This window comes from Urocitellus parryii, chromosome 10 (assembly GCF_045843805.1).
Source record: "Urocitellus parryii isolate mUroPar1 chromosome 10, mUroPar1.hap1, whole genome shotgun sequence".
NCBI classification, from domain to species: domain Eukaryota; kingdom Metazoa; phylum Chordata; class Mammalia; order Rodentia; family Sciuridae; genus Urocitellus; species Urocitellus parryii.
The window spans coordinates 136204907-136349085 of record NC_135540.1 but is presented as its reverse complement, the minus strand read 5'-3'; the positions used below and the strand labels follow the sequence as shown (position 1 = coordinate 136349085).

General features: G+C 41.3%; 2 protein-coding genes and 1 pseudogene across 2 annotated transcripts; all 3 read right to left on the bottom strand.

Moving 5' to 3' along the window:
* LOC113192787 (putative ATP-dependent RNA helicase DDX47) overlaps positions 1 to 6320 on the bottom strand; it is an 8767-nt pseudogene extending 2447 nt beyond the window's left edge.
* Positions 6321 to 35189: 28869 nt separating this feature from the next.
* Positions 35190 to 37661, bottom strand: Nkx3-2 (NK3 homeobox 2). Its single transcript, XM_026403978.2, has 2 exons — positions 37196 to 37661; positions 35190 to 35725 (listed from the first exon to the last, which is right to left on the bottom strand). The coding sequence occupies exons 1-2, from the start codon at positions 37659 to 37661 to the stop codon at positions 35190 to 35192; spliced, it is 1002 nt and encodes a 333-aa protein (XP_026259763.1).
* A 22394-nt stretch (positions 37662 to 60055) lies between these two features.
* Bod1l1 (biorientation of chromosomes in cell division 1 like 1) lies at positions 60056 to 113065 on the bottom strand. The gene is made up of 26 exons (XM_026402895.2): positions 112829 to 113065; positions 107084 to 107208; positions 102937 to 103127; positions 101168 to 101782; positions 100480 to 100629; positions 97756 to 97922; positions 96168 to 96279; positions 95397 to 95535; positions 94009 to 94081; positions 86106 to 92205; positions 83647 to 83711; positions 81939 to 82005; positions 80753 to 80796; positions 79430 to 79490; positions 77678 to 77724; positions 76971 to 77043; positions 75821 to 75900; positions 72424 to 72508; positions 71994 to 72067; positions 70959 to 71034; positions 70830 to 70864; positions 69764 to 69809; positions 66196 to 66245; positions 66014 to 66098; positions 65464 to 65617; positions 60056 to 61400 (listed from the first exon to the last, which is right to left on the bottom strand). Exons 1-26 carry the CDS (start codon positions 113063 to 113065, stop codon positions 61283 to 61285), a joined length of 9069 nt encoding a protein of 3022 aa, XP_026258680.2. The 3' UTR covers positions 60056 to 61282.
* Positions 113066 to 144179: the final 31114 nt, after the last annotated feature.

Here is a 144179-nt window from a genome sequence, read left to right as displayed (position 1 = left end):
CCCTATATCTCACCCTGCACAAAACTCAAAGTGGATCAGAATGGGAGATTATCTTTGCCATCTGCATCTCAGATAGAGCATTAATTTCTAGGATATATAAAATCTAAACCACACAACAAAGAAGGTAAGGAGACAGTATTCATGATGGGTCAATACATTAAGATAAACTCCACTACATACAATATTTAAATAGGAAATATTCTCCTTTTTTGTGCAGAACCAAAGAGGTTGAGTGGCACCCTCCATCATCTCAGAGCATTAAACCCCACTGTTATGATTTGGATATGAGGTGTCCCCCAATACCTCCTGTGTTAATGCAGAAATATTCAGAAGTGAAATGGTTAGATTATGAGAACTCTAACTTAATCGTTCCATCCTAGTTTGAATGGGCTGGATAGTGACTGAAGGCAGGTAGGGTGTGGCTAGCAGAGGGAGGTCACTAGGGGCATGTCCTGGAAGGCCTCATCTACCCTGGCCCTTCCCTCTTCCCTCTCTCTGCTTCCTGGCCAGCCATGAATGGAGCAGCTTCCCTCACTCACACCCTTCCGCCATGATGTGCGACCTCATCTTTGGCTCAGAGTAATGGCATCAGCCAACCATGGACTAAGTCTCTGAAACCATGAGCCAAAATAAACTTTCCCTCCTCTAAACCGTTCTTGTCAGGTATTTTGGTCACGGCAATGTGAAACACCCCTCTCTGCCCGTGGTTTGTTTTCCCTTTATTAAACTTGAACTTCCAAACATACTTTGAAACTTTCAATTTTAAAACAAATTTCCACTGTCATCCTCCTCATATTCTCACAATTCTGTGCTACGTGTTCATCCTTGACCAATGGCCCCCTCTCCCATCTTTTACTTTTTAATTATTTTTATGTTTTAATGTTCTCAGAAAGTTCTCTATGCAAATATTTATTTTTAAAAAATAACTTATTTAATCTACATTAGCATTGTTTACAAAGGAACTACCAAACTTTCATTCTAGAATTTCATAACTAACTTCAACCTCTCGAAACACTTCATTTTTTTCCAGTCTTAAATCATGAGACTACACATGCATTGTTTTCCTGTAATCTAGAATACCCTCTATGCCCAAGGTCACCTCCATATTCCAAATTCCAAAGGACAAGATCACTTTGTTCTGAAGCTCCTATGAGTAAGAAAAAACATTAACTTTCTATTAATGCATAACAAGTGACTGCAAACTTTGTGACTTGAAATTGCATTGCATTCATTTATGCGTCTGGGCACAATATGGCTGGATTCTCTAATAAGAGTTCTTCAAGGGCTGGGGATGTGGCTCAAGTGGTAGAGTGCTCGCCTGGGTTCGATCCTCAGCACCACATACAAACAAAGATGTTGTGTCCGCCGATAACTAAAAAATAAATATTAAAAAATTCTCTCTCTCTCTCTCTCTCTCTCTCTCTCTCTCTCTCTCCCTCTCCCACTCTCTTTAAAAAAAAAAACTGTAAGACTTTGTTGCCAGCCAACCTATAAGAAATATTAAAATCTTTAAAAAAAAAAAAGAGTCCTTCAAGGCTAACATCAAGGTGATAACTAGGCTACATTCCCACCTGGTCTGGTGTCCTCTTCAAGCTCATGGTTTGGTTCCTTACTATGGTAAAATCAAGGTCTTTGTTTCTTTGCTGATGGCAACTGGGGTAACTCTCCCATCTGTTTCCCTTACTATATGGCTCCCCTCTATCTTCAAAGCAAACACAGAGAGTTCCTGTGTCAAATCCCTCTCATGCTTGAAATCTCTTTCATGAGGAAGGGCCCAAGTCTTTGAAGGATCCATTGATTCATGAAAATGGAAGGAGATCAGTTGAGTAGTGGAAGGACACTAGAGGCAAGAGGCGGGAGGGAAAGTGGAGCTACTGGGGAACAAAACTGACCAAGTTATATTGTTCTCTTATGTACGTGTACAAATATGTGACAATGATCCCACGAGTATGTTTATAATGTGCCAATGAGAAACAAAAACAGACCCATCTGATTAGGTCAGGCCTAGTCAGAATCAGCACCTTTTCTTAAAGTCTCTGTCCCTAATCCTAGAAGTGACAACTCCATCAGAGTCACACACAAAATGTACACACCATGGCGTGGATAAGGAGCTGGAGAGGTCTCAGAATTCTAATTCCACGCCAGCTTGCGTTCCCCCATGGTTTAGAAGTAAGCTAGAATATAAAATATTGAATTTCCTACTTTTTATTTAAAGTTTGAACTCATATTATGGACAAGACCCTGTACTCAAGGATGAACATTAATTCAGTTAATTTCTTTAACAATTCTATGAAACAGGTATTTTTATCCCCCATTTTATAGACAAGAATAATTCAGCTTAGATTGATGATGATATTTGTCTAAGTGAAGACCTCAAGGAAGCCCAGTCTTCAGAGGCCCTCTTCTCAACCACTCTGCAAAAACTCTCTTTTGAAAGTAACTCTTTATGCAATCTATCAAAAATAACTTGCATTTGTCTTCCAGTTGTCAGGTAAACTGGAATGCATTCCCACAACAAATACTCACCTTTCTCTTTTTTTCCATCATTAAAAGTGTTTTTTCACACATTTATCCTCAATCTCTCCAACTATTTCATTAGAACATTTATCTCCTTGGATCACAACCTTCCAAACTATAGCAACAGAGTGTGATCACTTATAATATCAAATTGATAAATGTTTGAATAACATCCCAAAATATATGCTCTAGTTTGAATGGTTTTGATCTCTCTGAAACTCAGGTTGAAACTTAATTCACTATGCAAGGGTAAAAAGAGACAGGTCTTCCCCTTCTTAAATGGATTAATGAGCCTCTAAAAATGGATCAAATGCTTGTTCTCTTCCGATCTTCTGGCATTTGAGAAATAGGATTCCTTCCACCAGAGGATACAAGACTCAAGGCACCATCTTAGAAGTAGAGCCCATTCCTCACAGGACACCAAACCTTGGTCTTGGACTTTCCAATCCAAATTCCTGTCCTTTGTAAGTTAGCTAGGTTGTGGTATTCTGATAAAGCAGCACAAAACAAAAACAATACAATGTAAACATTATAATTTTTTAGTTTAGTTTATAGTGTCCCACTAAATTAATTTTACAGGATGTTAAAGAACCATGACTCATTACTTTAATGAGTGTTGCCACGTTAAAAATCTTCACAAACTAGTAGCATAAGTCAACAACCATTTATCACCTTCAGGGATTCTGTAGGGCAGGAAGTTGGGCACAGCACAGTAGAAGTGGCTCTTCTCTATTGTGCAATGTTGGGTCTACAGGTAAAAAAACTCAAATGACAGAAACAACAGAAATGCCTGGGGTCTTAAAAAGAGCAGACTACAGGGACACAGCCACATCAATGTTTATAGCAGCACAATTCACAATAGCTAGAATGTGGAACCAACCTAGATGCCCTTCAATAGATGAATGGATAAAAAAAAAATGTGGCATTTATACACAATAGAATATTACTCAGCACTAAAAAAATAACAAGATCATGGCATTTGCAGGGAAATGGATGGCATTAGAGCAGATTATGCTAAGTGAAGCTAGCCAATCCCTAAAAAATAAATGCCAAATGTCTTCTCTGATATAAGGGGAGTGACTCAAAATGGGATAAGGAGGAAGAGCATGAGAAGAAGACTACCACTAAATAGGGAAGAAAGGTGGGAGGGAAAAGGAGGGAGAAGGGGAGTTGCATAGAAGATGGAAGGAAAACCTCATTGTTATACAGAATACATGTATGATGTTGTGATGAGAAAAAGAAAAAAAAGTGTGTCACATTAGTTTGGATAGAGAGAAATGATGGGAGGGGAGGGGAGGAGTAGGGGGGTTAGGAAGGGCAGCAGAATAGAATAGACATTATGATTGATGTATGTACATTCCATGAATGTATTACATGTCAAAATACATTCTGCTGTCATGTATGACTAAAAAATAAAAAACAAAAATAAATCGTATGGTAAAAAAAGAAAAAAAGAAATGCCTGGGTTCTTGAACAATTTGGAGTCCTCTTCATTCGATGTCCAGGTTCTGTGCTAGGAGATTTGAAGACTTGGCTTAGTTAGGACCCACAATGGGAGCGCTAACATGTCCTCTCTCAATGTGTCTTTCACTTTCTCATAGCATGATGACTGTGTTCCCAGAGAGAGTCTCCTGAGAAGATATAACCAGAAAGCACACATTCAAGTACCAGCATCCTTAGGTTAACCCCTTTTTATTAAAGTAGTTATATGGCCTGGCATGGTGGCACTCAGCTGTAATCCAAGCTACTCAGGAGGCTGAGGCAAGAGGATTGCAAATTCGAGACCATCCTGGGAAATTTAGCGAGATAAATTGCTTAGATATATCAGTGTCCTTCTGCTACAGGATGCAGGCAGAATCTGTATACCTGGGGGGCAAGAGAGTACTGCTGCTCCTTTTAATTTTTCCCTATGCATGTAATTTATCCCACTCTCTCTATTTAGCCTGACATTCTCTGCTTCCTTGCCCCACTCTGTAACATAGCCTTGCCCCAACTCCCAGACTTATATAAACTGTAATTTCACTTACATCAGAAATAAACTCTCCATCACCAAGTGGTTCCCAATTCAAAAAAAAAAAAAAACAAAAAACTGTTTGTTTCAGGGCTCATTCCAGTTCTACCCCAGAACTCAGATCAGGGTCACTGCCCAGGATTCCATGTGAGGAGGATGATAAAGAGTGAGGGAGGATGACTTAAATTGTATACTCCATTGAGAGCATTACCCTTTTATGCTTTCCTGTCCTTCACAAATCATGTTCCAACTTTCCCTTTAACCTGGGTCACTCTCTTTCAGCTTGTTTTCCCTTACCGCACCCAGCTACCCTGCCTTCATTTTCCTTCTTGATTTCTCTTAGGACTCTAGATTTGTCTGACTCTTATCATTTGCTTTCTCTCTATGCTCTTGGTGATAGCTTGCATCCATGTATTGGGGTTTGGTGAGTATGTCTTAAAGGGGTGGGGAGTAGAAGAGCATCAACTGTATTACTCTTATCCCTAACCCAAGCTCACTCTGGTGAATAAAATGTCTCCACCCTAATGCACGCATTCACCTGTTTATTCTTGATGTTTTTCCTCTGCCCTCTTAACAATTTGAACAGCTGCTCTCATTTCTGGATCTCTCCTTTCAGTTCTTCTTCTCTTTCTGCATTATTCTTCTAGTACTGGTTATATCAATGCCTAGGCTCTACAGTCTGCAGGAATTACTCACCCCAGTGACACTCCAGTAACAGAACATCATTTCTCATTCTGTCTCTGAAATTCCAAATTCACATGTGGGGAAGGTATATGGGAAGCTATATGATATCTTGGAATGGGTTTCCTAGTGTAGGAGACCAGAATGTGCCATCCCAAACCACAAGTAACCATAAGAGATTGGCATAGGCCACCGAAACATACCTCCTAGGCATAAGAATTACTTTGAGCTGATTACTGTTAAGAAACAGCACACAAAGGGAAATTGCATGGAAACGGAAGGAAACCCTCAACGTTATATGAAATCACATATAAGAGGTTGTGAGGGGAAAGGAGGGGAAAAACAAGGGAGATAACTGAACAACAACAGATTAGGTAGAGAGGGAAGATGGGAGGGGAGGGGAGGGGGGATAGTAGGGGTTAGGAAAGGCAGCAGAATACAACAGTCACTAATATGGCATTATGTAAAAATGTGATTGTGTAATGATATGATTCTGCAATTTGTATTTGGGGTAAAAAAGAGAGTTCATAACTCACTTGAATCAAATGTATGAAAGATGATATGACATGAGCTTTGTAATGTTTTGAACAACCAATAAAAAAAAAAAAGAAAGAAAGAAACAGCACACAAAGATGCAGCTCTAAAAAGAGTATCAATTACCCTTTTATAAAGGGTATAAATGACTTACAATAACTAAAAAAAATGCAAATGCTATCTGAGTAGTTGGTAAGCTGTGTTGTTTAGGGAGAACAAAAAGTCTGTTCAGTACCAGCGCAATTTCCCCTCCCTATTTCCCATCTACTGTTAGTTGAATCTAGGATGCAGTCCTGCAGACTGTATTGGTAATCCTAACAAGATAAAGAACTGGCCTTGGCAGAAATTTATACTCAAAGGAAAACATCATCTCTGTGTGTCTCTGGACTAGGAAGAGAAGGACGATTCTTAGTTGCCAGAGGCACTTATCAATAAAGGCACTAACAAATCTGCATAACAAGCCTTACTCTTGCTTACCTTACCTTTCCCGGTTCCCTTCCCATAATTTGCAACTTCTTTTCTTTAACTGAAGGTAGTATTTAGCCCGAATTCTAGCCACCTCTGTTGAATTATTCATCCCTGAGTTTCATCCATTATATGTTAAATATACATATTAGTAAAACTCTGCTTTTCTCTTGTTGGTCTGCCTTTTGTTATAGAGTCCCCAGCCCAAACTCTAAAGGTTTAGAAGAAAAAGGTTTTGTTTTGTTTTTGTTTTTTTCCTTCCCTACACTGGAAACATCTCTGAGCCCAAGAATTGTTTGCAGAAATTTTATTAGCAGGTGTTGCTGTGAGCTATTCCTGCCAGGAAGTCTCTGTTGAATCCAGTGAGAAGCTGACCCTGAATATAATTGAGACTGAGGCCTCCCTCATTCCATCCAGCAAGGTATTCTGGAGTGGGGTGGCTCTTCTGAGTTGCCCCAAATTGAAACAAGGAAGCCAGTTCTTTGAATTCTTGCTCAAGTCAGTCACTAACCATGGGACAACCTCTGAGAGGGGGTACACCTTGGCCCAAGCAGTGCTCTGTAGCTGAGAGCTGTTCTCAGTGAGAGATGCAGCCATGAGCAGTCAGATACAGATACTCCCACCTCTGAGGAAGATGCAGTAAAGAAAGGACAGAACATCATGGGGACCACCATGTGTGATTTCAGACTAAAAGTTCAGTAAAACTTGGAAGTAAAAGTTGGAAGACCCCAGCTATGATTTTGGCTTTGCCAAAAGTATGTGTCCTTAGATCATTGATCTCTATGAACCCTGGCTTACCTCACCTACAAAATGAGATAAACGTAGCACACTGCATAGGCATTTATTTTCGAGCAACAAGTCCACATATATATATAAAGAGGGTCAGGCAAAGGTCCCAGCTATTGTACTGAAACATTCAGCAAAGCAGGTAGGGAGCACCTAAAGTACGCAGTTATATGTCCAGTTAAAATGAATTAAGTGTCCCTACATGTACTAATATGGAAATCTCTTTAAGTAAGACTACAAGGCAAAAATAAAAGCAGAGGGGTTAGTGGTGCAATCAGTGATGGAGCACTTGCCAAGCATGTGCAAGGCCCTGGGTTTGAGCTCCAACACAGAAAACAAAATAAAAGCAAGTTACACAACAGGTATGGTATGATTCTACTTACATAGGAAATAAATTACACAAAAATAAAACAGTGTATTCAAATGCATTTGTGTCTGTTAGAAGACATGCTGAGGCAACATGGGTAGTCACCACTGCGAAGGGTGTTAGGAGTGGGGCCTGGAAGCAGGGCAGGGGAGAAGAAAGACTGAATTATTTTACATTACTTAGCTTATGATTTGTAATAATCACATATTACTTATGCAACTTGAGAGCAAAAGAAGAAACTATAGATTATACTGAGGTGACTATATGCAAACTCTGAAATTCCATCTCTAAAAATCCATGATTTTAAAGGCCATTCCTGTATTTTTACTCCACTTCCCTCCTTTCCACAGTGCTCCACAAAACACAGTTGTCCTTTGGAATACATGGGGGATTGGATTCAGGGTCCCCAAAGGATATATTCAAAATCAGAGTATGCTCAAGCCCCTTATGTAGAATGCTGCAGTGTCTGCCTATAACCTGCACACATCCTCCTGTATGCTTTAAGTCACCTCTAGATAACTTACAAAGACTAATGAAATGCAAATGCTATGTGAGTAGTTTGTAGACTGTGTTGTTCAGGGAGAATAAAACATCTGTTCAGTACAGGTGCAATCACCCCCGCCCCGCCCATTTTCTATCTATGGTTAGTCAAATCCAGGGATGCAATCCTGCACAGAGGAGGACTCTATTGGTAATCCTAACAAGAGGGTAGGAGAAAGTGAGAAACTGGAAGTACAAATTTTCTTAAATTTTCTTAAAATGACTGTCTCTCAAACATGTTAGCTAAGAAAACCTTAAGAACTATGCACTGGACATGTTCTCTATACTTAATTTGAGTTTCAATTCAATAGATGTAGCAATAGCAAGGAGTATACAACTGTAATAGCTACAAATAGATGTTGGCTGATCCAGACAGGTCTTTGAGAAAGAGCTTTGACTTTTAATATGAAAAGGAAAGTCCGGCCCCTAATATGTGATTACTGTCTTGGTAATCGTAATTCTTATATGTGTATAAATTATTATAAGGCATTCTTGAGTTCCACTATTTTAAAAATAAGATGTTGGGTCTGTGCATTTACAATAGTTGCTTTCCAACATCCTTTAAATTATTCTAAAAGTAAAAAATATTTGAAGGAAGAGTCTATGTACACATAAAAATATTCATAATTATAAATGCTAAACTTTCTAATACTCACAATACAGTGTTGAAATTCAATTTGATAATGCACAGAACATTGTAATACTCTCCAGAAATTTAGCAAAGAAAGGATGATTGTCTCCTTTCTACCAGACTGGGAATGTTTCAAGGGGAAGGCTCCTTAAAGTGAAAAAAAAAAAAAAGGGTCGAATCCAATTAAAACTGCAAAGGAAACTTCGAAAGGATGAATGCCATTAGTACAAACTGGAATGTGGCCAAAACACAGGGTAATACTTCAACTCTCAGAAAAAGTGCCAGGGGGATATTTAACAACTGCAGGTGGCCAAACGCTTTCTCATAGTCTCATCAGAAAAGTCATTTATAGCAACAATATTCACCAAGGTAAAGTAATATCACTTGACAAACTGCATATTCAATTACTGTTTAAACTGACATTGGTCAGGTATCAATTGGAACTACTTCTCTATAGGACAATAAATTCAGAAATTAAACGCTTCTGTTATTAAGCAAAATGAGAGCACTGAATACAACTGCTATTTAAATCTAGCACTGGATTTTCCTTAAATAAAAAAACAAATTATCATTTTGGCCAATCAAGTGAGCCTTGATAGATTCATGTTTTTAATTTTCCTTGTAAGTTTTAGAAATCTTTAGGAAATCGAACCCAGAGTTGATTCCCTATCAAGTTTTCTCTGGATGTGCTTATTTTATGACTCCAGTCTGCTATTTTCCATAACCTGCAGGAGAACGAGCTTGACTAACTTTTTATGTGCAACTTTACCTTGTACATAAAAATACTATTTCTTATTTCTTTGGGAATCTACTTTTCTTTTTATCTCTTTAATATTTCTAAACTTTGAGTGCTCTCACCCCACCTCCATCAGGGTGGTAGGAGAAACATTTTGTGAACTGTGATATGAAGGCGATGGAAAACGCAGGCCTGTAAGTGACATAACACATCCATCTTGAATCCTGAAAAGGATATTATGTGAGCAAAGGCCCAGAGTGAAACCTAAAAAGGTTCCTGTTTGTAAATGCTGTATGCATGAGAGCTCTGCTTTTACCTGCTGTGATTTAAAAGGCTAGAGGCCTCGTTTTGAGCCACTAAAATTCAAAGTGACAGAAACCTACAAATTTTTATTGCTGTGCATTTAATAAAATTTACATTTACAAGCTGTCAGTTTGAAATATTGAATAACTGGTACTTTCGCATTCAGACGAGCAGATTTGGTTGTGCCGGGGGTTCATTACTACCTACTTACACGTTCCTTAAATACTCAGAATAATCCTTCAATCTATGACTTTTGATATCTCTTAATTCAGCACTGCACAAAAACACCATTGAGTGAGCAGCAAGGTCAACAAAAGGAATTTATTGTGCTCCCATAAAGCACGATGTAATTAAGAGCCCCTTTCTGCTTGTTTTAATGTGCTAATACGAGAACATTAGAACCAAGGCACAGTCTCTTGCTAGGTGTCTGCAGCAGCTGCCTAGGTTTTTGGTAATTTACTTACTCAATTATGTCGACTCTCTTAAATCCACAACACTGGTGGGTGGTAAGGTAGAAGGATAATAAAAAGCATAGAGTAGGAAACCCCTTTAATGCATGTTTTATGTGCATCTTGGGTAACATTTTTTTGTTTGTTTGCTTTTGAGAACAAGAATTAAAGATTGTAACTAGGAAACTCTCTGGATAGGAATAAACGTGCATGGGTTTAAAACACCTCTAAAAGTTATGAGATGTCCAATAATCCTATGATTATGTGGTCTGTTCTTGAAAAAGAATATTGAACTGAATGTTTGATTCAGTAATATAAAAACAGATTATCTAATGGCTTCCAAGGGGGAAATATGAAAAAGACCATCCATAAGGTTACTATATAGTCATAAATCACAGACACTTCCTTAGTCCCCACGTATATGGAAAGACAAAAAGAAACTGATGAGAGGTTATGTTTCATACCTTCATAAGGATTACCTTTAAGAAAATGGCTCCAAGTTGTTTACTACCAAAGTAAACACGGAGTTCTTTTCAAATGGGTATCAGACAAAAATGCTCACTACACTCTCAAAACACCTCATTTTTCTTATGAGTCCAAGAAGCTTTAAATGCTAACCTCAAAGTTTTAATTTTTAGAAAGCAGTTAATTTTATATTAAAGTCAAAGTACAAAGTGGGGGGAAAGGCCCAAAGTGGTAAATTTAACCTGATTTACCCAGCCATTATTCAAATATGAAAAATTAAATGATTAAACCCAATACAAATTACTGACTTAACCTTGGAAATTCAAATTGCTTCATTTTAAATTTCATTTTAATCGTCTCTAAAATGTGGCGTTTACATAGAAGGGCAACTTGTAATGTGTCAATATCAATTGAAACTTGGAGAAAAAAATGGTTAAGTAATTTTTTTAAATGTTACATTTATATGACATTCATCATCCTTTTTATACATTCTCACAAAATATCTTTGATAAATCACTTATTTCCATGGTACAGCTCAAAAATTGCAAAAGAATTTATAAGTACCAAATTACTGGTTTTAATTGCAAATGAGATATCCCTAAACTTTCCTCTCTAGGACTCGTTTTTCTCTGCCAAACATTGTGACAATAGTTTTAAATAAGAAACAACATCAACAAACCTTGGTTTGTATAATTACTTTTTAATCATTGTCTTTTAAATCATTTTTAACATATATTTTGCTCCTAAGAGAAATCTATTTCATTTTTATCTCAAGGACATCAAAGATATAAAATATTAATACTTAGACCCAATTAAGTCCCATGTAAAAATATATTCCAAAATAGAGGTACCTAAGGTTCCAAAGGCAATATATATATATATATATATTTTTTTTTTTAATCTGTAGTTGTAAGAATGAGTCGAATTCTTTGAAAAAAGCCTGGGAGGTTTTGTTTTTAAAATGAAAAGTGAAACCTGAAAATGGCTGAGACTTCAGAAAGACAGTAAATGTGTAAAAGTCATCTTTTCTCTTTTTTCCTCCTTAATAATGACATCACTGAACTAGAGAGACCTTACTGAGTTAGCACTGTGCAGAAATCACTGAGGTAACCGTTTGGTGAATTGTGTGTTTTCATTCCATCCAACATAAGCTACTTGGTTCGCCTGTAAGTCAGTCCTTCTGCAGTCGTGTGCATGTCTCAGAACTCATGGTCCCAAACGACATCTGTCACAAGGTCAAATAATCTCACCTCTCCAAAGAACTAAAAACCCAATTTTATAGTAAACAGAGCAGTGACACAGCTAAGATAACAAATACCAATGACTCATCCATTAGTCTGGAGTTAAAAGAGAGAGAATCTTTTGCCCTTTTTCATCAGCTCATAGCAAGCTCAGGCTAAACACTAAATTTTTATGCTCACTGTTTCTTGCACACTTAGCTTAAATGTCTGTTTGAATGGTGAGCATATTGGTGCAGTGTATTCCTTGAATATATCATCTCTCTATTAACAGGACTGGTTGCCTAAAAGATAACCAAACTCTTAAGTAACTAAAATAATATCAATATTAATATAATTGTATTTACTAACCTCACACCACTCCCTCCTGCCTGGCATAAGTGTTGGAATTACAAGTCAGACAGGGCTGAGCAGCAATCTTCAAGAAAATTGCTTTAAATTGGCCTTCATTAGCGCTCATAGCTCTGAAAAACAACCCAAAGTGCACGTCTAAGGACAGTGAGCCAGTAGCAATAGCTCCCTATTAAAAAGACGGCACATTAACCTACTCAGGCAACATTGATCACATTTGATAACTACCATTAAATAAAGACTCTCCAACCACAAAACAATTCTGCTGTTTCTAAACTGGGATTGTTAGGATCAAATTTGAAATCCAACCTAAATAGTATGTATGTTAATTCCAGTATGCTTTTTTAAATAATTGTAGAGAATTAGAGATTATAGCTGTACTTTTAAGTTGTTTTACTAATGTTCCTTGGCTATATATAATTAATGCTACACAGTAACAAAGAACAAAGACACTAAAACCTTCACAGAAAACTCAAATGTAATTTTGATACCAAACACCAAGAGGGAAATATATTTCGAAGAGAAGAAAAACTTCTTCTGTTTCATAGCTTTGCTTTGAAGAGCCTGCTCTTTCTTGACATCTGCATAGTAAAAGAGAGTTTAATTTCCTTGGTCAACTATCCTTTCTAAAAATCCTGCATTGGCAGACTTGGAAATGGAAGGAATTTTTCTCAGGGATTAATTCTCAACTCTTCTTAACACTCAAAATGCTGAATATCTTCAGTACACAAGCCAGGGAATTCGGTCCTTGGAGTTACACATTTTAGCAAACAAATGTTTAAAAAATATTTTTTTCAACAGAAAGACTGCACAAAAATCTATCAGACTTATGAATTATCTGATATGAAATTGATATGCATATTAACTTCCCAAATCTGGATCCCCCAGTTTATGACTTGAAAATGTTTCAATATTTCGTCTTTTATATTGCATTTTCCTTTCTGAATCTTACCACTGGTTTTGTTCAAAAAAAATAATATTTCAAAGCAGAACAGTAAAGTAAAACATTTTGGGCCTAGTAAATAAGACCACCTTCTTGAAAGCCGAGTAATTTTCTCAAAGCCCTCATTAATGCCAATTCTCCCATTTTGACTGAACCATTTTAATTTAGTAAACATTTTTAAATACAAGTTTCTGTGAACTCAAGTGTCTATTCAGTAAAATATGGCCATTCATATCAATGAAAGAATGCAGCTTAGAGAAGAGGCTAAAACTTGGGTCTTCAGTGATCTGGGTTTTACCATTTACTATCCATATGACTGTAAGCAATCCACTTACATTCTCTAAGCCTTTATTTCCTCACCTGTCAAGTGGGTAAAATTTTAAAGACTTGCATAGGAGGACATGATGTAATGTTTACAAGATACTAAGCACGGTGCCAAGCATATAGCAAGCACTTAGTCATGGTAGCAGTTATCTCTATGTTTAATTTTATTTATTTTTTATTAAATGAAAGTTTTAGATCACAATGATGTTACATCTTCTAAAACTGTCAATTTTCAATTCAGATGTCAGTTAGTTTGTCATAGACTGCACATTATGATCATCAGATAAAATGTGAAAACTTGTATCATTCATAAATGCTTTTGCACCAAAAACCCAAACAAAACAGAATGAAAGCAAAACTTTTTCTTTAAAATATCTGGCTATCTATTTCAATAAACAGAACATTAAAATGACAAGGATATGTTTCACTTTTCTTGAAAGCCATTTGGCATCATTTTTTAAAAAATTGGGATTGAATTCAGGAATACTCTACCAATGAACTACATCCCTAGCACTATTTTTTGTTTGTTTGTTTGTTTGAGGTGGGCTAAATTGCCCAGGCTGCTTCAACCTTGAGATCCTCCTGCCTCAGCCTCCTGAATCACTGGAATTATAGGCATCTGCCATCTCACCCAGCTGCCCTTTAATTTAATTTAGTAAACATTTTTAAATACTAGTTAAATACAAACAAAACAGAATGAAATCTGTTAAAAACAGATATGGTAGGGCCGGGGATATAGCTCAGTTGGTAGAGGGCTTGCCTTACATGTACATGGCCCTGGGTTCAATCCCCAGCATTACACACACAAAAAAAAGATATATTTTTCTTTTGCCACTTAATGTAAATCAAATAGTATTTTAACATTCATTTCACAATTCATGTTGATGTTGACTTTATGTTTTTCTTAAATAGTCCACTGTCAAGCAAAATTCTAAAGCCTTGTTCTTTATTCTAACTCCAGATTCAAACAAGCTTCTTATTTTGCTAGATCATTATTTTAAAAAAACAAAAAATACTAAGTGGGGCATGATGGAGCACATCTGTAATACCAGAGACCTGGGATGCTGAGGCAGAAGGATTGCAAATTCAAAGCCAGCCACGGCAACTTAGGGAGTCTGTCTTAAAATTAAAAAGTAAAATAAAAGGTCTAGAGATGTAGCTCAGTGATAAAGACCCTGGGTTTAATCCCTAGTATCAAAAAAAAAAAAACCTAAGAAAATATCTAATATGGAAGATAAGGTTATGTACGATCCATTTTCTTCAGTTCTCTTGCATGCATGTTATTATAATGAAAGTAATATAAACTAATTAATTATCTTACATTGCAACATCCAATAAGACCTAAGATTTATCTCTAAGTCTGATTACCTATTCTTTGTTAGAATCCATTTGTAGGGATCTAATTATCCTATTAAAATTATTTTCAATTTTGTGATTGAGAATAAAGAAGTGTAGAAATCCAAGGTAAAAGCCCCAGTGGCTCATTGTATGGGGAGGGGTAAGCATTATTTCAAACCACTTCACTGAAGGAAAGAACTGGGTAGTCTGTTAATAAGCTTCAATTTAGTTTTCATATTTGTTATAAAAAAAAAATTGGGAAAACAGCCCAGGCAAACCCATGGTAAAATATACTTCCAATATAACTATGGCTTTGTGGTGGTCTCACCAAAGACCACCATTTGAAGAAGAGGACCCTTGCCCAACTTCACCAGGAATCAAGAGCTTCCTTCTGTCCTGGAGTCAAGACCAGTGTGGGATGCAGTTAGCATTAGGCACACATACACAGCTTAGAGCTGGCCAGCTTACTTAATTGTGCCATTTTCTTCTTGCTTCCCTTCATCCATGGAGGTAGGACTCCAGAAGTCAATGGGAGTTCAGGGCATGTGAGTGCATGTAAAGCATGCCCATACAGCTCAACCAGGCCCATAAAAGCCAGGAAATGAACAAGTTCAAGTTCTCATAGTGTGTTAATGTGCCCACAAATGTACCTCCTTTATACATTTAACAGCTCATGTAGTAATGAAAAGTGCCATGTAGAACATAGAGCTGCATGTGCAAGGTGGGCTAATTAATATGCCTATTTGTGCTCCTTAATTGTTTCATTCCTTGTATTTTTGGTTAAAGTAACACTGCAAACCATTATATAAACAGCTTATATTTTATATGGAATTTCATGTAAAAGAAGCCAAGGGGGAACAACAAATAAGAAAAAATTCTAATGGTATTCTTGTTGAATTTCATGAGCTCAATATTCTACCCCCCCCACACACATAAACTGCCAATATATTGGCCAAAAAAAAAAAAAAAAAAAAAAAAAAAAAAACAAAAAAAAACCCTTTCAATCCTGGCATGATCATTCAGAAAGCCAATAGATGGCTGAGTGAAAGAAAAAGGGGAGACTGGGTAGTCCAATTCTGTTGAAATTAACATTTTACATTTTCAATCGTTCCTCTTCTAGCTCATCTCTGTAAAACAGCAAGATATCAAGTCTGACATTTTGAAGTCCAAACATGTTTGTCGGTTTGAAAACTAGGGAAAGCCTGGGATAAAGAGTTGAATTTTAAAGCTTTCAGTATTACTAGTGAGGTGTGGGTTTGGGTTGTTTTTCTAGGAGAAGCCAAAGGCCACTGAAGATGTTTTTCCATCAATTTTTCATAAGCATTTAAGCTAAAAGGCTGGGGGTGGAAAGAGGGAAGGACATGGTTTTCTTCGCGGAAGGAAATTAGAAGTCACCGCAAATAATTCACCTGGATAGGTAAAGGCGAGCAAACACTGTTTGCTTGTGAACCCCTGACAACTTCATTACCTTCTACCCAAGGGAGAGAGGCAGCCTCGCGCCCCATTTCAGACCAGCAAGGAAAGGGCTTTGAGGAGGGAACTGGGAAGGGCACGTTCCAGGTGTGGGTTCAGCTCAGCACTCGCTGGAGGCCTCCGCAGGTGGCTCTTCTTGGCAGCAGGGCCCGGCGCAAACCCGCCGGCTTGGGAAGCCTGACTTGACCCCCGCCCAGGCCGGCAGGAAGCGACGCCCCGGTCCTCAGGGAGAAAAATGTGGCCTCTGCACGTTGGCCTCAGCCGGGATCCTGTGTTTCCATGCAAACTGCTGCAAAATCCGAGAGCGGCGACCATCGATCCCAAACACTCCCCAGCCGCGAGACCGCCTCCTGGTCATCTGGTCCCCTGTTGGCAGAGGCCTCAACGCCCCTTGAAGGCCCCGCCCGGATTGGTGGCTGCAGAGATGCTCACCAAAGCGCCGGGTACCGCGGGGCCTGGCAGCTTCATCGCTTGGAAGGACCTGAGGGCGACAGAGTTGCCCTGGGACCAGCACAGCGCGCGCGATGAGATTAGAGGGAACAAAACTACTCCAAGGGCCCAGAGAGGTCCTCTGAGCAGGGCCTGAGGGGGCACACTGAGGCTGTGGACAACCTCACAGGAGGGAGCGTCTGAAATGCAGTCCCGATCGCGAGTCTGACGCCCAGCTGCTGAACCTTAGAGCAGGTTGGAGGGCACAGTGGCTCCACTCGCCCCACCCTCTTGCTTCGCAGCACCCCGGCGCCTTGCTGTGAGGTCCCCCGCACTATCTGCACCAAGATTATCCCAGGGGGATCTGCAGATCCCACCCCCACCCCGCTCCGCGCCTCGGTCCACAAAAATCAAGCACATACCCCACCCCACCCCACCCGTGAATTTTCATTTTTGAGGCAATCTCTGACACAGCCCGGAGCTTTTCATTTGGGGAGTTCTTTTATCTCCCTTTACCTTCGCAATGAGGTAGACATCACCAGCGCTGCTTTTCGAAAGGAAAAGTCCCACGCCGGAGATGGTCCGGCGCTCCTGGGGCTCTCCTTACGCGAACGCAGGACAAAGCGCAGCTGGGGTTTGAGTAATTCACCGTCGCCATTCCTCCCGCCTACTCGAACCTACTCCCCCTTCTCTTGCCGGCGTAAATGCGTTGGATTAGTGGCGTTCCAGAAAATGCTGCGGGTTGTTACCTGGACTGGGAGTCCAGCAACCAAGGCAGAGGCCGGTTACAGCTCGCATCCTCTTGAGCTACTCAGCCAGGAGGGACGTAGAAGAGGGAGGGGGAAGAAGAGACACCAGCCTGGCTCTTAGCCCAGATGTCCTCGGAGGGAGACCACGCCACTCCTGCGGCCCCGACCCAATTTCATGTGCCCCTACCCACACGCCGAGCCTCCGTCCTCCACCCCGCAGGATTTCTGTTCATCCACGAGGGACCTACTCCCGCTGTTGCAGCCACAACCCAGCGTCGAGATTCCTGGCCGAATTCTTTCTGCCCACAGAGCTGGGGGACACCAATGGGATCGCTGCCACCGCTGGGCACCCCTACTTTCCAAACTAACACATATCTGCCTCCTGTATCTGACATGACCCCCGCCCAGGTCTGAAGTTCGTACAGTCTCCAGTTTGCAGAGAGGGAAAGGGTGGGTCAATTGGAAGGAATAGTGTGGCCTTCAGATAGGAGCACGCCAGAGACAAAGCTAAGTGCTCCTGCTCTGGGCGCCAGACCCGTCAACCATATAGGAGCCCAGTCTTCAGTGTTTCAGTACTCTCTCTACGCAGGCAGAACGGAGTGGATCATTCACCTTCTACTTGGGACCCAAGGACCTGGTTATGTGTATGCAGTCATTGGCCCTGGGCCATCCAATTACTGTCTCTGTGTTCACCTGAGATGCAAGGGGAAAAGTGTGTGCCAAAGCCACCTCAGACCCCTTACAGAGCGCTTCCCTTCAGAGACATCGGGGAAGTCCAGCAATTTCTCCTGCTTATTCGGTGCCCTCAAGCAACCAATAGAATCTGTACACATTCAAATTTCTCCCTTGATAATACTAGCATAACAATACCTTCCTCTTGCTACAAACTGAGAAACCTAGAGATGTCAGGTACATTGAGCCCTGGGAACCCAGGAGAAGGAAGCATGAAGGCACGGTGAAGGCCCTGTGAGCTCTCAAGCTAGACTCAAGGCTCAAATCCAGGTTTCATCACTTGGTTAACTGTAGAACCACACAGAAATTCAGCCCTTTGTAACTCAGCCTTCTCAAGGGTAAAATGGGGGTAGATGACATGTCACTCATAGAGTGGATGTGCCAAGTTATCTAAGGGACAAAGTTTGTCATGGTGGCTGGCTTCTACTGAAAGCTCAACAATTACTCTCTGTTTCTCTTATCACCTTGTGAGTGATGGCCACCAGGCTTGCCCACATTTCCTTATAATGGAAGGGAAAGAATGCAGAAATGAAAAACTGGCGGTGGAGCGGGCACATCTAGGTGCCGCTGAAGAAGCTAACCCTGTGTCCCCACCAAATGGCTGCAAAAGCCAAAAGCACAGAGAACCCTCTGCTCTGCCAGGCCTCAGGTTTCGACTCTGCTCCCTGGTAATTTGGTAGTGAGTCTCCCCCCACCACCACCACCACCGTGTGCAGTACAGCCCAAATGCCTGAGAACTAATCACTGGTGCAGACTCAGAGAGGTGGAGAGAGGCAGCTGGTGCCCCGTACCGCACCCCAATCCCAGCTCTCTGCAGCACCACCGCTGGGCTCCGCGGAGCCAGGGAGTAATGCCAAGAGGCCCCCTTGCTCACAACCACTTTCCGAATTAAATCCCTACAGTAGCCTCGAAGGGAAAGGCAAATTCCAGTAGAAAAGAACAGCCTTTTCTACACTGAGATGTCCTTCAGTCAAAGAGACAGAAGTTGCCCCAGGGGTGCTTTGAAAGCTTTTCTGGGAAGGCTTAAACCTTGAACTTTGTGAATATGTTCCAGAAGGTCCAGCTTAGGTTCTTTTGTTTTCAGACATTTATGATCTAATAATAGGGGCTCTAGTTTCTCCCATATGCCAGACACACTGTCCACCATGTTCCATACTCTAAGTCTGAATCTACAAAGTAGCCTGCCAGACCTCTCAGCACCTTGCAGGCGTACAAGTTGATTTATGATTGACTTTCAGAAGGGTCATTTGCAATTCAGAATTCTACCCTTCCGTGGGCATTTGACAAGAATCAAGTACCAAATACCTACTCAGGGAGACTTGAAGCCAGCTTTCCTGCCCCACCCACCAGGCCTGAAGAATCACATTAGAAACCCAGCACAGCATTTGGACTTTTAATTGAGGCTCAGGGCTGCAAAGGGCCCTTAAACACCTGTGGTCAGCAGTCCTTCCTCTAGTGGATCACGGGAACACATTCCATCTAAGTTAGGGACCTGCTTTCTCTCCTGAACAGAAGAAGACACACTTCCAACTGTCACCTACATTCCACAGCTCTTCCTGAGGGGAAAAGATGGTATGTCCTCTGCCGAGTGGAAATTGTTATCCTCCTTGGACAAGTGGCAGCCAGTTGAGAGAGGCTGTGACTGATGCAAGCCCACCCAGCTAGTGAAGGGTCTTGTCAGTCTTGAACTCAGATCATCCCTAAAGCCCTGTCTCTGAGTTATACACTCAATTATAAGAGAATGTATCAATTACCTCATCTTCCTCTATGCTGGAAGCATCTGTAAAGGCAGTTTGTATACTAAGAAGAAATAAAAGCCAACAATATTTAGCTCTTACTGAGTGTCAGGCACTGAGAAAAATGCTTTACATATGTCTTTTTAAAGCAAACATAAAGCTCTCACATTGTACTAAGTATAGTTTTAAAAGCTTTACCTATATTTATTTAAGGTACATAATAGCTTTATGACAGAGGCATGTTATCCTCATTTTACATAAGAAGAAACAGAGACACCCAGAGTTTATCGATTTATTCAAGTTTACCTGGTCAGTAAGCAACAGAACTGAAACTGACATCCAAGATCTTTGACTAGAAGGGCCTCCTTCCAAACTGCCCTCCTATGCAGCACTAGGGCCTCTTTCTGAAAAATTCTTTAGGGCTCCTTTGGGCCTATGATAGCCTCCATGTTTGTTTAAATCAAGGCAACAACTTGAGATTCCTTCCCCAGTGAGTTGTGGAGTCTTTCAAAATAGCTAACATGTATTGATGCTTAGTGTATGCCAGGCATCAGTAATTGAATACTTATATGTCAGGCATTATTCTAAGCAATTCTGAAAGTCTTAACTGATTTAATGCTCAACCCTCTACCCCTTGGAATATTCTATCCCCAATTTACAGATGATCAAATTAAGGCCCAATAACTGGTAAAAGGACAAGTGGGGGTTGACCCCCAGGCTGTCTGGCTGAAAATGGATTCCGAGTTCCCCTTTGCTCAGAGGCCTCTGTACCAACACCTACCATCTCTTAATTGAGATTCATTTGCAAGAAGCTTTCTGCTGAGCAGCAGCTCTCCTTCCAGCAGCCTAAAGGAGAAAGCCACTACTCCTAGACTTGGTCTCAGTCTCCAAACTGGTAAAATGAGAAGGTACTAGGAATGGACCAGGGTCCTGCGCTGATTAGCAAGCACTGAGCTACATCCCCAGTCCCTGAGCTTTTTTTTTTTTTTTTTTTTTTAATGAGTCAGTGGTGCAGCAATCCAAGTTTTTGTTTGTTTGTTTTCAAACTCTGTGCCAGTTACAAAGCACTTTCATAAACATCCTCCCATTAGCACCTTCACTCCTGAAAGGTGGCTGGAACCCAGTTTATTCTTTCTTAAGGAATCAAAATCCAGAACCATCTGGACTGAACTGACCCCCTTCTGCTTCAGAGGTGCCAGGGAAATAAGCCAAATAGGCTCCCACTCTTTCTCAATAGATGTCTTTGGCCTCCCTCCACCGGGATCTTCTAACTTATTTGAATCTAAAAATGTATTCTAAGATCTTTCTTTTTAATCAACAAAGCCCCGCTTTGGGGATAGGTTGAGATAGGCTCTGCAGGGAGATCAAAAGCCTTCGCATTTACCTTTACTGGCTGCCTCAGACTCCACCTCTTCCCAACTCCCCGCTAGACATTCTCTAGAGGTTCTGATCTTCAGGTCAGAAACAAGAGTTAAGGCTGCTGCAGCGACCCTTTGTCGGCCCCAGCAGGGAAGAAGAAGTGGGGCTGACGGAGCAGATATCAGGAGCCCGAAAAGGAGCATCTTGCTCTGTGGCAGGCATGAGCGGCGAATCGTGTGGCAAGGACAGGGAGATGCGCACAGCTGCTCCTGGCTGGCAGAATGCGGAGGAGAAAGACATAAATCTTCCGTGATTTCTCTTCTCCAACTCAGTTTCTCATTGACCTTCTTGGGTCAAAACGGCTTCCTCCCATGGAGAAGCACGATTAGACCCGAGTGTGTCTGCAAGCGCAAGGTAGAGCCGGAGGGGTGGCTGGGGACACCTGGGCACTGTTTAGGTGTGAGCTAGTGGACAGCCAGAATCAAGGCGCCCATGACCGGCTTTGTGCTCAGCACAGACACAACCTCCTAAAATTCACGGTTGCTCTCTAAGGAAATTCGCGGGGCTGGTCCTGCTTCCTTGCCTGACTGGGGCGCGCATCCCTTAGCATCTGCCGCATTCCTGCACCAACCGCCCTGCAGGTGCGGAGCCAGCGCCTCCCCAGGACAAGTGGGTGAGTCCTTGATAAGTTTGGCATCTTCTGGGTGCCTTGACAAGTGGTCTATTGATCTCTTAGCCATTTTCGGAGACTTGCATTTCATACCTATTTTCCTGAGGTGGAATCCGAGGTTCTGTGACATATTCATAAGGCAGGATTAGTAAATTTTGAGCTGACACTCCCCTGCTCGGGTGGATCTCTGTACTAGCTAAGAACTGAGTACCTCAGAGAACAGAATAAGCCCCGGCCATGAATTCCTAGTGGGCCAGGCTGTGTCTGTATTTCTCTATCCCTGGTCCCCATCCCCTTGTCTAGACCCCACCCTAAAGTAGGTGCAGGGTGGGGCACGAAGAGGAAGGGACTCCTAAGACAAATCTAATAAAGTTGGCAGACAATAAGGTTCACTGGGTCCCGCCCCCCCCCCAAAGTGGCCAAAACACTTCAGGGAATTTCTTGATTCTGGCTTTCCACCCAGTGGAACGTTTTTCTCACACCTAACATGGTAATAATCACACCTGACTGATATGAGCCCTGAAAGTGAGACACCCTTCAGAGAGAGCTTTAAGAGCCTGAGTTCTGGGCCTCTTATTTCCTAATCAGTGCTGTGATCTTGGGCAAATTACCTGACCTCTCTGCCCCACCGTTTCCTCCTTAAACCGTTCAGATTATTGTTGCTTAAAAAAAAAAAAAAATCTTTGCCTCACTGATGGTTTTGTGACTTGCAAATAAAAGAACAAACTAGGTCTCTTTTTCCCTGGGCTGAAGGACACAAGAGTCTTATCACTGGAAACTCCAGGGATAATTCTGAGTAAAATTTACTGCCTATTACTTACTAGTCATGAGATCTTGGGCAAGTTGCATTCCCCTCTGCCCCTGTGTCCTCACTGAAATGGATCCCTGAAGATGGACCAGTCTCTAGGACCCTTTTCAAACTCTGGTTTCTGCTTTTGGTGATAGGGGGCCTTTATGTTGACGGGAGGGGCCGAAGGCTGAGAAGCCCCAAAGGCAGTCCATCGAGGGCCCCTCTGGCTCCACCCTCTGGGAGCCACTGGCGGGTGGAAGCTCTGGGCTTCAGGACAGCTACACTGAGCTCAGAGGGGAGACCGCTGGCCCAGAGTTCCCGTAGCCACATATGGTCTGTGGATTTAGGTGTCAAAAACCGGAGAATTAGAAATGGTAATTTTCCGTCATTATGGCTGAAATGCGATCTGTCACAACAACTGGAACATGTCTCGGTGCTAGCAAAAATAATGTTCGTGATTAGGAATCATTATGCACGTCAAGCCGAGTCCATTAAGTTGTAGGGAGAAATTAGCCTTGACGGGCGGAATCAAACTACAAATATACAGGCCTCGCCTTCAGGAGGCCCAGCAGCCACCCTGGGGAGGAGGCAGGCTACAGTTCGGGTGTTTTCTTAGTAGGAAACTGCCCAGAGAATTAATACCCCTTCCCTGACCCCCGTGGGAGTCTCCCTTCCTCTCCCAACTCAAGTCCCCACCCTAGGAGTGGGACAGGGGGCAAGGCATTGCAGCCAGTAGCTAGAGGCTTTGAAGTGGCACAGGCCCCCTGGCCAGTTCCCTGCCACCACTTCCAACTTGTGTGACCCTGTCCAAGTCACTTGACCCCCCTGAACTTTGCTCACTGGTCTGTAAAAGAAGGATAATCCCAATCACATCATGGGGGTTCTCATGATGATTCAATGAAATCAGTTGTGCCCAGCACACAGAGGCATGAGAATCTGCCAGACTCCCTTCCCTTCCTAGAACTCCTGTCTCTAAGCTGGGGGCCCTGGTGAGAGCATGAAGGTGATCAAGGCAGAAGTGTGTGTGTATGTTAGGGGCCAGTGTCAATGACTGAAACATCCCATCAGGTCCTGAATAACAGGACCAGAATCTGTGCAGAATAAGAGGGGTGATCTCAGAGCCACCTATGTGACCCACTGGACTGTACACATTTCTCCCTACCAACCCTGGCAGGAAAAGGGGCACTGGGTCCTCCACCCTGCCTTTCTCAGCCTACTCCCAGCTGCCAGCCTAGCAGGATCCTTGATGTCACCCGGAGCTACACTGTCACCAAGAAGGTGGTCCATAGTAAACAGAGCAGGATTAAGAAGCCTGCCTTTTCAGGCTACTGCCCTTGTCCCCTCTGAAGACTCAAGGTAATTGATTTTCCCTTGATGCCTCCCCAGCATAGAGTTTGGGGGAAGATTCTTTCCCAAAAGACACCAGGATGGAATCTAGAAAGTCTTCTTCCTTTCAGCCTTGGGTGCTTAAGAACCTTTTCAGAGCTTGTTCTGCACCAAGCATCAATCCCAAAAGACTTTGCCTTCATCATCTCCTTTTATTTCCTTTGCTGCATGGGACAAATGAGAATCAGAAGTTAGGCAGCCAGACACCGACCTGATCAAGCTGGTCCTGCCTTCAAAGCCACTTCAACTTGCAAGTTTTGGCCACTCAGCCTTTCCTATCTTTCCTCCTTCCTAGTGGCCTTCCTGATTTTGCCTCTCGGGGTGTGAAAAAGAAATGAGCTAACTAGTGTGACCACCTCTGCCTAATAGCTTTGGGACTCATTTACACACTCGCTGTTATGACTCATTTTTCTCTTCCATAAATAGGATCTCACCTCCTCAGCATTCTCGGTGGCTAGCGCCCACTTGTTTGAAGCCAAATAATCTAGGTTTGAACCCCAACAAGGCCACAAATACCGCAGCAATAGGGTCCATCCTCAAAGCGGGAAAACAGAAATCTGAACAGCTGGGACAGACGAATCAACTAATTCACCAAAAGCACTTACTGCCCCGCGCGGAAAGAAAATGAAGCGTTAGATAAGGCGCTGGTTGCTCAGGTGCAATGATTGGAACACTGGTTTGGAGAAGTGCAGCTGGCTGAGAATGAGAAGTTGCCCCCAGTCCCTTCTGGAAACTTCTGAGGGTTTCTGACATCTCAGATCGCTAGTTATCTGGAATTCAGGTGCCCCCTCTAAAGGTGCAGGAGATTTCGGGGCTGCCACCCTTCCAACGCCTTCTAGTCCTCCTTCTGGCCGGGCGGGCGGAGACACGGAGCTATTAAGAAAAGGAGGCGGGGAGAAAAGCGGCCCACACTCAGCTGGGGCATGGTCTCCCCACCGTCCTGCTTTTCCAAAACGCAGAGTAGGCTCAGAGAGGGACCCAAGTGAAGGGACACGGTGGGACAAAAGTTGAGCCCAGAAGAAAGAATCCTTTGCCAGACAGGGAGGCAGTGACGCGGCCCCAGCGAGTGCGCACAGAAAGCGCTCTTACAAATAGTTGCCGTTCCAGTGACCTTCCTCCAAATAATACTCCGCACTAATCCGAGACACGCTTTATTTTTCTTTTCACATTAATATCCTAGTCTCCTGCTAGACGGTGAACTCCACCACAGCGGGACTTTTCTCCTGTGAAACCCTGGCAGAGAGTAGGTGTCCAAGAGATATTAATGAATATCCGAACAAATACACAAATGAGTGGGAAAGGATGAAGGAGAGAGGGGAGAGCGATTCCACAACAGAGATCCCTCCCCCCATTTAAAAGCATCTCTAGTTTTATGCTTCCCCTAGGAGCGAACAGTTTAGATTCTCCTAGGCCCGGCAGCTTCTGAAGACTCCAGCCAGCCTCCGCAGGCTCTGAGGCGCTCCACAGGACTGAACCAGGCAGGCGGGGCTCCGCTTTCCTCTAGCCAGAGGACCAGCATGGCCAGGAAGTGCCTAGCCACAGGCAGCCTTGTGTGGACGATTATTGTAAATCCAATAAATACAGACATCTTAAGAAATAACTAATTTTAAAGGAGTTCTGCAAATTCTTTTGAACAGACAGAATGCATTGGAAAGGGAAGTTCCCCTTGGATGCATTCTCTCTCTCTCTCTCTCTCTCTCTCTCTCTCTCTCTCTCTCTCTCTATATATATATATATATATATATATATATATATATATATATATATATATATATGCCTGTATATATAGATAGGTATCTCTACACACACACACACACACACACACAGAGAGAGAGAGAGAGAGAGAGAGAGAGAGAGAGAGAGAGAGAGAGTGTTCTGGCTATGGAAACTCAGGGCCTTGTGAAAACACTCTTCCATTAAACTACACCTTCAGTCCCCTATTTAATTTTGTTTGTTTGTTTTTGTTGTGTGGGGGATTGAGCAATTGCACTTAATGAAATATACATATCCCTCCTGAGTGCTAGGTTGTTTTTAAACCACAATTGCAAATGCAAAGGATGTGAGAAACTTGTTGCTTTGTAAAAGATTTCAAATGGACCTTAGATTTTTTTTTTTTTTGGTTGTTGCTGCAATTGCTCAGTGTTTCCTGTCCATTCTTTACCATCTCTATAAATTGTTTAAAGTGGCACATATTCCTCATTTAGCTTTGCAAACTTATCATCTAGGCTATACTTATCTAGTAACACCAGTTACTCAAGGAGCATGTGATTCATTCACAGCACATCTTTGGGGCAATTATTTTCCCAAGAGAGTAGTGCTCCCTGGGGTTCCCTGAAAGCCTGGCTTCAAAGCCAGTGGTTGTGCACTTGGGAATTTTCGGGATGAATAGCTCACTGCCTTCCCTCTGGAGGGCCAAGAAGACACCTGACCTGAATCTCTGAATTGTTTTTCCAAAGGATTGCTCCTAGCCAAGTCACCAGCTTCTTGTCTCCTGTGACCTCTAATGGAACCAGACCACCTGTCTGGAGCTTAAAAGGAAGTGTAGAGGAGTTGGTTCTTGAAATGTAAAAAGATCTACTATGTAGATCTTCCGTGTAAAAAAAAAAAAAAAAATGAGTCCTTAGTGTGTTCTAGGCCCTACACTCGGAATCCAGAAAGCATGGGCAGTTGCTGAAAAGCAGCTATCCCAATAAGGTGGTTATTTTTTGTTTGTTTGTTTGTTTTTGTTTGTTTGGTGGAAGAGACCTCCAGGGATGGAACCCAGCCTTTTTTATACTTTATTTAGAGACAAGGTCTTGCTTAATTACTGAGGTTGGCTTTGAATGTGAGATACTCCTGCTTCAGCCTCAAAATCACTGGAATTACAGGTGTGTGCCACCACACTCAGCTCCCAATAAGTCTTTTGGTCATGGCCCCAACCCAGCACTAGATATGAGCCATGTGAACCTGAAACAAGGTACTCTACTAGGACCCTCTGAAGTCTATGCTCCCTAAGGGTACTTCCCACCATCTGGTTGACCACTGCTACCTCTCTCAAGGTGTCTTTATTCTCCTCTGCCCAGTCTCTGAACTCTGTTAGTTAACTGGCTCATACCACACTGGAGCATCTGTCTAATTTCAAAATTGGAATATTTTCCTCTATGACAGGGAAATGAATAGGTTTTTTGTTTTGTTTTGTTTTTTCAGCCCTTAGTCTGATTTTCCAGCCCTTAGCTAGTTTGGGGAAGTTAATGTGCATTTCGATATGTCCAGGTATGAGATAGAGGATGGAATGTTCAGTCCAGTTTGCTGGGTGAAGCCTGATGACTAGACACCAAAAGAGTCCTAATTGCTGATGCTGGAGCACTTGACCCTAAGGTAAGCCCAGCTCTCACACTAGGTTTTTGTCCTAGAACCCATGCCCAGCTGGCAGAAGGAACAAGAAGGAGGGTTGGGCCTGGCTTTGCAGAGCCCTCCTGGCCCTGCAACCCCCTTTGCCAGTCTCCCAGGCACTGGGAGTCTGAGGTGGGAAGAGTTGGTTTTCGTTTGCTTGCTTTGTTTTTTTTCGAGGACCGACAAGGGGAAATCTGGAGGATCCTGGTTCTCATTCATGAGTCTTTTCAGTACCTCTTTGAAGCCAATGAGCCTCAGGCCCACTGGTAGATGCTAGAGCCACTCCAAAGGCCCTCCCAGTCTGGTCTTCCCAGAGGTGGGCAGCACAGCCACTCACAGATCATTTTATCCCCACGCCCAAGTGGTAAGAGCCGCGACTGTGGACCTACTCAGGAGGAAATTTGAATTCAAACTTGGTGTATGGGGGGACCCAGGGAAGATCTGAGAAAACCGCGAAGAACTTGAACTTAACCAGGCAGTCTTCTTTTCAACCCATGTCCCCGCAGGCTCTCTTTTCTTTCTCTCTCACTATCTTTGTATGTTGTGTCTTTATCTTCCTTTCCCACGGGCCAGGGGTCCAAAGGTACCTGGCTCGACTCCCCGGATGGGGGAAGCTTCCAGCCCCCTTCCCACAGGTCAGTCGCCCAAATGGCAGGTGTTCCTGGCTGCCTCCTGACACTGTTAGGAATATGTGGGACACAAGCTGGAGTGGAGGTTTTACTATTTGGTTTTCGCATCCTAGAGAGGACCGATTCCTTTGAAGCCTTTAAAAAAAAAAAAAAAAACAAGCAAAAAGTTAGAGTGGGCGCACAGATTCCTCAAAGCTAGGAAGACAATTTGGTACCACCCAAGCTCCTTGGCCACCTTTGAATCCGCGCGGACTTCTAACCTGTGGTCCACACAGAGCGAGGCTGGATGGATGCGGGACGGGGAAGTCCGGAGTCGGCGCTGTGAACGACCCCAGCGGTTCCCACGAGACGAAGCCCCGCGGTACTGAGAGCCTGGCACCCGCTCGCTCACGTTTGTGGGTGTGGATGCGCAAAAATTCCAACGGCACAGCTCGCCGAGCCTCCCAGGGAGGCCTCGGCGCGCACAAGGGAAGGCATTCAAAAATGTTAATGAGCTCATTAAAATGAGCAGCTTTACTGGCTGTCGTTTTACAGGGAGCCGCCCACCCTCGCTTTCTGGCTGACCGAGAATGCAAAAGCACTTGTGACATTCTCCCCGGCTTAACGCATTTTCCATCCAAGGACAAGGTACTCTCCATAGTCCTACGCGGTCCAGAGGTGGAATAGCCTCAAGTCTCCTCCCTCTCTGAGCGCGGTGGGTGGGGAAAAGGAAAAGCTGGACTTTTCCAAAACAGCTGACCACTCAGGCCATGAAAGGCAAAGCAGAGGAGGTCCAGATAATGACATTCCAGCGGAGGCCTGCAGGGCAGCAACTCAGAACACCTCAAATCCCTAAAACAAAACAAAACCTCCTTCCCAAAGGAAAACCAAAATTGCTCTGGAAGGGAATGATTCATTATTTAAAGTAGAAAGACGTTGTCCTTTTACCTTTTTTTCCAGCCAGAGCTGATTGTGGATTCCAGTTACTTAAGGGCCTTTCAACTTAAAAAAAAAAAAAAATCTTTAAGATTCTGCAACTCAGCCGCAGGCCTGTAGAGTCCAGACCTCAGGAAGCCTTACTGTATGGACCAGGGGAGCCATCGCGACTCCACCCACCTCCCACTCTTCCGGTGTGCAGGACGCCTAGTAGTTCTTATCTCAAGCATCTTCCACCTGACATCAGGACACACGTCCAAGTCCTAGAGAGAGAGCTGAGGCCTTACTGGTGGGTGGAACCAGAACTCATCTAGAAGCCCCGCACAGAACCTTGCACTAGATCTTCATTTCTGGGGGTTTAAAGATGCAGTTCCAGGGCTGGGGATGTGGCTCAAGTGGTAGCGCGCTCACCTGGCATGCGTGCGGCCCAGGTTGACCCTCAGCACCACATACCAACAAAGATGTTGTGTCCGCCGAAAACTAAAAAATAAATATTAAAAAAATTCTCTCTCTTAAAAAAAAATAAAGATGCAATTACAGAAAGTACTGGGATGAAGCAGGCGCTCACAGGAGCCCCAGAGGTCTTACGCAGAGATCATCATGCTGTTGTCCCTGGGGGCGCACAACCCGCTGGGCTTCGCCCCACTCGGGGACTACGGGTTGGGACAGGAAGTGGGGGGGCGAAGGGGAGAACAGTGTGCTTGTGCGAAGGAGCGTGGAGAACCAAAGAGCTCACTATGCACACCCACTCAAGCTTGGAGGAAACGTTTTAAGTTGGGCATCTAGCTTACCAGAGGCTCCAAGGAAGGTGATGCCCTCGGTGTCAGGTGACGCCCCCACAACTCACTTGCTTTCGCTCTGAACTCGACATTCAGACAGAACGAAGAGGTGCACAGATTCCAGCTGTGCGAGTCCAAAGTCCCCGCTGCTGCCTTTCCCTGATGGCCTCAAAGCAAAAAGTCTTCCTCTGGACGAGGGGCTAGGTGCCGGCCCGCAGGTCCATTTCCCAGTTCTCATATAGCCAGTTGCCCTTAATATAGACTTTTCCCCTTTCCTTCACAGGAAGTGTAGCTAGCCTCACACATACACTCAACAAGTTTATAAAAAGTTATTCAACTTAAAATTGTACCCTACACAGGACCACCCCTGCTTGCAGTCTTTTCTTATAAATGCTTTAATGATTTTACCAAGGCAATTTATTTGAATAATTCCTATGTGCCACTATAAGAAAAAAACAACTTAGATGATGTAACCGCTTATAATAAAACAAATTTTTTTTTTGCAATCCTGCCTTGGGATTTTTCCATTTCTAAAACATTTATATCAAGAGACCAAAACCTCTGACAGACCCTAAGTTCAGCAGACCACAGTGCACTTAGACTCCCGCCCTGGAAGTATGTAGGAATTCAGATCAGCAATTCAGCATTGCACAGAGGTAGTAGTAGTAGTAGTAGTAGTAGTAGTAGTAGTAGTAGTAGTAAATGTCAACAATAAAAAAGGTCCTACCAGTCGTACAGTACTTAATGGTTTTCAAAGTGCATCCACACTTCTGTGATCCAACCTCTAGAGCCAAACCAGGGGAATGCCAGTGCTAAAGAACAATCTATTCATCTATTCGACTACCAAAAATCCTAAAGCATGATTTGAATCCTATAATAAGGGCTTTGAATGACCTTGACTCCACCTGTTAGTGGCCTATGATGGTAGAAAAGTCACATTGCCTCTTTGAGCCTCGATTTCCTCTTCTGTGAATGGAGGGCAGGTTCACTAGGCTACAGGCGGCTTCAGTGAACCAGAACAGGATACAATTTGGAGGCACTTCTTCATGTATAAAGACAAATGAATGGAGTTGTTGTTGTTTTGTTTGTTTGTTTTGGCTGTTATTGTCATTCTTCTAAACATTGTTAGGTTATTCCTTTATTCCTTGTGACTTCCTTGGATTAGAAGCTCTGCTGTTTTCTTCATCATGGCTTCTGCAGCAGCAGAGTGCCCTCCCTGAGTGCTTACAAACACCCATGCTACAGCAGCTCTTTCTGACTTACAAAGTGCTTTCAAGCATTTGCTGCCCCTCACAGTTTCCGCATAGCTCTGTGCCATTCCCAATTAAAATAGTTGGCAGAGTGAGATTGGTGGACTACAAGGTTGAAGCCTCCAAGCCCCTTTGGCAGCAGACTGGGCCCCAGCACCAGTCTATTTTGCTTCCCCCTAAAGAGTGCTGCCCCATGCCCTCTGATTGTCCTTTGGAGCCCAGGGCCTCCTCCACCACTTTCCAGGTTTCCAGGAAATATCTGATTCTTCCTATAGCTTATGCTCTGTTGGTGATGGCTTTCTCTTGAGCAAAGCAGGAGGCTTTCTGTAAGTGGGCTGAATTCTGTGGACTTTGCAGGTGGAGGACAGATTCTACATTTCCCTCCATAACATCAACAGAAACTTGGGTAGAGAAGAGTGCATGTTCAGCTGGTGGCTGGTCAGGAAATTAGAGTCACAGGACCCTTTCCTGGAGGGAGGTCTGCAGGTGTGGGATGAGGTTCTATTTCTCTGCAGTATTGGCCTGTCATTGCCAGGCTTTGCTCCAGAGGCCCCCTCTCTCTGACAGGAGGGGACCAGGAACTAGGACCAATACTTCATCCTTCACTCCTCAGAAATCCCAGTAGACCACTCCTCCAGCCAACCCAGTCTCTTTAGGTTCAGGTCACGGACACTCCTGAGTCACTGCTTGGAGGTGTCAGGACATAGTGTTGGAGACCATTTCCCACTGTCTCCAATGACATTAGATTAGCCATCACCCTCTCCCCTTTCTCAGTGTGGAGGTCATGCAAGGATGCAGAGATTCACTACAGCCAGTAAGCCATTTGTTTTTGAAAATAGAATCCAACCTCAACTCTGCCATATCCCTGTATAACCAAACATTCTATAGAGAGGCACAGAAACCTAAGCTTTTGGAATGGGACAAAGTTTGAGATAAATGAGGCCAGCAGACCCAAGTGCCTTCCTTTTTCTCCCCACCCCCCACACACCAGTGACAAACTTGCTGCCAGAGTGAGATCTGTGGGTCAACATCGATTCTTGGGACTCGTTTCAGCACCAGTCATAGTGAATTCTGTCGCCTTTCCCAGCTATTCCCCTTGCCTTGGTTTATCTATCTGTTAAGTGGGCAGGTGAGATCTGAAGATCCCCCAAGGCCAGCTCTAATGCTCACTAAAAGGCAAATGGACAGAAGGATGAAGAAGAGGAAGAACTCAGGCTCAAGTTGCAATCCTGATTGCTCTGAGACAGGCCTCCAGAAGGAAAAGAGGGCTTGGAGCAGCATGTTAGAGAGTAGTGAAGAGCCCCTGGAGCAGTCAGCAGGATGTCAGGAGCAGGGCTGTTTTCCAACTAAAAAGGGGAGTGGGTAGGAAAGGGTGGGAAAAAGTAATAAAGTAATGCCATAATTTCCAACAGAAATCGCATCTGAAGCCTAAGACACGGGTAAAGACACCGGTCTTGTGTCTGGAAATGAGATAGGAAATCTTCCTAGATCTAGCAAGATTCAGAGGTTGCCTGGACTCCCGACCTCAGAGCAGTCCCGGGGCAACTGGAAGGGAAATTGCTACAATCCTGATCAAACTGAATTCTCTTGAGTCTTTCACCCGGCTGCTCCAGTTAGCCCAATAGGGCCGGCCCAGGCGGGGAGTGCGGGAGTGGGAGAGGGAGAGAAGGGGCGCCGCCCCACCCGGGTGGGATGGGAAGGGAAGGGTGGTGCGCGGGCAGGAGGGAGCTGGGGGGTGGGGGTGCGACCCTGGAACTTCGTTCGTTCCTTTTTCTCTTCGAAACTTCCCGATTGTTTCACCTACAAAATTTCCCTCTTGGCACGCAGCAACAAACTACTGCCATTTTCAGAGAGAGCGAGAAAAAGAGAAAAATCAATCTCCCCTTCCTTAAAAACCCACATTAAACGGAGCTCTCTAGGGAAAGAAAAGGAGGAGATTGTAACGTTATCGGAAACGTTCCAACTTTCTACAAGGAAAATGCATTTATGATTAATTATAAAATTAAAGAGTAATTTTAAAATATTTCAAAAAGAAACAAAATGATTGCAGGAACCATCTGGAAGGTCGTTGGGCTTGGAAGGGAGAGGGCGGGGTGTGCATTTTCCGAGGCCCTTTGCCTTTCACTTTTCGCTGTTCCCGGAAGGGGAAATCTTTTGGTAAAGCACTGGTCGCCACGCTCCTCCTCCGCTGGTACGAAGGGTTGAGGGACTCTTTGCTGCGGCCTTCCCAATACGCAGGGAGGCCGGGAGGCTGGGGAAGATTGTGGCTGGGGAATGGCGCAAATCAGCCTTTCCCCTCCAGGTGAAGTTGAAAGAAGCCGAGGCCTGGATTTCCGTGTTTCCGGACTCTGGAGCACCGGATCGAGGCCTGGGCGCCTGCAATGTGGCATTAACTCTTCCTCGCTCGCCCCGGACCTTGCGGAAGGGCGGAGCTGAGACAAGCATTTTGCTGCCGTGAATTGGGTATTGGGGAGTCTGGAACGCCTGCGGGGCCTGTCCATCTGTAACGTGGAGTAATAAATAAACCTCGCCCAGCCCATCTTCTGCTCCCCCAATGGATTTCGGTACAGAGAAAAACGACGACATGTCATTGAAGGAGCAGAAGCGCTTTGAAACACCATTGAGCACTATTTGCTCCCAGCAGAGAAAAATGCCCAAGGTGCTCCTTCCCTGGAAAATTGGTTCAGAATTTCAAGCTGGAGTGTTTACTAGCCCGTTTTGGGAATGAAATAAAAACTGGGTCACTTAAGAGAAATGCTCCGAAAATCGAAAGCAGAGGACTCGAAAATGTCCCCAGATTAGAGAAGGGCATGGAAATTGGCTGTGGGTTCAACTATGCCCTGGAGAAAACAAGGATTCCTAGAATTGGCTAGGGGATTCAGTGGGATTCACCCGTGACTCCTACAACCCCCCCCCCCCAAAGTGGCGGTTCCCTGAGCTGAGTGGGTTCAAGCCCTTCCTGCACGATGGGGGCCGCTCCTGGGGAGGCAAGACGTCCCCAGTCCAAGAGGAAAAAGAGTCTGGGAACGTGAGCTCCAGCCACTTCCAACCCGCATTGTTGGTTCCCCCAAAGCGCGAGAGTTTCAGAGAAAACAAGGCTTCAAGGAGGGCAAGTTAAACTAAAAGTTTATAAATAAAAAAAATACAGCGAATAGTTTCCAAACTTCACAAATCTTTTTAAAGATAATATTCTAGTTGAGTGCACAGTGCCCTTAAGGAGGCGAAAAGCGGCGAGGTTGACCAGACAGGTAGGATCACCTGTTTTAGGAAGAGGTGAGGAGTAAAAAGGGGAGTCCCGAGCCAGAGCGCAGAAGTCCCGAGGGGGTCTGGTAGAAACCAAGGGCCAAGCGGCTGGACTGCGGAGGACGCCGTGGGAAGGCTGGCCGGGGATATTCACATTGAATACAAAAATAACCGTTATTTGATTACAAACAACTGAAAAGTGCTACAAGTCTTAACCTCCTTTGAAAAATAAAAAAAAAAAATAAAGGCAAGTTTCTGCGAAAGGCAGCTCAGGGTGTGCTCTCCTCTCATTAGGGGCTCTCATGCACTTCCCATTTGGGCACGGCCCTGAACTTCGTTGGGAAAGGGAAAGTGTGGGGGCTTCCTGACCTGCCCCACGCTTAGAGGTTCCTTTTCTTACATTCAGCACCCTATAGGGTACCCCTGTCCGTGCTCTGGAGGGATGGGCGGAAGCCCCCAAAACCAAACCCTTCACAGTTCAAATCACCCCCCGGCCTGGGGCAGCCAGGCTTCCGCACTCCTTTGTCACAAATGCAATTTTCAAAAATAAGAGTTATGTAGATACACATAGATCGGTAGCATGGATACCATGAACTAGTGTGGCCTAGCGCACGAAGCTCTCGGCAGGCCTGAATTTCTGGGGATTCAGGCTTTGTGGTCTCCAGGAGTCCTCTCTGCTCCGGGGAAACACCGTCCCCAGGGGAACACAATCCAAATCCGAATCCAAATCCACAGTCGTGGTAATAAATAGTGTCCCGGGGCTTACAGGCAGGTGAGGGGCAAGTAGGGCTCCTAGGCCATGGGGTGACTCTGTTCAAATTAGAAAAAAACGGCGCCCCCTCTGGGCTGACTTAGTTCAGCTCACACGTATTGACTGGCGGAGCCAGAGCTGGACTTGATCCTGCACTTGCCCCTTGGGCTGAGCGCCCCTGCACAGAGTACAACCTGCACAGAGGTCGGCGCTAGGGCGCAGGAATCACTGGGTGATTCCAGGCGGCTCACTGGGTGCCTGCAGCGGCGGCGCACGTGGACAGCGCCCAGCCCGGGAGGCAGTAGTAAGGGTAATAGTAGGAGGGCTGAAGTGGCAGAAGCGAAGGTGGCCTCAGCACCTCGCCCGGCAAATACTGTCTCTGGTCGTCACGCACCAGCACCTTTACTGCCACCTTCTTGGCTGCGGGCGCCGAGGCCAGCAGGTCGGCGGCCATCTGCCGGCGCTTGGTCTTGTAGCGACGGTTCTGGAACCAAATCTTCACCTGAGTCTCGGTGAGCTTCAGTGACGCTGCCAGGTCAGCGCGTTCGGGCCCGGACAGGTAGCGCTGGTGGTTAAAACGACGTTCCAGCTCGAAGACTTGCGCGTGGGAGAAAGCGGCCCGGGAGCGCTTCTTTCGGGGTTTGGGCGCAGCGGGCTCTTCCTCCTCCTCTGCGCCGCCCGCCGGCCCGCCGCTGCCTCCGCCGCCCGCCCCGCTGCACAGCCCTGGCAAGCGGGCACCTCCGGGGCCAACACCGTCATCCTCGGCTCTCGGGCTGCGGTCGCCTGCAGACCCCGAAGGAAACAAAAACAAGAGGCCGTCACATTGATGAGATTATGTGCGTGTACGAATATGCCACTATGAACCACACTATTCTATTATGCACTAGTAAAAAAATTCAACAAGAGAATGACAGAGTCGCAGAGTGAGTCTGAGTCTCAACTGTAGGGGCCACCCAGACTAGTTGGGGCCGGAAATACACTTTGATCCCACCAAAACTGAGGTGAAGTTCCGGAATCCGTGGGCTCCGGACTCATGTCTCAGAAGCCTATGCCATCCGCTTCTCGCATCTAGGCCTCTCTGGTGAGGGTAAACGAATCAGCAACTGTGCCAGCGCTGTGTTTCCCGTGCACTCTGAGCTCCAGGTTCCCCTTAGTAACGTGTCCCCTTAGTAACGTGGGACGCTGGGCCTGAGCATCCCTGCAAGCCCTCGGCTCTCAGCAACGAGCCTTGGAGGTCTAGACTGCGTTTCTGTGTTCCTCCTCGGGCTCACCGCCTCCGCACACTCACACTCACAAATGTGTGTTGTCACAGCACACACGCATTGGCTACACGTAAAGGGAATGTCGGGGGAACAGATCTTGGAACCAGAGGTAAGTGGACTGTTCTTCCCCGATTGCCTTGGATTGCAGCGCCAAGGCTTTAGGTGGGTTTTCCGACTCTCTTCCCGAGAAAATGAGAAGAGGGATTGAGTGGTGCAGCGAGGTGTCTTTCCCTGGCTCCGGTCCTAAGTTTCTTCTCCCGCTCTCCCTGGAGCACCCCAGTACAGTGGTCTACTGTGCTTGCCTGCTTTGAGCCAGGCTAGGCCTACAGTAGCTTGCACCGGGGTCAACTTCACACCAAGAAATGTTTCAGCTTCTGGCTGAGGAGTCTCCTCTCCTGGGTGCCTTAGTTCTGACCTCAAACTCACCCTCTTCCTTCAGGTGGCTACTGAGTTTGTTCCCAGATCCTGCTCTCCCATCCCTAGGGTTGAAAAACTAAACCAGCCTTTACCCCCCCAAAGCCTCTCTTTCTTTATGTCCTGGGCTCTGGCCCACTTGGAGGTGTCCTTCACAATTTATTCGGATTAGGAAAAGGTTGAGTCGTGGGATATCCAGACGTTAGGGTATTGGGCCACGGCCAGATCACTGTCTACCTGAGGTCTCTGGTCCCCTTTTGCTGACTTTGAGGATTTGTGGACAGACACAGCTAAGGCACTGACGATGAACTCCGCCGAGCTCTCCCAGCGCAGAATGCAACTGTTCACTTCCAACCCGGTCCAGGGCACACTGCCTCGAGGAAGCAGGGCTTTGAGGAGTTCCTCAACCTCTGGGGGTTCCAGTTCCCAGAGGGTCAGGGAAGTCCTCGCCAATGTGCAGAACCTTGGGACCTGGCCAGAAGCTGAGCCCCCAGGCTCAGTTTGCCTCCGCTGCAGGCCCACCCTACTCCCCACGGTGACCTCCTGGTTCAGCCCCCTTTCCCCAAAGCCAGCAGACCTGAAACGCTGGCTGACATCTCGCTGTCGCTCCGGCCAGCGGCTTCCTCCTCCAGGTCCTTGGCGGCGTGCAACTCGCAGACCGGCTGGTCGAGGCCCAGGGTCCCCCCGGCCACGCCGGCCCCGCTGGCTGCCGGCACGTCCGCGCAGCGCCGCCTGTTCTCGTTGTCCTCGCTGAGAGCAGAGTCCGAGTCCCAGCCTCCCGGGGTCTCCGCAGTCTGCCCCGCAGCTGTTCTGGCCCGGGCAGGAGACGCTAGCAGTGAGTCCTCGGCGCCCCCCAGCGAACCCGCGTCCGTCTCCCCAAAGAGCCGCCAGCAACAGACAGCGGGCGCTGCGGCCACCGCCACCGCTGTGCTCCCAGGCGCCGAGCGCCCCTCCGGCACAGCCACCCCGCCGCGCTCCTCTTTCTTGTTGAGGATCGCCTGGATGGAGAAGGGCGTCAAGGTGTTGGCGCCGCGCACAGCCATCTGCGCCGCGGGCCGGAGCGGGCGGCCGGCCGGGCGGGCAGCTGGGGCGCGGGGCAGCTCCGAGCCAGACAGAGGACGCCAGCAACCCGAGCGCGAGTGAGCCGGGCGCGCCAGGCCTCGCAGCCCACTACTGCGCAGCTCAGCAGCCCCCGCCTCCCTCTATCCAGGATCTGCTCCGACCCTCGCCCCCACCTCCGAGGCCCACCCCGCCTGGAGACCCCCGCCCCCTGAATCCAGCGCCAGACGCTCTCCTTTCCCGGCTCAGCTGGATTATCTCTTCGCCTATCGCCCTCAGGGGCTGGCCAGGGTTTGCCCCCTCCGGGGAAGTTGGGGAGAATTGGAGGGGGCCCCTCCGCAGCTTCAGTCCCTAGTTCCTCCGGGGCGCACGGCCCAAGTCACTTTTCCTTAGCGCCTCCGTCTCTTCCCCTCCTGCAGGATCGCACTCCCGGTCGGTCCTCCCTCTTCCCCGCGGGGCTGGCTCTTCCGGAGCCCACCCCCCTGGCGCGGCGGCGGCGGCCTCTGGATTCCGAGAGGAGCGGGGCACCTTTTTACCCTCCGCCCTGGTTTTATCTGTTTCTTCTCTCCTTCCCCAGCGTTCCACCGAATCCCCCTCCCGCCCGGGTGTCATTCCTCAACGCTGAGTGACAGCTTCAGGTCACACCCCTTCGCTGGGCTGTCCGGAGCACTCCGGGCCGTCGATTGGCTGGCTCCAGCAGAGAGACGTTGACTGGAAGAGGCAAAACTGGGCCCATGGAGCTGCTACAGACAGAGTCGGATTTAACCTCTTCTCTCCTGAGCCTGGTCCTCGAAGCATCCCCCAGTAACGAGGAGGCTCACCCATCCCGAAACTCACTTTGGCAGATGTGACCACCTACTCCAGGGCTCTTATGGAACACTGACATGAAGTTCAGTCAAAGTCTGCGGCGAAAATCCAAGATCATGCAGTTTCATAAATGACTCGGAGTTTCTGTTCTTTAGGAAGGATCCCAAAGTCGGGGGAAAAAAAGTATCCATAAAGTATCGCTGCTTCCTCTGTGCTAACGCTATTATCTGAAATAATCAGTTAAAATCGTTTTGGAAATATTTTCCTTTCCTTGTCGCCTTTGATTTGGTTTGACTTCTGTGGAGGAATTGATTTTTAAAATCATATAGTTAGAGCTAAAGTCAGGCGGGAAATTGGAAGGCATCTTTGGGAGAGTTTCTGGAATTGTCCAGTCACTTCTCTGGGCAGTGAACACTGAATTTAATTGGAGCTTAAGTTTTACACCAGGAAGAGAAGAAAACCTTCCAATTTGTTCTTTAAATATTTTGTTACTTGTGAATTTAATAGAAACAGATAAGTGTTTGTTTGAAGGAATATCTGGGAATTACCATAGTAATGATCCAGAAAGTGACAAAATTTAATGCTGTTTAAAAAATAAGAAACACATTGTTTTTGGAGTAGAAGAAGCCAAGTAAGAAACACAAATATTGTGGATATATTAAAACATGTTGTTTTTATTTTTAAATAAAAACTTGTTCAAGAAACATTTTACTGTCTTCTACAAATTATACCAGAGGTTTAAGAACATCAAATACACAAACTTGAACCATTAAATACATTTAAATAACTGTGATGTAATGATTTGCTGGGATTTATGTTTTAATGCCATTAAAATAAAAATAAATTCCTGTTTATTTTTTTAATTGTCTTGTTCTGTTTTGCAGGAAGAGGTACATGTACAAGGCATAGTTTTCAGACCCAGAATGAGGTTTCACATTATCTGGACTTCAGCATTTTATGCACATGATTTTTTTTTCTTTGTTCAGAATCTGTCATGTACCTTGGAAAAAATTCCCATTTGAAGAGACCATTGCCATCTATAACTTTTTACAATTATGTCAGTTTTGAAGGAAAGCTCTTTAAATTTGATGTCAGGAATTTGCATAAAAGCCAGGGACACTCTTCACCTCAGGGAGAGAACATAACAGAATGCTTGCAACGTTTCTAAAGAAAGTGACCTTTCCCTCCCTACAAACTTTCCCCATTTTTAAAAAAAATTGCCACCCCTACTGCCCACTCTAATCAGGGGTATAGGGAGTACATAAAGTTACTGTTATTCTTTCGGAGCAGACTGAGGACGAGGTGGACGTAGGTTTCCAAGACGGCAGGAGACGGGCAGGTGTAGACTTTGTACCCCATGGCGTTGTGAGTTTGTGGGCTTACGTCTTGGTTGGACAAGGAGTAGAATGTGTTTCGGACATACAGGCGGGGCCGAGATGTTTGGAAGGTGAATGTCCGTCTAATGGATAAAATTGAGAGCTATATACTTACTGGAAAATAAGAACTACTGTTTAGTTGACCCCCCAAAAAAATCTTTTAAAAAATCCATCAAATCTCGGTTGCCACAGATTTGGGAAGAGGTTTTCAAAGCATGAAAGATGCGTTCGGTGATCTTGAGTTGTAGGGGCATTTTGTGTGCCGGGAGTAGAAGAAAGTGCCTGCATTCCGCGTCTCAGCCGCCGCGACAGAGGCTGCCGGTGTCATCCAGGGCAACTGCGGCGGTGAGTCTGTTTGGTAAGTGATTGCTGGCAGGCCAGGGAAGTGGGTGTTTGGCCGGGAATAAATGCACAGATCTGGAGCTACAACCAGAAGCTGCTCCTAAAAGGGGGTTAGGTGGAAATGAAAGGCTTTTGGGGACCAAGAGTGGAGGTAGTCGGATACACAGAGATATCCTGGGGTCTATCTACAGAGTCACAGAGTCGAGGCCGAGAGTGAGGTATGCGACTAGAGCTCAGGAAGTCAGCGCGCTTTTTAAGGCCATAGTGCTGGGCACCGCCGAGCGTAAGAGCTGTTGCGCCGGGAATCCCGCTCCGAGCCCAAGGAAGGTGACTTCCTCCAGGAGCAGCTCTAAGCTCCGGGAACCCGCAGACGGCGGTGTTGCCTGCCGTTTTGTTAGCGCAGCGCTGCGGCCTGCGATGGCCAGGAGTCGGCGGAGCTGGGGAGCCGGGCTGGGCGGCCGGCGAGGCTTACAGGGGGCGTCCAGCTCGCTTGGCGCCCGCGCCTTCCTCCAGGGCCGCGCCCCCTCCTCGCCCCCGGCCCCGCTCTTCCCTAGCCTTCTCCTTCGCCTCCCTCTGCTTCCTCCTCCAGCGGCCTCCTCTCCTTCCAGTTCTTCCTCCTCCTTTGCCCTCCTCGGGTTCCCCCTCTGCAGTTCGGTTTCTGCGCGCCTCCTACGTGCTGCGCCCTCGGATCCTGGAGATAGCCCAGGCCTCGAGCGCCGCTGGGCGGTGACGCTTCCGCCTGCAGCGGTCAGAGAGTGGGATCAGGATGGGCAAGAGGTTGGGGCTGCCGAGCTGGGAAACCCGGCCTCCGGCGCGCGCTCATGCTGCTGCGCACGCCTTCGCGCTCCCAGGAGCCTAAGCCCGCTGGGCATTTTCCTTCTGGGTCACAGTGCGACGCGTTCTTTCTGTCCGCCACCTGCATCCTCCCTTGGCCGCTTCGCTCAGGCGAATGGAGACCAACTTCTCCGCCACTAGCGTCCGCGGGGCGCGCATCGGGAGCTACCCGGTTCTGCAGGCCTTGCAGGTCCCACCACTCAGTGCCGGCCTCCTTCACTGATGTCACTTGTCTTCCTTAGTTTTCACTCCTTTAAAGCGAGGGTTTGGATATGGTGCCCTGGCCGCTGCAGAGCTGCTCCAATAAGGGGGAGTGGCGGGGGGCTGGCGGTAGGCTTGCCAGAACTCCATCTAGGCAGAGGTCCTGCCCCGACTGTTTCGCCATCCCCAGACTCCTGAAGGCTCTCCAATCAGCCGGAGCATCTCAGGCGTCAAGCCACACGCTGCTTTCCCGCCAGCAGACACCGGCTCTTGCGTTCCTAAAATTATCAGCCTATGGCTGGGTTTTCGGTGTACGTAGACCAGGTGTATTAGGGAGTCTGTAGGGAGAAGCGTCACTCTGACCCTCCACAGTAGTTTTTGACGGGCCAAGGTAAACAGTTACTGCTCGTCGACAATGCGCTAGAAGCCGAAGGCTATTCTGTTACTTCGTGTACACCAACCACCCTGGGGATGCAATGAGTAGGAAACATTATTCTCATTTTACAGACTTGGGAACTGTATGGGTGGACGGCCGAATCAGAATTCAAATCTAGCCTCATCTAATGTCACATCGAGTCTAATTTCCCCCTCTAACCGGTTTTTCTCATTAACGTCCAGGTGTATTCTCATTAAACGTTTTCCATCATCATTATTATCAGTTTCTAATTACTCGTTCATCAGAGAAAGAACTTTATTTGCATTTAAGGAAGTCAAAGAAAAAAACGAAACAGGCAAATTAACCATTTTTTCCCCTATTCTGCGTATTTGAGAATAAAGCACTTTAAGGCCCGTGGATCGGAACCTAATTTCTCTTTAAGGAGAAACACAGCACTTTATTTTAGTCAATAAACAAAACCATGCGTAGAGGGAGGCAGCCAAGTGATGGAAGCTCATGGGGTTCAGAGATCAGATTAAGTGTGTGAGTCCGAGATTTCGGGAAGCGACCTCAGGAAGACACTTTCCCTTCGGAGTTTAGGTTTCTTGCTTGTAGAAAGCCAGGGTGGGAGATCAGCTCTAAGGGTACTAAAATTAAAGCACCGACCCGGGAACCCTCCTGGTACGTGGAGAACGGGCGCCACCTAGCGGAAACTCCTTCGGGATGCATGGTGGACCGATATAGAGAAGTACCGAACCTAAGTAGAGGAGACAAAAAGAGGTTGGTTCCCTAAAACAGAATATTTTTGCTCCCAGTTTTATGTTTCCACAGTCTTACGTGATCGGTTATCTAATAGCAGAGATGTTCGATTTTGAAAACTCTCCCAGACACAGAATTACACTTAAGACTGAGCTCATTCAAGGGTGGGGGAAGGGATTGGGGGCAGGGTGCTCTTAGGTAGGAATCAGTTCCAACCCCGTGGGTGTTGTAGTGGGGCGAACCTAGAGACCTCTGGCCTCCTTTCTAACCCATCTTGGATTCATCTGTGCGAATCCCGCAGGCCTGCACAGCTGTGGGTGTTCACACCACTCTCCCTGGGTGATGATTTAGGGCACCTGCAGCTTCGGGTTTTATTGGCGCCATAGGGATTTTTTTTTTCAGACTAATTTATTCGCAATACTAATGAGTTATTAACTGTAAATGGAGGAGTGTTCAAGCTCTACAAATCCCATCTTCTCCGCAGAGTATTATTTCTCATTTGGGTTGTCCATCAAAGGGTGGGTGGATGGAGATGCTATTGGGGCCAGGGGGAGGGAACTCCGAGGGGGAGCAGGTTTGAAACTATACAGAGAAAGATGTTTTGTACTGTTGGTTGTGCTGAGTTTGAGACGATTCATTGTGTTTCTGTCCCTCAGAAACTATCCTGGGGCCTCCCTGTGTTATACCAGGGTCTTTTTTTTTTTTTTAAAGAGAGAGAGAGAGAGAGAGAGAGAGAGAGAGAGAGAGAGAGAGAGAGAGAGAGAGAGAGAGAATTTTTAATATTTATTTTTTAGTTCTCAGCGGACACAACATCTTTGTTGGTATGTGGTGCTGAGGATCGAACCCGGGCCGCACGCATGCCAGGCGAGCGCGCCGCTTGAGCCACATCCCCAGCCCATACCAGGGTCTTCTTGGCAAGTCACCCAGCTCATGCCTACTCTCAGGCACTGTGTGTGTGTGTGTGTGTGTGTGTGTGTGTGTGTGTGTGTGTTTAGGTTCAAGGCCTTGGAAAACCCTACCTCGGACAGCTAGCATTCTCGTGGGGGGAATGCCATCAACAAACAAATGGAGAAACTTCAGGTGGTGAAAAATGCTATGGAAAAATTAAAACAGTGATGTGATAGAGGCAGTAAATACTTTGTATGTAGTCAGATTCAAAGCAGAAATAGATACCTTGAAAAGACTGAGGAAGTGATTTTTCAGAGAGAGGGGAAACTAACATGGAATATTCAGGTGGGAACAAGCTTATTGTGGTTTAGATGTGGTGTCCCCCAAAAGCTCACATGTGAGACAATGCAAGAAGTTGGAGGAGAAATGATTGGGTGCTAGCCTTAACCTAATCAGTGAACTAATCCCTGATGGAATTAATGAGTGGTAACTGGGGGAAGGTGGGGTGTGGCCAGAGGAAGTGGTTCATTGGGGGCTTGGCTATGGGGTATATATTTTGTATCTGGAGAGTCTCTTTGCTTTCTGATCACCATATGAGCTGCTTCCCTCCACGTTCTTTCTCCTTGATGTTCTTTCTGCCTCACCTGGGATCCTGGAGGAATGGAGCTGGCCTTCTTTGGATTAAGACCTCTGAAACTGTGAGTCCTTAAACTTTTCCTCCTTTACAATTGTTCTGGTTGGGTCTTTTAGTCACAGCAGCGAAAAAGCTGACTAAAACAAAATCTGTGATGGTCTGAATTTTTGCATCACCCAGTTCATATGTTGAAACTGTACCCCACAATTGATGCTGTCAGGACAGGCAGAGTGCAGAGTGCTGGGATCTCAGAGCCAACAGACCAAGCAGGGTTCTGTAAGCCACGTAGGGAGTGTGAACTTCACTGTAGATATGATGGGAAGCCATAGGAAGATTTTAAGCAGAGGTAACTGAATCTGTCTTACATTTTGAAAAAGAAGACATTGGCTGTTCCATGGCAAAAAGTTGGTAGGGGCAACCAAAGGAGAACCAGAGAGACCAACTAGAAGCTTGGGCAAGAATCTGAGCCTGGGTCTGGTAGTTCTCCTGGAGATGCAGGCGACCAACAGATCTGGTATCTGTCAGTCTTCTTAATTTTTTAAAAATCATTGTAGAATATACACAACAAAATTTACTATTTAAGTCATTTTAAAATACTCAGTTTAGGGCATTAAGATCCTCCACGGGGTTGTGACATCCTCACCACCATCCATCTCCAGAATGTTTTCACCTCATGAAACTGACAATCTGTCAAACAATAACTTCTCACTTCCACACCCCCACCCTCCATTCCACTTCCTCTGAATTGGCCTGCTCCATGTACTCCAGGGGTAGAATCATACAATATTTTTTTTTGTGATTGGCTTATTCTAATTAGTATAATATTCTTAAGGTTCATATATATATAGTAGAATGTGCCAGGATTGTCTCCTGTTAAAAGCTAAATAATGTTTTATTGTATTTTCTTTATCCAATCATCCATCCGTGGACATATGGGTGGCTCATACTTCTTGACTATCTAGAATAATGCTGCATTGAACATATGTGTATGCATATGTCTTCCAGATCCTGCTTCTAATTCTTTTGGATATAGATCCAGAAATGGAATTGCCAGATCATGTGATTATTTCATTTTTAATTTTTTTGAAGATCCTTCACTGTTTCCTGTAGTGATCTTAGCAATGAAGTATAAGGATTCTAATTTCCCATATCCCTGCCAAACTTGTTATTTTCTGTTTTTGTGATAGTAGCTATCTGCTGCAGTCTGGCTGCAGCAAAATAACCGGGGGGTGACAAGCAGCTTGTGTACATTGATACAGCAGGAGTGGGAGCCGTTTATTGTAGAACAGGAGGGATATATATACATTCCACACAGCTTATCTTAATTAACATAAACTAGATACAGCAGTCAACCAATAAGAAATCTCCACACTTAATGGCTCGCTGGCATTACTTCACAAACCACTCCCTCTGGCAAAATGCCAGGTGCCATCTTGACTTGTTTATAGACCCTAACAGCTATCCTGATGGGTGTTGAATTGTTTTGCATTTCCTTAATGATTGCCGATGTCAGAGCATCTGGTCTTGTGCTTATTGGCCACTTGTATATCCTTGGAGAGATGTCTAAGTGTTTTGCCTATTTTTAGTTGTGTTACTATTTTGTAGTTGAGTTTTAGGAGTTCTCCATATATTCTACATATTTATCACTTTTCAAATGTATGATTTGCAAATTTTTTCTTCCATTCTGTGGAATTTATATTCATAGTAGTTTTAGTCAGCTATATCATCGTTGTGACTGAAGGTCGTGACCAGAACAACTGTAAAGGAGGAAAGGTTTGTTTAGGGGCTCATAGTTTCAGAGGTCTCAACTCATAGACAGCTGGATTTATTCCTAAGGTTTCCAGGTGAAGCAGAACATCATGGCGGAATAGTGTGGCAGAAATAAGGTGATCACATGGTGATCAGAAGCAGAGAGAGTCATCTAAGATATTTCCTGGATTTGCACTTTGGGAACAGAAGTATCCAGAGGTAAAATGGTTCTGGAGGCTGAGGCAGGAAGATACAAATTGTCAGATACAAATATATACCCCAATGCCACACCCCAATTCCCACCTCCTCCAGCCACACCCTGCCACTTCAGTTACCACTCAGTTAATCCCTCCCAGGATATTAATTCACTGATTTGGTTAAGGCTCTTGTAACCCAATCATTTCTCCTCTGATCCTCTGTATTAGCTCACATGTGAGCTTTGGGGGGACACCTCACATCCAAACCATAATAATAATTTTCTTTTTTTTTCTTTTTTGCAGGGGGAGGAGAGTGCTGGGATTTAATCCAGGGTTTCATAATACTAGGCAGGAGCTCTACCACTGAGCTCCAGTTTTAAAATTTTCAAGACAGGCTCTTGTTAAATTGCCCAGGCTGGTTCTAAACTTGTGATCCTCCTGCCTCAGCCTCCCAAGTAGCTAGATTACAAGCCTGTGCCACTGCACCTGGCTTGTGTGTCACCATTCTTAAGAGACCCAGTGGTGATATAGAGGGGAGGAAAAGTGAGTCATCTAAGATATTTCCTGGATTTGCACTTTGGGAACTGAATGTTATGGTTTGGGAATGAGGTATTCCCCCAAAGCTCCTGAGCTAATGCAGAAGTATCCAGAGGTAAAATGACTAGATTATACCATGCGTGGTGGCACAGGCCTGTCATACCAGTGGCTCTGGAGGCTGAGGCAGGAAGATTGCAAGTTCAAAGCCAGCCTCAGCAACTGTGAGGTGCAAAGCAACAATTTTATTTTGCAAAATAAAATACAAAAAAAGGGCTGGGGATGTGATTCAGTGGTGGAGTGCTTCTGAGTTCAATCCCCCCACTCCAAAAAAGAAATGATTAGCTGATGAGAGCTAATCAGTCCATCCTGGTTGAAATGTACTAACTGGGTGATAACCGTGGGCAGGTGGGGCTTGGAGGAGGAGGCTGGTTGCTGGGGTTGAGCCTGGAGGATTATTTGTCTTGTCCCCTGCCCCCATCTCCTCCTGTTCTCTCTCAACTTCTCGGCCTCCCTGAGCAGAGCAGCCCTCCTCCTCCACACTTGTTGGCCATGATGTTCTGCGTCACCTCGGGTTGGCTGACTGAGGACTGAACCCCTAAAACCAGGAGCCAAAGATGGTTTTTCCTTCTACTGAGTTATTCTTGTCAGGTATTTTGTTCGTAGGGATGAAAACCTAGGTAACACACTGAGTGAGTCATGGAAAAGACCTGGTGGGGAGAGGGAAGGAGGAAGTTGTTCTCTTTTGGAGGTATTCTATCTGAGGTGGTTATTAAAGATCCATGTCAAGCAGACTGACTAATAACCCGCAGAATAGGAGAGAATACTTATAAATCATTATTGGTAAAGGAATAATGTGTGAGGATTTCTTTTTTTAATAGTTATTTTTTTGTAGGTGGACACAATATCTTTATTTCATTTTTATGTGGTGCTGAGGATCAAACCTAGTGCTTCATGCATGCTAGGTGAGTTTCTGCCTCTGAGCCACAACCCCAGCCCCTAAAGATGGCATTTCAAGATGTCAAGCCAGGGACAGAAATTTGGGAGCTCTCAGCTGAAAGGCAGACCTGGATGGTCTTGTAGGAGAGACTGGGCTGATCCTAGAGAACTCCAGCTGCAGCCACCTGGGCCCCTCAACATCTGCAGACCCAATCACTGAGGGAGAGTTGCCAGAGCCGGAGGAGTCCCCAGTTCAGTAGGAAAAACCAGGAGAAGTTGGCACTTGAAACCAGGAGAAAAATATGTCACACATAAAGAAGTGGTGAACTGTAAAGTGTGCTGCAGTTTCACAATATGAGACAGAGGTATGGCCCTTGCATTTAGCAACATGGATGTCATCGGTCACGTTACAGGATCATTTTGCAGGGTGACAGAAAGAGAGCAGATTGGAATGCATGGAGCACATGTCAGGGGGAGGAGGTGGAGCTGATGGATATGGGTCACTCTGTAAAGAAGTTTGACGTGGAGGAAGCAGAGCAATGAGGCAGAAGATGGAGGGGATCCTACATCCAAAGATCATTTTTAGGTAGCAGACAGTAGGGTAAGTGCATATCCTCTAGTAAGCACCCAGCAGAGAGCCAGGATAGAGGAGGAAACTGCAGTGGTGTGAGAGGTTTGGCCTCGAGTCTGGGGAGCCAGTCCAGTGCCTGCCAACTGGTAATTGAGGTGACAGAGAGTGCGGTAATAACAGGGCTGGCTGGCATTTACTGAGTGCTGACCAAGGGCTTTAGGCACATTAAATTCTCTTTCCAATTATCTCAAGGAATATGAGGTCAGCTGAGCCATAGTACAAAATGTTCTTTTGTACATTGGGAAAGGACGAGATTGGGGAAGCACGGTAGCATAGCTGAACACTATTGAGGGTGCATTCAAGCTTCACATCCATGAATCAAAAGCGTGAGCAGATAGCACAGGTGTGTGCTTTTCTCCAGTAAAGATCCCTCCACCCCTGTGGTGACAGGTGAGTTTTGCAAGGTTGAGGCATTGCTGGGCCTTAACAGAACCAGACCAGTAGGGATTTAAAGCCGTTGGACAGGGCGGAGGGTTTATTGTCATGGGTCCTTGGGATTCGAGGTGGATCTGAGCAAAATATAATGACATGAGGAGGGGATTGAGAAGAAGTAGGTCCAAGGGCTTAGAAGTCCTGGAACAGTATAAAAACCAACAAAAATAACAAAAGAACCAACCCAACAAAAGCAACAAAACTCACTAGAGGGGCTGGGGATGTGGCTCAAGCGGTAGCGCGCTCGCCTGGCATGCTTGCGGCCCGGGTTCGATCCTCAGCACCACATACCAACAAAGATGTTGTGTCCGCCGAGAACTAAAAAATAAATATTAAAAATTCTCTCTCTCTAAAAAAAAAAAAAAAAAAAAAAAAAAAAACTCACTAGAGCATGAACACCAGGGAGAGGAGTGGGAAGGAAGGTGTTCAGAGATGCTCAGGACATCAGTGACATTGAAGACAATGGTTGACAAAATGAGCAGAGAAACTGATTCCCGAAGGCGCACCTCTCCTGCCTCCCGACTCCTACCCCAGCCAGGCGATTCTCTGGTGCTTATGTGCTCGTTTTACAACCTGCGCTCCTGCTTGTGCTACCCACGAGCTGTCCATCTTGTTGCTCATGTGGGAATCTCTGATTCGAAAGGTCTGGCAAAGAACTTGGACAGGAGCATGTGGCAGGATGTGCAGTGCTGTAAGGCGTGACATTGTAAAAAGGCTCTGTCCTCTACCTCAGGCTGATCTCACCTATTTGCTTAGCTCAGGGTCCTTCTGAGACTCCCAGACCCTTCCTTACTGTAACCCTTCCTTGAGCACACCCAGAGCTGCCGAGTGAGCTGCAGTGTGCCCAACCTGGGCATCTTGCCTTTCAGCAGGTCGACCAGTGAGGCAGTTGCCGGCCCCTACACGATGACAAAAAAAGATCCTTAATTCACAAGTGGAGCTTTTATAGAGTAACATGCCCTAAATTGCAGTCTTTGCACACCAACTTTCTACATTTTTGCCACCTGTATGTATCCACCTATCATCACAATGTATTTAATACCTTTATTTAAATGACTTATTTTTTTTTAATGGTACAGAGGATCAAATCCAGGGGCACTTTATCAATGAGCTATATCCCAAGTGCTTTTTACTTTATTTTTAAAATTTTGAGGCAGGGTCTGGCTGAATTGCTGAGACTGGCCTTGAACTTGCCATCTTCCACCTTCAGCCCTGTTTTGCCCTGAGTGGCTGAGATCACAAGTGTGAGCTACCACATTGGTATGACTCATGTTTCAAAACTGTGAAAAAACTTGTTTTTGAAAGAACCTCTGTATAAATCATGTGCAGACAATATAAATATGTTTATAAAGTGGAACATTAGTAACCTTTTGCCATCTATAATCTTACCTATGTATTTTGCAGACAGAGCCGTGTTTAGGAACTAGAGCCATGTTTAGGAACTCTAGCTAGATGCAGCAGGATGAGGTTGGCTCTCTGTTGTGAGGACACATTGACAAGGGCCAAAAGAGAGGTTACAGCATGCTAATGCCACCTAGGACTTTCTGGTTTAATCAGGAAAACTAAAGGGAATGGACCCCACAGAAAGGCAAATAAATCCACCAAGAGGTATACCGGAATGTTCATAGCCATTATCATATATATATATATATCCAGCAGCCATATGGATGAATCTCATAAACTCAGTGTTTTGAATGACTCACTGTAGTGCCCCTAGTGCGTGGAATGGTCCTGGAACGTGGTAGACTTGTAGAAAGTATTCACTGAACACAACCCTGTGAGATGAGCAGGGCAGGCATCAGAATTTCTCTTTCTAGATGAGGAAACGGAGACAGCGAAGCCTCACCATTTGTTCTGGGTCACTCGGAACACGGCTGCTCCCTAGGATGAGTGCTCCAACAGCCTGCCCCGCAGGACGTGTGCTGGCTCACCATCACTCCAAGTTGCAGAGTGGTTCCCTTAGCCTTTTAGCACAAATAACATATTTTAGTTTCTTATGTTGGTGTTAAATCATCTTCTGAGACCTAACTTGGAGATGTTTGTTTCCATTATGGGATATTTTGGACTGGGTTCTGAAAAGGAAAGGGCCGGAGGGCTGTGGTTCCAGTGAAAGGGGCTTAAGGTAGGGGAGAAAGCTCTCTGGAGAGATTTATGTCAAGGAATTACAGCAAATGCTGTCATTCTGTCTGAATAAGTGTGGCTAGAAACAGGAAGGGGAAAACAGGATATTGTGGTAGCGAGCGGGCTTAATGGAATGTCAGAAGAACAGATGGGACACGATGTCCTGGGAACTGTCAAAGGAAGTAGTTTGAGGAGGCTTCAGAGGGATCCCTGCACAAAGGCAGGTGAACTAGGGATGGAGACATGTGTTTCCTGTAAATTCCAAGTGGGTTGTTAGTGAAGCATTAAAAAGACGAGCAGAGGCACCTTTTCTTCAGGTCATCTCTAGAATAAACCCATGTTCAGGTCAGAAGGAAGCGGGGGCCCAGAGTGAAGGGAGGCATATGTATCCAGGCCTGGCTTTGGCTGAAAGGATAGATGTACTTTTTAATTTTAAGAATCTAAAGTGATCAATTACATCCTTTTAAACTCTTACAGTGTTTACTGGGGAATTTTTTTTTTTTGAAGGGTCAGAGGACCCCAAATGACAGAGGTGAAATTAACAATATTTGAGGTTTTTGGTTGAAAGAAGTTTCAGTTTGACTATTTAGAGCAAGACTTTTGGAAGATCAACAAATTGGTTTCCACAAACAAAAAAAGTTCTATCTGTTGATAGTAAACTTGTTTTGAAAAGGTGTCATTTTTATAACAAGATCATGGCATTTGCAGGGAAACGGATGGCATTAGAGCAGATTATGCTAAGTGAAGCTAGCCAATCCCTAAAAAACAAAGGGCGAACGTCTTCTCTGATATAAGGGAGGTGACTCAAAATGGGGTAGGGAGGAAGAGCATGAGAAGAAAATTACCACTAAATAGGGAAGACAGGTAGGAGGGAAAGAGAGGGAGAAGGGGAATTGCACAGAAGATGGAAGGAGACCCTCATCGTTATACAGAATACAAGTATGACGATGCAGGGGAAAAAAAATAAAAGAAGTGTGTCACATTTGATTGGGTAGAGAGAAGTGATGGGAGGGGAGGGGAGGGGGGATGGGGAGGATAGGAAGGAGAGCAGAATGAAATAGACACTAGTATTGCTGTATGTGTATATGTGACTGTATGACCAATGTGATTCTGCAACCTGTACACTCAGAAAAATGAGAAATTAGACCCCATCTGATTCAAATGTATGATATGTCAAGATCATTGTACTGTCATGTGTAACTAATAAAACAAGACAAAACAAAAAGAATAAAACAGCAATAGTGAACAAATCAAGATGTTCTATAAATAATTTTATTGTAATACGACAGGAAGTCAAGATTAAAAGTCCAAGTTAAAAATAAAAAAAATATATATATTCTAAAAAAAAAAAAAAGAAAGAAAAGGTGCCATTTAAAAAAAGGATTCTGCTGGTGGTCACAGGGGAATGCATTCATTAAAAACTGACTCAGCCTGATCCTTTAGGTAATGGAAACAGAAAATGAGAACATAAAATTTCTTCAAAGAATCTGAAAAATTGTGCTTAGTTTCCACTTTGGATAGTATGTCACACTAGGAATCTATAAAGGCCTTCCTGCAGGGTGACTCCCAAGTGCCAGGTTAACTACTTGTTTGGTCAGCCTGAAGAGCACTGCTGAGCTTATCAGGGATGAAGGGAAACCCAGTAGCCATAGTGGTTCTTGTTTATTGAAGTTTAAATATCTAGAGGAGGTGAGATGGATGTAAGGGGTCAGAATGTGACTCATGCCAATTATGAAGCTATTATCTCTTGCTTCCAAGTCCATCTTTCTTCCTATATTCTGTTTTTCAGTGGCAGTTCAGGGTCTCTGGGTCCTTATGAAGGGTTTCTCCAGAGAAATGGAATGAATTGGATGTATATAGAGAGATGAGAGTTGCTACACGAGGGCATTAGCTCATGTGGTGCTGAAGGCTGAGTCCCTTGACAGCCTGTGATGCAGGCTGAGGACCCAGGGATGGTAGCAAGGCTCAGTCCAGATCCAAAGGCTTCAGAACTAGGAAGGGCTGAGAACCTAGGGGGCTACTGGTGCAAGTCCCGGAGTCCAGAGACCAGGGAGCCAAGCACAAGAGATTACCTCCCAGCTTGTGGAAATCAATAGAGATAGCCACCTTTTCTGTTTTTATCCTACCCCAGTCAACTGGAGGGTGCCTTGCTCAGATGGAGGGTGGATTTTCCCCACCTAGTCCACTCAGACTGACATGCAAAACTCTTCTTAGATATACCTGAAATGAATGCTTTGCCAAGTTTCAAAGTTTTGCTTAATTCCGTGAAATTGTAGTACCACTGGTTATCCGTGACGATTTCTGCTCCCTCACATGTTGAAGTCTGAGCATTAGAGAAGCACGCCGAAGGAAGCGTATAAAGCAGGGTTTATTTAAAAAGGTGAAACATATACTTCTCCTGGGAGGGAAAAGGGGGCCTGTTGAGATGGGCAAAATATGATGTCTGCAGTCAAGGGGAGAGATAAAGAATGACCACGTGCTTTTGCCCTTTTCAACGTTTTATTCACTCAAATCACTCAATACAAATTCACTCTATAGGTTCATAATCAAGGAATGACAATCCTTAATGCTGGGCATTGCAATAAACATGATCCATTCAAAGCAAATGATCCTAAGTTAGGGTCCTAGGAGCCATGGACCTTGACCACAGGACACGGTAATACTAAGCACTGCAAACACACTTAATCACGACAGACGTAATGCAGACATTCCCTCTGCATGCTAAGCTTGATTGCTAGATTTCAAGTCTTAATTCTCAGGTCTCAAGTCCAGCAGATGCACACTCACTCAGACCACAGTGATCAGGTCAGCAATGGCTGGAGGCTGCTTCTGGAGTGAGTTGATGGCTAGTTGAGGAGATGGTCATAAAGAGACACTGCTGTTCTCACCACAGTCAAGAGGCTGCTGTAAAGTTTGAGAGTGGTGAGGATGATGCAGAGGATCAAGCAGATGATGAGAAGTGTTGGGATGTCAGTCCAGGTCCTCATCAGGCTCTCCGGCATGTGGGCATCAGTGTCGGCTGGCTGAGTGTCTGTTCATTTGTTCCATTATTTATACCAAATTTTGGGAGCTTCTCCTCACCCTTTGGGTCCCTATCAGCTGTTACCCAGCTTCTCAGTGACCTTTTACATCTTAGAAAGGACTTATGGTCTGGTAGTCTCCACCCTGATACCCTTCTGGCTCTTGTCAGAGTTGTGGAAAGTGACTGACTTTTATCAGGCTATGCCTGATTGACATATTGGAGGGCTCTGTGGCTTGCCTGGCGAGACTGCAGGTTTATCTTAAGATGGAGTTTTAAAATGGAGTTGCTTAGGCTAAGGCCTAGGGCCATCCTTACAGGACCACAGCTGGTATCCTGGTATCCCAAGAAGTGTGAGTGTTCTGCCTTTTTATAGGTCTTAGGCTTCCTTTGCTCTCCTGCCTCTTCCCCTTATTTCTCTCCTTCCTGCATACGTGACTAGGCCCAGAAATGCTTGCTGGGGTGGCCAAAAGGTGAGAAACAGGTGGGCTGAAGGGAAAGGCAGGATGGAGCAGCCCAGGACACGTTAATCAACAACCTGGGACAGGTTACCTTAGCAACAGGTTGGAGCAGGGGCAACTTCCCCTTGGTAGTCTGGATCAATCACCCAACCAGCACACCTCCAGCTTGGTCATGCTGGTCATCTTTTGATCCGTGATTCAAAAAACAAACCAAGCTGTTGGTGTGCTTCCTTACTTCCCAAGCTGTAACATGAAATATGGAATCTCTGCTCCAGTGGTGAGCCAGTTCTGAGAAATTTGGCCTGATACCACTTTATGTTCCTCCCACCACCATAATCCTACACCATTAATACCCATTTCTACACATTGTAGGTCTGCCAGGACTCAAATCTAGTTATAAGTTTGGAAGCGAATAAGGGTGTTGGGTCCTGAGGAGAATCAACGTTGCCATGTCTGGCAATTGCCGGGGGGTGGGGTGGGCATTACCATGGTCTTAAGCAAAGTAGTATTAATCCCCTCAGATGGTGGAAAAGCCACCACTACTACGGGTGAGCAGCCTCTGGCGGTCAGTATGGGAGTGAAGAGATCACTTCTAACAAGCAAGACTCATCAGAATTTAGGAGCTCCATGCCCACGGCCTCATCAGGGTCTTCCCATCCTCGCTTGCAGGATCCCATTCTTTCCCAACCCAGAGCTTTGCTTTAACAGAAGATCCTCCGTAGCCTGAGTTCCACTTTGGTTGTATGTGATTCAGCCACATGAGAGGGCTTGGGTGTAATTTTCAGCAGTGTTAGCTCTGTGGCTGCTGGAGAGAAGATTCTGCCTCAAGGCAGGCTCAGGAACGCTGAGGTGATTTGTACGACCATAGCTCTGGGCTTGTCCATTTCCTTCCTCACTTTGCCATGCTGACACTGGGAGCAACCAACCAGCGATGTCACATTCCTCAATCTCCCACAAATATTCTAAAGGATCGGGTGTAGATCACCAAATTCCTTGCCTCCAGTGAGTGGCAACTTAGGAGTGACAAATGCATTTATTTTGCATATTTCTACGTGAGAGAAATGGAAAACTTCTTAGAATCAAAATGGCCTCACTTGTGTTAACCCTAACAATAACAAAAGGTAAATAAAGTCAGAAGGTTTTGAAGAAAGGCTGCTATGGCGATTGCCTGCTAGTAACTATCCCAAAAGATTCTGCTGGACTACAGGTTTGCATGGAGGCCACTGCAACCTTATGCATAAAGCTCTAGTACTAGCACATCTGCCCAGCAACTGTCTGTCTGACCTTGCATTGATACCACCCTTGAATTGTGGCCAAGGATTATTTTCAAAATTTTGAAGTAATCTTCCTCACTTTTGCCTTTAGAACTTTCCCCTTGCTCACCCTCCTTGAAGTACAGAGTTCCCCATGGCACACATATTCCAATGAAGTGCTCTACTCTGCTCTGCTCTGCTCATTGCAATGCTTTTCTGAAATACTATTGTTCTTTGGAGAATCTCTGGTTGATTTTTCAATTAACAAGTATAAAGTTTGGGGGGCTGGGGAATGTAGTTCAGGGGTAAAGTACCTCTGAGTTTAATCCCACATGCCCCCCAAACAAAACCACCAACATCAACAACAAAGCAGGCAAATGATGTGAATCAACACATACAAGGGCTGGAGATGTGGTAGAGCCCTTCCTAGTGAGGCCCTGGGTTCAATCTGCAGTACCGGGGCAGGGAGACATACAAAAGTACTTGACAAAACTGCTCAATATCATGAAAATACAAATCAAAACCATAATAAAATATCCTCTCATTCTGGTTAGAATGGTGATTATCAAAGAGAAAAAAATAATAGATGCTGGCAAGCATGCAGAGAAGGGGGAGGTTTTATAAACTGTTGGTGGAAATATAAATCAGTGTGGCACTGTGGAAAACAGCAGGAGATTCTTCAAAAAACTTCCCAAAATAGAACTGCCATATGATCCAGCAATCCCACTGTTGGGTATATGTTGAAAGGAAATGAAATTGTATCAAACAGACACTCTTTTGTTTGTCTTGTAGCACTGCTCACAATAACCACGATAGGGGATCTATCAAGATGTCCTTGCATGGGAAAAATGATTAGATAATGCAAATATGGTGTGCATGCACAATGGAATATTATTCAGCCATAAGGAGAATGACATCTGTGACAACATGGGTGGGCTTTATGCTAAGTGAAATAACTCCGACACACACAGACCCATCATTTATGATCTCACTTGTAGGTATGTGCCCAGAAGTGGACAGTTCAATGGGGATCACCAGTGGCTGGAGGGTGAAGGCGTGGGGAGATGACTGTCCAAGGCTATGAATTTCCAGTTGTAGGATGAATGAGTCCTGGAGATCTACTGTTCACATGGTGACTATAGTTAATATTATTGTAATCTGTACACATATATTAGCTGAGTGTAGATGTTAGCTGTTTCTACCACACAGATACAAAATGGTAACTCCATGAGGTGATCGATGTGTTAATTAGCTTGGTTTAGGACATTTTGCAATGTTTACTATGTATTATCATCACATCATACACCTCAAATACATATAATTTTTTATTTATCAATTATGCCTCTCTATATTATATCATTTTTTTCCTGGGGGCAGGGAATAAAGTGGGGAACAGGGGATTTCCTCAAGCAGCAGCCAACCTTGTCCTGCTATTGTGTCTTTTGTGTGCCTTATCCTTAGTGTGCCTTTTCATGTCTCACACTGTATGTGAACCATGACTTGAGTAAGTTTTGAAAGCTCTGCCTTACAGAAATTTCACAGAAATGTTCATAAAATTGTTAACCTGAGAGCAAGGCAATGACCCAGCCACAGGTGAATGGCTCAGTCTATAAGGTGTGTATGTGGAATACTATGTGGCAGTAAAAATAACCTATCTGGAGCTATATATAATTAACAGATTAATTTCAAAATATAATATAGAAGAAAAAAGCAAATATTAAATAATTTGTATAAACTGACTATATAAAGCACAATGCAAAACTTCATGTTTGGAGATGTATACATATGTAGTAAACTGACAAATGCCAATAAAAAAACCCCTGTATTTAGAATGATGGTGGCATTGTGGGGAAGATGAGTAATATGACCGGATGGGGAATGGGCGTGTCAGAAGTTTCATGGTGTTGGTATGTTCTGTCTTAAGCTGAAGGGTAGTAAGTGGGATTTCTTTTTTCTTTTTAGTAAGTGGGATTTCTAACAATGTGTAATATTTATCTTTTGGATATTTTATAAAATTATACATTATTTTAAGAAACAATACAGAAGGGTAGATATGTTAAATCCCCTATTGTAAAAGAAATCTATCTACATATTATATTAATTCAGAGACACAACTCTAGAATAACTGTCACTTATTCAAAGGTGTCTTAGAATTGCTGTGGAGCAGGTGGCAGTCACCACATGGCAAACCACATGTTTGCCATGATGTATGAACTTGTTCAAAATTATTCATACTGATGTCAATTTAAAAGGCATCATGAGTTCTACATAATTTGATTTAAAAAACCAGTTAAAAGAGTGTACTGGGATGATGCTAGGCATGGTGGTTTCCGCCTGAAATCCCTGTAACTTGGGAGGCTGAAAAAGGAAGATTGCAAGTCCGAGGCCAGCCTCAGCAACTTAGCAAAACCCTGTCTCAAAATTCAAAATAATTAATGAAAAGGGCGAGGACGAAGCTTCATGGTAAAGCACCCCTGGGCCAATCCCTAGCAAAAACAGCAACAAAGTCCATTGTAGTTTGGCACCAAAACAAAATTACTGCACACACAAAAGCAGATACCTGGCCGTATCCGCCCCCAACCCTCCCCAATTCCTGGTCTTCTACTGGTCTACCTTCTCCTCATTTCTTCCCATGATTTCTTTTTTTTGTAGTTATAAATGGACAGAATGCCTTTATTTGTTTATATCTTTTACATGGTGCTGAGGACAGAATCCAGTGCCTCACACATGCTAGGCTAGCTCTCTGCCACTGAGCTATGGCCCCAACCTAATTTTGATTTTTTTTTTTTTTGTATGTGTGTGATGCTGAGGATAGAACACACGGCCTTATGCACGTGAGGCAAGCACTCTACCAACTGAGCTATATCCCCAGCCCCCATGATTTCTTAATGAGTCAATGTACACAAGTTTTGAGTGTGAAAGTGCATCTCTTGGGAGGGGTTTGCTACCTAGTTATTACTATCTGTAGAGTTCTCCTCCAGGTTTCTGAAAGGTTGACTTGGTGTGACTTGGTGGTAAACATGGCACTCATGGTCTTCAGTCTATCCTGCTCTTCAGCTTCCATGATGCTCTCTTCTCCAAGTTCCAACCTTGTTTGAAACTCTATACCTATAAAACAAACATCCCCCACCCATCTTGTCTGCCAGGAGTTAATCCTGTGTCCTAACTTCTCTCAAAAGGTGATTTTCTCTCCCTTGCCATTTTCTGTGACCAGACACCAATCTCTGCTGCCCAGTTCTTTGCTTCTGTGGCTGTCATCCCTTGACACTTGGGTTCATATTTATTCCTAGTGTTGGGCACAGGGCTCAATAAATAAAAAAACTGTGGTCTAAAGCCATTTTCTATTTTATTCCTGATAAAAAGTGTTCCTGTCATTGAAATATGAAAAAACCTTGTTCTTTATTTAGTTACACAAAGATGCAGTGGTAATTTTAGAAAAATGTAAGGTATTCTTGAACTTAGGAGGAATAATAAATTATAAAAAATAAAAAAAAATAAGAAAGTAAACTCCTTCAGCATTTCTTCCCATTAGAATCATCTCCCCTTATCTCCCATCAGTTAGGTTTTACAAGTTGGAGAGTGCTGGGGGCAAGCACCTACCTGACCATGGTCCTAGGTCAGTGAGCATGCTGTGGAGGTAGAAGGATCAATGCCTCCCTCCCAGGGGTAGTGGACAAACCCTCTGGGCTGCGCTAGAGACAAGAAACAGCTCAGGTTCAGCTTTGTCATCAGCTCACTGTGAGACCTGACGGAGAAGGGGAGTGTTACCTGCTGGTCATTCTGAATTGGGGTGGATGTAGTGCGCCTTAGTAGGTTCTAGAATTTAACTCCAGTGGTATAAACCTGAGAAAATGGCCTTTCTCTGGGAATGGGAGGATGATTGTGTCGATTACCAAGTGAAGAGGAATTAGCCACCTTGCCCTGGGTTGTGGGATGGTCTTCTACATTCAGTATGTCTCACTAGATTGTGGCAGCTTTGTCTCAGCTCTGTGATGAGGAAAGCAGATGGCTAGGGTCCAGTGTGCCCATTGAGAAGTAGTGAGGCAGTGGCAGTGGTGATGTCAGGAAAATGACAAATGTGGAGAGATGTTTCTCAGTGGGTTAGTGGGGGAACTCTAGGTTTGTCCCATGAACTGTAGGAGGTTTCACATTCCTGACCTGTTTTTTTTCTAAATGCTAGCAGTATCAAAACATCATGTCAACCAAGAATTGCCCCCACACATTCCCAAGGACCCTATGGGAGGGACCTGCTCTCTACTCAGGTTCAGAACCACTGGAAGCTGAGTGGTCTAGCTGACTTCCCCACTTGGAAATTCTTCATGCAGTTCTATTTAGTTTTGATTTAATTATGAGGCAGCCTTTCCTCAAAAACCAACTACTGAGTCCCAACAAGGTCATGCCCCACAACAGGCATCTCTAAACTGAGGACAGTTTCATACTGAGAATATATTTTCAAGTCTGCACTTCTACTAAGCAATCTAAAAGTGAATAGTGCAAAGACTGTACAGGACTGAGAGCCTTGGAACCTAGGCAGACTTCTAACCTTGGCTGACTTTAAGACAATTCACTAGATTTTTGAGATTTAGTTAAAATTCTCCCATATAAATAAAAATGAGAAACTCTCATGTTTCTGGTCTGAAGATTCCTTCTAGGTCTAAAATTCAATTCTATCAGCCATTACTGACTCATCTTTGAATATGAAAATTCCAATTACTTGTAGAGAAGACATGGTTTGCACAAGAAAAAAAAATTCAGACACAGGAAGAAAAATTCTTACCACTCAAGTTTTAGGGAAACATTTTATAATTTATATATAAAATCTCAGTAAGAAACCATGTAAAATGACAGAAATATCCACCTTACATTAAGCCAAAAAACAAAACAAAACAAAAAATAAGACAAATCCACACATACTGAATGTAAATTTTAATTATAAAATAAGAATATGAACAAAACATTTTAAAATAATCTCAATTATTTGGCAACTCATCACATCATTGCAAGAGACAAATTTGACCTTAAGAAAAGTTTATGAAAAACTTAAATTGGACAGTTTGTTCATATGGGAGTTAAAACATGTTTAAAAAAGAATCTGGCAATAAAACCAGTTTCTATCCTGAAATAATTGTATATAAAACATAAAATCCTGAAGCTGAATAGATAGGAGTGATCTAACATTCAACGCATTTCTCTTCACTGAAAAAGATAGGGAAAGAATATTGGTAGAAGCTTTGGGCAGCGGGAGAGTGGAATGGACACCCAGAGGACCCCACTGCAGGGGTTGGGGGGGCATGTCACTTCACCTGACCCAGAATCTCCAGCGTCAGCGGGGCTGGTGGTAAAGTCACAGATGCAAATATAATCTAAAAACGAGTTAGGTTCTTAAAAACAGTCACGACTGTGAAAAGAAAAGCAGTGGAGACCCTTCTTCAGCTCAGCTACTTTACTTGGATACATGCAAGCGCCTGTGTTTCCTGCCAGGTCAGGTTCACACAGTCACAGGGCAGGCAGAGTCCTAAAAATTTTCTACTAATGACTGCATAGCATTTAAAACCCTTTTTTTATTAAAAAAAAATAATAAAATAAAATAAACAGATATAGTAAAGTTCACGGATAAGTTTTCTCTGTAAAATAAATAAAGTGTTCATTGATTAGCATCATACATAGAGTAAAATACAACCTATTTTTACATGTTCATATACTATACACAGATCACCAGTAGGCAGCCTGGTGTCTGATGGCTGGAAGGGTTTGCATTAATGATGTGTCACATTGGGAAATCCCAATTTTGAATGTTAAAATATACAACTCCTTTGTTTTGAGTTCAGATACAAAGTAAACTTACTTTCCTTTATCTGAAATAAATGTACATAATATCTTCTATGAACAATAGTTTATAAAGCTGTTTAAAACATAACAAGAAAAAGCTTGCACCTAGGAACTTATAGCACATGCATATCCTTTTCTTGGTTGGGGGAAAAAAAGCCTTCGGCCCACAAGGATGATCATCACCTCTCCACTGTGCTCCTCAAGCCGCCAGGGGAGGGTCAGGTTACCGCTTCGCCTTTTTCACAGGAGCTTCTTCTACTCTTTGCTGGCCTCTTGTCCGGGCCCCAGGAGGACTGACTTCTCTCTTGCGTTTAGTAGAAGGGGAGAGCTGTGTCTTTGATCTGCATTAAATAAAAGTCAAGGCAATAGTGAGTTAAAAGCGCTACTTCAAATAATTTGGGAGACCTTCAAAAAAGGGATTTAACTGGACTGCCGAGAAAAGCCCAGTGGAGTTTATACAAGAAAAAGAGCTTGAGATAACGGGACACACTAACTCAGAGTATTAGAGGAGTGTGGAAGCCTCTGGTTTCTGCTCTACCACCCCTAGGTGCTGACCTGGGCAGGCTGGCTTCCTTCTCTGCGCCTCACTTCTAGTTCTGAAACAAAGAAGTCAACTGCTATTCCTACCAACACATACCCTGTCCCAAATTGAAACAACTACCAAGAAGAGCAGGACTGAACCCAGGGTCTATCCTAGTGCAAAACCATGTTTCACAGTACAGCATTACAGAAACAGCTGGCAAAGGAAGAGCAGGATGATTGGAAGAATATGCTGACACTCACAGCATGTCCTCTAGTCTGCCATCAGAACTGTTAGGACTCCCATTAATCATGTTATTGTCCTTAGATGTATAAAATCCTTGTTGGCTCTCTGAATTTTCAGGAAAAGTTAACCAGAGTATAGTACACAAAATCTTTTATAATCAGCCCTCTAACATTAACAAATGTTTTCTTTACATCTTCATGCTTTGACATGATTTTTTTTTTTTTTTTTTAAATCACCTTCTACCTCCCATCTGATCAAATTCTGTGGCTAAGGTCCAGTTCAAAAGCCACTCCTCTGGGAAGCCTTCTGTATCACAGAACAAGCTGTGCCTTCCTAAGAAACCCCACGGTACTTTCTATCTTCATAGAGTATTTGCCATTATAATTGATCTGTGGTGTTTATTAAAATTTCACGTTACAGTCAGTATTGTAAAGCAGCACATTAGTAGAACATATTAGAAAATACCACTGATATTAAATCTATTTAGTTTTACTCATGCAAACTTGCCTCAGCTTCTACAGCAGGAATGTTAGCACCAGATATACTGCAAAATATATTTTTACTGTAGGTTGTTGTCAAAAAAGCATTCAAGGGGCTGGGGCTATAGCTCAGTGGTAGGGCACTTGCCTAGCATGAGTGAGGCACTGGGTTCGATCCTCAGCACCATTTAAGAAGCAAATAAATAAAGTTATAAAAAAAGGCATTCAAAGTCTTACATATATCTTTCCCAATAGATTAGATGTTTACCCAGGTTGGATGTTAAGATTTATTAATTTTTCTAACTCCAGTGCTTAGTGCAATGCTCCACACAAGGAATAAGCAACACATTTCTGCCAATGAATGAAAAGACTAGGAAAGGCAAAACTGCAGAATAGGGAGAACTGGAACTTTATTGGAATAAAAAACAGTTGCTTATAAACTTTAATATTGTCTCAGACAATATGGTTCTGGCATATTTCCTACCCACGCATAGAGAATAAGAAGCAGTGTTTGCTGAGAACTACTTCAAACTGTGTCCAGGAAAGACAATGATCACATGTGATCAGAGAAGAGCTGTGAGTCAGACTGCATCTTCCTTCTGTGGGAGCTCAGTAGGCTCAGTAGGTCACCCACACCCTTTCTTTCCACGGAGAGTGTGGTCTGTGACCAGTGGCACTGGTTACCTGGGAACCTGTTAGTCAGATAATCTTAGCCTACCCAAGACTTAGAGTATTGCAATCTGCATTTTCACCAGGTGATTCCTCTGCAAATTCAATTTCAAGAATGCACCCAAATCTTCCAGGGAATAATGAGAAAATCTGCTTTCCTTTGTAAGACACAGGGATAAGAGCATAAACATGTATTACAAGTATTTATGAAGATCAAATTGTGGCAAGAGATATCAAAACATAGCAATACATTTGAACCATCTTTTGTTCTTAAATGCTATAGAGCATACAAAGTAAGATCTCAAGGAAGAAACAGCCCCGAGGGGGGAAACAATGCCATGTCAGCAACTGCCCAGTACTGACTGAAAGTGCAATAGGAAGGAGAGAAGAGAATAGGCTGAAGCATGTGGGGAGGGCACTCTGCAGAAGAGGGACTTGAAGAAGGGGTTAGAACCTGCTTACTAGGGGGACCTACCTTATCAGCAGTGGGGACAAACCTGCCAAGGCACAAGCTAGGGCAAAGAGAGAGGACTTGGCACAACCTGTGAAGCTGGGAGATCAACCAGGCTGCAGTGGAAGGTGCACCTGTCAGGTGGCTGTGTCTGAAAGAAGATGCTTTGTCACCTCTTAACCTCTGCAAGGCTCTGGCTAAGCAAGATGTATGATGTTCCACCACACAGTGCGGATTTAACCAAGCACCCAGACCTGGGGCCACTTGGAGAAAACATGCCTTGCCTTTGGTGATGGTAGATGGGAATCCACAACAAGGCTTACAAGTGTAAAGGATGAGCCTGTGTAGCGTGGCCTGGTGGCAAAGCCACTGAAGACACCTTCTGTAGCCGTTCTTATTCTTCTTGGAAACCAAGGATCCCCAAAGACAGTTATTTGGAGAGACAAAAATCTTAAAGCAATTTTGGAACAAAGCATTACTCTACCAAAAATAGTCTCATAGCTTAAACATGACTTGAAGCGTAAGCAGGGAATCACCTTCCTAATGGGGGAGGGTCACTATTTTGCTGGTAGGTAACTTCTCTTTTCATAATTTTTGGTGATTTCTAGGAGAAACTGTTTCTGGGCTGCCAAGTTTGGAGGTTGCTCGTGTAGATGGCTCCCTATGATGCTTTCTGAAACAGATTATAGAAACACTGGCAGCACTGAATACTCCCATCCTTGGGACTATCTAGAAAGGATGAGGCTCTTTGTGCACAGGAGAGTGGGGAGGCAAAATGGGGATCAAAAGCAGAAAAACTGTTGGCTTTCCTGACCATCGCTATTAAGTAGACCTTGATGTCACCCAGGACCAACACTACTTGCATGGCTCTATCCTGGCTTTTACTGTGCATGATATTTTGTCATGACTCATTTTAAGACGAATCTGTGAAAAATAGAAAATATGTTGGTTGATAAAATAGAGATACCAAAACAGCTCACTGGAGTAGAATAAGGGGCCTAGATTAATGAAAGCACAATTGAGAGGGCTAAGTGTTCAGGTCCCCCAAAGTCAACAGCATAAGAAAGAAATCAGATAATGGAAGATGAATTACCAATAAAAACTCTAAGAAAAAGAACTTGTTTAGGGGGGTATGGTTCAGTCTGAGGCAAGTAATTCGTATGCATACTGAAAAACAGAATCCACAAGATGGGACAATCCTCTTCTGAATTCACTAGACCCACTTGGTGTAGGACATTTGCTTTAAAGAGACTACAAGTGGAAAGAAGAAAACAGGGATAAGGAGGTTTAAAACAAGAAGACCTGGAAGTTACCCTTAAATACTTAAGAGAAAATACTACAAGGCCCCCAAAGAACTAGAACAGTAGAAGCTACCAGAATACCAGCTTCTACTGAACACAAGGAAGAGAATGCTAAGAAGGAAGTGACTTCCCCTGCCTGAAGTATGTGCAAAAAAAGGAACACCAAGAGCAGAGAACTGCTCAAACAGTGGTTCAGCCACTGATAGCCTAGGACTGGAGCACTACTGAGAGCCCATCCCACCTGATAATCTAAAATTATGAAGACAACGCCATAGCCTTGGAACCAATCAACTAATGCCAGGTAATCTAAGCCAAAGAGAAAAGAATCCACTTATAAACTACAAGTTCCTTAAGTACATTGGGAAGAACAGTGATAATCCAGGTGGTTTATCCAGATTATATAAGTTAAGTATGAGTTTTAAAGAATTTCTTTTGGTGAGGGGTACTGGGGATTGAACCCAGAGAGGCATTACCATTGACTATATCCCCAGCCTCTTAAAAAACCATAAATAAATATACATAAATAAAGGGCTAGGGATATGGCTCAGCAGGGAAGCACTCTGGGTTTAATCCCCAGGACCAAGAAAAAAAGGAAATGGGTTCTTCAAGAAGGTGCAGAATGGCAGAAGGGTGAGAACATGTGCCCTCTGCTGAAGATAAAATGAAAGACAACTAAGAACTCTTTTTGGGTGGAGAAGCTGGGGAAAGTGCCTGGCAGCTCTTAGCTGCCCCCATCACCTCTGAGCCTCTGATCTCGTGGTAGATCTTGTGGTGGCTCCAGGGGGCTCATCCTCTTCCTCTTCTTCCTCTTCCTCATCAGACTCCTGATCTTTTTTGTCCTCAGTTGCTTCAGAAACTGATTTCTGGCGTTTTCTTTCTGGCTCTGAGAATTCTGTTAAGAGAGAAGGATAACACCTGGATTGTACAATTCCCAAAGACACTTCCAAAGGAGAGTCATGGAGTGTAGAAGTTAGGATATTGGGGACTTGGAGGCAAAAGAAGTGGTTTTCCACTTCCTTTTAGTCTTAGCACTTGCAATTCACAACTGTTTAACTTAATCTCAAACACATTTGGGATAGTTTACTTATGCAGCTCACAGCCAACATTCATGAAAAAAATCACATATTCTGAGAAAAGCATCTGGGATGTACCATTTCTGACATGGGATGAGAGCCATTTCACACATATTTACACAATATTAATACAAGCTGTACCCCACTGGATTTTCCTTGTTCAAGGAAAAACTCTTAAAAAAAAAGGTGATTCTGAAGTATAATTAGAGACATACCAGCATCATCTGACAGCGTGAGCGAACGCTTGGGCTTCCTTCCTCTCCGACGTGCACTTGCTACGGTTTTCTCATCACCATCGTCCTAGGAGTAATAAAATTAAAGTTGAAAGGATGGTCAACTGATCATTTAGTAAGGTTTTTCCTAAAGGATGCATCTTGATAAGAAAACTAACACTTACATTGCTTATACCTCTTTCTTGTAGGTTAGCTGTTTCTTTATTGGATTCATCTTTAAAAAAAGGAAAATCTTTGCATTAGTATTTTATTACTAAAAATTAATTTTAATAGCCTAGTTATTATCTGTTAATGCACCAATGCTATTTAATGCACTGTTATACAATTTATCATTATTTTATATCAGTTAGACAAAGCATCAGAACACCTAGCAGAAAGCATGTCATAATGTAAGTTAGGAAAGCAAAGTTTTTTTTTTTTTTGTTTTGTTTTTAATTTATTTTTAATTTATTTTTTTTAAAGAGAGAGAGAGAGAGAGAGAGAGAGAGAGAGAGAGAGAGAGAGAGAGGGAGAGAATTTTTAATATTTATTTTTTAGTTCTCGGCAGACACAACATCTTTGTTGGTATGTGGTGCTGAGGATCGAACCCGGGCCGCACGCATGCCAGGCGAGCGCGCTACCGCTTGAGCCACATCCCCAGCCCCAGGAAAGCAAAGTTTTCATTTCAGATTTGCAACCTATAAGTTGTGACCGTAGCCAATTATTTACAATTTATGAGCCTCAATGTTTTCATATGTAAGTTTGGAGTTGGGTTAGACTATCTTTATGGTTCCTTACAGTAAACTCATATGCTCTGAACCCAGAAAGGCAGGAAAAAAAGGTGTGTAGGGAACCCCTAAGACACACCAGGAAATGCATGCAATCCAGGATCACATACAGGATAGGCGTTCCTTATCTGAAATGCTTGGAACTAGAAGTGTTTTCAGATTTCAGATTTTGGAATATTTGCATATACATAATGAGATATCTTGGGGATAGGACCCAAGTCTAAACATGAAATTCATTTATATTTCAAATATACCTTATACATACATATATCCAAAAAGTATAGAATTTCATGTTTCTTCAAATAGCATAATATAAAAATGACAACAGAGAACAAAAAGAAGCATTGCAATTTGAGGATGAATTCCTAAAAGAAATGCCATCTTAATGCACAAATTTATTTGTGAAGGCCATATTGATAGACACAACTATGCTTGTGTGTGGGTTTTTATTTATTTATTTATTTATTTATTTAAAGAGAGAGATGAGAGAGAGAGAGAGAGAGAGAGAGAGAGAGAGAGAGAGAGAATATGAGAATTTTTAAATATTTATTTATTTTAGTTCTCGGCGGACACAACATCTTTGTATGTGGTGCTGAGGATCGAACCTGGGCCGCACACATGCCAGGCGAGCGTGCTACCACTTGTGCCACATCCCCAGCCCCTGTGTGTGGGTTTTTAAAAGTGATAACATCAGGTGTATATAAGAAGCTAGCTGGCAGCTTTACTGATATTTCTTTAAGGTAAGTTTTCACACTCTTTCTCCTTATAAAGGTAATTTTATGCAGCATTTTTAGTGCACCTGTGTTTTGATTGTGACCTGTCACGTGAAATTAGGTGTAGAATTGTCCACTTATAATGTCATGCCAGCACTTGAAAACTTTTGAATTTTGGAGCATTTCAGATTTCTGATTAAGGATGTTAAGCTTGTGCATCTTTTTTTTTTTTTTAAATGTTTGTTCTTAAGTTTTAGGTGGACACAATATCTTTATTTTACATTTATGTGGTGCTGAGGATGGAACCCAGTGACTCATGCATGCTAGGCGAGCATTCTACTACTGAGCCACAACTCTAGCCCCAAACCTGTGCATCTTTTAAATTTCAATGTAACTCTGTAAATTACAATCCTGATATAAAGTTTGGAAAAATAAAGCTTGTGTAATTTGATTTCCATAATTTGTTCAGAGTCATACAACTGATAAGCAGAGTGATAGTTGGAAAAGTTTAATATATCACAGCAATTAAAAAAGTTATGCATTACAAGCCTTTTGTAGGTTGTATATGCCTATTCATGATGTATTTGTTTTTGGTAGCTGTTATGATTTTCTGAGAATGTACTTTGGTAAGAAAAATGAAGATTAGCTCATGTACATGCTTTGAAGCTACAAATAAGGCATGTTTTTAGATGACAAAAACTCAAAGGTACTTAGTAGTTATGAAGACTGTATTAATTGCCTTTCTCTGCACGTTCAATATATTATATTACAAAGAAGAGAAAAAGTTAATCTGATAACAAGACCAACAAAGAAGTCTGTTTTAATTTGGTCATTACTACCCAGATTCAGAAAACTACTGTCAAATAACAACCTCACAAAGCTTAAGTTGGAGTCTTTAAAGAACATTCAAGTTATGAAGATTTTTTGTATGGATTTAAAATATTATTTATAAATTAAAATTGGTTAAAAATCAAGCATAGCTGGGTGTGGTGATACATGCTTGTTATTCCAGATACTCAGGAGGCTTAGGCAGAAGGATCACAAGTTTGAGGCCAGTACAGGAAATTTAATGAGACGATGTCTTGAAATAAAAAGAGCTGGGGATGCAGGTCAGTGCTATTATGCTTGCCAAGCATACAGGAGGAAGAAATGAACCTTAACTTACCAAGAGACAAGAAAAATTGAAGTATTACACAAGCTCACACATAGTTGAATGTGGAAAAACATTTTATACAGGTATTATACTTTGCTTTATCTTGCTGATCAGAATACATACGTTCCTAAATTAGCTGATATAAAATAGCTGTCCCTCTCATCCTTTTTGCTTATGTCAATGCTTTAGAGCCTACCAGTGGCTCTTCTTGCATAAAAATACAAAATTTTAAACCATGAAATCAACGTATACTCATTTTAAAGAATCTGGAAAATGTATGCAGCAGTAAGGAATGTAAACAGTAAGGAATGCTCTCCTTATTCTACCGTGTGGAGCTAAAGATTGTCAAGATTTTGGAACATTTTTTCTTCTTGGAATGAGGGCAAAAATATTTCTAACATTTTATCTCTTGTGTCCTGGGCTCTGGAAATTGAACAGGCTGCTTCAAAATTATGATTCCTCTGAGATCAGCAGGCTCTTGAGCTGAATGTGTGCCTTTCTGGTAACTGCCCAAGCCCAGGCAGCTGATCTATTTCTTCCCTGTACAAATCCAACACATCTGGTAGGATCCTGAAGTACAGGCTCTTCCTGTGGATGCAGTGCCTCCAGTGTTTTGCCTTCAATTGCTTTTACCTTCCTCTAGGATGGCCCTCCAGGGTTCTTAACACAGAAAGACTCAGATCAAAGAAACAGACCATAAGTATATTCTCTCATGCTATACAAACAATTATTTTTACTAAGCAGCCCACTCATTTTACTGATGAACAGAATGAAAGTCTAAAGCCTTTTCCAAAAGCCAGCCTTCCTGCTCACCAAGGGAAAAACATTTACTTAGGAAATCAGTTTGAAACTTTCTGTGAAAGAGGGGCTGGGATTGTGGCTCAGTGGTAGAGTGCTCTCCTAGCATGGGCGGAACCAGGGTTTGATTCTCAGGACCACATAAAAATAAAGACATTGTGTTGTGTCCATCTACACCTAAAAAATAAATAAATAAAAATAAAATAAAAAAAAAAAGAGTTAAAAAAAATTTTCTGTGAAATAACTGAAAGCATACCAATTCCTTGCAGCATACACAGAGCTAGGTGCTCCAGGTACATACCTGTTTGTATCACTTTCAGTTTGCTGCTAGGTGGAGATTGTTCTACCTAAGTTTAAATGAACAAAAAACCGAAACCAGGAGTTTATCACATAGAAAGGCAATCTATAATGGAAAGAAGATTTAAACTTCTACTTATTACACAGATAGAATGTTTGGGACCCATTTTCTGCAGCTAGATGCCCATGCTTCCAAACATAGTCTTGGCAACCAGTCCCTTCCCCAGCCACCCTGCTGCAAGCTGAAGAATGGGTACTGCATGCAACCACAGTGGCCACTGTGGTTAATATTTCCTAGAGTCAGCAATTCATTTTCCATGTTGGTAAATATATTCACATTGGTTCTCTGGTTTCTTTTCATCTTATTATAATTCTATGAGAAGTATTGCAGGTATCATTGCATCACTTTACAGCCAAGGAACTGCATTTCCAGAGGGTCCCCTGACTGGTGTGAATCACAGGTCTGGTATGATAAGTGGTAAAGCTGAGCTGGGCATTCCAAGTGTTCATGTTAGGTCAGTGGCCATGTGTCCTAATAGTGCTGTCACTGAACTGCATACAGTGAGATCTTGACACCATGATTTCAGTGTGCATACACTTTAGGGTCAAAGATAAAAAAAATTTCAAAAAGATAAACTATTGCTGAGAATTCTTCTGCACTGGAACCAGTATACAGTTTAGTATAAAAATAATTCCACAGAAAGCAGTAAGATGGCAAGACATGTCAGAGATCTTCATAAAAAGTTACCATCTCAAAATCATAAAACAGCAAATTTCTATATTTTAGCTAAGGGTAACCATAAGAAGCTAAGTTCCAATATATAATTTTCACATGACCAAACTCTTTAGGGAGGAAGGAATGAAACCAAAGAACAGCTAATAAAACTCCATTTATATGACTCTGCTACTAGCCAAAACATTTAAATGGTTGCCCATGTTTAAGAAAATCTTTTAAAGCTTTTCAAATACTTGAAAAAAAAAAAAGTAGTTCAAAATACTAGATATTGAAGTGTGCCCATTCAAGGTCAAGAGACTTGAAAAGTTTGTTTTTATGTTTTGTAGGTACTTACAGTGGCAATGCCAGTATCTGTTTTGGAGTCGTCTTCTAAAGAAAACAAAACAAAACCCAAAAATACCCATTTAACAGATGTGTTTAAGAATTCACCTGTGTATGAACTTAAAACACTCCAAATACCTACTTGTTTTTAATGCTGTTTCTACAGGGTATTTACGAGGTCTTCCTCTTTTCCTTTTAATAATTATCGGCTGATCTTCCTAAGGGAGAATTAAAACAAAACAAAACAGCAACAAAAGAACAATTTTATCCTCTATTATACAGTTTGTCTTCTCAACCCTCCTAAGAGTGTTTAAATTTCAACTTTGTGACGTGAAAGAGATGTTTTGGGTGTAGTGTTTATTTCTCTCATTGTAATTCCCTCACTGGATTCTGATAACTTGCCTTGGGATCCAGAGAGAGGTGAGGATGTTGAGAGGATGAGATAATGGAGATAAGTGCTGGTGTCACCTCTTACTTCTGTAAAAACTATATAAATCCCATTTGAATTGTGGTTTAGTTCAAGTTACTTGTGAACAAATTTTATTTCATATAAAAAAGAATTTCTTATACGAAAGTATGAAAAAACAAAAGGAACCATTAAAAATGAGCAAAGTCAGCAATGGTTATCTAGACCTGGCTAGTGTACAGACTGTGTCCTGGGCTTAAGGAGTTCGGTCTCATAGGCTCCCTGAAACCTGATGGGCCTATATAGAAGATAGGGCTGATGTGGTCTGTCTGCTCCTGTATCCTCCCAGGACATTGCCTCATGAAACTGGGTCCCCCTTGGCCCACCCTGATGCTGTTCCCATTTCCACCTGGCTGGATTCCATGGATTTGGAAACCTCCTGCTGCTGCCCTGTTCTGGTACCTGGCCTGGTAGTGCTAAGCTTCAGGGCCAGAAACTTTTCATTGCCACTGATGTAGTGCTGGACTGGCCTTATCTGACCATGACAAAAGTAGGTCTTACAAAAATGTTCTGATGAAACAAAGATGAACAAAATTAATCATAATGACACTGATAAAATGCATGCTATGTAATGGTGTCTCACTGCACTAAAAAAGTAAAGCTCTTTCAAAAATACTTAGGAAAAACCCTTGATAACACTATTCTGCACATTCAATCTGGTTTTAGTACTTAAACAATTCTGAGCAAATAAACATGAAAAGCATTTCTCACCTCCTGTGATTTGATGCTATCATCTTCATTCTGCTCTGTCTTTTCACTAGTAGCCTCACTGCTGCTAAGTTCATCTGCAGAAAAGGCAGGGCTCAGTACAAGAGTCAGCCTTTACCAATGCCCACAGGGGTACTCACCCAGGGGACCTGCACTGTTGTGGCTACACGCACACACACTTCATTTACATGCTTCCACTATCAAAATCAATAAGCCTGAGTTTGGTTAAGAGCAAAGCATCACACTTTGAGTAGAGCAGGATCAATTTAAAAAAATAATTCCCAACCTTATTAACCTTAAGCATGAGGTATGGTATTACACAGAGAAAGCAAATGAGCAAAATAGACATTTTGAGGGGCAAAGCCAGTGAGAAGATGCCGGTTGCTTTGGAGTCTTAATTTCTTAATTTATCCCAGTATATGTTATAACTCACCTTTTTCTTCCACGGCCCTTGACGCACTGCTGTTTGTCTTGAAACTTGTTCTGGATAATTCCTCCAAGTCTCCAGAGTTTTCTTCCTATAGATAAGTTAAACAAGAGGATTCATCTTCAAACAACTCTGCCTCCACTCACCCTCCCCAAAGTTTTCCTTTCTATTTCAAAAATAATTTCCTTGATGTTTTTTAGGACAATTAGTTGGAAAATGGCTTTTAAAAAGCAACTATTATTGATGCTAGTGAGATTATTAAAAAAGAAATAGATTCTGAAGGCAGAAAAGCATGAGATCAGGCTCAACCATAAAATAGCAAGGTTGTACTTCTTTTCCCCTGCAGAATGGAAAATGCTGTTCTCTTTTCTTTGAGAGAAACTACAAAGAAAGAGCACATAGAAATTGGCAACAGCTTTGTTTCTTTGTGAAGTGGTGGAGGAAAGGATTGTGGGGAAGGGACAAATTGTAAGGTGCCAAAGGGATTTCTGAGTATTTCAAGGTGCTAACGTAGAACAGTGATCTCTCAATGATTAAATGATATACCCTTAACCACAAAAGGTTTTGAGCATGAAATACCAAAGTTTTTCATTCAAATAAAACAAATATAGTATGCAAACAAAACTATATAAAATAGGATGAGATCAGGATAAATTTAAAAACTAAAGCCTTAATTTTATTTAATAGTCCTTACAAATAATTATAAATCCTCATTTCTATTTATTATTATTATTATTATTTACTTTTGGGACTCAAACTCAGGGCCTCACACATACCAGGCAAAGACTCTACCCTTGAGGTTTGCCCCTGGCCCTCAATTACTTTTAATATTACTTATTTTTGAAGAGGTTCTCCTGATTAAAAATACCAAAGGGTCTACAAAAAAAAGCCCTCACCTGACACTTCCCTTCAGAGATTTTCAATGTCACTGGGTTTTGATTTAGCCAGCATTTGAAGGGGTATAAATATGAAAGCAAATACATCCATTTAACATCCACATTTCACACACTTTTCCTTAAACATTTGAATTTTTTTTGCCTATTTCATGCTGGTTCTTTGTACCTAGTATTGACGATGACAAAGAGTTTCTGTTACTTCCTAGTAACACTAAGTGTCAGTTCAGCCATTTCTCTTATGTATTTGTACCTGCATTATAAATGTTATTTTTGTCTTATGGTTTGTCTTGCAGAAATCTTCATTCTGTGTCTATTTTGGAATGGTCAGTTCAATTAAAACTAATTTTTTTTTTTTAAGGTGGACACAATATCTTTTTTTTTAATGTGGCGCTGAGGATAGAACCAAGTGCTGCATGCATGCTAGGTGAGCACTCTACCACTGAGACACAACCTCAGCCCCTCAATTAAAACTAATTTAACAGACTCTGCAAATTCCTTCAACTGAGCATCTGTAAACTATTCAATCATAAAATGTTGAAAGTGAATAAAGAACTGAAGAAATAATTCTCTAGTCCTCTGTATTATGGAGCTCCCACTTTCCTTATGGTACCTTGAAAGTACTACATTGCCAGGACCAAGACATGCAATTATGGTGCATGACTGACATATAATATCAGAGATAATGCTGCTGCCAGTGAGTACATCAGGTCCAATCTGTACAATAAATATTATTAGAGATTTGTTTGTTTTTGAATAAAAGGCTGATATAAATAGTGGTTCTACCATTTTATCATACACCTCAATGGTTCATTCTACACCCTCCTTGGAAGGATATGGTTTAGAGAAAGGAATATCAGTCCCTAGGGAAAGCCAGAACTTTACTATTTACACTAAATGTGATATGAAATAAATGCTATTACAGACAGAAAATTATTTTCTCTGATCTTATAAACACTGACTAAGGCACATTATGATTTTCAGTCTAGAATTTCTTTAAGCAAGAGAGCAGGGATGGGGAAGAGTGAGTTTGTGGGCTGGGGATATAGATCAGTTGGTAGAGTGCTTGCCTCACATGCACAAAGCCCTGGGTTCAAAAAAAAAAAAAAAAGTGAGTTTGTATGTTGGGGGTTGGAGCAAGCAGGAATTTGGGGGATTCTTGCTTTCAGTGTAGCAAGAACACCTACAGTATTTTTATGTCCTGGGTTGAAGAAGTTCTGCCCAGAAATTTTCAAACCACTGAATGAACTGCATTTCAGTCCTTAAGGTGGTCCTTTTAAGACCCAACCTCTGGCCCCTTAGGCATATAATCAGATCCTGAAGACATGCAAACAACTCACTTTTATTCCCTATTATGACTTCTCCAATGCCTACATTTTTTTCACATATTCAATTTCAGTCTTCTTTTAGTCTTGGCATACACATTTTAGAGTAATGATATTATTCCTTTTATAAAGAGATACATTCTGATTATGTGGAAAGCTATAACAGGAATGATAAAATCACTCCCAACCTAGTATATAAAAATTACTATTAACACTAAATGTGATATGAAATAAATGCTATTACAGACAGCTTTCCATGTAAGAAAACATTCTAATACTGAAAATATTATCTGTGTACACAATTTTTGATGAGACAAGCTGACTTATTTTGCTTAAATTTAAAATTAAAAAACATACATGAAACTGAAGGAAAAATAAAGAGATACACTTTCAATCTGCATCTCTTCAAATTTAGAAGTATTATCTCACAATTCCTGTTCTGGAAAGGGCAGTAAGGAATGGATTAAAAGTTGTTTATTCCTTTGACTATAATTCACCAGGATTTATGAGAATAGGCCATTTTCCTTTTTCAGTTGGTAAGTATTTAATAGTGATCTGACTTAAATACTTTTATAACAAGGTGGAAGAAAATAGAGAAAGAGAGAGGAAAGAGAGGAGGAGATGGAGCTAGTCTGAATAGACAATATAAAGTTTCAGAGTAACAAGTCTCAGAAATGGAAAAATACCCTAAATAAAGATATTGTGTCTAGCAGGAAGAGGGGAAATCTGGGCAGGAGCAGAAATAAATTTTGTGAACTTCTCTTGAGTCATAAGAGAAAAACAGGACCCTAGGAAAAGGCGGTAAGGAAGCTGGCCTTGGGGAAATCCCTATATTTTAGGGGCAGGAGGTAAGCAAAGGGAAGGTATAATATTAACATTTAAAGTAATACACATCATTGTATTTCAATATTTGGTACATCTGCAATGAAAGCACCTGGAAACCTTAAGAAATCAATAATATTACTGAGCAAAACCCCAAACAACCAGTATTCTGAACTGTGACATTAACATAATCTTGCAATTTAAGAATTATAAAATATAACATCTGCTCTTTTTTTTGTGGGGGATTATTGGTAGGTATACATAAAGTAAAAGGGATGCAAGAATGAAACAATACTACCATAAGTATTCACAGTGATGTAATTAGGCTATCCCTAACTTAAAATTAATATGTAGAAAAAATACCTTTGTGTCTTGTGGTTCCGCTCCAGAGCACTGTCTCTGTGCTGTTTCTATTCTGGAATCCAGGACATCTGAATTATCATCTGTAAATCAGTTTAGACAGAATCACAAAGGAATAAAAGCTAAATGAAAAATGACATGCACAGTTCTATTTTAAGTCAGTTCGAAAGTTCTTTTTTAGGCTTGGGACACAATGAAGTCAAAAATTATTCTGAATGTATTTACAATGTCATGTGATTTCAGCATCAAGCATTGGCCTTTGGCCCTGGCAAAGTAAAAAAAAATAAAAAATAATAAATAAATAAATAAATAAATAAAGCATAACAAAAAATTCCTAAATGCTCACAAGGTATCAACAAAGCAGCAGTTCTATGGAGAGGGTTAAGTGCACACACAGTTCCCAGAGATACCTTAACTTTAATTTCCTGGATGAGTTACCACCTAAGAGGCACAGCTTAGTGGTTGGGCTCTGGAATTGGATTTGGTTGGTAGAAGTAAAGTTAGATTCTCAGAACCTTAATTTCTTCTTTATTAAACGGCAACAATACCTAACTCACTGAATTACTATGAAAAATGGGAAATGTACAGATAGTACCTGAATATAATATGAACTGAATAAATCACTATAAAATAGCTAAAAAAGCACTTAATTATCATTTTTTCTTATAGTCACTGAATAAGTATTTATTGAATTTCTACTTTGTGGCAGGTATTTGAGTAGAAAGGTCCCTATACTGGCCAATAAAGTTAGTCACATGTAGCTACTAAAATTTAAAATTAAAAATTCATTCTTTTATTCACACTGATCACAATGATGTGCTGAACAGCTACATGTGACTAGTAGCTCCTATACTGACAAAGTAAGCATGGAACATTTCCGTCACTGCAGGAAGTTCCAGCTGATGGCACTGTTATGGACATGAAAAAATCAATAGTCTGAAGCAGAGGAGCTAAAGTGCTTCTCAGCCTCTAGAGATCCTGGCAGTGTAAAGACACCATTAGCCTCCAGAGTTGTGAAGTAAATAGCTGATACCCTCAAGGATTCTGTTATTGGCCTACTCTTTTGACTGCCAAATAATGTGATTTTTTTAAAAGATGTCTAAAAGAGGAATATATATATATATATATATATATGTATATATATTCTAAATACCCAGTTCATCTTCTGAGGAAGCATAATGCTTCTTTCTTTTTCTTTTAGGAATATGCCTTTCTTCCTCTTCGACCTGGAATTAAGAATGATTATATTAAAGGCAATAGCATCTTGACCAAATCAACTGACATGGGGACATATAATATTACCTTTCTATCCTTTGGAATAAATTTCTATATTAATATTAAGAAAAGAACCTCAAATAACATTTTTGGCATCTAGACTTGAATTACACTAATTTTCTAATCTTCAGTCTTTCTGGTTTTGAATGTAAATCCATATAGAACATTCAAATATGGCTGTGGTAACATACTACATTTCAACAATTCTAAAATAAATTTTTAAAATTTTCTTATTTTATCATTTATGAAGATAAGCTATCTCTTACATCAATGGAAGATCATAATTTAATTGACAGTTTTCCTACTTTCTCAGTGGCCCATTAAAAATGGGCTTCTTGTGGTTGATGAAAGACAGCATATGAAGACAGATTTTGACTATATAACATGGATGTGTCCAAATAATCCTGAGACCTGTGAAATTACCTAAACATTTTAACAGCACACAGATACAAGTGATATGCAGAACTTGTATTACATCCATTTAATATTATAAATAATTAAAACCTTTCTAACACTTTTCTTTGTGTACAGATGAAAATATTACATTTAAAACATGAGATGCTTGAGTTTATTATGAAAACATACCTCTTTAGAGTTTGCTTCTGTGTTATCTTTCCCGCCACTGGATATCCCTGAGTGATAAATACAACAATGAAGAAAATATGTTAAATTCTTATATATTTTTCATTCTAACACTTATTTTAGGGGTATATGTGGGGGATAGGGTGGGGAAAAAACTGACTTGGAAATTTTACAGAGTAACAGTAATGTTATGTAGCACTGCTATAGTTCACATATAATTTTTGATGCTGTCAGGTTAAGTTCCAGTTTCTGCCATTGTTAGACATCAGTAAACTGGGCTCAAGGAGGGAAGTAACATGTCCAGGGTCACAAAACTGAATTTTAACATAGTCAATGTCAAGGCCTTTTCCTTTCAGTTTGTGTTGCAGCAGCATAATATCAGTACACAACCTGGACACAATTTAGCATACTCAGTACACTAGAGAGCTGCCTATAAGAGAATAGTACCATGCTAGAGACAGAGGTGCACTGCATATATTCTGGGGATCAGGCCCAACAGTAAGCAAAGCAGCACTCTCTATATTTAGAAAAATAACAGAGAAACTAAATGCTACCAGCAAAAGAAGCAATAAATAACAACGGCATATGCTACCCACAATGGAATAGTAACTAGCAATTAAAATAACTAGTGTTACACAAGTAAACAGGAAAAAAATCTCAGAACATATTGCCAAGTGAGTAAATAACATGGAGATGGTTTATATAATATGTTACCATTCAACTAAACAAGGCAACATATGCTGCGTATTGTTTATGAAACTAGAAATTCTTTAAATGCAAATAGTGCTTCCTGTTAGAGTGGGATAACAGGGAAAGACACTGTAACTGGGAAGGGGGTGGTAAGGGGATTTTACTACATTTGTAACATTTTTAAGAGATGTGGAAATCAAATATGCTAAATGTTAACATTGATTAAACTAGGCTCTGGACATAAAGGTGCTTATAACTATCACTGCATTATTTTTGTTTTAAATGATATGCTATAAAATTTGTGTATGATGAACAGACCCTTCCTTGTTCCCCATTCTCAGAATAGAGAACTAATAAAATCCTATCTTGTGGTTGAGAAGAAAATGATCTCTCTAGAGTTGGGGCCTCTACACATTGTCTGCAATGAGACCTCTGGGAGAAGATCCACATAAATGTGATGTCCTTGATCGGCTACTACATTTGAGACTACCTGTTAGAAGTTAACAAATGTTCTGTTGATTATATAGCACAAAACTTCTAGATTTCTATGGTACAACCAGAGGGGACTATGCATTTTGTACCTTGAGTCCATTGTGAGATTACTGGCAAAATTCAAGTAGCTATTTAAGGCAAGATACCACACTTCTAAGCTGTGTGGCTTTGAACAAGTCAACAAGCCTTAGTTTACTCAATGATATATGCAATGCTTAACATTCACTTCAAATGATTATAAATTTCAGTGAGAAAATTAGTGAAGTAACTATTACAGAGCCTGTCACATAGAAGGCTCTCAAAAACTGGTAAATATAATTAATTTGAAAATGACTACGATAAGCTGGATATAATGGCATATGTCTATAATCACAACTACAGGAGGCAGAGGCAGGAGGATTTTTAAGTTTGAGGTCAGCTTGAGCAATTCAACAAGACCCTGTCCCCCCCCCCCCCGCCCCTCCCCCCGCCCCGCCAAAAAGGAGGGCCGGATATGTAGCTCAGTGGGTTCAATCCTTAGTACTCAGGGTAAGGGAGGGGTTGGGATGACAACTGTGAAATTCATGAACTCACCTGCTTTTATGTAGGATTCATTTTGAACTTCTTCATTTGCTCTTGATCCTGAATTTTCAACCTAAATATACAATATAAATGGTTACTTATGGATAGTCTCAGTAAAAGCTTAAAAACAAGAAAAAAAAAAAGGTGGGTGTGGGGGATATTTAAATAATCTGGCTGTTTGTGCAAACAACAAAAGGAACTGGAGTATATGTTCTTTTTAATTTATTCCTAAACTGTTTCAATTTAAAAGCTCTCATCTCTCAGTGTTTATTCTCCTATCCTTAAAATGGCTTTGGCAAAAGAGTAAAAAATAAAACATTTTCTGAATTCCCTTCTCTTCCAAAGAACTCTCAAGGTATTCTTTTTTTCTTTATTTAAAAACTCTGAAGGATTTTGTCATAATTATTTGTCTAGGTAAATCATGCCAATACCACTTTATTTATTTTAAACTGAGAGGAAGGTCTCAAAATATCCTACAATATTCCAAGTTGTAGCTACAGAACTTTGTGCCTGTGTAGAAGTTTTGCTCACCTGGGGACAGAATGGTTGCTAGGTCATGGGGGATGGACGACACAGGAGGGAGCACACACTGGTGAGTTCTGTGGGTTTCAGCCTCATTTAGAATCTCTGTAACTCTTGGAGGGCAAACCTGAAGTGTGCTAAGTGGGGCTTTTCTGTCTGCCCTTCCTTTCCTTTTCAGCACACTGCGTCCGAATGTTCAGTCACAGAACAGGAACATGTTATGATCCTATGAGGACTGACGGTAAGTAAAGCTCTCCCAGCTCCGCTAAGAGCCTTGGGAAGAAGGTGGCTATCAACAATTTACTAGTGTTTTAGAAAATGCTCACCTCTGGAATGATAATAAGGTTTTCTATAAATATGTTAAGGCAAAAAATGAAAACAACAAATAACACTCTTTTAAGAATGAAAGGGGATTAGGAGCACATCTGGGAAAAAATATGTATATATGGCAATTATGGTTTAGTACCTTCAGACAAGCTTTCTAAAATCATAAAGTGAACTTTAATTCTCAAACTAAAAACTGTTTGTCTATAGCACCAGGATGAATTAAGACATTGCGATACAATTTTCATTCCACTATAATTTTAAAAACCAGTAAGTTCAGATTTCTTTATCAGTGGCTATAGGTGAACAGGGAAAAGAAAGTAAAAAGCAGCTGTCAGTAGGTTGAACTTTAGTGGTAAGCATGTTACCAAATGGCCTCCTAAGTCCTCAAAAAATGCACAGACAACCCCTCCACTTGGTATCTGTTCCTCACTCTCAAACAAAATGGAATAACTACCACCATTAAAATCAAAACCATTAGTTACTTACATTTAGGGATTCATTCATCAATGAAGGCTCCTTCGGTAGTTCAGCTGTTCAAAACCAAAAATGAGACATAAGAAAAATAGTTTCTGAATTACAGAGAAACAAATTTAAAGATTTTCAGGGTAATTAAGATCGTAAAATGGCCTTCATGAATTATAAAACTTTGATAAATTATTTTCTAGTACTAGAAAAACAATGGAAATTAATGTTGCCTGCCTTTTTGTAATGATGGCAATGGTCCTTTAAGTCACTACAGTGATTTAACTATCTTGGTGATCTGAAACTTAGGAAAAAGGTGGAGACTTAATGCAACTGTTAAGCTGCAGAATAACACTGGTTCATTTAAAAATAATGGCATCAAGTGACAAGTTAGATCCTATCCCTTCAAATGGCAATGGTCTGTTTATATTTGGAGATTTGAAGTATAAGGTCTGCTGTTTCTACTCAACAATGACAGAACACACATTTTTCTTTTAAACAACTTCCTTTTACGTAAATACATCTCTTATTGAATTGTAACTAAACACAGAAAAGCAGTCAGAAATATAACTGTGGGAACAAAGGATTTCAGAATTCAAAAATGTTATCTTCTCGATGATTAATAAGAGATGTTAATTATCTGAACTATGAAACACCTATATACATTTTAAATAATGTGTCTGTCCAAATTTTGGATTAGACATCTTCAGCATTAATGATATACCAAGTCTTCATGTGGTCTTCCAGGACTGACTGATGTCACCATTATTTGGAGACATGAGATATAAGCAATTACTTCAAATAAAACTGATTGATATCTAAAGAAAAACAAAAGCATATATTAAAAGTGAAATAGTAAGACCTGGTGTGATGGCACATGCCTATACAACCAGGTACTCAGGAGGAAGAGGAAGTAGAATCAACAAGTTTAAAGCCAGCTTTGGCAGCTTAGCAAGATCCTATCTCAAAATGAAAAATAAAAAGGGTTAGGGATGTGCCTTAGTGGTAAAGCACCACTGGTTCAAGTCCCAGTACTGAAGCAGGGGGTAGGGGAGTAAAGATTCCCTCTAGACAGTTTTAAAAAATGATAAGCAAATTCACATAGCCTGTCACAGTTTTACTATGAATCAGCTATTGATTTTAAGATGCAATGAAAGTAAAAACATATGTAAGGAAAAGTCAATATGAACAACTGCTAAAAGGAGCTTACCCCCACACACAGTTCCTGGTGGTGCCAGAATGTCCTGATGTTTCTTTTTCCCTGAAGGCACAAATGTCTAAAAAATCCAAAGCACCATAAAAATAAGTTAACTGAGGTTTTTACAACAAGGAGGTAAAACTTGCCTCAAGTGAATTAGATAAAAAACAAAAAACAAAAACAAAACAAAACAAAACAAAAAAAAACAAAACCCCAGAATCTTTAAACAATATAAAAACCCACTTTCAAGTTCATATAAAACTGAAAAATGAATATATCAGCCTTTACAAACAAAGCAAGAAAGAAAAATCAATCTAATCTTATTTTTCACCCATCGATGGTTTTCCTACTGCTTTAAAAGTAAAACTCCAACATAGCATAACACTCAGCCTTCCTGATCAGGTTTATACCTCTCCACAGCTCACCCCAAGCCACTGAGAGCCTGGGAGGCCACAGGCTCCCCCTCTGAATCTAGAACATAAACTCCCTTTGCCTGGAAGGCTCTTCCTTTGCTTTCTCTTATGGTGAGCATGTACTATACTCTCAGAGTTCCCACTCAAATGTCTTCTTGTAAGCCCTTCTGTCTCTGGCCCACTGTTTCTTTTGGGTAGGTTATGTTCCCTCTGCCCTGGTAACCCCTACATTCACTGTTATCTTGTCATAGAGTTGGAGGGTGCCACAGAATCAGACTGGAATGGGGCATGGAGACTAAATTGTATAAGGTATCCAGGCCACAATTAGGGAAAAAAAGAAAAAAGATTTTGTTCTAAGTGTGATGTGAAGCCACTGGATTTTAAGCAGAGTAACGATAGGATTTAATTTTTTGTTTTTTCTTTTCTTTTTTGGTACCAGGGATTGAACTCAGAGGCATTCAACCACTGAGCCATATCCCCAGCCCTATTCTGTATTTTATATTTAGGGGCAGGGTCTCACTGAGTTGCTTAGTACTTTGCTTTTGCTGAGGCTGGTTTTGAACTCGCAATCCACCTGTCTCAGCCTCCCAAGCCGCTGAGATTATAGGCATGTGCCACGGCACCCGAATAATTTGTTTTTTAAGACAACCCACATTGCAGGAAATAGTGATGTATATCTTTAATCCCAGCTACTCATGAGGCTGAGGCAGGAAGATCTCAAGGTAGAGACTACCCCTGGCAACGTGGGAGACCTTGTCTCAAAATAAAAAATAAAAAGGGCTAGGGTGTAGCTCAGTTGTAGAGCACCCTGGGTTCAAATCCCAGTAGCTAACTCTTTAAGTTTTAAATTTGGGTCTGCATGAATTACAGATTGGAGGAGGGGCTAGAGTAGAAGCATAATGTGTGGCTACTGAGGCAGTGGCTCAGATGAAGGCAATAGCTATAGAAATAAAAATAGATGGTTCATGTTCTATTTGGAAATGGAACTTGTAAGAATTGGCAATGGAGTAAACGTGGTTGACAGAGAGAAACTGAAACTGACTCCTTCCTGGGTTTCAAGCTTGAGAAAATGGACTTAATGATGGTAATATTTATTGAGATTCTTTGCCATCCTTCCCCATAGGATATGGCAATAATGGTACTCAGTGTCAGAAATACAGGAAGAATAGGAGCAATATGCTGCTTAGGCATGTATATATTTGATATGTATGTGTATGTATACACATGTATACACACACATGGATGAATATATGACGAAATGGCACATAACCACTAACAGCTCAAGATAATCAAATTATCAGCCATACCTCAGTTTTCAAGTTGGTTGCCAGTTCTGATCCTCCCAAAACTTTTGGTGGAGACTCTTCATTATCTAATGAAATCCAAACCATTAAAATAATTTAAGAATTTGATTGCAAAATACATTCTAAATAAAAAACAAACAACAATGTTATCTGGCAGACCTTCCTTTGCTGGTTTATTTTATAGTAAGTACAAAGCAATAGAAAAGAATATGTTGAATGAAAAGGATCTGGATGAAAGGCAGGATCATTTATTCATTTTGAAGTAGTAAAGCTTTCCTGCTTGTATGGTAAGATGGCTGCTCAGAAAAAATGAAAAATATTATTTGGGGAGACATCTCATTTCCCAGTACTTTTATGCAGTCATCTTTATTGTTTGTTCTACACACACACAGACACACACACGTTATAAACTTCTCAATAAAGAAGGTAGGATTTATGAATAGATTCACTTTACTTGTATCATGCTGACACAGCAAAACTGATGGTAAAGTTAAAAAACTGAGGGGATTAGGGGGAGACAGAGACAGGATGGTAAATGGGAGAAACTGTGAGATAAAACTTACTAAATTTTGATATGTCCATATATGAATATATCACAGTGAATTCCACTTTTATGTTTATCTATAAAGCACCAATTAAAAAACAAAAAACAAAGACCAGTGGAATAGAGGAAGGGGAATGAGAAGAGCTGAGAGAGGGACAGAAAGAGGAAGTGCTAGTGAACGAAGTAAATTTCATTCCATGCATGTATGATTAAGTCCAAATGAACCCCGCTATCATGTATAAATATAATGCACTAATAAAAACATTAAAAAACAAAACAAAACAAAACCCTGCAAGGCAGACAAAAAACAAGGAAAAATTTCTCAGGTGGAAACTCAATTTGACTCTGGGTCTTGCCTCTTTCTTTTCTGTCCCTGTCCTTCTGTGCCTGTGGTTTCTTCAGTTTCCTTCTCCGGCCTCACACATAAACTGCCAGAGAAACCTTTCTCTAAGAGTTTGCAGACTTTTTCTTGCTAAAAGTGCTTCTACTTTTTCTCTTCGGGGGTGGGGGGAGGGGAGGACAGAACAACAGACTAGCAGTGACTGAGTCAAAAACTTCCAGAGTATTTAATTTTCTCCAAGCTAAATTCAATGAAAAATTTTAAAGTTACTTATTTCAGCCCTTAATATCGCCTGTCTGAGTCCTTATAATGAATAGGACTAAACCTACTGGTCTCAGTTTCCTGAGGTTACATTAGATGATAGCTAAGGTTGGTTCCAGTTTAAAAGTCTAGGATGCTACAATTTATACAGCCTGAGTGGAAAAGAAGTCAGTATGCCCTGAGCCTTCAAGTCTAGCCCATGTGCTTTCTTTGAGTTCTCAGAACTTCACCGTATTCTATGTACTTGTCACCTCAGTGTCACTGCCAACTTGGTAATAATATATGGCTGAATTTGTAGCTGTCTTCCCAGATTCTCTATTTATCTTTGCACGCCCAGAACCTAGAAAGTAGTATTTTGTATAAAGTATCTGAAACTGGATAGTATGATGAATGTCATAGAAATTACCTCTGAAAGTTATCAACTATTTCTACAAGACCATCATTCTCTGAAATCTGTCAAGAGGGAACATGTTTCCTTTCTCTTTCAAACATATTCTAAACAAACTTGAAAAGCAAACTTAGTTAAAAAATAACAGGGGCTGGGTGGAAGAGTGCTTGTCTGGTATATGCAAAGCCTGGGGTTCCATTCCCCAGGCTTTCCAAAAACAAATGCTCCCTTAATTAGGAGTAGGCAATAACTGAATCATACTACAAAACCTATAATTACTGTTATAGATTATAACTGTTTCTATTTCCATTTTACACAACAGAAAGGCTCAGAAGTTCACATTTTTTTTTTCCTAAGGGACCCCCAAGTGCCATACAAATTGTTTAAATCTCTGACCATATTTCTTCATTTGTAAAATGGGGGTGGTAAAAACATATGGACCTCAGAGGGATCTGGTAAGGCATTCTTCATTTTGATTGACAAGAAACCTGAAGATAGGGAGCTGAAGGTGTATTACTCAGTGGCAGAACATTTTACTAGCATGAATGAGTTCAATCCCCAATACTGCCAAATAAAAATGACAACAAAAAAGAAATCCGGATATGGAGGATTAGCAACTTGCAACAGTCATCACGCAAAGAACATAGTTAACTGACTTCCTATACTTCAGCCTCCTGCCTCTTCTCTCCTGATAACATGAGGTGTCGGTCTATGGTTTTAAAATTTTAAACCTGAGTATATTTTTAGAGAAGCTCAACCTTCAGGTCTGAGAATTATTTAGCAACATTCTCACATGAGGAAAAAATATATTGAATTATCCTTCTTTTGGAATGGAACCAAAACTATCTTTTGGAAAACTGATTTAAGTGAACTGTTATACAACCATCTTTGTAAAATACTAAAATATGCAATTACAAACAGATTCTCACCTATGTCACACACATTGGGTTCAACAGAAACAGTGTCCTCGAAGTTTCCTTCCCCTTGCAATGACCTCCGTGTGCCATTACCACGTCCTGTTTTCTCAGCAGAAGCTTCCACAGCTCGCTTGCTGTTACGATCACTCTTTGTGGTCAAGTCCTTCTCACATGTTGGAGCTGATGACTGAGCTACGTGCCAGGCAGCTGGAAGGCTCACTGAGTGGGAGGAAGCAATTTTTGACCCTAGGTCAGTAATACATTTAGTGGTGGTAGTTTTCAAGTTGTCCTTCCTCCCCTGTTGGTCGGGAGGATCAGAAGAATACTCTGGGGCAGTGTCTTTGACAGGTAGCATGTCATCAGCTTTTTTAGCACCGGTATTTACTGCTGACAAAGAGCAAATACTGATAGAGATGTCTCCAGCCGTCTGCTGTGGTCCTCTCAGATGGATGGAGGAATTGGCGCTTTTCTCCACACCCCTTTCTGCTGGAGAACAGCTGGCAGTGCTACTGCCTCCCACTGTCTCTGTCTCTGGGCTTCTGTCTTCTCTCTGAATGGAGCTCAACAATACCTTCTTCTCTTCTACATTTATGAGGTGCAAAGTACTCTCATTTTGTCCTTTTGCTGAAAATGAGCCCTGAACAGGGCAGTCCTTGTGAAGTCTGTCTTCCTCTTCTGTAGCCATAGCCTTTGGCTGGTCTTGCTCCTTGGCAGGCTCACAGATTGACAGCCCATTGTGCCCTTCCTGGGTGCTCACTGCCAATAGCGGGCCAGCTTCTTTGCCTCCTGTGAATGGCCCAGGACACTGACAGTTATTCTCAGCAATGAGGCTTGGCATGGGGATCTCACCCCTGCTTACCTTTGTAGCTGGCAGGTCATCATTACCTTCTGGTTTGCCTGCAGCCAGCTGACTCTCCTTGGGTCTGTCTAGGCTGGTGACCATCAGCACACACTCCGCTGTGCTGGTGGAGATGATAGCAGCATCACCTGAGTCTTCCACTCTTGCAATGGTGGCCTGGTCTTCATCTGGGGGGACAGCACCAATCATGACTGCCTCCCACCCTTCAGAAGTGCTTGTGGAAATCATGGCAGTATCACTTGACTCTTCCACTGGTGTGATCAAGGGGCGGATTTTCTCCTGAGGGATGGCACTCGACACTGGGCCTTCACAGTCTTCCACAGAGCTTGTTGAGATAACAGCACTCCCATCTGTAACAGATCGTGCATTTTCACTTACACCAGAAATAGAGGCCTCACATTCTTCTGCTATGCTGGTGGAAATGAGAGCACATTCATCTTTGTCTTCCTTGCTGGTTGAGGCAAGAGGACATTCAACTTCCGTGGGAGCACTGGGCATAGGAAACTCAAAGTCCTCAGTGCTTACCAACACTGGACCTTTAGCTCCCTCTTCAACTACTGCAACCGGCTGCTGACTTTCTGCACATTTGATGGTGGTTGCACTAGAAATAGACATTTCAAACTCTTCCCTTATACTTGTAGAAATCATGGCACACTCATCTTTCTCTTCACAATTCCTAGCTGTGAGTTGGCTCTCATCACCAGAAACTGCACTGGGCATGGGGGCCTCAAATTCTTCCAAGTTTACTCTGGTGCCTTCCAAATTTTCCTCAGTTTTCAGGGCACTTGAATGCCCTTCTCCCATGTCTACAATTGTGCTCACTTGAGGAGTGTAATCATTTGTTGTACTGGTGGAAATCATTAAGCCTTTGCCTGGACTTTTACCCCCAGCTAAACTACCTTGGTTGGAAATATGGTCACCAGCTGTACTAGCCATGAGGCCATTACATTCTTCATTTTCTACAGAGGTGATGATGCCCTCATCTTCTTTCTCACTTGGTGATGTATGCTCAACTTCACATTCTGGGACTACCCCAGATATAAGAATATCACGACTGCCTCCCACAAGGCCAGTGGAAATACTGATATCTTCAACCTTTTCTTTCCGGGTAAGTTGACTATCACTTTGATCAGAAGTTGCACTAGTCATGGGATCCTCACAACCTTCTGGAACTGGCACCACTTGACCCTTTCCAGCAACTGCACTGGTCACACTGCTTTCTACAATCCCTTTAGCACTGGAGCAGATCTCTGTGTCTTTGATTTCCTTTTCAGCACCACTCATGCTATCAACGTTACTTTCATTTGCATTCATGATGCCTGCCCCAGCCTCAGCGTCCACATGCTCTACCGTAGGACCAATCTGACTGTCCCCTTCTGCACTTTCACAAATCAAGACCCCTTCACTTTCTTCTCCTATTCCCGTGCAAGTTGAAGCATGTCCGATTTCATTTCCTCTTCCAGTACTCGTCACAATGCCTTCCCCCTCATCATCCTCCTCTTTTGCGCCTGTGCTTGTCACAATGCCTTCATCATCACAGGGACCAGTAGCAACTAATGGTACATTAGTGACTTCTTTAGCTACTGTGCTATCCATTGCACCCTCTCCATTTTCTTCTGTTTCAGAACTTATAGCACAGCCTTCATTGCTATCTTCTGAGCCCATGCAGCTTGCTGGCCCTTCTCCATCTTCTTCAGTTATGCCAGTGCTGGTAACTGCACTCTCACCTTCAGCACCATCATTCACAGAACCATCTCCTTCTTGGTTGGCACTTGTTCCCGGGGGTGTGTCATTATCTACTAGGACCACATCTGCCCCTGTAACCATGCGCTCCTCCTGGGGCCCTGCCTCAGTTACTGAGCAGATAGCAAAGTTGTCACTTCTGCCTTCTGCTCCTGTACAAGTCACGGTGCCCTCTGTTTCTTTCTTGGGACCCATTCTTGTCCTATTTCCCTGGGACCCATCAATTTCTTCACTGCTCACAGATCCCATTCTTATTTCTGTTCCGGCACTTGTAACTGCTCCATCACTTTCAATTTCACTAATAAAAGTACCAGTTCCTTCAACTATTTCAGGGTCTCTACTTGAGGAACCGTCACATTTTTCTTCGGAACCTGCACTGGTTACGGCATCATCTTTTTCCTCTGTGACAACACTGTTCATGCTGACTTCGCTTTGAACTGTATGAGCAGTCACAGGACCTGCTGCCCTGTCTTCTGATTCAGCCACAGAACACTCTCCACTTTCTCCTTCCTTAGTACTTGTGAGAAAAGTTTCACTTGCCGCAAATCCTTCTGTGACAACACCCCCACCCTCTTCAGCTGCAGCAAAAACTGTGCATTCACTGGCTTCTACTTGACCCAGGAGTGGATTGTTTCTGGGGTCTGCATCTACTATGAAACCTTCATCTGCCTCAATGCTGGTGCAGGGAAAAGCCATCCTACATTCTCCCGTTTCTGAAGAAGTGGTGGTGGCATCTCCAGCGTTTACTGGATTTAAGGTAAAGCCTTTGTCCTTCTCCTCAGTACTTGTGGCAACTGAAGCCCTTTCTGCTCCTCTAGTCCTAGCTGCCACACTCTCAGGTTTTCCATTTCTCTGCTGTAAAACAGATGATGCAGCATTGCCCCCAGCACTGGTGTCTACCTCACTGATTTCACTCCTTTCAACATCAACTGGTAGAGTTTTAATTTCATCTGGGACTCTATTATGCTTAAGTTCCACAGTTTTAGCATCTTTTCCTGTACTCATGTCTGCCACAAGACTGACAGCAATGCCATCCTTCTTGCCATTTTCTACTGTAGTTCTGTCTGCCTGCTTTAAACTGGGCTGTGTACTTAAATCACTTTCTTGCTTGGTTGTGTGTATCAATCCACTTTCTTTTCTGAGATTCTCATTTTCCACAATCATGTCTGATGACTTGCTAGAAAGAGATGTGTTCACTCTTCCTTGTTTGCTGCCTAACGAAGTGGCCTGGTAACCTTCTGGGATGTGTCTTTTGCTGGCCACATCTACAGTGGAACTTTTACCACCTTCTTTGCTATTACCTACCCTGGGGGCTTCTGATTTTCTAATAGTCAAACTTTGGTTAGGGATATCAGAGCGATCCACAAGGGAAGTGCTGGCTATGCTACCTTCTAAACCAGCTCTGTCAACTACAGGAATTACAGCTGGAACAAGAGATTCTTTTTGAGGCTTGACAGTCATTGAACTTGAAGATAATGAGGAGTCTAAATCTGTGGAATGTTCAAAAACAGCATCTCCTTGAGCAACACATTCTTCGGTGGGTCTGGCTGTGCTTTTCAAATTCTTTTGTGGCCTCTCATTTTCTGATGGAACACTAGGAAACATTTTCTGACTTGTTTTGGAGTCCACATTCACTTCGTGAGTTCCTCGAGTAAGCTCTTTCTCCCCAGGATTCGGTTTGGATATAGCACTTTGGATATGCATTTTCTTAGTCAATGTGCTTTTATGGTCAGCATGCTTTTCAGAATTGCTAGTAACTCCTGTTCCACGCCCTGATTTGCAGGCTGTACCTGCTGGCTTTGAATCTACTATGGAAGTTCTTAACTCATCCTTTAGAACCGTGGTAGTTGTTTTTTGTTTTGTACCATTTTCAGAGTCAATGTCTTGTTGGGAACTACTATTGCTGCTGTCCTGGGTTTTAGACACTTCTGATACATTTTCAACAACTGCCTCAGAATCAATTTCCATTGGCTCTTGCTCAGGGATTGATGTGGTGTCACCACATTTTTTTGGTCTCTGAAGGGAGGAACTACTAGGAGTGCCCAGTGTGTTTGCTGCTGATTTTTCTTCTCCTTTAGTCATTTCTTGTGATAAGCTTCCTCTTCGATTTTCACACAACCTTCTACTCAATTTCTTTTCCAGGACTGAACCATTTCCCCTGGCCTTTTCATGATTACTGTCAACTTCTTTACCATCCTTGTCATCTGATTTATTGTCTTCTCTTTTTTTCATGTCTTTGCTGCCATGCTTTAAGCTTTTGCTTTTGTGCCCATCTGATAGCTTCCTGTCAAGTCTGGAGGAGCTTGTGTCCCTCTCCCCCTTAGGCTTCTCTTTTGCTAATGGTAGCTTAGCTCGGTGACTAGGGTCTCTTTGTGAACTATGTGCTGAAGCAGCAGCACTCTCTGATACAGGTTCAACACCAGTTTCTTCTACAGGTTTTTCTTCAACTTTAGACTTACGCTGTTTTTCTGAGTCATTTTCTTCTGTGTTCTTCTCTTTATCTGGTTTTGGAGTCGTCATCTGTTTTGTGATGTTTTCTTGTAATTCTGTTTCAGCAATTTTTAATTGTTTGCCCTGACCTTTTGATTTAGACTTCAACACAAGTTTTTCTTCCAACAAATTCTTTGTTCTTCGCCTCTCCTTGTGAACCACCTCTTCTGGTTTTACACTGCTATCTAAATTAGTGGTGTCTGTATCACACTTATCTTCTGAATAACTTTCACTTCTTCTCTGTAAAGTGATACCATGTTGCTTGGAACCTAGAGAATCTTTCTGAATTTTAGAATCACTTGATCTTCTTGACTTGTGTTCTGCCTTAGTTTTCTCGGTGGACAAGTGTCTCTCTTTTTTGTTGTTGTCTTTCCGTACATTTTCATCTGTTTTTATAATATATTCAGAAACTGGCTTTCCATCTTTGCCTAAAACTGATAATTTCCTTTCATTTCTATGTTTACTTTTTCGTTCAGCTTTGTCATCTGAAGAAAGCTTTATTTGTTGACTTTGCTTTTGAGTATTTTCCTCTACTTTTAAACTTTTCTCCGAAGAGTGAAGTTCAGTCTCATCACTTGTTTTATGCATACTGTCACCTTTATATTTATGTTTTGTAGATGACTTCTCTTCTGACAGAGTTTTCTCTTTTTCTGGCTTCTCCTTAGAGGATTTCATGTCTTTCTTAGGTAGACTTTTCAAATGTGGTGTTTCAGAATCATCTTTCTTCAAATGCTTTTCATTTTTAAGTGTGCTCTTCTGTTTCTGGGATTCTTCCATGGCAATTTCTGAGCGTTCTACTTGTCTTTTTCCATCTCTTGTGTCAGTTTCTTCTGGTGCTCCTTCCATTACCACAGGGGTAGATGTCCGTCTTTTATGTTCTCTTTCAATTTTAGATTCATTCTTGTTTTCATCAGCTGAATGCAAAGACTCTGAAAGTCTTCGGGCAGGTTTACTTGGTTCACTTTTTGCATAAGCATGCTTCGGCTCCTTTGAAGAAGATGCCTTTTCCTTTTCACAGTGCTATAGGAAATAAAGGTTAAAATGTGAGTAGTACCACAACCGATCTTTAGACTCAAATTTAATATTTGAGCACACTATATTAATATGTTGAGTGCTGACACATATGTGATACCTCATTTAATCCTTGAAACAGCCTATGGTAGGTATTATTAATCTCGTTTATGCATCAGGAAGCTTAAGCTCAGCATGACTCAATAACTGGACACTGACGCAATGAGTACTTGTGCTAGCAGTGAGTTTATTTGGTTTTGCTGAGTCTTGCTCTTCTCTACTGTACTGTGGGCAGATTTGCAGAGACTAGTTACTTCTCCTGAAATCTGCAATGCTCTTAGGAGGGCTTCTTCAACTCTAAATTGTTAGAACTCACTAATGCTCAATAGTGATTAATAAATGTGAACTGAATGAATGATATTCCAATTTTCTTTTCAGTCTAAAAATATAATGCATGCTGATGAAAATATTTTAAACACTTTTACACTGAAATAAAGGTTTCTTATATTTAGAAACCCAAATCATTTAGAGAAAAGCCCTTCAATTTAGATTACTTGTACAATATTCTACTTATGAAGTTTCATATATACACGCTAACTCAGCAATAATACCAAACATATGTATGTTTATGTATTTAGGGGCAGATACTAAAAGATAATAACATCTAAACCTTCCTTCCTACTCCATGTCTTGGCACTGAGTAGATTATTAATATTAATCAGTAGATGTTGACCAAACCCACTTCAATAAAGACCTGCTTAATACCAGCTATAATTATTTTTGTTCAAATAATGGGGCCAAAGCCCTGTCTTCAGAAAGCCATTTGTGTCTCTGGGTCAGTTTAATACGACAACTCTGCATGTTTCAACATAAAGGTTTATGTACTTTAACTAATTCATGGACAAAGACATAGGAAGACCCTAAGAACAGGAGTCTGTTATTGATCTGACTGTACAATAAATAACTTTAAACAATGTGAATGAAATTTTATAATCCCCCGCCAAATTACACAAAATAAAGTTAAACACTTAAAGATATGCCAGTAAAATATCAGGATGTACTTCTATACATGCCTCTAATTTCTAGATAAAGAAATATAAAATACTTATTGTCTATGAACAAATAATTACTGAATTATTAGTTTTCTCCCCCGGAAATGTTAAGATGTTTTAGCTAAAGAACTGTAAAAATGGCTGAGTAAAGAAGATCAACAAAAGCCAAAGTTTGTCCTGAGAAAATAATCCAAAAAGGGGAAGAAATGTATTCACTAAATATAATTTTACTACTTAAAATGATCAAATCTCAGATACAACCTAAGTGCTCAAATATAAAAAATGCTTAAATAAATTATGATGGATCCATTTATTATACCACAATGCAATGTTAAATAATTACAAAGTTTACAAGGTAACATCAAATGACTAAAATGTGAAAAACAGATTACTTCTACCCTAAAATATTATGTGTACGTGTGATCAAGGAATGAAAGAGTAAAATGGATTGTTATTTTAGTTATCTTCCCTCTTTATTCTTTCTCATTATTATTACTGGCAATTTTGTTATTGCCAATATAAGAAATAGTGAGGGGAAGGAAGAAGAATAGCTATTACTTATATATAAGTTCATATAAATCAACTCACCAAAATGAAGGATTCAGGCCATAATAGAATGAGGGTTCAAGACTGCTTAATGTGAGGGATTTTTAAATTTAACATGGAAAATATCAAATTACAGTCAAATATTTACTACAAATGACTAAATAATCTACATCTAACAAAAGAGCACTTGAAATGGGGTTTTATAAAGACACACCTCATTTGTTTTGAGGGTTTCTTTGGAATCTTCTTCAGACTGCTGTTTCTTTTTGGAATTCTCTTCAACATTCCTAAGGGGGAAGAAAAGTCAAACATTAACTTTGAATCTAAGGTCAAAACTTCTCAGGAAGGTAAGAAAAAAAGCTTTCCTTTACTATAAACACTTGATCTAGAAATGGGACTTGCTGTACTTTAATTTAAATCCTATTCTTAGTCAACAGAGAACACAATCTGAAATGTGACATGAAATTACTCTTGGTGCTAAAGAAAAGTATAGCTAAAACAAAAATTCCTGATTTGTTGCATAAAGAGAAATAATGTATAGGCCACATTTACATTTCGGAAGTCTTACCAACTTTTGAGTCAACAAAGCATTCTTTTTCATTCAGATGAGTAGAATGAGATATAGTAATAAATCTGACAGCTGACTCACGAGTTTTGCAAATTATTGATGCAGTTAGCTCCAAGTCCATGATTAAGTTACATAATTCTGACTTGATAGAGCAACAGAATTGTAGCCCAGGGCTCACATGTCCTTATGGCTACTCTCAGAAGTTTCTCTGGCTTTCTCATTCTTATAGAACTATAATGCAGTATTAGAAAATAAATAGCTGGGCAGAGCGGTGCCGCCTATAATCTTAGCTACTTGGGAAGCTAAGGCAGGAGAACTAAAGTTTGAGGCCAGCCTGGGTAACTCAGCAAGACGCTGCCTCAAAATAAAAAAAAATAAAGAGCTTGAGATGTAGCTTAGTAGTAGAGCACTTATCTAACAAGCATGAAGCCTTGAGTTTGATCCCTAGCACCACCTCCCCAAAAAGTAAAAATAAAAACTAAAAAAAGAATCTGGTTCAGGGTCTGGGTTAGGGGGAGAAGCATGGACAATGGTAAAAAGAACTGAATGAGTGCAATTATTGTAAGTAAGTGGCTACCAAATGCCCAGAACATGGATACTTCTAGAGTATAGTCATGGTGTCCATAAACTCTCTCAAACTCCAGGGATAATAGTATGTTTACATATGTACACTATTTTTGAGAGAAGCTTTAAAGCTTCTATGAGATTAGAGTAAAAGTACTTAAGATTAAGATACATTACTCTAAGGGCTAGAGATTTACGTCAGTGGGAGAGTATTCGCCTAGCATGCATGAGGCCTTGAGCTCAATTCCCAGCATCACACAAACATACACAAAAGATTCATTACTTTGAAATATTATAGATCTTAACACAAAGAATCACCCCTGAAGACAAAAATGAACCTTTAAGGTACTTCAAAACATGCAGTGACATACACTTTCAAGGCACAACTCTTTACTACATTTTCAATGTCTCTCTTCTAAAACTATGCCAAGCAAGTGTTTGAATGGAACATGGCCAGAAAAAATATGCACCTTGAATCCTTTCTTCTTTTTTTGCTTAAGGCTACTTTTTTCTCTAAAACTTTCCGTTCTTTAAGGACTTCTTTAATTCTGGGGGCTTTTGGTTCCAAACTCTTTGCTGATGATTCTTCTAAGTCTGCAGGACTTTTCCCTAGGGAAGGAAGCAATCAATAAAACATTTCAGAAAAGAATTTTATAAACAGTGTTATATTTCTATTTCATTAAGGTTTAAAATTACTCCAAAAATGTAACATGACTTTAATATTCTTAAATGGTGCTGAAATAAGACAACAGAATTCAATTTTGTTTTAATCAACATTCCAGATAAACATTAACTTAAGGAGCTGTGGGTATAGCTCATTGGTAGACCATGTGCTCATCATTTACAAGGTGGGTTTAATCACAGCACCAAGAAGAAGAAGAAGAAGAAAAAAAAAAAAACAGAAAAAAGTTAACATAGAGAATAGGTTAACCACATTATTATCTGCAGAATGACTTGATTACTTATGTGTCAATGACCCATTTTCCAGTTTTAAATCAATCTACCATTACTAGAAAATAAATTGCTAACACATGGAGGGCAACCACTGGTATCCTATGGAATGTTTAATTTACATATAAAATATAATAAAAGAAAAATAATTAAACACATCACATTAAAAAGGAAGGAAATCTTCTATACTTGAGAATATATTTTACATTATTATGTCACAATTAATTGAGCAATTAGAAAATAAGAGTACATAAGAAAGCTTAAAATTAAAAAAGTAACATCTACTATACCTTGACTTTTGGCTTTGGAAGACTTTGTCTTTTCTGCTTTCTGTTTTCGCTTTTCTTCAAGTTTCTCTCTATTAATCTGCCTTCTTAAAAGTCTCTCTTCTTTTTCTTTAGCCTAAAACCACAAAATACCCTGACAGATTATCAGGCAAAAGCAAAAATTACTTTGAAATAAATAGGAAAAAGTCTTAGTTTGCCCTCAGATTTCTTACAGTTTAATGGGCTTTGCAAAAACACATATGTACTACACACATATATATTATATATTATATACACACATATATACAGTATATATGTATGTATACAGATAATATACATGCACACATTTGTGAATGTGTATGTGCACATAAGTATGGATGTGTATGTTTCAATTTGGAAGTTATCTGAAGAGACAGATGTAAAGATTTTCCTTTACTCTTAGGATGCCACTCGTTTACAAAATGGGAAAAGTGTAATTAAGATTGTTTAGTTTTACCTGGCAGTTTTAATTAAAAACATAGCTATGAAAATATCAATAATTTTCAAGTAAATATAGGCAGGAAAAAGTTGGAATGCCGAGTTAATGGGTTGGTTCTAAACAGAGGTGACCTGATGGTTATAGCCTTGGGACATAGGCTTTGGATTTGAAACTTTTTTCTTTCATATTTTTTTTGTGGTGCTTGGGATCGAACCCATGGCCTTGTGCATGCAAGACAAGCACTCTACCAAACTGAGCTATATTCCCAGCCTTCTTCTTTCATATTTTAAATGAACAATTCATAATCACATTACTCTCACCATGCCTTTCTGACCAGAGTTCAAAGCAAAACACCAAAAATCCTAAGCAGGGACAACTCCTGACCATGTAACCTTTATGAGACAAGCCTAGCTGGTCGCAGCTTGAAATCCCAGGGGTGAGGCAGGAGGATGAGGCAGGAGGATCATGAGTTCAAAGTCAGCCTCAGCAAAAGTGAGGCACTAAGCAACTCAATGAGACCATGTCTCTAAATAAGATACAAAACAGGGCTGGGGATGTGGCTCAGTGGTTGAGTGTTCCTAGGTTCAATCCCTGGCACCCACACGCCACCGCTCGCCCCTCCAAAAAAAAAAAAAAAAAAAGAGACAAACCTGGATGGAAGGCTACCCATTAGTAACACTTTAGTGTACTAACTTTTCATATTTTAATGTTTCTCACACTCTAAGCCAACTTAACCTGAAGCACACATACAATGAGACAAGAATTTTCTTTAAAAAGCTTTTGTTAACTCAGTAGCACAGCTCATATTTGAAAGCATTTTCAAATCCAGGAAATATGTTGACTACATTTTTCTCTTAGTATTATGGTAACAGCTGCATATCATATTTTTCTATGACTTTATCCATACTGATCCACATTCCACACTATGAAACATTTAGAGTGTTACCAATGTTCACTTCTATTAACAACAATGGCACAAACACCTCTGTCATATGTATACATCTATGCCACCTAGTTAAAGGCAGAGTCAGATGTCTCTGCTCTAGATGTGCACCAGTACTGTGCACACAGACTACTCAAGTTTGTCAACCTGAAGCAGCAAGCTAAAACACTAACAAACCAACCTGGACTTACAATAGACTGTCGGCGTTGTTCTACAGTAAGCTCATCATCAGAATCACTATAATACTTTGAGTAAAGGTATGGTTTGTGAACATAAGCATGCCGTACACTTTTTGGTTTTCCTTCATTAGAATCACTAGTTTGAGTTTTTGTTTTGTTCTGTTTGTTCTTCTCTTCATCTGGAAGAAAGTCAATAGAAAAAGAATGTGTCTATGAATTAGTAAGAAAATCAATTTGTACAAGCAGTAAAAGCAGTATCAATATAGTTCAAGTGTACCTGGTTGTGAAAATTCAGAAATTGAAAATTTTACAAGTTATTATTATTCATCTAATTTCATAACAATCATATTCTCACCAATAAAGAAAGGAAAAGAAAAATTAATCATTACATTTGCTTATGTTGTTAAAAGAAAAACTTCAGACAGATTAAATTTAACAGAGCTTTTTGTTTTTTTCTGTTGTGGGGATGGGATCGAGGGCCTCATGCCCACTAGACAAATACTCTACCATGGAGCCACACCTCCAGCTCTTCATTCTATTTTGGCAAAGAAATTTCCTGAATCTGGCAAACTCAGAACCAGAAGAGGTTCAGAGAACTTCACTTTAAGCTTAAGAAGGCTTTTATAGATTGAATGCAGAAGCAAATAACTTACTGGATTGGTGATGCCCTTTGCCTTACTTGGTATGGTCAGATGGCAGTCCCTGGTAGAGGTAAGTTGGTGGTTTCTGATGGATTAAGTTTAAGTTTCATTTTACGATTTACATTGTTTTGCTCCTGCAAGAACCCAGAAACCTGAGGCACTGGAGTCATCTTAGCCTAATGCTTCATCCTTTCCCCAAGTTTTTAAAACAATGTTTTTTTGACAAATGGTTAATTCTTATTTGTCAATGAATTTGATATGAATGCTTACCACAGTTAAGTTGAACAAAGTCACTTGAAGCTGTATTTTAAAAGAAAACTTGAACATGTATAAATATGAAATAACAAATACCATCAATATGTACAATTAAAATGTACCAATAAAAAATGTGGATTAAAAAAAATTTAATGACCACTTTAGATTTCAAGAAGAGGCAAGAATCAATAATGGTTCACACCAAGTATACACTACTCCGTCTACACTAAGAAGGTGATTTGCTTCCTTTGGCAAGAAGGAAAAGAATAAACAAAGTTTTTACTTCTCACCTCTTAGTCAAAATAGCCATCTTCTTACTTTTTAGACACATAAAATCTTTCTGTTTAAATAAAGAGACTCCAAACAGCATCATGTATTAGAATCTTAGTTAGGATAGAGTAAGTGGAGTGTTCACAGAGAGCATGGCATTCTTTCAGAATGGGCACTATAGAACTGGTCTCATGAACACAGGCATGACAACTAGGAACACTGTTGTTTGTTTTTTTTTTTTTTAGATATGAAGACATAAATAAATAATGGGAAAGACTGAGAAAAATATCTGTATGGTTAGAAGGTTCTACTTTGTTCTCCTGATTATTTCCATAGGTATCCTATCCAAAGCCAGCAACAAATTTACCAGATGCTATCTATAGGGAATGGCAGATTTACTTCAGTATTTTTGATTTTTTAAAACAGACTTTAATCATGGGGTGAAGAACAGAACAAGGTACTGGTTAGAAGCAGTTTCAGGTTTGAAATCTGCATTGATGCTCACTAGCCATGTGACTCTTGACAAGACACACTCTCCCAGTGACTTTGCTTCCTCTCCTATACATACTTTTCAGAGTTGTGGCAAGGACTCTGGGAGTTATTCCATAGAAGTACTGCAGTCCCTGGAATAAACTGAGTACTTCGGAAGGGTTCACTGGAAAACAAATCATATAATAAGGAATTCAGCCTCACTCAGAGAAGTTTGGCCTTGGTTTCTGGGAAGTAACTCTAAGTCTTAGGAATGTTGTGATTGACTGGAAGGTGTTTGTTTGCATTGCATGTGAGTCAAACCAAATAGTCTAGGATGTGGTTGAGGGTAGAACTTTGGGTCATGGAGTTTTACCTTGGACAAGAGAGGTCAGAGTCTAAGATCAGCTTCATAGGCAGTGAAGCTGATCTTAGACTCTGATCTTAGACTCTTGGTTTCTTTGGAAACCAAGACTCTGATGACCTTCTCTGATTGACTGTACTCTGTGTGTAGTATCAGACATGGATGTCAAGAAAGTAAGGCTGTTCAGAACTCCAGAGGAGAGGGCACCTGGAAGATTCTTGTTTAGAATTTTTCTAGACTCTGCCCTGTGTACCTACTCCCTTGGCTGATTTTAATCTGTGTCTCTTAGTTGTGGTAACTGGTAACCATGAGTATACCACTTTTTAGTGAGTTCTATAAGACCTGGTAGTGAATTACTGAATCTGAGGACAGTCTTGGGGACCCCTGAATTTGCAATCAGTACCAGAGAGAAGGATGGTCTTGTAGAATGTGCTTCCCTAAACATCACACACACATATACAAAAAGCATCTTTATATACATTATCTCATTTGAATCTAAAGACAGACCTAAGGGATGGAGTTCAGAAAAGGAGAACCAAGGCTTATTGAGGGCTGGTAACCTTACCAAGCTTGCTCAGACAGTCAACATTAAAAGCTGGAACTAAGAAACAAATTTTCCAACAACAAAATCCCACACCATTGCCACAACACCACATTTTCCCAAGACAAAGCCATCAGAATATGCAAATAGTTCTGGATAGAAGCTTCCCAGAAACATTAATAAGTAAAATGCTTTACCATCTGATGTAATCTCTCCTTCTTCCATGCTATCAGACATTACCACTTCTTCCTCAGTGTCTTCTTCAAAAGACGAAAGGTCACTGGTATGGACAGAACTAACTGTGATGTCTGTAAGTCCATCCACGTCAGAATCTATCAAAGAGCAATCTCCAAGAAGAGAATAAAACAGAAAATAAATCACCTCATTACAAGAACATACTCAAAGCCCAATTCCTAAATTTCACTTAAAATTTGCTGCTTTAAATATATGTCAAAGAAATTAAACCTTCAAGTAGAGCTGTTTCCAGAAAATATAAAGGCAAACTAGTACACTGTAAAAAATGACTGAATATTAATTTATAGTGTAAATGATAAACACAAAAGTAAATTTTAAGTAATTGTACTAGACACCTTACAGCAGTTAGGATGTATAACTATGAATTAAGTTGCTTGGAATAATGCATATGATGAAAGTACAAGACAAATTACAAAATTATAGTTTTTCTGATACTTTTCTGTAAATACATTAATATGAAAAGAAATACATAAATGCTTATTGCTTTCTTTTAGCAAAAGGGAATAAATATATTCATAGTTTTGACACAAGTCTTGAAAAACTAAAATTTGGAGGCAAATTTGATACTCCCCTTCCCCAATCGATGCTATGTCTATATACTGCTGCAGGTTTTTGCAAATTCTCAAGTACCTTCTCTTGCCCCTTCAACAGTGTTGGCTTTGTTACTGTTCTTTTCTGAAGGAAGTTTTGAACTCTCTACTTCTTTTTCTTTTGCTTGTTTTTCATCTTTTAGTTTTTGTGTATCTTCACTTTTTTTTGAGTAATCAAATTTCTTTTCGGTCTTTTCTTTCTTTTCTTTCTTTCTTTCTCCTTTCTCACTGATGTCTGATTTCTTTTCACCTTTGTCTGTTGATTTATTTTTTTGATCACCGTTTTCCTGCTGAACATCCTTATTGAGTAGAATTGAGCTACTGTTCTCTTTTGTAGAGTTTTTAATTTCATCAACTGGACAAGGGAGATCACTATGGTCTTCTGACTTTGGGGCTGCTTCCAGTCCTTCCCCTCCAGTGTCAGGTGTAGCTTTTTCTTTATCAGTCAAGTCCTCTGAAGTTCTCTCTTTGTCAGTACTAATGTCACTGCTTGGCTGAGATGAGAGTTTTTTTGATTGTCTCTCATTGGTCTTAGCATTGGACATTTCTGTTGAAGCCCTGGCAGCATTAGCTTCCTGGTTAAGAGAAGTTATAGTTTCCAAGATTGACATGGCATCCTTGGCTACATTAGCACTGGGACCAGGAGCAGGGACACCTTAAAGGAAAAAATAAGTTTTAGAGTACATTATGCAGACCATTTGCACTCCTTTAGGTTTTCAAATACCAGTGCTGGTACACATATTCAGAATATTCTACTTCCTTTAACATATTGGGAAAGGCACCAACAAATCCCAGAATAGTCTATTTCCCAGAAAAAGAGTATCTTCTCTATTTTAGTTACTCCCTCTATTATAATTTGCACACGCACTCACAATTGCTAAAATGCTTATCATTTTATATTAATCTCAAAAAAATATTGCTTCAGTTGAGGAGTTTGGCTGATACTTAAAGTAAGTATAATTTCACTTGAGCAGCCAAGTAGGCAATATATTTTTTAAATTTTTAATTTGTTTTAATTAGTTATACATGACAGTAGAATGCATTTATGCACTTTGATATATCATACACAGATTGGATATAATTTCTCTTTTTTTCTGAGTGTACATATTGCAGAATCATATTGGTCATGTAGTCACATACATACATATAGTAATAATGTCTGTTTCATTCTACTATCTTTCCTATCCCCACATCCCCTCCCATCACTTCCTGCTACCTAGTCTAAGGTAACACTATTCTTCCCTAGTGCCCCCTGCCTTATTGTGAATTAGCATCTACATATTAGAGAAAACATTCGGCCTTTGGTTTTGTGGGATTGGCTTATTTTGCTTAGTATGATATTCTCCAACTCAAACTGGCAAATGCCATAATTTCACTATTCTTTAAAGCTAAGTAATATTCCATTGAGTATATATACCACATTTTCTTTATCCATTCATCTATTCAGGGACACCTAGGTTGATTCCATAGTCTAGCTACTGTGAATTGAGCTGCTATGAACATAGATTGGCTGCGTCACTATAGAATACTGATTTTAGTTCCTTTGGGTATAAACCTAGGAGTTTGATAGCAAAAATTAAAGGGATACAAATAGGTAAAAAAGAACTCAAACTGTCACTATTTGCTGATGACATGATTCTATACCTAGAAGATCCAAAAAAGTTCCACCAGAAAACTTCTAGAACTAATAAATGAATTCAGCAAAGTAGCAGGATATAGGGCAATATTTTAAAGAACCAAATATTCCTAGTTTGATACTCAGTTCAAGAAGAAAAACAATGAGACTGACCAAGAGTAAAAGCAAAGCACCTTGTGTAACGATAGAGGAGTCTGGTTTCTCGTCATCTGGAACTGTGCTGCCACTTGCTTCCTCTTTGTGATTTAGTGTGGCCAAAAACTCATGCACGGCTTTTTCCACCTGAGGTCTGAATGTGTGGTTGATCTTTGGATCCACAACCTGAGAAATAATTCGGTCGATACCAGACTCCAGCATTCCTGATCTGAAATAACATAATTTAGAGTAGGGTAAAAAAAAAAAAATCTTGTATTATTTGCACTAACTACTTTTAAATAAAACTGTATCTCTTGTAAATATGTTTTTAACCTTAAATTGTCCCAATCCATTTATCTGATTATATAGGAAGTGAAGACAAAATAATTTCATGCTATAATGATATTTTACTATACATACAAAAAAGTATGTAAACTGCTCGCCATTATACCACTGGTTGAAAACTAAAACAGAGAGAACAAAAACAAAATATTTTTAGAACTAGCCACAGTACCAGAGCCCAGGTATATAGGTGATTCTTTTCTCGTTTCCACTCTGCTCATGGTACACAGGAATAAAGAATCACTAAAGTTGAGTTTAGTGTCTTAAATCAATGAACTCTATAACTTTTATTTTTTTTTAATAGAAAAACATAAGCTTTTTCTAAGTCTCCAGGAAAACTGAAGAAAACATGCAAAAAGTATTATTCCATCAAATTATTAAAAAAAGAGAGAAAATACAAATAAAACTTAAGACTTTTGGCTTTTTATTATCTTCCTGATATAGAGACATGATAATTTATTCATTCAGTAATCATATTACAATTGTCTTCTCCATAACAGCTGCCATATGGCTATCCAGCAGTAACAAATCAGACCTGGCCTCTGTTCTGGTTGGGGAACAGACACGAACAATTATAACACAAATGACAAGCATGTGTGTACATCAGGTACTGCAGGGAAAGAGGGGTGAGTGGTCATTTGATATGTCCAAGGTAACTTCAGAATGCTCCACAAAGGAGACATTTTGAGTTGAATGTTGATTTCTACAGAAGGGAAAGTGAAGAAAGGAGCTTCAGGTTGAAGAGATATCACACACAACAGAAAGATGAGTGGGCAGACAATAGTATCTGACACAAGCACCTTGTGTAACGATGGAGTAGTTATCTGAGCAAAATAAGTGAACATGAAATTATTTTAAGAAACACACTTTCTTCATAAAACAGAACTGGAGAAGTGACTATGTTGGGAAATAGAGATGCGTGCAGGTCATTTCCAGGTTCTAGGCCTCAGTCTCCCTCTACAAAGTGGGTGAGAAGACGTTTCTCTTTACACTTGACAAGAGCTATTTTTGAGTATAGCTCTGTCTGGAGTGGAGGATGATTTTATTTTCATTTCCTGAGGCACACTGCTACCATGTGATACTATAATTCCACTTAAGTGGGCCACAGAGAAAAATGAGTCAACACAGCACAAAGTAGGTTACCCGCTTTTTAAAGTTCTAAGATTGAAAAAAAAGAAAGAGAAAAAAAAATCCAATGCAAATCTTGCAAACCCTGCTGAATTTAAGGTGTCTTGAAAATGCAGGAGGAAGAAGAGAAATATAGAGGCAATTTTAGGAATGTTTTAAGACATAAGTACAAAGGCATAAAATAAAAAATAAACTCTACCATTCCAAAGCTATCACTTCTATGTCTGTTCTGAGAACAAAGAAAACACATTTACATTAGTCCTCTCTCCCATGGATGTCAGCTTTGATCTTAAATAGGAATAGAGTCAGTGTTAACAATCACACTTCTCTGAGTGGGCTCAATGCTTTGAACTGTGGCCACAGCTGCCTCACAAGAGTGCAAAGAAACCTCAGCCCAAGGTTCAAGGTCAAAGCCAAAATGTTGGCAGCTGGCATTTGCCTGGTTAAAGTTATTTCCTTGTCTTTCTTTGAGATTCAGTTCAGTTAAGATCATTATTCAAAGCTATCTGAGATTTTCAAATTCAGCAGTACAAATAAAAGCGTACATAGAATAAAAATTTCCTTCTGATAAAGTTGAGATGAGCAATCAAGTCAAGTCATCTGAGACTGCTGATACTAGAACATTTCTGTAGAACAAAAATGATAATTGCAGATAGCTCAAACTTACTAAATAGTACCTTAATCTCTCAAAGTCCATGCATAAAAAACTGAAATTATATATATTTGTAGAAGCTAATCTATCCCTATACCATTAGTTTACACACAACTAAATCTCTCTCTTTAAGGAAACTTTAAAATGTTATTTTCACTATAACAGAAAATTTTACTAAGGATATTTGAATGAAAATAGTATAAATAAATAACATAACTAAGGGAAAATTTTTAGATGTCCTAGGAAGAGCAATGCCTAAGTTATCCAAGAAAAGACAGCTGTTTTCTATCACTTAAAATGTCTAGGTCCTTACTCACAAGTAGTCTGCTCCAGATTTCCTCACAGTACACCTTACCCCCTCTCCAAATGCAATTTTGTGGTAACAATCTCTCATATTGGTACAGATATTTTAAGTGTCTGATTTTCACAAGCACAAGGTTCAGTTCCTTTAAATAAAATGTAATAAAACATTGTTTCCTTATCTTACAGATTCTGTACGCTGAAAAGTAAATGCAACTTCAGATACTGGGAAATGATATTGATCAAACTGTATTGCTATATAATGTGCACATATGAATATGTAACAGTGATTCTTGCTTAAGAAAGAAGTTTGCCTTCCATTTGATATTCTCAACATATAAGAAAAAGAATGCAAGAATATATAAAATAAGCTTTAAAGAAGCAATGCAATCATTTGTGAAAAGGAAGGCAGCTAGTCAAAGTGTTAAATGAAAGCAGCATATAACTAGTACAGCTGTGCATGAATGTAGAGGAGACACTGCTAGGGGGGACACTGTCCCCACTTGCCCAAGCCCCTTTCCTGCAGCTTATTTTGGTACTGTTCTGAAGGTCTTTTTGGAAATGAATAGCCCTCAAAGCCTGTCACCCAACAAATGTCTTCTGTCTCTTTTTCCTGCAACGACTCTGACTTTTTACCCCAACACGTATTATGATGCAGTCCTCTAATGAAATCTTTTGATCTCACCTGGACTCTCTTACAGGTTCCTCAAACATCCTTTAAAATGTAGACAACAAAGCTGTTGTTAATTTTCCTCTTCTCTATTCACCAAGAGACACAGTCCAAGCCCCCAGGCTGCTGGTTTCTAGTATTACCTGTGACTAAATGCATCCTTTAGTTAGGGTGTGAATTTTTTTTTTTCTGAGGCTTCCTGTGGCTTGGAACTATCACACTAGACAGGTTTGCAGTTCCTACTGAACTAGAGAGAATTAAGAGGTAGCAGGTGTAAAATGACTGTTTAATTGTTTAAAAGCCAGATTTAATTTTCAAAAATTAAATGTTTCTGTGTCTGAATGTATCTGTCAAGGCAGGAAGACTAGAAACTATTTAAATAACTTACCCTTTTGGGGTGAAGAATAGGGATAAAAAGTCTTCTTGTCTTCATAAATATTTAAATTCAAAAACAACTATGACACTGTATATCAGGTTTATTTGTTTGTAGTAAATCATTTTTCAGGCCTACCTAAACATTCCAACTCGTATTCTCTTTATTTTGTGTTCACTCAAAACAGCTCTGACAGATCAATACTTTTTTCTCCCCTTCTATATCATTAAAAAATAGTAGAGTTAAAAGTCAATAAAATGATAAAGAAGACATGGTCTCAAATTATGTGGAAATATTTTAATTTCAGCGATCTTTAATGTTTATTTATAAAACAAAAATAATAAAGACTACTTTTTCGGTGTCAAGAAAATATTTGTAAATGCAGCTCTATGACATTGTGACATTTACCAGCCGTTAATATTATATGTAAAAGTTTTATTTAAAAATCATATATTATTTCCTTTCTTCACATATTTTCATATGTCAGAGGCAAAAAACAAACAAATAAATAAATAAAATAAAATTGTTAAAACTAATGGAGAAATGTGAAGCAATTGGACCATATTCCAAAATTATACTGCATCATATGGAATAGCCACACCAAACCTGATAAAAACTGCCAACAACATCAGGTGAACAAACTCCTATGCAATGTTTCAGCTCTCAGAGCAGGTTATTGCAGTTTAAAACCTGCCAAGAAATGCCAATTTTGAGACTTACTTAAGGACTTGTTGCCGAATATTGTTTCTTAGTTGGTTCTTATTGAGATGGGGACTCCATGTATGAGTGGCCAAGTGGTTTGCAACAAAGTTGTCAACACGCTGTCTCAAATTCTGATAGGCAGGCTAGAATGAGAAACAAACATACATGTTAAGAAATCTCCAGGGTTATACAATATCAGTATCATATCAGACTCAGGAATTTGTGTATCTTTAGAAGTGTTAATAGTTCTTATAGTGCTAGTAATAAGGCAACAAAGTTTCACAACCTATGACAATCGTGCTTGTAACTTATACTTACTCAAATATTGCCTAATTTATCTAAGACAAGGTATTTTGAGAGGAGGAACACAAAGTAGAAAAATACCTTCTATACACAAAGGACTAGAAAATAAAACACAAATATATTTTAATTTAGATGATGTGAAACAAAGGGAGAAAGGCAGAGGAAATAAGCTCACTGAGAATGTGGCATTTGAGCTACAAAAAAATCAATTCCAAAGTTTCACAATGTAGCTAGGATAAGAACCACTCTCTTTGAAGACACAGCCCACAATATAAGCAAAGAGCAAGTAGATAAGAAATTGCAGGGTCAGGAGCATTTATTTGGGGGACCCCCCCCCCCAAATTAATGATCCAATTTGGATGCAGAAGAAAATACAAAAAGCAGAAGTGATACTGGAGATATAGATTGGGGTCTGATGCTAGAAGCCTTTGGGCACCTGGACAAGAAGTCTGAGGTTAGAAGGCTGAGAACAGGAATGCACTATACAAAGGAGCACAGTGATGAGATAGTGGTCTTTGGATGATTATTCATTCTACAGTCAAAGAGTAAAAAGACACAAAATATATTTAGAAAAGCATGCAATAACTAGAGTGATGAAGATCTGAGCCAGGGTGGCAGAGATATGGCATCAAATGTGATATAAGGCAGTGGCTCTCAGCTGTAAGTGATTTCAAACTTTCCCCACTCCCATGGTCAAGGATAAGTCTGGCAATGTCTGAGACACTCTGTGTTGCCACGATGGAGGGGGATGCTATTGGTACCTAGGGAAAAGGTGAGAATGCTATTGAACCTACCATGCACAGTTCTTGCCCCCAAGCAAGAACTATCCTGCCCAGAATGTCAAAAGTGCTAATAGAAGGGGAGCACAGAGAGAGAGGACACATACTAGGCCATCTTCTAGAAGGAATGTGCAACCACTCACTTAGTACTGCCCCCAGTCCCTAGAAGTTGCCTCTGCCACTGAAAGTCTTTATTTTTCCTTCCTATGGCTCTTAACAGAGATGAGTTTGATTTTCCTTGAATGATATTAGGAAAAAACAGTACAGCCTCCCCTTCTGCCATTTGCTACCTTTGCTTTTCAAAGTTTAAACTCCAGCAATAAATCTCATGCACCTACCATTCCCCCTATTTGTCTGTGTGGGAAACTTCTCACCTTCAGAGCTCAGCCTAAACTGGGAAGTCATCATGACGCCCAGGGTAGGCTTATGTTGCCCTTCTTCCATGTTCCTACTGTCTTCTACACATACAACATTTGAACAATCCTTCCATTGCACAGTGTTTTGGGGAAGGGGAGCTATTTACCTCTCCACATGGGTGTAAGCTTACTCTCTCCTTCTCTTAATCGTTGTTTTCATATTGCTTAGCAGACAAACAATTAAAAGAGTTCTTAGATACTGGTTAACTATCTCCACCACAGAATGACAAAGATTCCATACCTATGAGATGTCCTTTCATCCCTTCCAACACTCAGACTTTGGTTGATGCCTGTTTTCTACTCTACAGGAATGTCTCATAATCATTTCTCATGCCCCTCTCCACTTATTCTATGAATGTGAACTAAAACTAATATTTCTTCTGCCCAATGATTCTAAAGCATAATACTTTCCCCCAGTATTTCCAAATCCAGCAAACATCAGTCTCAGATATTCCAATGTATTTAGCATTATAGTATCTCCAAAATAAGTTCATTTTTTCCCCTCTTATTTCCAAGTCCTCCTTCCATGAGCAAATGCCAACAGAACTAGCATCAGCATACACTCAGATACTGACTACTTCCTACCATCTTTCTGTTACCACTCTGGCCTAAGGAATTCTCATCTCCTGTTATGAATTCCAGTAACTGATCTGCCTACCCTTGCATACCTAATGTCTATTTTCCAATAGAGTACAGTAGATCTTCTTTTTTTTTTTTAAAAGAGAGAGAGAGGGGGGAAGGGAGGAGAGGGGAGAGGAGAGGAGAGGAGAGGAGAGGAGAGAGAGAGAGAATTTTAATATTTATTTTTTAGTTATTGGCAGACATAACATCTTTGTTTGTATGTGGTGCTGAGGATAGAACCTGGGCCGCATGCATGCCAGGTGAGCGCGCTACCGCTTGAGCCACATCCCCAGCCCAGTAGATCTTCTAATAACCATATAATTCATTGTCTAAAGTAGAAAATGAATGAGCATAAAAGGGAATGTTATTAATAATTACCCATGGTCAACCTTCCTAAAATACAAGTTGATTATGTCCTTTTGCTCAAAACCTGCTAATGGCTTCTCAGTTCAAGAAAAAGGCAAACCAATTAGGTTGGTGTCTAAAGCTTGCAAATATGAGGAGGGAGGTGCACCTTTTCTCTCACCAGGTTCCAAGACCTCTGATCTTCTACACTTGCCATGTCTTTACTTGGAATGCATCAGTTCCTTCAGGGAGAGCTCGAATATCAACTAATTGAAACCTTCCCTGAATGACTTGATCAAAGTAAAATGGTAAGTCTTTTCTCCCCTAGTCTTGCTTTATTTATTTTTTTCCCATAGAAGCCTTCATGCATTATTTATTGTCCATTTTTCTCTGCTAGGATGTAAACTCCATAACAGGGGGACTTTTGGTTTACTGCTGTATCCTGGCACTGAAAATTATGCCTGGTATGTAGGTGTTGCTCAGTGAATGTTTTTCGGGTTAATAAATTGACCAGGAGCCATGTAAAACTAAGAAAAATCCCCAAAATCTGCCTTTAGAACTTGGGGAGAGAGGAGACACACTTAATTGTTAGAGAGCTCGCTGCCTAGGTCACAGTGATGGGCCTCTAGATTGTTTCTCCTCACCCTCTTCAGTTGCTAATCAATATAAAGGAGGCATAATGGGCTCACAATCATGAGGCTTGCTCCAGAGATCTGGAAACTGGAGTCTACAATGAAGAAACCCTAGTAGTAGTTGGATCTTTGGGTAAATCAAGGCTTTAATTCCTTGCTTGGAAGAGTTGATTTGATCTGCCACAGTCAGATCTCCTTGGTTAGGGACCTTCGATGATGACCCCAGGATAGCTTTTTAGGGGTTGGGCAGTTTTCTTTTGGAGAGCCCCGGGCAATTGTCTTGATTCTTATGTATATATATGACTAACATATATTGCTGCAACCCTATATGCTAGTGGTAAGATTTTTTTGACAAAAGGTCAGTCTCTTAGGGTCTGTCATCAAAAACACCATATTGTAAGCGGTAGATGACAATCAAGGAAGCTCCTTTGCTTGGATAGGCAATCTTATTTATATTCTGGCTTAGTCATCACATTATTATGAATATTAAGCTACAATGAAGAAAACTTTTTTGTAGTATTTTTGATATCTTTAAACTTACTTTTTTTCCAAATAAGAAAAGGAATTCAAAATGCTACTCAATATCATAAATAAAAATAAAATCAACAAAATTGCTAAGGAAAAGAAAGAATAGAAGGAGAGAGTATCTGCAGGAGAGTTTGTGACAGTATATCAGGAGCAAGGGAAGAACGACAACCGTACCCAGAGAATTCCTGCTTTTTGCAAGTTCTACTCTTATTTTGTGATTCCCTGAACACCCACAGATTTGGTTGAACCACATAAAGTGACTATACCTGACCACTTTGAACTATTAAAGCAGTATCTTAATGTGTATATGTGTATTTTTCTTGGGAGAAGGCCCTAGCATTCATTATATTGTCAAAGCAACTGTGTCTCCCCCCACCTCCAAGAAAGGTTTCAATAATCCACTTTCAAGGGTCTGGAAGGAATATTATAGACACAATAATAACATTTAATGGGAATGGGATAAATAAAAATTGAATCTTAGATATTGCAGCTCTCTTCAATCCATGTATTAAAAATTTCCAGTTGCATACACAAGTAACAACACACAGATTTGTGGGTTTCCGAGAATAGCAAAGTAAAATCTCTACTTACTGAATAATAATCAACTTTATGTGGGTATCATTTATCTGGATATGTCTAATATTTTTCCATTAAGTAATAATAAAAGAGCAACTGGTATCAGTTTTTTAAAAAAGTGTAGGTTGGCAAGATCTCGTCTCAAATAAAAAAATAAAAAGGGTTGGGGATATAGCTCAGCAGTACAGCAATTACCCAGAAGGTCCAAGTTCCTGGAGTTAACCCCCAGCACCACAAAAACAAAACAAAACAAACCACAAAGAAACAAAAAAGATGCCAGTGTAACTCTCCTGAATAAATCAAATTCTCTTTAGTTCTACATAGTGGTTCTTACAGGGAAAGATATAGCCAGATTTTCCAGAGAGCTTTTCCTAGAAGTGGCGGAACTGAGTGCATTTATCTCAAAGGCTGGGAAGAATCTGCAAATACTGCAAACACCTTCCCTCCCGCCCAAAGAAACAAGTTTTCTCAGACCAGCCAAATATTCTATGAACACACTCCAACATCACCAAAACACCAAAACAAAATTGAAGCCAAAAATATAACAACAACAACAGTTTTCCAATATGCTTCCAGCTTCACCTAGCTCCAGTTCTAGGTTCTGTTTTTCCATCCCTCTCAGTAGTTGCTCCTGCCTGTTGTCTTCTGTTCATTCTCTGCCAAACCCTGTAAGTTCACCCGTTCCTGCTAAATTCCCCCTTTACTCTGACATTTGGAACAAAGTCCCTTCCCTTCCCTACCCCATCTTTTTGGACAGAGAACATTTTGCTGATCTTTCCGCCTTTCCCTTTATTCTCCTAAACTCACTCTCTTCTGCTTTTCCTCTCCAGTATTTGCTATCACCTCTTCTCCATCCTTTCCCCAATGAATGCCGCCGTTCTCTATACTTGCCCCTCACCTTAGAAAAATGACTTGGCCTACTCCTCTTTAGCCAGGCAGTCGTTGCTAGACACCAAACTAAAATCCCATCTCCTCACCCAACTTTTCGCTGCCTGGATTTGCCTCCTTGCCCCCGCCCCCAGTGTTCAGCCAAACACACTGCAAGTAATTTTCTCAATTATCAGAGTAATTTCTCCAAAAGACAAAGACAAGGCCCTGACTGCCCAGGAACCTTCAAGAGAGAAGACGAATTAACTTGTATACCAAGGAACAAAATTGTCAAGAGACAAGAACGAACACAAAACCGCACTCCCGGCGTTAGTGCTCCCAAACCGCTTCCCCTAAGAACGACGACTCAGTCTGGCTCAGCACACGGGCGTGATTGCACAGCCCAGGTCGTGCCCGGCAAGGAGCAGGCACTTCATAAACACGGTCGGTCAAGGGAACAAGGACAGGTGAATGAATGAACACACCGCGCCTGGCGGAGCGAGCCACAGCTGCAGCTCAAACAGGGAGCGCTGCAAAAGGACTCGGTGAGAGGCGCACTCGGGGGAGCCGGGCTGGCCAAGCCGGGGCTCCCCGGCCCCGGGGGGGGGTGCGGGACAGCGCCCCGGAAGGCACCTCCAGGGCCCCGGCCCCGCCAACCCCAGCCCCCGCCGACCCCGGCCCCCGCGCGCCCCGAACCTTGGTGTCCACGTCGGCGAGGCAGTCCCTGCGGAACTGGTCGAAGAGCCCCTGGCTCTTGAGGTGGTTCACGATCATTGCCACGAGCTGCGGGTCCCCGGCGCCGGCCCCCGCGCCGCCCGCCCCTCCCGCTCCCGGGCCAGTCCCAGGGCCCGGCGGCGGCGGCGGTGGCTGGGGCTGTGGCGGGGGAGGCGGCGGCGCCGGAGGTGGCGGCTGCGGCTGCGGGTTGGTGGCCATGGCGGCCTGGGCCGGGGAGCGTGCGGACCCGGGCGAGCGCTCCTGGAAGGCGGCGGCTACACAGGTCCCGCCGCCTGAGGGAAGCCAACGGGATGTTGTTACAGAACCAGCGGATCCAGAGCAACCCCGGAAGTGAAAGGGAACCGAGGGAAGGAAGGAAAAGGCGGTGATAAGAGTAGTGCAGCCTTGCTACGGGGGCCGCGAGGAGCCAGTTCCGGCCGCGTCCGGGAGCGAGCGCCCTCTGGAGCTGGGCTGCGCCGGAAGCAGTGGCGGCAATGACCCAAAGGCCCAGCGGCGGCGGCGGGTCGCAGGTCTGTTGAAGAGACCCGAGTGTGGACTCCAGGAAGATCGCGAGCTCGACCTGCCGCCCTCCTAGGGACCCCAGGGGCCGACTGGGCACCTGGTGGCAGAGGGCCGGACCGCAAGGTGGGGCGCTGGCCGGTTCCGCCCACCAGGCGTTGCAACGGGCGCTCTTGCTCCGGTGCCTTGAAGCCACCGAGACCGTGGACGTTTTTGGAGCAAACGTGCGTCAGTCAGGCCGCTCATTTCAAACTCCGCGAGTCTCAGCCTGCGGTCCTGCCCCGCTTTCTGCGCCGGAGGTCTCAGCTGAGTCCCCCCAGTCCCTCCCACCCGAGATGTGTGCCTGCGACAGGACCCCTGCCCTCCAACCCTTTCCAGTCGGGGAAGACCACCCCCCCGCCCCCCGCTCTTAGGGTGAAGGGTTTTGCTCTTGATTACCAAAGTAACAGGTAAAGCTCACGTAGCCTGCGCAGTAGGTTAACTCATCCAATCTTCAGAAAAATGCTAAGGGCTAGGTCACATTACTATCCCCAATTCACAAACCAGGAAACTCAGGCCCAAAGAGGTTGAATTGCACAAGGTTTCACAGCCAGCAGATCACTTGATTTTGGGCTGAGTTATCTTTAAAATTATTATTAGAAATTTTCATGACTATTGAATAGAATGTAAATTTTACTAGAAAATGTGCATTCATAAGATGGATATTGTTCCTTTTAAAATTCATGCATCTATGGATGCATATTTCTTCTTCTTAGAGGGGAAAAAGGGTTGAGCATCAATTCTTTCCCCTTTTTTAATTGTTATAGTTGTATGGCCTGAGAAACCTTGTTCACATATGCAAGTTCTGAACTAGGAAATGGATGAATTTTGTTGTAGCAAGGTCATTTATTACAATCTTAACCTCAAAAAATTATTTTGGTTATTTATAAGGTGAATATTCAATTAGGTCCTCCCTCAATTTTATTGACAGCGACCAAATGAGAATCAACTGGCTTACCAAAGGATTTGTTTACCTAGTCCTTACTCTAGAAACTTTTTCAGTTTCTGGAAGCTTTATCCAATACCAAATAACTATAAATTAAACGTTTTCAATGAAATATGCCTTGTTTAACTGGATGTAATTAAAGTTTGATGAAAATGTAAACATTGTTCATTTTTTAAGAATAGTGTTGAATAAACGTTTTTCATTATTAGATGTTTAAGTTACGTTTTTTGTCAAAACTTTTGCAGCATTGATTTTGTTCATTCAAGTTGCAAATGTTTATCATGTAACCTAATTAACAGGACCTATTTTCAGGTAAAGCTGCCAAATCAGATTTTTTCCCCCATCAGAGACCTTTTGACTTCATCATTTCAACTTAAATATTGTCCTGTGTTTTAGGGAGCATAGTGAAGACTTGGGCCTGGGTGCTGGGGCAGTGGGGATGGGAAGGAGACACAGGAGAGGGAAGGAGCAAAAATCATGAACGTAGCCTTTAAAGATTTCTAACTAAAAGTAGTCAAGGTTAAAGTAGTGTAAAATATTACACTATTTTCAAAATTAGTTTTGAAAATAAGATGAGACTATAACATGATTCTCTTCACTTAATTGACCATCAATGGAGTACAATATGTTGCAAAACTTCTTTTATTTATCAAGTGTATACTATGGAAAAGGTATGGTATTTCTATGGTATATGTGGATGTGTATATCACGTTTATTCATCCTTTTGAGAATAACTAAGGATTGTCTGTAAGACTTATATAAAACTCCATAAATTTAATTAGGCATAATGAACAAACTTGGGGGAAAGGCTGGGGAGTTATATTGGCCATATTATATTGTGTGCATGTATGAATATGTAACAAATCCCATCAATATGTACAATTATAATACACCAATAAAATAAAAGAAAAAAAATAAAATAGTCAAAAATAAGGGATTTGCTGCCAAAACCAGAACTTGTTTAGTAGCTAATAAGTATTATTATTTTGTGAATAGCCTATAGGAAAATTCTCAAAAGTTTTTCAAAATGTGTTAATATGAGAATGATTATAAATAGATAAGGTATACCTGTTGCTTTATTGAATAGCACAGCCTTAGGCTAAAAGAAATAGCACATTTGTACCCATGAGTTCAAGTTACACTTGTTACTGGCAATATACTAAACACAGTGTAACCAGAACAATGTTGTAGCCTTGAAAAACATTCTGGATACATTGAAAAGAATCAAGGTCACTGATATGTACTTCTTTGGCTGTACAAAGTTTCTTTTTCTTTCCATTTGAAGATGGGTCCTAGGGATGAGCATTGCAAAATACCTGGGGTGAGGGAGACACATATTTAATTATTATTATTATTTTATTATTTTTTGGTTCTGGGGATTGAATATAGGGACACTTCATCCCTGAGCTATGTCCCCAGTCTTTTTTATATATTTATTTTAAAATTTATCCCTTTTACATTTTTTTTTTTTTTTTGAGGTTGGGTCTTGCTAAGTTACTTGAGGGTTTCACCAAATTTCTTGAGGCTGACCTTGAATTTGTAATCCTCTTGTCATAGCCTCTGGAGTCACTGAGATTACAGGCTAGGTCACTGCACCTGGCTAAAATAACTTTAAAAAAATTTAAATGTGCTGGATGCAGCGGTACATGCCTGTAATTTTAGTAATTCCAGAGGATGAGATAGGAGGATCCACATTTGAGTCCAGCATCAGCAACAAGGAGAGACCCTGTCTCAATTAAAAATAAAAGGGCCTGGGGAGGTAACTCAGTGGGAAAGTTCCCCTGGGTTCAATCCGTAGGACCAAAAAATAAAATAAAAAGTAAAAATTTTTGAATATATTAGGTCCTGGAAGAGGTGAGGTCTTCACACAAAAAAATAATCTCCATCATACCCCTACCCATCTGTATGTATGTTCTGAATTTAGAACATCCCAACAAGTCCTAATACTTTTTCCCTGAACATGATAAACTCTCATTTTGTTTCCCAAGTGAGATAAGGTCACAGTTAAACAAATTTTAGCAATACTTTGGGAATGGGGAGGCAAAGGTAGGTTTTTGTGATAGCCATTATTGGTAGCTGTCTGTGTCCTTGTGCACCTAGCTCCTGCCATGTAGTTTGCTCCTGGGATTCCTCTTTGTCTTGCTGTCTAGTCGTCTCACCACCCCACTCAAGCCTCCCAACACAGTTTCTGGGAGTATATCTAGTGAAAGTCAAACGTTGGTAATTTCCCAACCCTAGGGAGCCTGTCTGGTTTCCAAGCAGAGTTATTTGTTTCCTTCCTTGTATCCTCACTCTGTGGCATGCCCATCTTGACTAAGTCTTTTGTTATAAAAAAGTGAACGACTATCATTTTCTAAGCAACTCTTTATCAGTCTAAAGCCTGATAGAATCTTTTCAATGATATAGCACAGGCAGAGCTCAAAGGGGGAGAAAAAGGTGTGTCATTTGCCTCTATGAGGCAAACTACGTGGTCATAGCTGTTTTTCTATTTCTGTTGTGTGTTTTTGTATTTCACCAGCTCCACTTTCACAGAGATTGGGCAGAGCCTTACACACTGGTATAGGAGAAAAGGAGAGGCAACTGGAAGGGATGGTAAGGTGGGGAGGGAGAGAGGTGATTCTAAGACCTGTGACAGAGACTGTAAACCTCCTCACTCCCTGTCATTCTGGAAGAGCCCGAGAGGAGGGTGCTTGTGAAATGGTGAATGTGTGTTAAGCGGTGTGAGCTTGTGTTACCTTAAGAGCTGCAGAATTCAAGATAGTGACTGAGTCCCAGCTGTTGAGAAAAAGGAAGATGGGTCTGCAGCTGCATGATAGCAGTCACAACCAAAATAGACTAGGATTTGGTTTTGTAATCCCCAGCATATTGGGATAGGAGGGGGATCATAAAGAGGGAGGGGGAAGGAGGACTTCTTTTTGAGGTCAGACATATTAACCACTTTAGTTGTTAATATTTTAAGAAGGTTCTCTGTGGGTAATGAGAAAGTTATAGTGTTTCTCAAATTTGAGCTTGCACCAGAATTTCCTAGAAGACTTGTTTAAAGACACAGGACCAGGCTCTTTCCTTGAGACTCTGATTTGGTAGGTCTTGGGAAGGACCTGGGACTTTCCATCTTTAACAGTTTCTTTCTTTCTTTTTTTTCTTTTTTTAAAGAGAGAGAGAGAGAGATAGAGAGAGAATTTTTAAATATTTATTGTTTAGTTTTTGGTGGACACAACATCTTTGTTTGTATGTGGTGCTGAGGATCGAACTCAGGCCGCACGCATGCCAGGCAAGCGCGCTACCACTTGAGTCACATCCCCAGCCCTTTAACAGTTTCTGATAGATTTTTATTTGAGGAACAGTGAACTGGACAAATAATTGCTCATAGGCCTAGTCAAATCTACCTATTTTTATAAACAAAGTTTTACTGAGACAGCCAGCCCACTGGATTTGCTTATTATCTATAGCTGCCTTTGCTTCAATGCCAGTTTCAGGCAGGGACTGCATGGCTTGCAAAGCTAAGAATATTGACCACCTGGCCCTTTCAAGTTTGCCAACTGCTGGGCTCAAAAGAGGCAGCAAAGGTGTGGTTGTGAGAGTGATGAGTCAGAAAGTATGTGAGAACTTCTGCCTTTACTAGGTAAAAATTTGCCTCTCTGAAAAGTGGAGATTTGCCTAATTCCATTTTAGAAGATCTAGGTCAAATCATATAAATGACAGTGTTGATAGTATGCCCACTAGATGAAATGAAAACCCAGAAAGTCCCAAGTGTTAAGTTCTGCAAATGTTTCAACAAACTTGAAACAGGTACATTAAAATATAATCACATAAAAATTTTATAGATATTCCATATCTAGAATGATGGGACAAAAATGAGTGAAATTTGGGCAAATAGAAAAAAGAAGATTTCCATGTTGAGGAAAGAACAAGGTTAAAGGAAAAGGGTGAGACCATTTGTTTTATGGTCTCTGGTCATGCTGTAAATGAGAACAGAAACAAAGTCCCTCATATGTGTTGGGCACACATTATCTGCTCAGTAAATGAACATTTACTACAGTATATTTTATACTATTTGAATTGTTCTGGTTCAGCACAGAGGCACCCACCTGTAATCCCATCTATTGTGGGGGAAGGCTGAGACAGGAGGATCACAAGTTTGAAATCAGCCTAGGCAACTCAGACCCTGTCTCAAAAAAAAAAAAAAAAAAAAAAAAGTAAAAAGGGCTAGAGATGTAGCTTAGTGGTAGAGTGCCCCTGGATTTAATTACCAGTACCACCACCACTAAAAAGGAAAAACAAAAAACTAGTCTGTGATCTTGCCCATTTATTAATAGTAAACTTAAACTTTCCATTAACACACATGCAAATTTACTATGTTGTGAAAAATTATTTCTGGCTTTGGTGGCTTGGTGAGATCAACTTCTAAAATCTGAATTTTCTCATCAGTATTTGGAGAACCCTGATTCCTGATGGCCACTTATGGTTCATTTAAGTCTTTTTGTAATATTTTTATTGTATTCTTTCAACTTTGAACATTTCTTTTTATAAGAGGATATTTCTTTTATGAAGATAGTATTTCTCTTTTTCATATTTCTTTGGTTTTAGGATTAAAACTCCTAGTAACAATAGCAATAGGTTTCCAAATTCGTCTTTATTGTGAATTTAGATAGCTGGTCCCTATTAATACTAGTGATTTGTGCTGGGAGTATAATTCAGTGGTCAAGCACTTGCCTATCTACCTAGTCCATTCAAGGCCCTGGATTTGATCTCCAGCACTGGGTTGGAGGATGTTAAATATTATTGAATTGCTCACTAGTTTGAAAACTGGAATGGTACTATTGTAGATGTCATGAAAAAAAAAAGATATCCCTTTATATGCTTATTAGAAAGAAGTTTTACATTTGGTTCTCAAGAAAAATATTTTTGTTTAAAAATAACCTTACTGTATATTTCCTGAATATTTTAGTTTAATAACAATTTAGTCTATAAGAAAATTGTTTTGATTTTTAAAATAGCTTTTATGTGTGTTTTCTGAATATTCTACATAGTACTGATGGCTTGAAAACTAAAGCCCTACCTCCAAGAATGAATTTAGGAAGAGTAGAAATTGAAGTAAGAGTTGTAGAAACAATATTATTTGAATACCCCAAATTCAATCCAGGGCATTCAAGAAGAAATTCTGAGAGGTATGACCAAATAGTGATTATAAATAAATAATTAGATATGTGAGTCAAAGTAGTTTGATATATTTGAAGAAAGAATCCTTTCAGAGGGGAGATTGCATCTATGAAAGGGAGGAATCCAAAATGATAGAACTGGCATGGTCTCTACAGAGAATATGCATTAGCTGCTGGGTGCCAGCCATTAAGATCATCTAATTAATTCCTTCTCTGACTGTATGGTCATTAAGTACTTTTTGGATTACATTTGGTTTCACATTTGGAAATGCCTGTAGGAAGAAAAAGTTCTGATCATTAAATAAATGAAGCTGTCTACTTGGAGGTTATATCTTCCCATGAGTGATTTTTATGCATATGACTCTAAGGACTTGGAAACCAGCTGAGATTCAGATCCTCCCTTTGTGTAGAAAATCATCTCTGACCTTTTAAGACTGAAAATTGAGCCCCATGTTTGTCAACAACTGCAAGTATTGCTGTGGGACCTGTTTGGGAGACCAACTATTCTATCTCAGGTAACAACTAATTGGATTGGCCATATTTTTTTTGAAATTGTTAATGGTTACACCAGTGACAAGTTCCTTGTAGAAAACTAAGTAAAGGCATACATTTATTGATATTGGTAAATAATCTGAAGATGAGCACAAGACCCAAACTGGACCAATCAGAACCCTTTCATGGGAGTTCTGAAGATAATTGGTATCCCACTGATGTCCATGCCATAAGTGGAAGTCTGGAGTAGTCAACAGCAGAGCCTTTGCTCTCTGAACAGAGCCAGTCTCAATAGAAGAAACATCTGTGGAGCCACTGGAAGTAGGGTGGACAGCAAAAGCCCTGCCTGCACTCCACGTGTTCCTGAAGCCTAGTTAGACTTGTTCCTACACTTCATTTGATTATGTGGAACAAATTCCAAAAATGACCCAAACTGATAGAGTGTTGTTGAATTGGAATGTGCACTGCTATGGTAACAGAAGGGATTGTGAGGAATGGTGCAGCATGCACAGGGATTAATGAATATCAACATTCCTCAATATTTACCCCTTTGTAAACAAACCAAACCTTGGTACTTCCTGCTAATTGATGCCAGCATGCACCAGAATGCCAACACAGAGCTGATATTCCTCAAGCCAGATGGGTTGCTCTTTTCATAACAGTGCTTCAGTTACTCCAGGGAAGCCATGGATTGGGGAGTGGCATCTTACAAAAGCAAGAACTTATTGAAGAATGGTTTCTGTGGAATTTAGTGGCATGTCTCAGTGGGAGCAGTTATTTGGAAAAAGAGAAAATGGGGCCACTTCTTAAAAGAAATTTGAATAAAAAATCCCCTTTAGTAATTATTTTAGACAATGGACACCAAAATGACTATTGTACTTTCCTGGATCTAAATGAGGAACTTGTATTTAAATGTCACTACTCTGTGACAAGAGTATGAGATGATTACTAGGTGAAATTTAGATAAACATTAAAAAATCTGAGTAACAGCAAAGATTCTTTTTGATTGAACATACATTTGATATATTTTACTTTTTATCAAATTTTATTAGAATGAATGTATTTATTCTAATAGAGACTTAGCCCAATAAGTCTTTTCATAGAAAGTCCAGGGGGTAACTTTCCAGGTTTAGGATAAATCTTTACAAGAGGTGTTTCTAGGGTGGGCATAAAAGAGGCAGCCCCCTTGGTCTAAAAATTTTACTCCCAAAGAAAATTAAGAAAAAAAAAAGTAGGTTGAAGCAAAGATAAAATCCTCAAGACCTAAACAGAGTGTTGCTTGGCACCTTCCTATCTTGAATTCTCAGCCGCTCACACTGGCTGCCTGCTCCACATTTGAAATCAAAGGTATCACTTTTAAATCTAAACTGCTATAAGATTTAGGTGATCTTATTTGTTACTTAGAGTAAGACATCAACTATAAATAGATTTTCTTTTATTGAAGTTTGTCTAACTCTGTCTTTAGTATCTCCAAATCCTCCTAAAATACTCTGTATAAAGTCTTTGTGTCCTATTTTAAAAAGTGTAAGTTTTTAGTTGCACCTAGATTACTTGAAACCTTACGAATATTCTTTTAATAAGGGACTAAGACTTCTATTTTGCTTTTGCTTGAAGAGTTCAAATTTGGGACTGGGCTTTTGGGGGCTCCAGGAATGCCTGGAAGCAGGAATAGATGTATCAGGAATGAGGATGCTCATACTGACAATACTTTGGAGTAAATTGGCTCATAAAGTACATCAAAGATACAACATGGGTCAGAATAAAAAGTCCCATCTTGGTGGAGACTCAAAAGGTACCCTAAGATCTTTAATATCATAATTCTCTCTCTCTTTTTTAAAAATTTTTAAAATAATAGAAGAAAGTCATTGGAGTACACAATTAAAGAAAAAAAGAAATTGATGTGGCTTGGTTCCAATATAAATTAGGGAATGGAGATTTACTCTATAAATGGGAAGAGAAATATACAAGATCTGATTATCTATTTAGCTTGTTTTTTCCCTGCTGCCTTTTCTGAGAAAACTGGTTATTCAAGTATTATTACCTCAAGCAATCCAAGGGCTAACTCTCAAACTCAGTTGGGACTAAAGGACAAAAAGGGATCTTGCCCTTTAGAAGTGGAAAATAAACAGTAGTGATGATCAAGGAAGATTTGCCTCATGAATGACAAGTGGCCACCTGAACCATTGATTCACTGTCAGTTATAGTTGGAAAACACGGCCCTGGATGTCCCCAACTGTACAGGCCTCCATGTGTCTGTGTTCCCTATGCTATAATCTATTTCTCACATGATAGACATTTGTGACAGGCTCTGCTTTGGTTTCTGGAATTCTAAATCTGGTGCATGGTCTGTTTAGTAAGCAGACTAGATTCTAGTGTACCTAAGGGTATTTGATACCTGGTTTATGCAAATTTTAAAAACCAGATTTTTGTTTCTTTGTCTTTTTCCTTCTTCTGTTTCCTGAGAAACTTTCTTTCTTTCTTCTTTGTTAAAGGGGCTATCTGGTCCATTGGTGACTCTGGAAAGAAATGTTTCTGTGCCCTAGCATGGATTCTTGCTCTAGCCAATACATTAAGCACTAACAAAATGAGTCTTAAAAACATTATTGGGTAGAAATCTAATTCAAAAGTCTTTCAAAATATCAAAGGAGGCATTCCTGAGTTGGTGGACATAGTGCTCTTTGTCCTACTCATTTAAGTGCTACATTGGATTAGAAAGCAAGTAAATAGTTCTCTAAAATATAATTTTCTTAATTCTTTACAAATTTTTTTTTTCATTTGTAGGGTCTACTCTACTGAGTGGTTCTTAAAATAGGAAAATATATAAATTTGCATAAAAGTCTCCTTTTTAAACCTTCTGCTTTCATTGGGCTTTTGCCTATGCCTTTCTTAGTGATATTGAGATTTTGTATATGTAAAATTTCTACCTTGCTTCAACTGAATTATGCCTTTGGAAGTACAGATATGATATTAAGGATTGCTTGGGGCTATGATAATCATCAATAATCTAACTTTTTGAAAACTGGCAAATGGTGAATCTAAATTCGAGCTATAAAATCTTTGTTTTGTCTTTTTACGTAAGTTTATGTATATATGTGTATACTGTATGTTATGTGTACATGGCACCAAATTGGCTTATAAACAAAGGAGCACTCATAAATTTAAAAAGACATAACACCAAATGCCTTGTAGACCAAGTGACTTAAATATATCTTTGTTATATGTCTTAAGTTAACTTAAATTCGTGGGCAAGATGAAAGTAAACTTGTCTTTAAAATTATTAATACACATTTTTTTTTACTAAGTTATTAGGCAATTGAGACTGTATTTTTCTGTTAAGATGTTTAGATTACAATGTCCATTGCTTTTAGGGTTCTTCCTTGGCAGGAAAAATATGCTTAAAATGATAACTATACTTGTCTGATATCTTGTTTTTCATTGGTAAGCTAAAAATAGCTGTTTAAGTAGGTAAATCAGGTTTTATAGAAATGGGATAAGCATTGGTAAATGTATTGGAAAAAAACCTGAGTCATGTGTAAGTTAAAATTCTAAATTGTCAGTCATTTACTATAGATTCAAGTACTCTTGACATCTTAAATATTTTAAAATACATATTTGGGTCTATTAATAAATGTGTTTTTATAAATTGTTGGTGTATGAAAAAAAAAGAAGTTTAGTATTGCTTTGTAAAGTCCCCTAAAATTAATTTCATCTAAAGTTCTGTTCAAAAGGATAAATTTTTGGCATAAACAATATTACAATTCCAAAATTGATATAATACAAAATTAAGTATGAATTTGGGTGAGTATAATAGGAATTTGAAAGTTGTAAAAGGGTTTTTAAAAGGAAATAGAACTTGTAAAAGATTTTATTTGTGACTGAGTTGACAAATCATGGGTTTTTTGTATAGGCTAAACAGTCATATAAGGTAATTTAATGTTATAAAATTATGTTTTTTGGTTCAGAAATATTATACAAACTGAATATTTTTTGCTATTATTAATTTTATTTTGCATTTTCTTTGCGAAATTGTTGCCAGGTAACATTTTGCAGAAGTAAAATTTCCAACAGAATAACCTGAGGTATTTTGAGACAGTGAGTCATCACCTACATGACACTGATATGAACTGACTCCCCAAACTAATACTGACCCTGAGGTAATGGAAGGTGTAACTGTAAAATGGCAAATGTTAAATTAAAACCTAGTACTCCCAGTTCATGACTGGTAGAACTGACCTCCCAGGTATTCAACAACTGAGACCTGGAGCTGAAAGCCAAGAAAAACAACAGAGCTAAGAAAAAATAGCCAACATTTGGGTCTTCCTTTCCAAGGTCTTTTAGGACCTGAGGAACTATGGGACCCCCCCTAAGGGCCTGTCACTTTGGTGAATCACCTGACCTACTGCACAGGGGGATTTGAGAACAGGAAGCCAATCAGTGTATGTTCTGCATAGAGGAGGGTCGTTGAAAAGGAAAATATCCCTAAAACTTCCAAGGTAAGCCACATGGTCAGCAGGTCCCTGACCCAAACTGACAGATGGCCCAACTGGAAGAAGAAAAAGACTGAAGGAACCAGGAGACCTTCACATGTTCCTAAAAGTAATTCCCAGGGAGTCTCAGGTGACCTTAATAGTAGAACAGAAAATGATTAAATTTTGACCAACACAGGGGTCATGTATGTGATCTTGAATGCCCAACATGGAAGTATAACTGAAGACAAATATACTCACATAAGGGAAGAAGAAAAGTGAAAGGACGGTTATGTAGGCATGAACATTTAAAAGGAAAAAGACAAGGTCCTTGTAAATATAACTTAAGATGTACACTTATGCCAGCCCTACAAAAGCCAAAAAGGTTCTGATGTATATATGTGATAATAACTATCAAAAGAGACTGTGTTGAAATTACAAGTTTATTCTGAGTTAGCTTGATTCCGATTTAATAGAACTGCTATTGAAAAATTCCAAATCTTGAGATGTATAAAGATGTAAAAGGTATAGGTTTACTTGTCTAAATTCAGACGGTTGTCACCACTATTAGGACCTTTGGTTATTGCTTTAGTCAGCTTTTTCATGCTGTGACCAAAAATCCAACAAGAACAATATTAAGGAGGAAAAGTTTATTTTGTGGCTCATGGTTTCAGAGGTCTCAGTCCATAGATCACCTCAGACACAGAGTGATGGAGTCAGCCATCTATGGACTGAGATCTCTGAAATTATGAGCGCCAAAGAAACCTTCCTCCTCTAAAATTATTGTCAGGTCTTTTGATCACTCAGTCAAAAAACTGACTAAAATTTAAATTGGTATCAAGAAGTGGGGTTGTTGCTGGACTAACCTGACCATGTGGTTCAGAAGCTTTTGGAGCTTTTTAAAATTTGAGAAGAAATTCTGAAAAGTTTAGAGATTAAAGTTGGAAAAGTTTTAGATTGTAGTAAGCAGAGCTTCATGGGTGACTATAGTGAGAGCTGGGAAGACCAGAGTGCCAATAGGACTGTGAACAGTGAAGTCTGAGCTCATGAGTTTTCAGAGCAGGAGGAGGACTCTATTGGACATTGGACTAAAGGTCATTTGTGTTATGTTCTGGCTAAGGAGTTGTCTATAATTTGTACATGTCCTGAGACTTTCTGTTAGACTGAATTTAAAGGAGATGGAGTAATTAATATGGTGGAGGAAATTGTAAGACAGTACAGCCTTCAGGACACCTCCTGAAGGTATCCTGGATGTTGCTGGCATCTTTTAGCCAAGTTTATTCTAATAATTAGGAGCAGAAAGCAAAGCAGAAAAATTTGAAGAACTTGTAGTTTGGCCAGAAAACTGTGAGTAACCACGGGCTAGGGAAGGTGTGGTAGTTAAAAGATATTACAGCCACTAAGAAACATTAACTACTTTACCTAGGAACAATGGGAAAGATGGATTGAGGGGATTTCAGGAATCTGAAGAACCTTAGCCATCTCAGGCTCAAAGGTATAAAAATAAAAATTCCCTTAAGCAGAGACCATAGAGGCGTACTTACACAGAGGCGCTTAGGAAGTTGTTTCACCGTGCTCAGCCATCCAGGTACTCAGAGGTTGCTGCAATGAGGGCCCGAGGAGGCTTGACTACTGCTTGAGGAGGTGGCAGACCTTGGCATCAACCATGTGGTGTTGTTTCTGCAGGAATCCAGGATATTGGAATTAGGGGGTCATGGAGGCTTCCATCAAGATTTCAAAGCAAGTCCTGGGATGCCAGGCAAAGTGCAAGAGAGTCAGAGTCCCTGCAGGCAGCTCCTGAAAAGGCAATGTATGGAGCTATGAGAAGGAAGCCAAAGATGCATTTGGGACTACCAAGATTAAGAAATGCCAGTAATGTGGAAATATGCAGGAATCAAGCAGAAACAAGTCGAGAGGCCATGTGGGCTGCAACCATCAAGGCCATAGGGGCAGAGCTACACAAGCCTTTGAAGAAAACCTCATGAATCCATGTGTTCCAGATAGGGAAGCTATAGAACTTGTTTGCCCAGCTGGATTTCAGTCTTGTTTTGGGCCTATCTCTTCTTTCTATGCTGCCGTTTCTCTCCATGGAAATGTTTACTGTGTGCATTTTGATATTGCATATGTTTAACTTGCTTTTGGTTTTAATAGGGGCTCACGCTAAGAGTTTGCCTTGAGTCTCCATGGAGACTTTGGATTTGGACTTTTGGGTGAATTTAGAACTGTTGATATTTTGGGACTCTTGAAAATGAACTAAAGATATTTTTGCACTGTGAGATGAGCATGAGCTTTTGGGGCCCAAGAGTATAATGTTATGATTTAGACGTTAGTGTTCCCCAAAAAACTTAGATGTGAGAAAATACAAGAAAGTTTATATGTGAAATGATTGGGTTATGAGAGTCTTAACCTAATAACGCATTAATCCTCTGATAGGGATTAACTGGGTGGTAATTGTAAGGAGGTAGTATGGGCCTGGAGGAGGTGGTCACTGGGGGTGTGCCTTTGGAGTTTAAATTTTGTCATGGCAAGGAGAGCTCTCTCTCTGCTTCCTGGTATCCATGACCTGAGCTGTTTTATCCTCCACACCCTTCTATCAAGGCACAGAGCAATGGAGTTGGCCATCTATGGACTAAAACCTCTGAAACTGTGAGTGACAAATTTTTCCTTCTCTAAAATTGTTCTTGTCAGGTCTTTTGGTCACAGCACTGAAAAAGCTGACTACAACAGTCTTTGACTGGAGTTTGCTGAAATTTTTCTCCATTATATTTTCCAAGGACTCCACATGTTCTAAGGCAAGTCCCCACTCCACTCTTGGAACTCCTTCAGACCCTCTTCCCAGTGGCATGATCACTGAAGGATGCCAAAAGGATCTGGATTCGACTATGGATGGGGAAGGCTCTACTTCTAATTAAAAAAAAAAAAGTATTATATTTTGTAGAATGGAATCAGTTCCAGAGGTGAACTAGGGCTGGCTAAATCAACTCAAATGCTAATTTTTTAGGAAATTTGTGAAGTAGGTAATGCCAATTTTGTACCTACAAGTTGACCATCACAGTAGTATTTATATCACAGAAATTGGCAAATGACACAAATCAGCCTTTCTCTTCCCATAGGGCTAGTTTTTAAACACTTAGTAGTACAACACTGCAAGTGTCCCTCTGGTTCTTCCTATTTTATTCCTACTTATAAACCCAGGAAAGGACATAGAAAGACAGAGGGAAGCTACCAGGGCAGACTTTGGGCTGGTTTCAGTTTCCTGGCTGCATTTTTCCCTGTCACAAATTGCCATAAATTCAAAGTTAATCAGACCCCATATCCCTAGTAACAAATGAATTTCAGTATCATTTTTTCCTCCTAAGATGGAACCCGAGCAGCGTCACGGCTTGCTGTGTGGGTTGGACTGCTCCGTTATACATGCCGCTAGGCCTCGGCAGCCTCATCACTGCCAGCCTCCTTGGGTGTGGACACAGGTGTAGGAGGCCAGTGAGAGGGTTACCATTAAAGTCTGTGCTTAGGACTTGGTGCATAGGGTCTCCATAAAAAGGAGTTCTGATCATGTTGTGTTTTTACTTACTAAGTATTCAGAGATACTCGAAGGCTCTGGTAAAGCTCTAGTTCATGGGGACCTCTTTGGTGAGGTCTGAAGCCCCAGAACAGCCATCTTACATAGTTTCCCCCACAATGTGTGTCTGTCTCACTCTTTGTCTGTCTCTCTCTGATCTATCTACCTCAAACTAGGCCTGTTCTTCACAACATGGCTACACATTATAATTACTTGGGGAGCTTTTCAGAAATAGTGGATTCCTGGCTGTTCTCCAAAAGACTGATTCTATTGGACTGGATTTCAGCCCAAACATCAGTCTGTTTTAGAAGCTCCCCATGTAAATCTGTGTGCCGCAAATGTTAAGAACTTTAAGATCCTCTTATTAATTCTCTCTGAGTCTCAGTTGGCTCACATGCTCATAATCTGGAAGTCCCTGGACCCTAACAGCTCACATAAATATAAAAATGTGCCTTTACTAACAGACACTTTGTGACAAAAATCTTCCACTTGCTCAGATTAGTGGGTACCCTCCCTCTATGGCTTATTGTTAGAAGCCATTTCACAAAATGCCAAAGAATATTCCCTGGTGTTCTGCAGATGAATAACAATTCTTTGGATTTTCTTTTCTTTTCTTTTCTTTTTTGGGCCTTGCTGAAAGTGAGAAGTCCCTCGTAGTCTGGACAAATGCCAGCCCTTCCAGAGCTTCCTCAGAGAACAGTGGACACTGGTCATTCTCTTGGGTTACCGTTGCTTAACGATACCATTCTCCACAGTTGGTCTGGGTTTTCAGGGACACAGCCTGTAAGAGATCAGCTCCTCCACTTCACACAGGGCAGCCATGTTTCCCAAGGCAGAGCCCAGCACCCGAGGAGCAGCCTCACAACCGACTGTAACATTTTCCCCTCCCCACCTAGTTCTAGCACTCTGCTCCCACCACCTAAGTCTGGGTTACCAGCCCAAACTCCTGGAATGTTTCTGCTCGGTCATTCTTCCATTTCTTTTTGCCACTTAGCTTCAGGTAGGTCTTCTCTCATCTATAAGATGTGTCTTAGTAAATGTAACAATAAACACCAAACCCTCTTCTCTCAGAAATTTCCTTTGTTTCTTCTTTATGTGTGTAAGGGTTCATATGTATAAAAAATAAGAGAATACCTATTATCGTTTTACCTACCAGCTTTTTCTGAACCCAAGCTCTTTCAATGCTCTATTTCCAAGTCCCATAAAAGTGTTCCTATCCTTGAACCAATGGGTAGGAATGATCTTACTTTCTGTAACTTACAGAGGCTATTGGGACACGTATTTCCAGAACAAAAGAACAACCTGCCCTAAAGCTAAGTTCAAATTTTCACTATGAACTTATAATACCCAAGTTTTCTTAGTTACAACCAATTTTAAGTTTTATTGCCCTAATCAACTTACTACGTGAAAATTAGATTGGTACGAATGTTTTTCTCACAGGGTTGTTCAGAATAATAAATGAGATAAGATGTGTAAAGATCAATTCAAAAGGACTAATTATTGTCACTATCATTAATTAGTTATGCTAATTAACTTCTAATCAGAGTTGTTCCTTTGGGTTGTAAGAGCCCCAGGGCTTCTTCCTCCTGCCCCTGTATTGAATTCAGTGTGGTGGTCTGACACCCAGTCAATGCAATCCAGTGGATTCCAGGTTGTCACCACATCATCAATCAGAGGAGTCACCCTGACTCAGTGATGAGGCCTGTGCATTGAAGCACAGGGCTATGTGCCCAGGAATGCTTCCTCACTCTCTTCTGTTCCTGTGAGAACAATTCAAGAGAACAGCTCTTGGTCAGGTGGTTTGGGGTCGCTTCTTGAGCTTCTGTTTCCTTCTAGGTAGACCTTTAGGTCTTCAAGGAATAGGACAAAACTGGGGTAAGTCTATATTAAACCATGCTTTCAACACAGTCATACCAAAGCACTAATATGGGAGTTGTTTGGTACTTGCCTGCCTTCAGGAATACTGTGTCTTGATTCTCTCACGGTTCTTTGGGTCTGCTCTTTATTAGTTAGGAATCTGGAAGGGTCGTGGCTTGATCTTAGCACCCCTAAACCTACAATAGTTGTCTCAGATAGAAAGCTATGACTCTTCCACCCTAGGGTTTTAACGACCATTGATGTTTTAAGAAATGTGTGCATGTCCCCCAAAGGGAAGGACAGTTTTGGACTTTTCTTGGTTACAGCCATGGATGATTTGGATAAGCTTACCTAACTCTGGCTTATTTCTACCATGGGCAGTCACAAAAAATATTTAGGAGGTGGTACTGGTGGTACTGACTTGGTGGTCAATGGATGAATCAGGAAAGGAGAGAGGTATTCAGGTTGACAACTTCCTCTAGAGCAAGGTTAGCCAACTACATCCACAAAGTCACATCTAGTCTGCTACCAGTTTCAGCTTTTTATTTTGAAATAATTTTAAGACTCTACCTGCACCCATTTTGTAAATACAATTTTATTAGAACATAACCATTCTTATTTGTTTATATATCATTTATGGCTTCTTTTATGCTTACAATGACAGAATTGAGCAATTGAAAATGAGAACATACAACCTGTAAAGTCTAAAATCAGTATTATTTGGCTCTTTACAGAATAAGTTTGCCAATTCCTGCTTTAGAGTCAAAGATTCTTCTCAGCCCAAATGCTTCTCCAAATGACCTCAGATTTCATAATTCTCCTCACTGTGAACCAAAGGCCACAAGAGCCCTGAAGAGGCAGAGAATGCCAAGGTTAGAAGTGTGCATTAGTGGTCATCTAATGCAATTCCTCATCTGTGTAGAATCTTCCAATGCCGCCTCTTCATGCCCTCCCCTCCTGGGTGAAGCACACTGTGCCTGAGCTACCATCACTACTATGAGCCAGAAAGTTCTGCCTGTTGGAAAATGATTTCTTGTAACAAGCTAAACTCTGGCAACATTTTTAATATTTATGACTCCCTCTCCAGCCTTTGAAGGAAGAAGACTTCATTCCTGGCAGGATGGTTTTCTCTGCCTGATAGGTGGATAGGTGGAGGAGACTCTTTCTCAAGTAAGAAATAGTAAGATACACCAACCCACAGATAGAGTGGCTCTGTGGAGCAGCTCATTTCTTCTACATGGAAACAGATGCTGGGCTCCACTGGAGGGCAGATCCCAAGTAGGCTGCTGGGGGGTGTGGCTGGAAGTTGAAACAGGAGGAACTACAAGTGAGGAAGGAGTCAGAGGTGTGGAAGTCTCAGATTATTCTTCAGCACTTTTGGAGTGGCCCTTGAGTATGTGATTGTATTTCTAGATGCTGTCACTATTTGAAGTGTCCTTTAAGGGAGAACAAAGGGACTCCAGTGATCCAGAGGCATTTGAGCTGTGAATTTGAGGTTCATTGATGCATTGGTACTATAGCTTCTGTTAAAAGATCTTTCAGCCATAATTGTCCAATTTCTGCTCACTGCCTTATTTTCTAACCTTAGGTTTCCTCTTCTCTGACCTCAAATGGTGCTTGAAACAAGCAGGTGTATGATATATGTATTGAATTATCACAATGTACTCCATAAATTTATACAATTATAATAATAAGAAAATAAATAGAAAGTCATGAATCCAATGAACTTGATAGTATTTCTCAAGGTATGGTGCATGTCCCAGGAGAGCTATATAAACTGATACTGATACTCAGGTGGGCACTTTAGTATTCGTAGTTACCATTTTTTTAAATGTCTATTTGGGGAAAAAGTATGAAAAATATCCAGTGTATGATTTCATTGATGTTACTCCCTAGGAAGAAACTAAACTCAATTAAATAATGGTACTGATGGTATAGGAATAAGGAGCATGACTGGTATTTAGGAAAGTAGGCAAAAGGACCTTCTGATTGACTTTCTAGAATTCCTCCCCTCTACCCTGTCTTTTCTCCTGTTTCCTCTCTGTGGCCATGTGCTGTCCAGGAGAGGGGGTGGCACATCTATATTCAGATTCAAAACAGTGACCTTGACTGTTGAGGTCTGTGCTTAAAGGATCCTCTCAGTTCTCCCAAGAGTCACCTCTTCTTTGTCAGGTGCAGCTCTGTTTTCCTAACTTCAAATTCTGATGAGGTACATGGAACTGTAGGGGGAAAACCAAAATGAAAGCAAGAAAACCAAAGTCCTGCAGAGAATATGCATCCACACTTTACTTGGGATTGCAGGAGGTGTTCTCTAACTACATCGTCAGAAGACCTAATGTGTTTGAAAAGCAAATCTGCAGAATTAACAGCCAGTAAACAGTCAATCTTGAAGATTGCAGATTCTGTCTCACTTATTTTCAGTATAAGACCTTACTTATTTTTGTTCACTTCTTGGCATGAAGATATCTATAATCTGCTCTTTCTAACTCACTGCTAATGGGTTCATGCATGTCTGCTTCCTTGATCTGGATTCTGGATGATTTGTCCACAATAGTGGAGGGAAGAAACCAGCCACTGCATGTTTCTTTTCTGATGTTAGAGATTACTGAGTGTCCGAAGTTGATGAAGCATGGCATTCCAAGGTGGACAAACCTGGATTTGAACTTGTCTTAGCCATCCCATCTGTGGGTTGGTGTTTCTTACTTAAATGGGTCTCACTTTCTTTGATTGCTCTGCAAATTACATTTCCCGCCCCCCACAGGAGTTTTATTATAGGGATTTAAGAAGTATGATACATATAAAAAAATTCTCAGCCTGAGTACTGTTGAATTTTAGATGCTAAATAAATATCAGTTCTTTTTTCAATTTTTTTATGAGCTTGACAAGTGCTAGAACTAGATGCTACAGACAAGGCAAAGATGAATACACACAGGTCAGAGTGGCAAATTAGTCTTCTTTCATGTGCCAGCTCTCAAGGAGTGATGCAGACTCAGGGAGAGCTGCTGTGAGAGGGATTTGAAGGGTGAGCAGAGAAGAGTGTCAGTCGCTTAGCTATGTCTTCCAAGGCTCAGGAAGGGGCATTTGGGAACATGAATGTCACATATGCCACCATGGGCACAACCCTACTTTGGAGAAGTCAAAGCTAATACAGTGTGATATTTGTCTAAAACAAAAATAGCTATTGCACAAGAAGACGGAGGTAGGGGTGCCTACTGTGTCATGTCTCGAGGCCTGTTGGCAAACCAGAGAGGAATGAACAGTTCTTCAGGTGGCTTTGGACCAAACCAGTTTTTCCTCCTTTCTTGCCTGCAGGTCTCAACAATAACCAGAGAATGTCCTGAGAACACAGCATCTGAGATAAGGAGAGACAGGCTGGACAATCTGAACTCTGTTCCAGTCGACCTCCCCAGAAACAGGATGCCCTCTGCTATGGTTTCAACATGTCTCCCAAAGTTCCTGTGCTGGAAACTTGGCCTTCAAGGCAACAGTGTTGAGAGGTGCGTCCTTTAAGAGATGGTATTAATGGATTAATCCTGTTATCATGGGAAGGTGAGTTATGGTAGGAGTGGGGTCTTGGTAAGAGGATGAGTTTATCTGCTTTCTCTTCTCTCTCCCCATATGAGGAATAGGAAGAAGACCCTTATCATGTGTCATCTTCTAGCTTCTAGAAATCCCAGTCTTCAAAACTGTGAGAAATAAATTTCTTTATATAGTATCCAGTCTGTGGATTCTGTTATAGCAACAAGACATGGACTTGGACACTGCAGTGATTCAGCACAGTGTTTCTGGTGGTTGGCTTGTTCAACATAACCCAGAGCTGCTTTCAGCATCCCTCAGCTGCTGTGCTACTGAGGCACACACAGTTGAGACTACTTGCCCAGGGCAGTAGCTATGTCTAGCATTGGGGAACGGGCTGGCATGAATCCAGAGTATCTGTTGTGTCTTAACTGTAAATATTAAATATGCTTCATGTAAAACATGCATGTGTGAAACTTCTTGTTCCTTCTGCCATGTGAGAACACACAGAAAGTGCCATCAGTAAGGAATGAGCCCTCACCAAGCATCAAATCTGCTGATGCCTTGACCTTGGACTTTCCACCCTCTAGAACTATGTTCAGTAAATTGCTGTTGTTTACACATTACCAATCTATGATATTGTGTGAGTGTGTGTGTGTGTGTGTGTGTGTGTGTGTGAGAGAGAGAGAGAGAGAGAGAGAGAGAGAGAGAGAGAGAGAGAGAAGCTGTGGGGTGGACTAAGACACAAGGCTTTGTTTTATCCAGGAGAAACTCCATAAAGTCAGGAACTCAGTTCCTCTTATTCTCTCCTGTATCCCCAGAAGCCCTGGCAGTACCTGACTCAGAGTCAGTGCTAATAAGTCTTTTGGGAATAACAGAATATATTTGCAGAGTGTACGTCTTGGTCTTGGCTTCGTATTGAAGTTGTTAAATTTCAGCGAACAGAGCAGTTAGAACCTCTCTCAGAGTTTCTGTGCCCAGAGTTCGCCTTTTAAAACAAATATTTTATAATTCTTCTTGAGATGTCTTGCAATGATGTTCACAGATCATGTGATTTGTCCACAGATGTATTTTTTTTAAAAAAGTCAATATGATATCTTTGCCATTCTTCAAGGGAGAAAATGAAAAGACAGTAATTTACAATAAGGCAATGAATATTTCAACACACAAATGCCTACTCCTACTTTTAAAGACCCCATGAAATACACAGGTATTTGTAACTATACACAAGGTAGACAGAAACATGGAGAAAAAGTTGACATGTTCTGGTAAGTTGTATCATGTGTGGCATTTCCTAAATGGTGACCAATGCATGGCAAGATCTCTCATAAAGTACAAATCTCCCCTCTGTTGACTCCAGGAAATTCATTATATTAAATCTGCACAGAACTGAGGATGTAACTCAGTGGCAAATGCTTGCCTGGCATGTGTGAGGCCCTGTGTTCTATCTCTAGCACTGGGGGGGGGGCAACAAAACATAAAATACAGCAAAGAAATTATATAAAAAAATGCTGTTTTTAGGTGAAAAAAGGAGCTGGAGCTTAAGTTCTGACAATTTTTTCAACTACCTGAATACCTCTGGGTTATATGGGTGTGAAGCCTAGTCTTTATGGAGTGGATAGCTCCGCATTATTGTCATAGGGTACTCTGCTTGGCCCTCACCCATGAAATGCCAGTGAGTGCCCTCTTGTCATGGAGCCCAACATCCCCACACATTTCTAAAACATCCTTGAGGTTTGTACCACTCCTACAAAGCACTCATTTTTTATTCTATGAAGGAGGGTGAACTACCTCCAGAAAGAAAGAATAACTCCCTAGAACACATAGGTTTTTAAAGATAAAGTGTGGACCAGAGCAACAGTCTGCTGAATTCTTAGTCCAAACTGGGGTTCTGATTTGCAGTTGGAGCTGAGGTTTGGAGTCATGTACACATAGTTTCAAATTCTGACTCTGACCTTGGGCAAATGGCTTCCTCTGAGTCTCTGCCTTCTCATTTGCAAAACCGAGATTAAAAAATAGCATTTATCTTAAAGAGTTATTTTAAGGATTGGGAGAATGTGACTGAATTCTTAACAGAGTTCTCAGTGAATGATAGCTCTTATCACACCGTTTATTAACCTTTAAAACCTACTTACTTGAGTGCCAAGAGGAAGTTTTGTATCATAATCTTGGGAAACTTCTCCATTTGAATCTTTCTCTGAACAGAAACACGTGTTGATCTTTGTTCTTTATTTCCAACTCTTGAGTCCCTTTCCAGAACAAAGAGTCCCTTCACTGAGCTCCTCCTCCTGCCAACCCTGGGCCACCTTCAAGGATAAAATGTCTTGGGTAGAACAGTTTCAATCACCTTATCAATTTGACTCTTAAGAAGTGGAGAAAGGAACTATGTGGCTGCAATTCGGTTTGCAAAGGTGGAAGGAAGATGACACTTTCTGAGTTTTTATTTTGTACCAGATGCCTTTTGGATGGTCAATTTCCCCCGTCGCCCATTCTCTCAACATCCTAAGGCATGTTTTATTTGTTTTCTATCACCTGCATTTCACGGGTGAGAAAGGACTCCGGAATGTTGAAGCCCTTCTTTTAGGTCACCCAGAGCCCGGACTGAAATCGGCTCTGTTAGGAGTTGTTCTGATTTGGAGCCTTTCAAAAGCAGGCTCTTGCGACCTAGATTTGAAAGTGGCCTATTCCGTATTTGCTGTCAATTTTTGGTCTCAGCTCTGAATGTACCCTTCAATATATGCTCTGTGGCAAACAAAAGGATTCCTTTTAGGCTTTTCTCCTTTAAAGTGAGCCCGATATTAAGCTTTCTCAGTAGAGGGCGCTGTAGGACATTGCACCCGGAGCCGGGTCCCCTCTGTCTCCGCTGTCTCCGCGCGCACAGGGGCTCGGAGGTGTGAGTGAAGGAGGAAGCTCCTTCTGGGACCGAGCAGCCTCTGCCTGCTGATAACCTTTGTGCATGCCCCTCGTCCCCGGGCATGGAAATCAGAGCTCCCAGCACAGCCTGCGCTCCCTGAAGGGCTCCTGCGCTCCCCAGTGCTCGGACTCCCTACCTGGCTGCACTCAGGTGGGTGGCGGCCTCGCTCCGCAGGTTCCTGCATGACCTGTGCAGGAACTCTCGGGGTAGTGGGTCGCTCATAGAGTTGCCGCTCCTACAACGTCCTGCGTCCAGCGCCCTCAGAAGGCCTCATGCTCTGACCTGCTCCGGGATCTCATCCTGATCGCACCCCAGCCTGCACTCCGGAGGCTGGCCTAGTCCCACTGGTTCCAGGCCACCTGCTGCCCAGCCAAAGCAGCTTCTCTGCTATCCAGTGGGCTGAACCAAACCTTTCCCTAGAAGTCTGGGTCCTTCTCAAGTTTGCTTTTTTCCTGGGTGCTCTCCCTCAGCCCAAGGATGCTTCCTAGTTAACGATTCTTTGTTTCAAATAATGATAATAAATAAATAATGAATAACAGGAGACCAGTTACCTTACTGTGAGGCCTCTGTCTTCTAAGGACCAAGATTATTGTAGGAGACTATCCCAGGAAGAAGACAATAAGCAGTATTCGAACAGGGGAGTCTCTACTGTGCACATGTAGGGCTCAGTCCCACCAGAGTTCCTCTGAAAGTCTGCATGCCATGCCCTTTAGCCTTGCCCTAGTAGGGGCAAACAGAAGTAGCTCATGGAGGGTTGCTCTTGGGGACAACTCCCTGTCTTGCCCTGCATGCCTGGACTGTGAAGAACATACTTCTGAGGCCAGAAAAAGCCCCAGGAAGAGAGAAGTAATTTCTTGCTGGTAAGATGTCTATGTGCTTGGGAACTGCTCACTAAAGCTGCTGTGACCTCTGGGATGGGAGTCAAAAGGATGTGGGTGGACAAGGACCAGTCTCTGCAGACATGTTGCAGGATGCTGGGTGACTGAAGGAACTGGTCAGCTGGGTGCTGATGAGTGGCACTGATTGATTTGAGGGTGAATTTTCTGGAAAAGATAGTTGCAGAAGATCAAATGTTTTCCTGACTGGTGTAATTTAATTGTACAGTCGGTGTTTGCTGTGTATAATTGGATTTTTCTTTGACCTTGACAGTCTTGCTGGCTCACTACCTGCATTGGAAGACAGTTTTCTAACTCTCTCAAATATAGCAAGCCAAACCTGGCTTCCATGGAGGGCTGGCAGGCCTGCCACTGTCACAAGGTGCCAATGGCTATGGCAACCAGCCAATAAAGCCAGTGGTGTCTGTATTTTCCATTTTGCCCTTTATAGGAACATTTCAGCTGGAAAAAAAAAGAGTGATTTTTTTCCTTCACTTCGGGCTTCTGAAGAGAAATCTTGGTGACATTCAGTCCTTTAATTCTGTGCACTCTGAAGTTCAGTAATGTCGAAGCTCTGTTCTTCTATGGAGCACAGTGGGTACCAAGGTGGGAGGTTCTAATCAGAAGGTCATCAGAAAACAAACTAGGCAGGGGTTATAGGGAGTGTCTATCTGTGCGCCCAAGGAGGTCACTTCTACCTTCAAATGTATAAGTCATTCACTTTTTGCAATAAACAACTCACATGGCTTCTCAATTGAAGATGTGTTCTTTTCACATATAACAAGCTCATAAAAGAAAGAATAAGGATGTACTGTACTGAAATGGAAAAAGACTCTGAACTCTGTTGTTAAGTGACAAGAGCAAAATAAAGAACAGTGTCCTAAATAAGTGTGGTATGAGGGGTGGGGGGGACTACATAGTTAACATTTGCTTGTATATGCCATAATAATGTGATAAAAGTATCTGGATGTGGAAAAGGAAGGCAAAACGAAGATTTTCCAATTCATAACTTGTGTATCATTTTGATTTTAAAAATCCCATCAATGTATTTCCTGTTCAAATAAAGACATAAGTACTGAAATACCCAGTGAAGAACATAATCATTGTAATAATGTCCTATTATCATTCTTACAACCTTTGAAGGAAGCTTTAGATGGGAAAATGCATCGCACAACATTCAAATGTCTGCACCTGGCGAATCCTTTGCAAATATTAGGGGTGGGGGTGAGCGTTTTCAGAGGATCATGGAATTTGTTTTTACATCAATGCTGCTATTTGCCATCCAGGCAGCAGGGGGAGGTGTTTCTCTGTTTTTCTTTGCACCTTTCTCCACCTCTCCAACTTGGTATGCAAAATGGACCAAGAATTCTTTAATTCAAATCTATGCACAAAATGCACCACATTTGCTAGATTCATGTTGTTACCCTCTCATCCCCCAAATCTTGAGGGGACTTGGAGCTTCCAGCAGGCTGCTAATGATTATTCAAAAGGGGCTGATTGTCGGGTTTGCTTGTAGAAAGTCCTTCCTCTCTCTTCTTTCTGCCCCTCCTTATCATTCCACTCAGCTCCCATACAGCACTTGCCATAATCAAGTCACAGAAAACAAAACTTAAATTATGGAAATTCACAGCTTATTTTTTCATTGTGCAGATGAGACTCAGGATTTGGAAGGCAAAACAAACAATCAAACAAATAAAAAGAGGGTTGATTTTGGACCTCTGTGGAGGGTGCCAAAGTTTAAAAAAGAAAAGAAAAGAAAAAAAAAAAGGTAAAAGGGGAGGAGACTGAGTTCATTTGGTATGTTTATCTGTGTCCTGGCACTGTGCCTGCCACAACTTCTTACATTCTAATACACCATGGTGCACCAAGGTCACTAAAGCCATTCTGTTAAGGAGGAGATTAAAGCTCAGATGGACTGAGGCACTTGCCCAACTTAATCTTGCTGGAAAATGGTAGAATGGAAATGGGAAGGCAGACCATGTTAAAAGCTGAAACATTTAAATACTTTATCCCTGCGCACTACTAAACTAGTGGAAGGCAGTAAGTACCTCCCTTGTGGGTCTGTCTCCTGTCTGTCTTCCTCCGGCAGTCTCTGTACTGACTTTCTCATAAGGGTGTTCCACCTGCTCCCTGCGCCACAGAGCATCTAGAGAGAGTGAAAAGGAAGACAGGGAAACCAGCTCAGAGCTCCCCAAATGCTCAATGGAAACTGCCCCCTGTTGTACGTGGGCAGAAGTTCCTTTAGGAAAGGGAATAACATAGAACTGCCCAAGTTCAGAGATTCCTAGAGCTATGGACTTGGGGAAATGCCAGGGAAAGGACTATGTTGTTCAAAACATTGTTTGAGAGCACGTTGTACTCTTGAGTGTGCCTGCTTCTGAGCACTTTCCGATCCAAGTTTCCTGGCAATGCCTGCAGGGGAAGTACTGTGTCAGTTTGTGAGCACTGGATGAACCTAGATCCCAACAGTGAACCCAGAGAACCGTAGTGACCACATTGTATCAAAGAGAAGTTCTTGGGGGTGATCTCTGGTGATATTGGGTTTCTGTATTAAATAATATCAACACCCTTGGGGAGAGAGCGTGGCTCTTTCTGATTCTGATTAGGATAAGAAACAAGTCTCCTTCAGTGCTAGTGTGACTGTGACTTCAGCACCTTTTTTTTTTTTCAAAGAGAGAGAGAGAGAGAGAGAGAGAGAGAGAGAGAGAATTTTTTTTTTTTAATATTTATTTGTTTTTAGTTCTCGGCGGACACAACATCTTTGTTTGTATGTGGTGCTGAGGATCGAACTCAGGCCACACGCATGCCAGGCGAGCGAGCTACCGCTTGAGCCACATCCCCAGCCCCGACTACAGCACCTTTTAACACTTGCTGTGTCAAAACAAAGTCTGTCATTTCAACAGAGAAGACAGGCAGCCAGTGGGAGTCTTCTGGCAGTCTGATATTCCTACTAGAACTTTCCTACACTGTTTTATTGTTCTTTATGCATTATTGCATTTGTGGTAAATGATTATGGTTTTCTGTTTGTGACAGTGATAAAATGTCCCATCTAAATACATGAATTTAAGTAAAAATAAATAATTTAAAGGATAATAGTTGAATGAATGATAGGATAGTGGTATGTAAATATGGCAAGAATGATGAAGATGGCACTAAAATGATTGGAATGTGGGAATATTGTGGTGGATTGTTTCTAAACATGTCTTTTATCTCAGGCATTTTTAAAAAATTCTAACATCATCATTTGGGAATTAAGGGAAAATTGGAATTTGAAAAGAAATTGGAGGTTGAGAAGAATGTGACTGGCCTGAGGCCATACAGTGTCTCCTTGGCTCACATTCTGTGTGTGCATGCGTGTGTGTGGGTGTGAGAGCACATGTATGCAAATGCACATGCATGTCCCGGTGGGATGAAACTGGAGCAGGGCAGCACATTGGCCCAGATGTCAAGCTGCTAGGGCCTGTAAATAGTCAGGTTATCTTGGCCCTGTGGAGGGAAGGAAGGAACAGGAGGAGTAGGGAAAGAGGGAAACAAACTTTTGTCCAAAATAAGCACTCAGAGATAATGAGGAGGGGAAAATCATCTAAGCTTCAGTTTCCAGGCTTACTGCAGCAGCCAGGGCAAGAGCTGACTGGTTCCCCCAATAAATTCATCAGCAGACTTCTGTTGAGGAACGTGGCGTGAAGCACAGTAGGCCAGCATCAAGCTTGAACAAATTCGATGACTGATTAGGAAGTGAATGGCAAGTCGGGGACAATGCATCCCAGTTGTGCTGATTTTCAACACCCCTGCTGGACTAGCAAAGCTGCAAGCTGTACTTGCAGACTGTCAAAACTAGACCCAGATGTCCTGGTCCTGAGGCAATTTAATTCTGGCCTGGATAGTCAACCATGAGAAAATCAGGAGTCAGAGGGAGAAAGGACCCATCCACACTCAGAGCCTGCTCTTGGGGAGCCTCACTCAGCCTCCTGCCTCCTCCTTGCTGTGATGCCTGCTATGAGTCTTGCTTTCCTATAGACACAGTGTGATCACAAAAGTGGGGTATAGCACAAGGTTTTGGACAGCACGTCTTTGGGTGGGACAGTGGAGCCCAATGAATGGCCCAGAGCAGGGATTTTAATGCATATTTGTGAAATGAATGATGAGAAGCCTGGGCAAATCATTAGATCTTGCATGATGGTTGGTATAGAATTAGGGTACTAGAAGCATTAGTCTCTGGTTAACCTTTATCCCTGTGTTGTCAAGTCACTAAACTTTCTCAATGTCAAAATTTCTTCATTCCTTGGAAGCTACTTTTTACCACACACACATGAGATAGAGCACTAACGTCTAGGATATATAAAGAACTCAAAAAATCTTAACACGAAAAAAACAAATAACCCAATAAATAAATGGGCCAAGGGACTGAACAGACACTTCTCAGAAGATGATATACAGTCAATCAACAAGTATATAAAGAAATGTTCAACATCTCTAGCAATCAGAGAAATGCAAATCAAAACTACTTTAAGATTTCATCTCATTCCAGTCAGAATAGCAGCTATTAAGAATATAAACAACAATAAATCTTGGTGAGGGTGTGGGGAGAAAGGCACACTCATACATTGCTGGTGGGACTGCAAATGGATGAAACCACTATGGAAAGCAGTATGGAGATACCTTAAGAAAACTGGGAAAGGAACTACCATTTGACCCAGCTATCCCACTCCTCAGTTTATACCCAAAGGATTTTAAAAAAGCATACTACAGTGATGCAGCCACATCAATGTTCATAGCAGCTCAATTCACAATAGCTAAATTGTGGATCCAACCTAGATGCCCTTCAGTAGATGAATGGATAAAGAAACTGTGGTATATACACACAATGGAATATTACTCAGCATTAAAAGAGAATAAAATCACGGCATTTGCAGGTAAATGAATGGAGTTGGAGAATATTATGTTAAGTAAGCCAATCCTAAAACACCAAATGCCAAATGTTTTCTCTGATATGAGGATGCTTATCTATAATGGGGATGGCATCGGGGAGACATGGGAGGAATTGAGGAACTCTGGATAGGGCAAAGGGGAGGAAGGGGAAGGGAGGGAGCAGAGGGGAAGGATAGACTATGGAATGAGATGGACATCATTAACCCAAGTACATATATAAAGACACGAATGGTACGACTCTACTTGGTGTATAACCAGAGACATGAAAAATTATGCTCTATATGTGTACTATGAATTGAAATGCATTCTGCTGCCATATGTAACAAATTAGAATAAATAAATAAATTAAAAATTTTTTCATTCCTCAAATTCATAATAGAAGTTGTGTCTTACATATGTTCTTGGGATAAAGATATATGGGGGAAACGTGATTGTTTTCATAGTTTACTTATTAAGATATTGACTAATTAAATCATTTATTTAATTTTTAATAAGTACTTCTTAAGTTCTTACTGAGAAGGTATTGATTTAACTGACTTCAAGGAGTATACACTTCCTGAGTACCTCTAAAATCCATGTTTTCTTGTCCATGTCCCCTGTTGTTTGGTGAAGGCCACCATGTTGCTCATTGGGTGCCCTTCCAGCAGGCAGAGTGGCATGACAGCACCTGGAAAAGACAGTCAGGTTGGTTAAATGCATTCTTCCTTGTTGACTTTTTCTAGATGTGGTTTATTGGTGTCCTCTGAATATGAAGGACACAGGCTCAGATCTCCAGATGACAGTGCAAGGGATATAAACTTGCCACTATGAATTCACCCATGGAAGGGTAGGCTGGCTACCTCTTATGTTCCCTTAAACACTATCATGCTGCTTACTGTTGGAATGGGGCAGAAATGACCCCAGGTTGGCAGCAGAAATGAGAATAATCTCATCTATTTACACAGCACAGTAAGTTTCATAGCCTTTTACCTCCAATCTCCCACCTGGTTCTCCAACAACCTTGTAAAATGGAGCTTTTTATGCACGATTGAGAAATCAGAGAAGCAAAGGCTGAGCTGCTTCAGAAGTTTAGCCAAGGTCATACAGCCACTTAAGACAAAGTCAGTACTGGAGCTTTTCATAATGAAAGGCCTATTCTTCACTTGACTGTAAGCTATAGGGATGTCTTTCTTAACTAGGAAAAGAATCACCATCCTAACAACCATTTAATTGTATAATTTACCCTGAGCCAGTGTCTTGGTCTGTTATGGCTGCTATAATAAAATACTGTAGCCTAGGTGGCTTATAAATAACAGAAACTTATTTCTCATGGTCTGGAGGCCGGGAAGTTTAAGATGGAGGAGCTTGCCGATTTGGTCTCTGGTGAGGAACTCTTCTCAGATGGAATCTTCTCATCATATACTCACATGATGAGAGAGGTGAAAGATCCCTCTTGAACCCCTTGAGATTAAAGGCACTAATTTCACTAATGAGAACTCTGTCCTCACTAGTTAATCACCTCTCAAAGGTACCTACTCCGAAATACCATCACTTTGGCAGGGGTGAATAGGATTTCGATACATGAATTTTAGTGGAACACAAATCTTTAAATCATAGCAATCTGCCCTGGGTTCCCCCAAGTTTATACCTTTCTCACATACAAAATACCAAACAGTCCCCAAAGTCTTCACTCATCCCAGCACCAACTTTAAAGTTTAAGTTCAAATTCTCATCTAAATATGATTATATTTAGATTCGGATATGGGTGAGAGTCATGATATAATTCACTTTGAGACAAATTTCCCTCTAGTAATGAACCTGTGAAAGCAAACAAGTTTTGTGCTTCCAAAATACAATGGTGGGATGACATAGAGCTGGTGTTCCTATCCCAGAAGGAACAGGGAAGAAGAAAGGAGCCACAGGTCTGAACTAGTCCAAAGCCTTTGGCTTTGAGAATAATCTTTCACTCAAGGCTCATTGGCATAGTGGCCCTGCCCCCATGGCTTGGAAGTTCTGCCTATGGCTTGGCTAAGAATTGCCCTCATAGGGGCTCTGCAATGTCCTCACCCATACAGCAGCC

Coding starts and splice junctions, on each gene's coding strand:
- Bod1l1 (XM_026402895.2), bottom strand. CDS start 113,065: ATGGCCACCAACCCGCAGCCGCAGCCGCCACCTCCGGCGCCGCCGCCT. Junction 92,206..94,008: donor AAACCCTCAAAACAAATGAG/GTGTGTCTTTAT, acceptor TATTTCCTATAG/CACTGTGAAAAGGAAAAGGC. Junction 75,901..76,970: donor TTCCTCAGAAGATGAACTGG/GTATTTAGAATA, acceptor ACTGATTTACAG/ATGATAATTCAGATGTCCTG.
- Nkx3-2 (XM_026403978.2), bottom strand. CDS start 37,661: ATGGCTGTGCGCGGCGCCAACACCTTGACGCCCTTCTCCATCCAGGCG. Junction 35,726..37,195: donor GATGTCAGCCAGCGTTTCAG/GTCTGCTGGCTT, acceptor CGGGGTCTGCAG/GCGACCGCAGCCCGAGAGCC.